Source organism: Aulostomus chinensis, chromosome 23 (genome assembly GCF_037954235.1).
Source record: "Aulostomus chinensis isolate RoL2024-O1b breed Wild chromosome 23, RoL_Achi_v1.0, whole genome shotgun sequence".
NCBI classification, from domain to species: domain Eukaryota; kingdom Metazoa; phylum Chordata; class Actinopteri; order Syngnathiformes; family Aulostomidae; genus Aulostomus; species Aulostomus chinensis.
Window position 1 is genome coordinate 4533058 of NC_141342.1, and position 141718 is coordinate 4674775.

General features: G+C 46.2%; 5 protein-coding genes, 1 long non-coding RNA gene, 4 other non-coding genes and 1 pseudogene across 17 annotated transcripts in view; 6 read left to right on the plus strand and 5 right to left on the minus strand.

Annotated features, from left to right (window-relative positions):
• Positions 1-15791, minus strand: part of sap30bp (SAP30 binding protein) — a 17008-nt gene extending 1217 nt beyond the window's left edge. For 2 of the 3 annotated variants that reach the window (XM_086195600.1, XM_086195599.1), the window contains exons 1-9: positions 15645-15791; positions 15169-15299; positions 13027-13071; positions 9225-9264; positions 4323-4411; positions 1434-1525; positions 1179-1291; positions 1044-1102; positions 422-512 (exon numbers count right to left, since the gene is read on the minus strand). In XM_086195600.1, coding sequence (XP_086051726.1) covers positions 422-512; positions 1044-1102; positions 1179-1291; positions 1434-1525; positions 4323-4411; positions 9225-9264; positions 13027-13071; positions 15169-15299; positions 15645-15738 — 754 coding nt within the window. In that variant the 5' untranslated portion in view covers positions 15739-15791. The remainder of the gene's footprint in view (positions 1-421; positions 513-1043; positions 1103-1178; positions 1292-1433; positions 1526-4322; positions 4412-9224; positions 9265-13026; positions 13072-15168; positions 15300-15644) is intronic. The other variant, XM_086195601.1, reaches the window with a different exon arrangement.
• Positions 15792-17429: 1638 nt separating this feature from the next.
• LOC147239213 (uncharacterized) lies at positions 17430-25936 on the minus strand. Of its 2 annotated transcripts, none has more exons than XR_015111615.1 (5): positions 25804-25936; positions 24180-25422; positions 21550-21734; positions 18034-20110; positions 17430-17796 (listed from the first exon to the last, which is right to left on the minus strand). It is a non-coding gene; the product is annotated as an uncharacterized LOC147239213 (long non-coding RNA). The 2 variants fall into 2 exon arrangements; XR_015111616.1 differs by having other exon boundaries at positions 24180-25400; positions 25804-25932.
• Positions 25937-27844: 1908 nt separating this feature from the next.
• LOC147239214 (cerebellar degeneration-related protein 2-like) lies at positions 27845-38890 on the plus strand. The gene is made up of 6 exons (XM_086195943.1): positions 27845-28071; positions 33123-33235; positions 33938-34086; positions 34167-34331; positions 35254-35461; positions 35548-38890. The coding sequence occupies exons 1-6, from the start codon at positions 27993-27995 to the stop codon at positions 36313-36315; spliced, it is 1482 nt and encodes a 493-aa protein (XP_086052069.1). The 5' UTR covers positions 27845-27992; the 3' UTR covers positions 36316-38890.
• Positions 38891-39603: 713 nt separating this feature from the next.
• On the plus strand, positions 39604-39676 carry trnar-ucg (transfer RNA arginine (anticodon UCG)). The gene has a single exon. It is a non-coding gene; the product is annotated as a tRNA-Arg (tRNA).
• Positions 39677-40041: 365 nt separating this feature from the next.
• trnam-cau (transfer RNA methionine (anticodon CAU)) lies at positions 40042-40113 on the plus strand. The gene has a single exon. It is a non-coding gene; the product is annotated as a tRNA-Met (tRNA).
• Positions 40114-40327: 214 nt separating this feature from the next.
• On the plus strand, positions 40328-40399 carry trnam-cau (transfer RNA methionine (anticodon CAU)). The gene has a single exon. It is a non-coding gene; the product is annotated as a tRNA-Met (tRNA).
• Positions 40400-40534: 135 nt separating this feature from the next.
• On the minus strand, positions 40535-41935 carry mrpl58 (mitochondrial ribosomal protein L58). 2 transcript variants are annotated; one of them, XM_086195837.1, is made up of 6 exons: positions 41710-41935; positions 41529-41553; positions 41366-41425; positions 41134-41252; positions 40794-40963; positions 40535-40701 (listed from the first exon to the last, which is right to left on the minus strand). In XM_086195837.1, exons 1-6 carry the CDS (start codon positions 41869-41871, stop codon positions 40617-40619), a joined length of 621 nt encoding a protein of 206 aa, XP_086051963.1. In that variant the 5' UTR covers positions 41872-41935; the 3' UTR covers positions 40535-40616. The 2 variants fall into 2 exon arrangements, with proteins under 2 accessions (XP_086051963.1, XP_086051964.1); XM_086195838.1 differs by having other exon boundaries at positions 41134-41216; positions 41710-41925.
• Positions 41936-41949: 14 nt separating this feature from the next.
• On the minus strand, positions 41950-42021 carry trnaq-cug (transfer RNA glutamine (anticodon CUG)). The gene has a single exon. It is a non-coding gene; the product is annotated as a tRNA-Gln (tRNA).
• A 263-nt stretch (positions 42022-42284) lies between these two features.
• Positions 42285-51898, plus strand: daglb (diacylglycerol lipase, beta). Of its 2 annotated transcripts, XM_086195836.1 has the most exons (16): positions 42431-42483; positions 42889-43068; positions 43167-43318; positions 43832-44006; positions 44091-44358; positions 44506-44628; positions 44760-44887; positions 46639-46765; positions 46858-46941; positions 47811-47888; positions 48023-48103; positions 48285-48412; positions 48833-48901; positions 49768-49840; positions 49921-50174; positions 50939-51898. In XM_086195836.1, exons 2-16 carry the CDS (start codon positions 42974-42976, stop codon positions 51135-51137), a joined length of 2034 nt encoding a protein of 677 aa, XP_086051962.1. In that variant the 5' UTR covers positions 42431-42483; positions 42889-42973; the 3' UTR covers positions 51138-51898. The 2 variants fall into 2 exon arrangements, with proteins under 2 accessions (XP_086051961.1, XP_086051962.1); XM_086195835.1 differs by having other exon boundaries at positions 42285-43068.
• A 1472-nt stretch (positions 51899-53370) lies between these two features.
• On the plus strand, positions 53371-91520 carry spag9b (sperm associated antigen 9b). Of its 3 annotated transcripts, none has more exons than XM_086196307.1 (29): positions 53371-53993; positions 64346-64466; positions 66434-66504; positions 67586-67689; positions 74027-74174; positions 77378-77771; positions 77867-77960; positions 78625-78749; positions 79243-79300; positions 79542-79694; positions 79778-79835; positions 79923-80053; positions 80758-80815; positions 82475-82650; positions 83473-83602; positions 83979-84068; positions 84242-84403; positions 84591-84762; positions 85743-85955; positions 86063-86219; positions 86549-86677; positions 86764-86844; positions 86920-86987; positions 87083-87231; positions 87825-87996; positions 88086-88199; positions 88287-88466; positions 88816-88950; positions 89037-91520. In XM_086196307.1, exons 1-29 carry the CDS (start codon positions 53694-53696, stop codon positions 89153-89155), a joined length of 4062 nt encoding a protein of 1353 aa, XP_086052433.1. In that variant the 5' UTR covers positions 53371-53693; the 3' UTR covers positions 89156-91520. The 3 variants fall into 3 exon arrangements, with proteins under 3 accessions (XP_086052433.1, XP_086052432.1, XP_086052435.1); XM_086196306.1 differs by having other exon boundaries at positions 80758-80814; positions 82471-82650; XM_086196309.1 differs by lacking the exons at positions 53371-53993; positions 64346-64466; positions 66434-66504; positions 67586-67689 and adding an exon at positions 71433-72030 and having other exon boundaries at positions 80758-80814; positions 82471-82650.
• Positions 91521-93217: 1697 nt separating this feature from the next.
• On the minus strand, positions 93218-96678 carry LOC147239222 (exportin-1 pseudogene; annotated as a pseudogene).
• Between the last annotated feature and the right edge of the window lie 45040 nt (positions 96679-141718).

The window sequence follows — 141718 nt, forward strand, 5'->3', positions numbered from 1 at the left end:
ACCAGTGCACCTGCAAGTTTTTCTTAGCCATGAACGCTGGCAGCGGGGCGGAAGAGAAGCCGTCTAAAGGCATCAAATACACTTTTATCCAAACAGTCAATATCTGCATTGCTAAATCTAGAGTTGTGTTGAACTTTCTGTTAAAAAAAAAATGTTGAAAATCAGAAAATGCGATGTGTGCAGACGTTCACTGCAGCTACGCTAAGCTAGCAGTCAGCTGTCTGCCGGAGGTCTGGAGCTCCGTGATGCAGCAGAGACGGAGAGAAGAGAGCGTAACTGCTAATCTGTCTCTCAAAATGATGGACAATCCAGGTATTCCCCAAAAAGCTGGGGTGTGGCAACGTTCCAGCAGACAAGAACAGACAGTAGACGGAGACGCATCGTTCAGGGGAGTGCTGGTGCTGCAAGAGTGCGTTCGTACCTGTGGCTGTGGTGGTGGTGGTGTTGCTGGTGGTGGAGGCTGCTGTGCTGGAGGGGTTGGTGCCCTTCTTAGTACCTGTGACAAACTCAATCTGTGTACACACACACACACACACACACACACACACACACACACACACACACACACACACACACACACACACACACACACACACACTTTACTCTCCTGGGGAGGTTTGATGCACAACTATTTCCAACCACCACCTCGTTCTCCTGGAGGAGTTGAGCAGCGTTTGCAGGTACATGTTGGTTCTAGTCAGGTTTCTAACTCATGCACAGCTGTTGCTTTAGCACGGCTCAAACTGATGACAGAAGCATGTGTCACATGTGTTGTGTATTAGCACCGTTCTCACCCAGTAATGTCACACATGGATTCACTTCTTTATGGGCAAACAGGAAAGTGGAGAAGAGGAGGAGACACCTCCATGAAGACTTGTGAAATGGTTATGACTGAGCTGTAAAGCAGCGCTGCTCATGAGAGCAGGACTTGTTTGTTTCTGCTGACAGACGTGAAGCAGAAAGGAACTGCAGCCGGTGTCTCCACATGACCCCGCTGCCGACAGAGAGGAGCTCTGACTTTGTTTTGCTCTTCTCAGTCTCACCTTGGTCCGCTCCTTCTTGGCTTTCTCCAGCTTGTCCATCTCCACCTTCTGGGCTTTGGCTGGAAAAATAACAGGTGTACTTCATTAGTTTTGAGCTGTACCACACATCAGAGATGCAGAGAAGTAATAACGCACCAAGAGCTTCATAGTACGAGTCTTCTGACCAGCCGTGAGGGTCAAACATGTCCTTCGGATAGTTGGTTCCCAGCTCGTCTATACCACAGAACTGGATGAGCTTCTCATATATACTAAAAAAAGAACCAGGAGAGAATTCAAGACACACATGGAGACGTTTGCTGTCTGTTTGTGTTTGGTGGGCGAGTAAGACTGTTAAGTGTGACCTCATGTGTGTTTGTTGGTTTGGGTGCATCCTCCTGCTCAGCTACATACCTCGGGTTTCTGAATTCTTTCTTTTTCTGGATATGGCTGTTTGTGTCAAAATCTCCATGGAGCTTCCTCTCATACAGCTTGTGGATCTTCTCCTGGTGAGATACGAGTGAATAGAGTGAGCGTGTGAATGGACGGCAGGTCCTCGCTCCCACGCTGGCAGAGCACCATGTTGGTGTCATCCCCTCAGAGAAGCTTTACATGTATCAGCTCTGCTGGGGCAGCGATTAGCGTGAATGGGCTTATTGTTCTTAACGGTTCAGATGCCTCTGGGAAATATTTGACAACCAGGTTTGACTGAGCCACGGGGGCTGGCAGTGAAAAACGAGGTACTGAATGGAGCAAGACGGAAGAAAGGACTGCTTCTAAAATAAGATACACTAAAAATAAGATACACACATACGTCTAGCTAGCCAGCTAGCCAGCTAGCCAGCACAAGCACCTTACAGGACTGTCCAGCAGTTTTAAACCAATCATGAGTCTTCTCCACCTGGTTAGGGTTCGGCTCAAAACACCTTCATTAGACTAGGATCATAATTGTTGTTCGACAAACTAATAATCTTTTCTCACGGCACACAGCGGCACATAGTGGCACACAGCGGCACATAGTGGCACATAGTGGCACACAGCGGCACATAGTGGCACACAGCGGCACATAGTGGCACATAGTGGCACACAGCGGCACATAGTGACACACAGCGGCACATAGTGGCACACAGCGGCACATAGTGGCACACAGCTGCACATAGTGGCACACAGCGGCACATAGTGGCACACAGCTGCACATAGTGGCACACAGCTGTATATAGTGGCACACAGCGGCACATAGCGGCACACAGCTGCACATAGTGGCACATAGCTGCACATAGTGGCACATAGCTGCACATAGCGGCCCACAGTGGCACATAGCGGCACACAGTGGCACACAGCTGCACATAGCGGCCCACAGTGGCACATAGTGGCACATAGTGGCACACAGCTGCACATAGTGGCACACAGTGGCACACAGCGGCACATAGTGGCACACAGCTGCACATAGTGGCACACAGCTGCACATAGCGGCCCACAGTGGCACATAGTGGCACACAGCTGCACATAGCGGCCCACAGTGGCACACAGCTGCACATAGTGGCACACAGCGGCACACAGTGGCACACAGCGGCACACAGTGGCACACAGCGGCACATAGCGGCCCACAGTGGCACATAGTGGCACACAGCTGCACATAGTGGCACACAGCTGCACATAGTGGCACACAGCTGCACATAGTGGCACACAGCTGCACATAGTGGCACATAGCGGCAAAAAAGTCTTTGAACTGACAGGTGGAAGTGGGCTGAGTTGCCTGAGTTTATTTATCCCACCAATGCCAACCAGAACCAGAACCCCTAAAGACCCGTGTCTCCTCCTCCTCCTCTTTAGACCCAACACTGAATGACTGAATTCATCCCCATTATGGACAAAAGCCAGATTTGATCTGCTTCTTTTGGTCAGTGGCAAAGAGCTTTAAGTTTGCAAATGATCATCACAAATGAATCAGATTATTCTTATCATCAATTTATTAAAAAAAATAAAAAAATTTTTAATTGGGTGGTTTCGACTCTTGTGTCATCTACAAGTGTAAGGCGCGTCACAGCTGCAGTGTTGCCAGACTAACAAGAGTCCTCAAACAAACAAACCTCATCTTCAGACTGGAGACGTATCCTGTTGTGTCCAAACACAACAGGGACAAACGGGATTTGGCAGAAGTAAGCAACAGTTGTGATTGGAGAATAAAGAAAAGAGGGCGGGGCTTGGACTTGGCTATAACATCAGACAGTATTTCTGTGCTAGTTTTAGCCCCACATGGTTTTGTTATTTCATCCTGACCTGCAGGCCGGTGTAATGAGTTATTCTGCCACTCCACGACGAGTGAAAACAAGTGCAAAGTTTCTTCCAGTATCTTTACTGCACAAACAGGGAATTATCTGGTACGCAGCCAAGAACTGATTGATGAGCAGCTCAGTCAACAGTCTAAGAAATGCTAAGACAAAACCATTTCTCCCACATTTAGAAGCCCTCTGAAGTGTTAGCTTGTGACAGAAAACACATACCATCTGTGAGGAGGACTCTGCTTAGAATAACAGAAACTTGCCTTGAGCGGCAAAAGAGCTCTGCTTGGCTGTCATTCCTCTCATACGTTTAGAAGCGAGGTTCAGCTGAAGGCCCTCGCTCAAGTTTACTGGCTGTCAGAGAGGTCAAGACATGATTGCAAAAGACACCTGGAAACTGTTCATAGCCGAGTTACATTCCTGTGATGGGGCAATGACAGGAGACAGCGCTAATTTACTGTCAGGAACAAAGTATTTGATGAACCTAAATTAAAATCACAACAAAAGCGATGCGTTCGTGCTGCTGGGTGTCCTGAGGGATATCCAGGCAGCATGGGCTGGCGAAGGTGAATCATGAGTTCTGACTGCGGGGGAGTGTCAGCCCAGCGGGGATAGTGCTGAGCTGTTCATGTACCAGTTCGACCTTGTGTCCTGACCTGCCTCAGCTCCTCACTAGTGTTACACAAAAATAGACAGAGAGAGGAGGAGGGAGAGCTGTGTTGCTCATTTTTAATTGATAGAGGATGAGTGTCTGTTGCTGGTTTAATTACAGGGGTGAGTCTCAGAATTTATGAAGCAACCAGAATTTATTTCTATTGCCGGAGGGAACTGAAGCTTCTCAGTTATTTACCCCGGTGACTGTGAGTGTTTCATACTTTCAAATTTCAGGATAATCTCAGAAAACCCATGAATGACACCTAGTGATTAGAATACATACCTGTGGCCTCAGCGGTGATATCAAACTGCTGGTTTCAATAAATATAACCGTTCCGCAGTAAAAGTGGAGCGGAGGAGTGTCTACCTGTAGCTGGGTGGAGCAGCGTCCTGGGGGCTCGGGGGGCATCCTGATCTCATCGGGGGACATGCTCCTCACCTTCTCTGAGAACAGAGCTGAGAAGACAGAAACACAAGCATGAGCGCTTCAACTCTCTCCTCTATGTTCTCTGCTCCACGTCCTCACATGCTGACCTAGCGTCAACGCAGGAGAGCCACTGGTTTGTGTGTCTGAATGAAAGTCTGACTAACAAGGAGATTAAACAGTTGAGAGAAGGCTGGATTGTGTGTTAGGTAAGTGTCCAAAGACCGAGGGTTTTATAGGCCAGAATGGAATGAGTGGAGCGCATCCCTGGCAGAGGGGGACTGCTGTTGGAGCTTGTAAGTCGAAGGGAGGCTCCTCTCCCTCCCTCAACCACTCCCTTTGCACCCATCCCTTGTTTTTTGCTCCCCTGCTAGGCTTGCCTCTCTCTGCTTTCTCTGACTTCAGGCCAGGCATTCTTCACTGTCACTCTGTATCCCAGTCAGACAGATCGTCTTTACAGTCATTCAACGCCGTCAATCAGGCCCTCAGTAAGCGCTGCCAGCTGTGCGCCGTGTGTGCACGCGTGCAGATGTAGGAGCGTCGCCCCGCTGACATTCTGAGCAGATTGCAGACGAGTCGGAGCTTGACCGACTATGAGAGGATCGCTCCCTTAAGTGCTGTCTTTTAGCTTAACCTTGCTGAGCAATTTATCTGACACAACATGAGAGGAAAATTCCACCATCGCGTAGCCTCCGGATGTTGAGTGTCAGCAGCCTGTGCCGGGACGGTCCCGGGAGATGTCGCTGATGTGCTCTCACTGGTTTATGAATCTCATTGTCTAGTTTCACTTCAGGTGCGCATTTCTCAAAATGTCTTCAGGCGAGAGACCACCAGTCAAGGCGGTCGTCCGGTCCTGTCTCTGATTAAAAAAAAAAAAAAGGCAAACGTTTTATGTTCTGTAACTCTGGAATGCCTGGTTGGTGTCACAAGACCTCAAATACCCGCCATTTTAAAGGTGATGCCGCCATGCTAGTTTTGCCAGATGTTTAAGAGCGAAGAACAGCCAAGTAAAAACCTAGATTCACTAAGACAGCGTGACACGGATCTCTGTGGTACTTCTGAACAGCAGCTTCTTGTCTTGTCATCAGCTGACCTGGTACACGCTCGTGACACGCTGCTGTGCCAGCACAATCACCTTTAGATGTGGCTAATCATCAATTCAACAGGTTTCTCTTCCCCATAAACCATATCATCATGAGTGATAGCGTTCACCACCTCGTCAGACACTTCGTCTTAAATTTAAATCCAAATGTGTCAATATCACGACAACTTTGGGGAGAAGTTCTTACACGGATGATTGTTCTTGTCCAACATTTGACTGATTCTCTTGTGAAATGTGGGGGAAGTCAAAGGTACACATGCTCTTTGTTCTGTGCGGCTGATATGAAGATTTAACATAATCATGCTGTCAGTTCATGGTCCATCTACTCAGACTGTGATGAGTCCGTTAAGAAACATCACCCATCCACTGTGAATGGATGCTTGTTCGTGGGACTGAAGCCCACCTGAACACACCCTGGCCGCGTGCACAGGCAGGATGGCCGATGCGCCGTCAACAATCCCTCTGCCTTTCCCCTTGGGCTGCACATTCACAGCCCTGGATACGGACTTGCTGCCCTGATGATGTCCCTCATGTCTGAAGGTTGAGAGGAGGAGCAGCACCTCCCTGCGATGGCGCTCTATTCTGGTTGACGTGCCCCAGCGAAGGGGAAAGGATGCGCCGGGCGTTGCCTTCGTTGGCTGGTAGACACATAAAGTCATGCTATGCAAGCTCACACACATTTCCTGACTGGAGAGCAAGGAGCAGGTTTAAAGCTCCGTGCATGAGCCTTGTTTGGACGCCACATACTTTCAAGCAGAAAATACTGTAGACTAACAATAAAAACCTGCTACGGCAAGTCCAGTGAGTCACAAGTACTTCATACACATGCACACTCTCATGGACTGCCTCACTGTAGCTGCAGCGTGGGTTTGGCTAAATAAAACATTCATTTGGATTAATTCATTGTAGAAAAAATAACGCAATTCAAAATGAATACACCTTCATTGTTGGGATCAAATCTGGCCAATGAGACACTGTGGTTTTCACTTGATTCCCTCCAGGATAACAAATAGCTCATCATCACTTTCACTGAACTTTGAGTGGTTTAAGAGGTTTGTTGCGCCTGTGACTTGACCTCGGCACACAGAGATAAAGATTTAAGAACAACAGTAAATTTAATGTTACTTTGGGAATTCATTGGCAGTGAGTGTTCCTCGCATACACAACGCACTTAACCTGTGGCCTCGTCTGAGGTGAGCAGTTAAACTGACCGGGAAGTCTCAAAGACGGAGAGCAACAAGTACACTTGAAAGGTTCGTGGCCTGGATTTAGCTTCTAAATGGAGGGCTGCAATATTTGGTTCAAATGTGTGACTGTTCGGCCATTGTTGCCTGTGAATGAGGAAAGGAATGTTTGTCTCCAATTTTTCACCCAATTACAAAAAATGTATTTGATTTTAAAATATTTTCAATGCTCATAACAACCAAAACAAGTTAGCAATTTGTATTAATTAAAAACATGTAATTTTTTTTTTTTAATCACTTGACAGCATTTGTTTGACATTGTCAAAGCTGGTTTATACCCTCTAGACTGCAGGAAACTTAGTTTTTTTATTTTGTAGCATTTATGGGCAAACAGCAAAAAACACTTGGCAGCCCGAGCAGCAGCGGGGGAGGTCAATCAGCCTGGGTGTTAGACCTCCGCATGTAAGGAACATTTTCATATAAAAGCCACACAGACAGGAAGGACAGAGTAATAATCAGACAGAGGAAAGATTATATTCAGCTTCACAACTACCATCTGTGCTCCCAAAAACAGACAGAAAGTCACAATCTGTGCCCCGAGGGTCTCTTAGGACACACGGACAATGTGTGTCCCTTCAGCGGGCAGACAAAGAAGCGTCTTCAGCCTGCTGACGGGGGGCCCGTTGCCAGACACACAGTGACATTTACTGACAGACAAGACCGAGGAGCCAAGCTCCGCTGCAGGAATGTCAAGTGTCCCGTTATGAGTCACACTCGCACACGACGGTCCACTGAGGCCGGTGGTGCTTGTTTGGAAAACTAAAAATTGTTGCGTTTCCCTTTGCTGGGTGACTTCTTTTTATGGCTGTGACGAGCCAGAGGAGAGGTGTTGTTGGAGGGAGCTGCCTGCTGCTGAGGCTGCTGGAGGAAATCCACAGACCGGCTCCTGGGTTATAGATCAAGGCAGATGAGCACAATCTCCTGCCTGGTTACGATCCACGAGGCTGATTCATGACTAGATTCATGCCTCTCTGCAGCCATGTTTCATCAGAGCTGCACTCATCACCTGCAGCCTCCACAGGCCCTCAAATACGAACAGCTGAGCAGGAACTGTTGGGACTGGTAGTTGTTGCTGTTACGCACCGGTGTGTAAAACGCCACTCCCTGGATCATTCACTTCCTGCCCTCTATGACACTTGTGCAGGTCAGCTATTACTCACTCACCACTGCCAGAGTTAGGCTCTAATCACCCAGCTGTCAGTCGCACAGTGGACAGAGAGGCTTTCATCTGGGTCTGGTTAGTCATTCATATTTTCACTGCAGCAACATCCGCAACACAGGCATTTAGTTTATTGAAATAAGAAAGTTATCTATGTCTAATTTATTGTCTTCAAATACCATAAAAGACTAATTCAAATATGGTTTTATGTCTGCTGATGATGTGAGTAACCCAGCTCAGGAGCTCATGTCTCTTGGCGGCGATGTGGTCCAACATGTGCCTTCCACAGGTACAGTGTGACGGGGAAACTTCAAATCTCCACATTGACAGCGGACTTTCTCCACCATATAGGAGACAGCAAATGTTTCAAATGAAAATGTTTGTACATCAACATACTCTGGCTCTGTCAGCTACTCCTCCGTCATTGATAAATAACAGGATTTTTAAATAGTTGACAGTTTTTATGGAATCAACACATGAGACACTAATGTCAAAGGAACAAACCAACTTTGAGGTACACACGCTTATTGTCCATCATCCTCACGCAAGAAGATGGATCCCCTGCCCTCCTCTGTACCGCACCGGGGAGCTGAGACACTCAGAAATCAGCTGAACGCTAGTTAGCTTAGCAAAAAGAATGGTAGTGGGTGGGAAGTGTTAGCATAACACCGTCCTGGTCGAGCATGTGAGATCGCCACACACTGAATCTAGTGACACTGCCTCTCAGTTGATCATCCAAGCGCTTCGTCTGCAGGAGGCAGACATACCATGTGAATACGAAGGTGAGGCCAGAAACTGGAGGCACACCTCTTGTATAGATCTGTTTTCTGATATTACGAGATCCTAAATCTAGGACAATATCAATACATCGGCCAGCACTAGGTGGCAGTATGCCCTCTTACAGCCGATTGCAGACACTTTGTTCCGTTTTGTCACACGTCAAAGACGTTAAGCAGCGGTGCACCTGTTGAGTGGAAGACTGAAGTCAGGCAACGCATCAAGTTTGTTTCCTGACCTGTCAGAAATGTCTTGTTCTCACTTGTATACCCAGCAAGATGACGCCTTCCATGGCTGCGTGCTGTCCATCTCCTGGGTTTAATACTGCTGCAGAACCAAACGTCTCTTTGGGGCTGACTGAAGCACACACATGCCAGGGGTGATGGCTCCCCAGCCCCACTGTGTGGGTCTGACTTAAAAAAGTATAATTTTGGTCAAACTAACGTGTTTCCATGTGTTTTAATAGTCCAGCTACTGTTGGATAAACACGAGTGACTTCTATTTTGACATCATGAAACCGCACAGACTGATGTGTGTGTGTGTGTGTGTGTGTGTTTACTCACCAACTAGCTCATGTGGGTCCTTTTTCTCTGCTTCTGAGATCTATAATAAGGAGGGGGGGGGGGAGAAACATATATATTGGATATGACTGAGTTCTCCTTGGAGGAGGAGAATCTGAGTTGATGAAAGGAACTATGAAGAGCAGCCATCACTGGGTTAATGACAGAGGATTACAAGTGAGCTGGTGAAATGACATTCAAAACAAGACGCTGGTTCTGATGAAAAATGTGGTCATTTGTCGACATACAAGTTGATGTCACGTACACCTGAATCCTACAAACGCAGCAGACGGCCCAGCATAGTAGTGGAGTTTCAGACATAATAGAAACCAGAAAAGGAAATGTGGACAGTTTCCAGTGAAGGCTTTGCTTTGGCAAGAGGAGGAGTCTTGTAGAGCCTCTAAAATATGCCGCCTGTTGTGCCAGCATTGTGTGCACAACACAGGTTCAGCACAAAGGAACAGTGCTGTTATTCACGGGCATCACGTTGTCACCTAGCAACTGCACGAGCACTTCAAAGAATTGTCCTGAAGTTGGCCAAATCACGTGGAGGAGCGGGAGGGTGGCGGACTGAAGCAACAGGAGCACAGCAGAACCCGCTGGCACGAATCCAAAGCCAAAGAAGGCAGAGGCATTAAATTCTGGTTGGACTGATTCCTGTATCAGGTCTCTGTGTTTGGCCACCCTTCAAAGGGAGGCCACGGGCCGCAGCGAGCTACAAACCAGAGGACTCGGCGTTTTCAAGGCTTCTCTGAATTTAAAATTAGCAACCCAGTTCAAAAGTCCAAGCTGCCTTTATCAAATGGGAACCATGGCTATGAGCATCACAGCGCTTCTGAGCTTCCTCCCAATGGCTTGGTGCTGCCACCGCCTCCCTCCAGGTTGTTTTAGGGACACGTGAAAACTCAGAACCTGAGTGGAGAGACAGAACCTCTGACCAAGCTAATTGTCTGCTTTTACAACTGCACCCCTTCAGGCTGCGTGTCAGTTCATCATAGCGCCGTCTGGCTTGAGCGATGACGCTACACACAGGTACAAAACACATTCCTCTCGGTGCGTTTCTACCTCTCCGGTCTTTCATTTATCAAAATTTAATCAACGATCACGAATGGAGCCTCCAAAACAAACACAGTAACCCACCAGTGAGACCGATTCACCACCGCTGTATTTGATGCCTTTGTTCGTTTTCTGTACTTCAGGGCGCAATTTAGCGGAGGAGATCTGCACGGACGTATGAGCTGATCTGACATCCATGATGTGATCACCAGACCAAAATAGAAACCCCCAACAACTTTGTTGTGCAATCAAAGTGGCACTTCTACACAGTTTGTTTAGCCATTATGAGAGGGCCACTCAGCCTGTGAACTGCTGTTTTAGCCTCACGTTCCTCCGGTGGAGCTTTGGAGAGGAAATAACCCCGATGATGTCATCAGTTATCCCTCATAAATCCTACGACTTAAATATTTCAAGATACCGGCTGTATTACAAGCAGAAGGCGAGAGTTTGACAGAGCAGCATTGTTCCTTATGCAGCAGCATGTTCTCTGATTAATTCTGGCTAGTGGCATCTATCTGTGCTCAGTCCAGCCCTCCGTCTTTAAACTTTCATGGGTGTTGCAGTGCTACCAGAGTTCAATGCCACTAAGAGCCCCCCACTCACCGTGATGCTCAGCTGAAGCTGCACAATCAATTAAAACCCTCAACTGTAACTTGCACTTTTCCAATCACAGTAAAATGCCAGTTTATTACAGAATAATTCTGGGTTCATAATGACATCATTGTAGCTCCCATGTACTTTTTTTTTTTTTACCAGTAACTTAATTGTTCTGATCAGCCAAATTCATGTGATCAAAAGTCTGATCTGACCATCAGTCAAAATCCACAGAATCTTCAATTCACTGTAGTACAAGCAGTACTAGTAGTAGTAGTGGGTTTGGATGTCTGCTTGAAAAATGACCTCAGACTGCACGAGCTGTTAACTGTTTGGACTGGTTCGTCGCTGCAGCTCCCGTTTTAAAGCATAAAAATTACAAACACTACGCTCACAAGAACAACTCCAGCTCTTCCCTCGGGCAGACTCGCGAGGGGTTCAGGAGGCTCTCAGCCCTCATGGTAAACCACTCTGAGCTGGAGCTGAATCAACCCATCCACACGTGGCTGCCGTGTCTGACAGATAAGAGCTACGACAAACCCTTTTACTGCCACTGAGGTGATTTCATCTGACTGTGAAGATAAGAGCCTGCTCCTCCTTTCAGGCTGAACAAAATCCTGGTAAACCAAATGCTGCTGCGTCCAAGGCAAGTCAGAAGCCTGAGTTCCAGGCAGGAGATTTCCAAATTTCTGACATCTTTGCTTTCATGTTGCAGTCAAATCAGAGGGAAAAGAAAGAGGGAAAACTTGTACACTAAAGAGCAAACGTAAAACTCAAGTCGCTAATGTTGCTGTTAAATTCTACATATTGCAATGATCAGAGGGATGGAAAAAGCTTTTTTAAACATCACTACACAGGGTTCTTACACGTATTCACCTGTAAGGAATATTCCATGGCTCTACATTTATGGAAAAGTCTGTTTACACTTGAAAAATAAACCTGGTATAATATAGCGTATGTAACTACAATTTATGAAAACCTACACCGTTGGTACAACATCAGCATGAATGAGATTTTTCAGTTGATCTTACTGAACCAGTTATTCTCATATTCACGTATTTGTCAGCCACTTCCATGACCTTTCCTAAACTTTCTGCCTTTTGCTGTAACAACTTCTCGAAAACGATTCCAGGCCTTGAAATCGTCGTTTTTTCCAATTTCATGACTGTTCCAGGTTTTCCATGACCGTATGAACCCTGCACACAAAGTACACGTTGAGATGCGGGTTAAAATGTTAAAAAATATATATGTTTATAATAATTAAATTCTTAAGGCTGCCCCCTTTCATGTTGCAGGTTACGGCAAGTTGGAGAAATCAGAGTTCTGAAAAGACAGCAGAGTTTTACACACCAATAAATTCATCCTTCCCAACATGGTGGGAGAGTTTTCCCTACTTTCCACTTGTCTTGAACGCAGCATTATTCTACACAGTTCAAGTCCATGACCTCTTCTCCTGGGATACGCTATGTCACATGTTGATACATGGGTAGTTGGGAAATCGCATTATGATGCAGTGACACAATAATTATATTTAACCCTGCTGGCAGTGTTACGTTCGCTTTCAAGCAAAAGTCACAAAACAGCCTCTTATCAAATTATGGCCAATCAAAGGCAGGCTGTCAAACAGCCTCAGACTGAGCAGACATCCTCTGACTTGCTTTGTTTCTGCTTGTTAGGTGAGTGACTCACTCTCACCTCAGTCACCTGTACCAAACAGCGCAGCAGGAAGTTGGCATGCTGTCCAGCTAACACACCTTCAGAGCACACACACACACACACACACACACACACACACACACACACACACACGCAGGGTGGGGTTAGTATGGTAGAACTGAGCAAGACTGGGCAGTGTGCTCTGACGTGCAGCACTGTTGCTCCAAGTCTTTCCTCAGAAGACACACGATGAAGCAGCCGCAACTTGAGGCAAGTGCAAGTCACTGGCCGGGCCTCATGTGCCCAGGAAGCAGCAGCTCATTCGCTGCTTGACCGTTCATCAGACATACATAAAGCCACAGCACCATCTAGTGAGCAGGCCTCTTCACTGGCTGCGCTGTTCAGTGCCCATCGCTTCACTTGGGGTTAGTAACAGAACACATGACAAATATCCTCTTCTACATCCAATCCAGCCCACAGCAGGTGGGTGTTCAAATACCTCAACATCATCCGCGTCCCTCCCCTCGTCAGATTCGTCCATTTCCTAAAAAAACAAAAATGCAGGGGGTTAACACTGTAATGATGAAAAGACACCAGGAGGGGGGGGAGCCAAGCAGCAGACACAGCAGTTAGCAGTGGGCGGCTAAGCTAGTTGCCCCATCTGATGGTTTCTTCTACTGACAGCACAACATCCACAAACACATCTTAGCAAACTCCCTGTTTATATTACAAGCGGACTCCCACACAGAAGGATGAACTTGACAATCTATCATAAATGCATATGGGGGCCGTGGTGCTGCACCAGAACCACCCAGGGGAGCTCTGGTTGTCTCAGGGGTGCTGTAGTCACACCAGGCTGGTTCCCAGGACTTAGTTTTATCGTGTATAATTGAAGTAACCACATGGGAGTGAGAAAAGTCTTCTGCTTGACAAATCACTTCTTTTAAAAGATGTTTTTTTCTCTCATCTTTCAGTCGAAAATAAACATTTTTGATTAAACTGACCTTCATTCAAGTGTTCATTGAAAAAAAAGACTGGAGGAACTGACAGTGACACTTTTTTTAAAGGAAGATGGAGGCTTTGTTGTTGTTGTTTTCTTTTGATATGTTCAAGTTTTCCCATATTCGTGACAAAATATTCTAGGGGTCTGAAAACACAAGGAAAAACGTCCAACACCACTGGAAGGGAAAGAGTTAAGGACAGTGCCTACAGCAGTGGCGCCGGATGTGCTGAGTACAGAGGACATGAACCTCTGGTACGGGTGTTGCGGCAACTGTACCCTGACAACAACACACATCTGGATCCACCAGTCAGACGCACTCAAAACGAACTCAGGGCGATTAGCCTGCATTTTTGCATGTATGAACACTGCTAACAATCTCACCCCCCCACTCTGAAATTAACTTAATGAACTTGTGAACGCACAGTGGTCCAAGGCTTTGCCCTTTGTTGTAATTTTAGCTCTTAAGGTTTGCCACAGACAGATTAGCTGCTGTTACGCAAACAAGAAAATAGATGGGAATTGCTGCTGGTAAGACTTGCGCCTCAGAAGCTCACAGAAAAGTGACCCTCAGGACCACACCACTGTGCCTGACCAAACTGGAGCCTGGGCGATATTTTAGCTACTACACGCCTGAATTGTATGCTGTACCACACGGCATGTTTCTGATATGTGCTCACATTGAAATGCAGAGAACGGTACCTAAGGCGATTTAGGAGATGTTGTGCACTATTTTTCTTTGGTCTTCATCTATGTTCCGTTATGTCTGTGTATGTTATTTGTCCAAGGGTTAGTCTTCTGAGTACATTCACATATTGATATTGGTGCAACATGGAAAGGGTCTGTTTTCAGTCCAACATGAAAATTCCCTTTCTTGGTTGCACATATCAGGAACAAGAGATTTTTATCTGCTCTGAAAGATTCAGACTCAGAAATCCCCCTTCAGTTTGGCTCGATGTCAAAATTGCTTTCAAACAAGCACAAAAAAAGAGGAAAAGTGGTGAAATCTCTTGACACACAAGACGCTTGCCCCACCTTGTGTGAGGGCCCGAGCGCTAGACGAGCTGGTGTGTGAACAGCACCTAACGTCCCCATGCACTTTCAAACAGCCGTGGTGGTACGGAGTATTAACGTGTAGGGCAGAATAAGATATTTACATTTTTACAACAATGCATTACGTCCCAGTGCAATACCTCCATCGCAGGAGGTGCAAGAGTTGCTAAATGCCAAATTGGTGTCAAAAAGCCATCGTAAACGAAGCACGGTGGTGCTGCGGCGGAGGCGTTCCAGCATGTCAGCGGTCGTCCTCCGGCTTGAGGAAACATCTTTGTTTCCTACACATTCCGGCCAGAATCATGCCTTCATTGAGGCGTGTTTTCATTCTAACGAGTTCTTCAGTTAAAATGCGAATGATGTGAACAACAAGGATTTCCTAATGTTGTTAATCATATTGTCATATCAGTCAAAACAAATGCAAATTGTTTTTTTCCCCCAAAACTGTTAAGCTCTGCTACTGTGGGCCTTTGATTGATGACAGGATAATGAGCAGTAACACAGAGATCAGAGGAGGTGACAGGTGAGTCCCGACCTCATCCTCCATGATGCCTGAGCACAGTTCACCTCTCCCCCTCAAATACTGACCGAGTTGCTCTCTCTACTGTCTTCATCTCCCGATCCCTTATCCTCCAAATCCTGGGTTTGGTTCGGGTCATCCTCACCGTATCGGTACACCAGGCTTCCTCCACGCCCCCCTGGTGATGGACAGGAAGAGACTGGAGGTCAGACAGTCCAGACAAAAACGAGAGAACCGAGGAGACATGAGTCTTACAACGGCCAGCAGCTTCTCACTGTAACAGGCCAACAGAAAAACACCATGTTTATCTACCCACTGCGTGAGTGCATAACATTTAAAACAAAGAAAATTATCACACTAAATACAAGATATGGACCCAACAAGGGAACAGCAACGATACTGTTTATAAAAACGACGCTGTTAGCTAGGTGCTAACATTAGCCACCACATGAAGTTCCGGTGTGTAGTCCGCAGAGCAGCGGGTTTTTGATAACTATGTTTAAAACAAATAAAACTGATAATGTTATTAATAATAATACCACACCTGACTCCTCTGGTTCGGTATCCGAGTCTGGCTCTGAATCGTCTCCATAGTCTGCCAGAGAGGAAAGCAGCGCACTCTTCTTGCCGCTCGCCATCGCTGGGAGTCGCACAAACTGCCGGTCAGGACGCAGAGACACAACGCAGCAGTGACGGTGAGCGCAAGTCCCGCTGGGAGATGTTGTCCTTATGTTCTGTTGGCAACTCGGCCAACAAAAAACGTTGACCTGCCACTAGATGTCAGAGTGTTTACAGTTCATTCATTTTCGAGAACTTTACCTTTGCTGTGCTGACTGTTAATTAGGGTTCAGGCGAAGACCCTATTATATTTGCTCGTTTTGTTTATTTATTTATTTTTTTTAATTTTTTTAAACGTGACCTCTAGGGTTTTTATTCATTTGAATCTTTATAATATATTGATTTATCTGTGGTTATGTAATGATATGTCAATTTAGTATGATATCAGTACATTCCAAGTCCTTTTTCAGCTTATTTTCACATTGTATTTTGGGACTTTATTGTCAAAAATCAGGTTAAATTAAGTATTTTTTTCAAGCCATTTTTGCAGAGTTGCTGGTGACTCGCTGACATGCATCTCAGAGACATCAAAGATAACAAAGACAGAGGAGATTTGTTATCTTGAAATGATGAAATAATTAACTCATGATCTCAAGATAATGGCATTAAAGTCATACTTCCACCCAAAAGCGTAATTCAACTTCCAAGTAAGTACAAATAGGTGCCTTGAGCCCATAAAGATGCTTTTTTCACCTCTGTATCGCACCTTTGTCACTCCAGAATGCAGAAGGAACCAGCCACGCACTTTTAGCTTGAAGCTAGCAGTGACTGAAAGCTAGCTACAGCTTTAACAACACACCAGCAAAATGACCAGAAAATAGAATTTAATGAAAGCTATAAAAAAGAAAAGATGGTCAGCACTGTGGCCCATCAGCAAGAAGGTTGTGGTTGTGGTGACCCGTCCAGGGTGAACTCCGCTTCTCGCCTGACGGCCGCTGGGATAGGCTCCACCCCCGCCACCCTTAACAGGACAAGAGGTAGAAAAATGGATGGATGGATGGATGGATGGATGGACGTAAATCAGCAATTTTACCAGTTATTCTGGATTATACTAGACTTTGTAAACACGCATTTCTGGACAATTTAGCTGTTGTTAGCCAACAGTCTCCTTTAGCTGCTAAACATTGGTGTGTGGCTCTTTCTGCATTCTGTAGTCACAAAGAAGTGATGTGGGGGGGGGGGGGCGACATATCCCAGAGGTCAGGACACGTGTGAGTACCTGAACATCAAGATACACATTTTGGATGACGTGTTGCTTTAATATTTTCCCCAAAACACACTATAGTAGGGGTGGCAGGGCTCAGAGGTGGAGTGCAACCGAAGGGGTCACTGGTTCCATCCCCACTTCCCCCGGTGACCATGTCCAAGTGTCCTTGAGCAAGATACTGAACCCCTAACTGCTCCTGATGGCCCTGTGACGGACTGGTGACCCGTCCAGGGTGAACCCCACCTCTCACCCAATGTCAGCTGGGATAGGCTCCACCCCCGTGACTCTTAAAAGATAAGTGGTACAGAAGATGGACCGAGGGGTGGAGGAATGGAGGGATGGAGAGAGGAATGGGTATACCACAGTGAACACCAAGAAATATCTGTTTTCTCTTTAATCAGTGTGACCGTTAATTTTACCAGTTGTTTCAAATTTTTTTTAAAAAGACAAAGGCAATCAGTCCCAAAGATGGGGTACCACCCTTTCAAGAAAACAGTAAATAAATACCACACACGTTGCTTTAATTCAAATTGTAGAAACTTTCACCATAAAACTATTGTGCTGACTAATTAGAAAAAAATAATCCAGAGTCCAACTCCCACCACGTCTTAAAACCCTCAACAGGGGAGGTTAGTTTCCTCCGCACGTCTAGATCATTCCATCTTTTGACCTCCTCTGCTTCTTCTTCTGGTTCTTTTCTTCTGGGCCACAGCAGCACCCGTACAGCAGAGCAAAGACAACCAGAGATACGGTTCCCAGTATAAACACCGCTATGACCACCAGGCCACCCAGAGCCCACGGCTCCTGATGCAGTCGGTGCAGGAACCACTCCACCCAGTCCTCGGGTGAGGGTTTGGACTGCTGTGTTTCACTAGACGGGGAGTAGAGAACCAGATGAAGGCTTCAAAGCAGAAATGATCTCAGTCGGACAATGCTATGAATGTGGAGAACATTAGTTACCACTGATAACACTGACTATCTGCTGGATAAACTATCTGCAACAGCGATAAAACACTCAAATCTGCCATGTTTTCATCAGCAGGCTCGATAGAAACCTGCTGGTGTTGAAAGCGATTGCCACCCAGCACATTCTTGCTCTGGAACTCACCTCTCCATGGCCATGATCCCCTAAATGATCCTCTCACGGCTCACTGACTTCTAACAGAGAGAGAGAACAGGCGCTTCATCCAGCTTCGGCCCTGGAACTGTTTCAATACGGCCTGAACGGTAAAGGTTACCGTGTCAGAAACGGTGAGCGTGTAGGAAACGCTCACAAAACCTGCCTGCCAGGTGACTGTCGTTTGCTTTGTGCGTTCACAGAGAAGTAAAACCTGCGGCTCCTGGTTAATGTTTACAGGAAATATTGACTGGGGGAGTCAGGAGAGGGAGCTGGTGATAAGCTGTGCACACACGCATGCAGCGCTGCACTGATCTGGTTCTGATCACTCCTCATTGGAGCAATCGGAATGGGATCCATCCGCCTGTGACTTGACGAACGCGTTCATCATCTGTATCAGACCCGTTGGGGTCGTTGCTGGCCGTCAAAGAAGCGCAGCGCCAAGTTTGACGTCTAGGTCCTGAGGGTCTTGGGCAGCACTTGCCTCGAGTTGGACCCAGGGGCCAAATTTTGCCTGCCAAAAGGAGGATTTGATTCACCAGAATCAATGAATGAAAAAAACAAACAAATAAATCAATAAATAAATAACGGGCCAAATAATGAATAAATAAATAATAATTCACTGTTAATGCTTTTTTTTTTTTTTTGCTTTCCGTGAGCTAGAAATGCTCTTCAAATATGTAGGATCCCTAATATTTGTTTGTTCATAAGTTAAGCAGGCGTCAAAGAGACGCTTTGAGTAGGACAGCGGTTCACAGGCCAAACGCAGTTCTTCTCCTGCGTGTGTTTGAGTTTTGGCCCTCAAAAGGAGAAGATGACAGTGAGATGACAGTCGGTGCTGAGATGGTCGGTGACACCAGCAGAAATAATTCCGGAACCAATGTGACGTCAGAGTGACAGAGCTGAAAGTCAGAGGTAAGTCAGCGGCGTTTTGTGGCATGAAGGGGAAATGACATCGCGTGATGATGGATGACTTTGTTGTTTTGTGGCATCACATGATCCAACACGGCAACATGAACGAACCTTCATTACCTCCGCTCTCTCCTCTCACATCAAAGGTTTTAGCAAATATATCAACCTACATACATGAACGCGCCGCTGCATCAGCTCAGGAGCCGCTGCAGGTGTCAGTAACAGCCTCATTCACGACGTGCCTGCGCATTCATGTGTTATTACTTGGTATTATTGGACCCTCAGTTCAGTCTGGCAGGCAGGAAGGATGCTCCTGACGTTTATTGTGTACGTCTTTGCATGCGTGGGTGATTACAGTCAGAGATAAGGTTAAATGTAGGGAGCACAAATACCCATCAGGCTTTGCTTCCTGCCTGTTAGCCTAAATCAAGGGTTAATCTATCCAAGTGTGAAAGAATAACGTGTTCATGAGAACGTTTCATGAACGAGGCCCATTGTATTCATTTATTTGTCAAGGACTCGATTTGCTAAACTGTCCTCACTTGAACAGGAGAGGACGCTCTTTCTTTTTTTTTTTACAGTCAACGAGTTACAAACATGGAACAACAATAAAAGCATTTATACACAAGCGATGTTTCTATGTGGTTTTCTCATTCTTGGTGAATTACTGATGAATATCAACAGCCTCGACCCCTGAACGTGACGGCACGGCTGCTGAAACACTTTGTCTCTTATGGTATCTGTTCATTCTTGTCTCCTCTGCATCCATGAGGGGTTTTGTTCAGCGACACAGAGTTTCATTGTCCCGCGCTGAAATAATGAATCTTGTAGAATCCGTTCACCCTGATTCATGTGGACTCCAATGGCGTTGCTCTCCAGTCTTTGTCCAAGTCGTGGAAACATGTTAGAAACCTGTCCCCTCCTTTTCCATGATGCTTCTCTCTTTTGATGAATTTAACCAAGTACTCATTGAGTCTGAAAAGGAGCTTTTCCATTTTTGGGTCATGTGGCTGTTGATATGCGAGATGGAGGAAGCTTTTCCGCGTTTCAAGTTAGGTGGGCTGTAGAGGTTGGACTCTGGCGGCCTGGTATTTTGGTTTCCCACAGCAGCAGCAGCAGTGGACACAGGACAGGATGATCAAGAAGAGAAACGTGGCTGGGAGGGGAGAAGGGACAAGAGAGGGCAGACAGAAGTCATGGGAGGCGGGTGTCAGTAGGCAGTGGACTTATACATGAAAGGGATATTTTTCTCACAAATAAGTGTCTCGACGTCACAAATATATTTTACCCTTTGCCATGCACACAGAAAGACCCCGTGCTCCAGCCGGGGCTCCACCCACAATCTTCTTGCTGGGGGGCCATGGTGCTGACCACTGCTCCACCGCGCCACTTTAAATGGAGGTGTTGTGGGTGTTTTTGCTCCAGGTGGACGTTATGCTGCAGTCTTGCTGTTGTTAGCAATCGGTTGCTATCAGCTTTGAGCTAAATATATGTGGCTGGCTCTTTCTGCATTTCACAAAGAAGTGATGGAGGAGGGGAAGCACATCCAAGAGGCTCACCAATTTGTGAGTTCCTGGGCACCGAACACTTTTGGTGTAGTGTCACTTTAACAATGGACCATTAAAATGTCGATTTTCTCTGCACAGTTTTCATGTTCTCAGCTGGTCAAATGAAGTGTTGACGACAGAAGTCACTGGATGCGAGCAGTCCTGCCCTTTCAAGCATTTTTAGCGTCATTCAGCTCATTGTTTTGTGTTAACGGCCCAAAATTCATTTTCCCCTCCTTTCAGTTATGAAGCTCTAATCAACCTGTCCAGCACCAGCGACCAGCTAGTGAATATTCAGCCGCGAACCAGAGCTCCCTGCTCCAGGCAGGAGTGCAGCCTGAGCTCTGGACTCCCATTCATAGAGGCCAGACACACGACCCCACCGAGTTTGTGTCTAATGACATATAATCAGACTGAGATAAACACCCTCTTCTTCTCTCTGCTGCATTTGGGAGCTGAGACAAACAGAAACCAGCTGACTGCTGGTTAGCTTAGCACAATAAATAGTAGTGTACTGTGTACTGAGTACTGTGGTTAGCATGCCTCCGTAGTAATCGACTTTCTCTCAAATAGTCCTAGCCTGCATGAAAACAACTCGAGGCTCACAAACCATTTACAGTGTAACAGTTTGAGATTGTGAGAGACTGTAATTTTCGAATCAAGATAAACTGCTGCAACTACTCTGTAGCGTGGGAGGGACTGTGAGATGAAGAGATGACCACCTTCCCGTTCACTACCATTCATTGTGCGAAGCTAACTAGCAGTCAGCAGGTCTCAGTGGGTCTCAGCTCTGTCAGGCAGCACAGATGGGAGAAGGGGATCCATCTTCTTGCCTGGCTCTGCGGAGGATGGACAATAACTGCTGATATACTCCTTTAAGTTAAGGAATAAAACATGGACTCAAATACCTGGTAAGAACTTGTGGAGGAGAGTTGGAATCCTGATGTTTAGAGTGTTGACAAATCAATCTTGGTTGCATCACACTCTCAGGACTCTTCCCATGTTTTCGATCCTTTAAAAATATAAGCTACATCTGTGTCAAACTCACCAACAAACAGGATGAGCACGGCAAAGCCGCCTATCTCCAGGGGATTGGCTTGTGGCAGACCCTGCAGCTTGATCCACACCCTCTGAAGAATATCCATTAATTCCCCCTTGACATCCATGCTGATGGAGGACGCACGCAGAGGTCCAGAGAAAAACCTCTCAGGAATGGAGAAGAAACTCCTTTACCTGAAAAAGACAAATTCAAGATGACACAGAGACAGGAGGAGAGTTCCACTGCCTTGTGGACACATGCTCCGAATGGGAAAGTCAAGTTATTTTCATCCTCAACTCCACCCTTGACTACTGAACCTACTGTGCAATTTCCTACTGCTACCCTTCAATTACCCCCCCAAGCCTGGTAAGTACATGTGCCCGTTATACTTAAATACCCTGTGAGTGTTTCAGATACTCATCTGCACCCACAATCAGCCTACTGATTGACTTCCAGTAGCCTGATGTGTGTGTGTGTGTGTGTGTGCGTGCGTGCGTGCGTGCGTGTGTGTGTGTGTGAACATTTGTATTCACACACACGAGGCACTGTCACCATCCTGCATCTACAGTTTAAATTTAAACAAGGCAGACTATTTCAGGCGTGGCATTTCAAGACCGAGACCTGTCATCATCATTGGTGCATGGGTGTGTGTGTGTGTGTGTGTGTCTGTGTGTGCGTGAGACCACTGAGACCACAGACTGATACTTGACATACTGTGAAGGAGACCACGATGCAATGCGGTGACACTGATTCTGTAAACACACGATGGACATGTGGGCCATAATGATGACCTCAGGTACCAAGTTGAGAAATGAATGTTTCTTATTTTGATTTAATCCAGACAGATAGCTTCATGAGACGAGGGCCCTGGCCCCCGTCCTGACCTGCACCACCATGTTGAAGACCAAAATAAATCAAAATTTACAAAACGTTAGCAAAATTTTAAAGCGAACTCCAAAAATCGTGCGTTCACTGTAAATTTTGTAACCAGGATCTTTTGCTGTGCGACCTCTTGATTCCCTTGATGAATAAAGTTTACCACCACTGGAGCCTCAACGTACCTCAGCAGAGCTTCTACGAGGCTCTAGAAACGCACTGAAGGGATTTGCCACCATTTATACCGAAAAATGTCATTGATGTCTCTGATGTTTTACAACATTGCACAACACATGGCCCCGCCCCTTCATCCAATGTTTGATAGGACATGACTTGTGAAGTGTCACAAAACCTCCCTCACAATCTCTGACTTTGATCTCAGACTTTAATTTCTTCCTTTGATCTCTCTGTTTCTCTGACAATTCATGCCTGACACAACCCGGGTCCGTCTGCCACACGAAGCATGGGCGCGTTTGCTTGTGACAGGTCTGCTTTTGTGTTTGTATTACATGAGGACATCGTCCTCCTTGCATGTGCAATGACAGGAACAAGTGTTTGTGCTGCAGGGGGGCCACAAACACTATCAATACTATAAGACCATGGCCCAGACCAGCAGAGCCAGGATGCATGTCCGGAATGTTCCAGGCATTTCAAAATAAACCGTGACTGTGTCTGAATTAACAAGATTAATATTCATGCTTCGTTATCAGAAGATAATGCAGTAATGTACTTGTGAACTTGAGATCACCCATCCATCCATCATCCATCCCTCCCTCCATCCCTCCATGTTCTCCCTCTTCTCCTGTTGAGGGTGGTGGGGGTGGAGCCTATCCCAGCAGCCTTCCCCCTGGACAGGTCACCAGTCCATGGCAGGGCCAACACATAGAGACAGACAACCATTGGCTCTCCCAGCCACACCTACGGTCAATTTAGAGTCTGGATTAACCTGGTCCCTCTTGATGTCTTTGGACTGTGGAGGAAGCTGGAGTACCAGAGAGAACCCAGCAGGAACAGGGAGAACATGGAGACTCACACAGAAAGACCCCGTGCTCCAGCCGGGGCTCGAACCCAGAACCTTCTAGCTGGGGGCCACAGTGAGGACCACTGCTCCACTGTGCCGCCTAACTTGAGATCACATTGTCTGTAAAATTCTTAACAAACACGGATGCTGTCAGCCTCCGTTCAGATGGCTAAGCAACAGAGAACAATGCTTTTAGATCTCAAACCACTTGATGTTGCTTATGTTTTACATGAAGACAAAGAGATGGCATTGTGTGTGCGTGTGTATGTGTGTGTGTGTGTGTGTATGTGTGTGTGTGTGTGTGTGTGTGTGGTACAGTGTTGCAATGTTTTGGTTTTGAGCTGAAACAAGGCCCTCTAACAGGAAGTACCAACAGTTCTTGACATCACCTCGTATGTCAGAATCCAACCCACGAGATCACTGTTGACTTCAGCCTTGTCTGCACAGACTTGTCTGTAGATGCATGTAAGTACATTCACAGGTACATTCTTGGTTGGCTGGATGTGAAAATCAGAACCACCTGAAGAATGCCTGACCTCTGCTGCTGGGCGTCTGCACTCCAGTGTGTTTGCATCGTGTTGTGCAGCCGGCAGGACGTGAGAGAGCCAAGCAGTGTACAAAAACATGAACAGACCCAAGCGCTTCCTTGAAAGAGGTGTTGCTGCGCCACTCATTCTCTCCTTGAGATGAAGAAGAAGAATAAAGTGCAATTCATCTCAGAAGAATGAAAACAAGCTCTTACCTCTGCAGCGTGGGACTGTCCCCACTTGTTGCTTCTTCTCAGAGAGGAGGAACTCTGCTGTCCTCAAACCTGCCCCACGATGTTTCACGGACCTTGGCCGTGCACCCTCCCCCTCTTCGTGCTCCACTCCCTCGTATTTGCTTCAGTTAGTTCGTGGTGCCTGCTGGTCTCAGGCTCTTCATCTAATTAGCCTGCTCCGGTTCAGACTCAGACCAGGGCTGAATGTTGGGAGGAAACTTGACTCTCAGCAGCTGTACTCGTGCTCCTCCTGTCCTTTCCCTCCACTCTCTCCACTTTCTCAGGGACTTTGTGTGCCTCCTCTCTCTCACTCCAGCTCTCTGCACCACCTACACCCCTTCCCAGATTTCGCCACTGTGTTTACGTTGTCTCTCACTCCCCCTCACCCTCTGTCCCGTCTGTACATCTGAACACTCATTCACTGTTTTTCCTCCTCCTCCCTCTCTCTCTTTTGCCAGAGACCAGCTGTGGCAGGGCCTCTTTTTTGTCCTCAGTCACCGTGGAGACGAGACTCCTTCTAAAAGGAGCAGGGGTGACATATGTGTGCGTCCATCTGCTCTCTGGACAGCTGAGTCCCACGTTTCTCCAAAGCAAGCACCTTTGCATTTGTTCTGTTTTGCAGGGGAGGTGATCCAGGAGACCTCTTCCCTGCGAGCAGAGGTGGGGTCTCCTGCGCTTCAGCGATGGTCTCGCGAAGAACGAGAGAGAGGATAAATCAGACTGTTCCTTTAGTGTTGTTTACTCTCCGGCCTGGTGTGTGTTCTTGAGCGTTCAGTGGAAAAGGGGCTCGCCATGAAGGAGAACTCAGATGAAAGTGGATTGTGTGGTTGTCAACACGCATTAGGAGACATTTGGACTTCCCCAAATGATTCCTATCATCCACAAAGCGCCATTACTCATTTCCTCAAAGCATTATCAGAACACAATGCAGTTAACTGTGTAGAAATGGAGTTGTGTTGAACTCGAGTCTTGAAGCTGTGGGTGTTGGTCAGGGTTCAGTTCATGTCAAAGCTGGAAACGGGAGCGGGTCGCTGATTCATTACCAAAAACCAGTACCTTCATCTCAAAAAGCAGAGTTTTCACTTCAATGAGAATAATCAAGCAGGCTTGATGAAGAGCTGTGGCCGCCGCCTGGTGAGTCACTGGTGCCTTCGTAACGGTTCGTCATCCATCACGCAGCTAAACGCATCCTGACTGTTCTTCCTGAGAAGGGTGGTGCATCCACCTTAACAAAAAGAAAAAGTCTTTTATGAATTGAGAGATAATCGTCATTCATTGAGAGAAACACACCTTTCTTTCTCAAAATGAATTCCCCTGTTTACTGACTGAATGAGATCAAATATATTATTTTCATAACAAATACATATCTCATCAGTTCAGAAAAACTGGATTTTAACAGTGATTTAATGGTGAGTTATTAGACTGAACAAAATAATGAGAACAAGCCAGCTACACGCAGACATTCATGCATATCTGTGACCCTCATCAGTTCCTCCTATTCATAAGTTGCACTCCAACTAGTGTCACCTGATAGAATATTAGAATTGTGCTCTCTGCCACCATCATTTTGATTTCCTTCCTCCTCTGTCGTGTTACTCTTGTTTACCTTCCCTGCAGTACGATCGAGATTCAGGACTCCCGATGTAGCCAACAGACAGCTTGCATGATGATACACCTCCAGTATTTCTTTCTTTCTTTCTTTCGTTCTTTCTTTCTTTCTTGATCTTTTTTTTTTTTTTTTTTTTTTTTACTTTTTTCGGTACCAGGAGGTGTCTTTGACGTCACTGTATCGGTTTTAAAACTCATGTATGCCATCTAGTGACGCAAAGGACAACTACAACTGTTGGGGGGGGGGGGGGGTTAAACATTTATGAGTGGTTACAACTGTTCAGTCCCGCTGTATTGAAATGCTTCCTGATACAAACGACACGACACATTTTACACGATCCAGTGGATTACAAGAAAAACAACAACAATGTAACCCAATCCGAAGAAACCTGGTTCACTTCGAGCTCTTTCGTCGTTTTACTCTAAAAGCAGATACAGCAAACAAGCCAGTTTGAGCACACATCGGTTTGTCACTTTCAACGTCTCAAAACACTCTTGATGTGAACAAAAAGGAATAAGGCGTTCTTAGTCCTTCATCCGTGAACTGTGTCGCTGACTCACTCCAGTGATGGCAAAGGAATGTTGTTGAGTCTTGAGATGTCGGCGGCAGCCCCATTTTTTATTAAATTATAACAAGAATTTTAGAGATTAATTTTTTTATCTCCCATCTTTGCATTTGAGTGAAGACAGACCGAGAAGAAAGTTCAATCACTTTTTATTTGGGTTATTGGAAAAACGTGATCAAAAATGTCAACAAAAATAATCCTGATGATCATTTTTAAACGAGACAGTGAATCATCCCCCTGAATAATGCAGGTACAAACGGAGTAACACTCAGGGTGCTAGAATGTGTCACCATCTAACAGTGAGGAAAACATCTCGCTGCTCCCAAGACAACTTCTTCTGCATGAATTATTGAAGAAACATCGTTGGGGTTTTACCAGTTACTCTCATACTGGGAAATGCTCATTTCTGTTTGGCTCTGAGCAGAAAATGTGATTTATTTCAGATATTCACAGCTCAGCTTCAGCTGCTGCTGTCGCTGGAGGGGAAGAGAAAAGACTGGAGACGCCCACAACAACAGCAGCGACACAATGGGATCACACCGGGATCCGGTTCACCTGGCGGGATCCCTGTCAGCGAGCAGCCCTGAATGCTCTCCTGTCCAATAGCCGGAGAAGTGGAGTGGCATCTCAAGTCTGGCCTGCACCTCCTCTGAACTTTATGACTCTGTTGTGGGTCCACAAAACAGTTGCTGAGCAGGATGCAGATATCGTATTTATTTTACATTAAAAAAGAAGTTGTTGTTTTTCTAATGCTCAATCCTGCTATCCGCCCTTCTTCTGGGATCTGAGTTTTTGGATCGAATCCCAATTCCTCTTGATTCTACAATTTGTATTGATGGTGATGTTATTGATCTGTATTTACATGTTCGTTTATGAATTGTCCTGTATGTTTTAAATTGTATGCCCTCTGTCTGTTGCCATTGGTGAGGGGATTGTGTGTGTGTGTGTGTGTGTGTGTGTGTGTGTGTGTGTGTGTGTGTGTGTGTGTGTGTGTGACTGGCGGGGGGCGCCAAGGTTCCTGATTTAATCCAATCCCATTAGAGTAGACCTACTTCATACTATTGGCTCCATGAGACAATGTGGTGTTTACGTGCCATCTGAAATTGTACTTTCTACTGTCGAAAAACGTTTCTCTGCTTTTATTTTTCCTCCGGTTTTCATTGGCCGTGCTGACTCCGTTTGTACGCCTGTGGAAATCTAGAGGGCGCGCTCGATCAGAGGCCAAAAAGACCGGAAACACAGCTGTGAGTCTAGCATTTCTGAGCGCCACCTGAAGGCACCGCGAGGCGCAGCTGATAGTGCTGTCATCGCTGCCACGTCTCTGCAGCTGCGGCGGTAACGGCGGGTCCGAGGACCGGGATGGGCCGCTGCTGAGTGATTGTGTGTGTGTGTGTGTGTGTGTGTGTGTGTGTGTGTGTGCGCGCGCGCGCGCGGGGGGGGGGGGGGGAGGTGGGAGTGACCGAGGAGCGAGGAGGAGAGGAGGAGAGGGGAGGAAGGAAAGAGGAAACACGTAGAGCCACAACAGTGTGCGCAGCAGCTCCGGCTCGCTGCCTCCTCTATTGTTGAGACAGCGGGGGGGTTGTGTCTGCTCTTCCCCAGCTTCAGACGAAGACGGTCCCCCATGCTAAGCTCAGGGAGAATGGAGGAATTCGTGACCGAAGAGGAAGAGCCGTGGTACGACCAGCAGGACCTGGAGCAGGGTAAGACTCATCCTCCCTACCCTGGCCCGGCCCAGCATCCCCTCAGCTGGACCGCGCCTAACAAAGACTTCTGTCACAGGAAACGATTTAATGGTCTTTGCTGTAATTCAGTGGCATCACTGTGATATTGAGGGTGTTTCTCGGGCAGGCAGACAGGCTTCTCTGACAACAATACACTGACAGCCTGCCAAGCGAGCAGGGCCTCTCCATCTGCAGTCAGACAGCCTTGAAGAGCCCCTGAAGAGGCTGTATGTAGGACGAGATCTCGTCCCCCCAAACCTCCGAGGTGAACGTGTGTTCGGGTGCCTAATTGCAGCATTCATCAAACACTCAGAAATCTTGAACTCCATGCCTTATCCTCACATTAAAGGCAGAAGAAAAGCTGTCTGTTAGTTATGCTGATGAAGAAAAGGTTTTAAACATGGACTGCTTGGGGTCATCACATGTTTGAGATCGGTACGGTGGAACAAAATGAACAACTGTGCATATTTGGTGCTGTGACACTTAAACTGGCACCAACATCGATGTGCTTGAAGCTTCATCCACAAAAGAAAAGAGTGAGAGATACTCGTCCCACCAGCAGCCAAAACCAGAAGACACATCGTTAAAGAAAGAGGGTTCACTGTGTAATTAAGCTCATCTCTCTTCATGTCCTGTCTCGAATGGTCAGTGAATGCATCACAGCTGCCTCTGACTGGGGCTCCTGCTCGTTTCATCTGTTTCATGTTTAAAGACCTAAATGAAGAAGCAGCAACTAGAATTCAAATACTTGAATGTAAGAGTCAGCACAGAGCAGCCACACGCGGATGTGGAGGAGTTAAACGCTCAGAGCAAACATTGATCCATCCATCCCTCCATCGTCCATCCCTCCATCCATCCCTCCATCGTTCATCCCTCCATCCATTTTCTATACCACTTATCAGTTAAGGGTCACAGGGGCTGGAGCCTATCCCAGCTGACATTGGGTGAGAGGTGGGGTTCACCCTGGATGGGTCACCAGTCCATCGCAGGGCCACCAGGAACAAATAGGGGTTCAGTATCTTGCTCAAGGACACTTGGACATGGTCACCGGGAGGAAGTGGGGATGGAACCAGTGACCCTTCGGTTGCCATCATCTCGTGTTCTGTTCATTAAAAATTAAAAAGAAAACCATCTAAAATGATGAATGTTTGATTTATGGGCTTTTCCAAATGTTATTGACATCCTTTTCTCATTATTAGAAAACATGGATGTCATCTGAAGCTCCTTTTATGGTGATGTTATTGATCAATCTCTTTCCATCAGTTACTTTCAGTTGTGAAATATCTGTATGTCTGTAAGAAGTCCACTTCGTGCATCCCAGTGATAGGGAGGTGAATCTTAAAATTAGGCCCAAGTGAAGCCAGGCAGGCAACCGTTCGTAAAAACGTCGCCAGTCTCATTCCTGTTCGCTGGGTTTTCTACGCGGTCTAATAATAACTCTCCAGTCCTCCACAGCACGAGGCGCTTCTCCGTCCTCTGCACCACTTTCCTCATTTCCTGTTTCTCTTCATCTCTCATTCACTTGTCCTCGCGCCAGCTAATTGGAATGATACATTAGCAGCGGTGAGGACATGCTGATGCAGGGGACTTCACTCGACTAGAAACACACACACACACACACACACACACACACACACACACACACACACACACACAGAGTCAGGCATGCTTGTGTCCTCCATCATGACAAACTTCTTTCCTGTGCGCACCGAAGCAAAGCGTCACCCATCAGTGGACTCCAGGTTGGCAGCGGAGGACAAAATGGCTGATGTCTGTAGCTCCTGTTTTGGGGGCGTCCACGTAGACGAGGCTTGTGTGTGTGATGGAGGACGGCCAGAGCGCTCAGATCAGCGCTGGCTGGGCTTCAAAGTGCTGACCCACTTCGTCCTCATGCACCTCTGTCACTCTGTTGCCTTGTTGTCTTGCGTGAGTTGCTGGCAGGCTGATGTTCATTTGTCATGATGGGAGGAAAAAACAAAACGCCATCTGCAAGGTTTTCATTCCAAAAAGCCTCACAAGGACGTTGGAGAACCCTGCAGGAATAGAAACCTTGAGGTCAGGCTCGTGTTCACTGGTCAGGTTTCTGCTGCCATTTCAGATTCAGGGACTCAAGTTGCTCTTTTATTGACACTGATCACCATGTATCACCAAGTGGAGCAGTTTTTCTTTTTTTTTGAAGTGATGTCATCGGTGTTGTTACGATGACGTGATGCGGTTACATTGACATCTTGATCTTATCAGTCCTGAAAATAGAAAAGTGGGTTATTTATTTACAAAATGCCTGTGCTCAAGAAACCCCACGCGGTTGTGCTAACTGCTGCCAAGAGCAGAGACGCCGTCCTCAAGAACGTGGTGAGAAGTGACCTCATTTCCTGTTGGTTGCGTTCATAGCTGTGATTGGTGCTTTGCTGTCAGGGACCATTTGAAAGTGCCTTTGAATGGTCCAAAGTCATTGGAAATGACTTGCAATATGACGGTGTTGTCAGTTCCTATGCTAACCTCAAGTGTCAAAAGATCAAAGGTCAACCGACATGTGGGAGCTCAAAATGATGGTGTTGCTCTGTGACTGCTTGCTTTCTGTAGATGCAGATCCAAGTTCCAATTGAAAAAAACAATTTTTTGCCTTGAAATACATTTGAAGGACTGCTCTGGTCGTGGTGAATCTGCATTAATGTGTGTGGGAATTCAGCAGATGCTTGACTTGTCCTGTGGAATGACAGCGGTGTTATGAGCTCACATTATAACTCTTAAAGCAGCAGCAGCAGCAGAAGAAGAAGACTGATTCTGACATGTAATTAGAATGCATTCTTCTTTGAGTCCATTGTGCTCGCCAGAGCCTCCGCTGGCTGGAGTCCAGGTTGTTCCACGGTTGTTGCAGCGCAGACGCGAGGCTTGTTGGCTTCGTTTACATCTGGCGAGAGGCTCCCCTCCTGTCACAGCTTAATAAAAGTCTTTGCCACCCAAGGACAAAGGTTTAAGTCTTGCTTTAATTCAACAACTCATGTCTGCTCACTGTTTCTAGAGGCTCTTCAGTCAAGAATCAAGAACAGAGGAACAGGACAAGTCTTGTTTTCCACATTCCTTCGACTCTCGAGGGTGAAACGCACACTGAAGCAGCCCTGCCTGTAGAAGACATGGGCTCTCGTGTGGGTGTTGCCTTCATGTGCTACCTGTGTGTTCATAATTCATTAGCAGGCTGCGTTAGAGAGGTTACATCAGGCCTTGTGATTGCTGCGTGGAAACAGCAGCCCGGCTCTGGGAACAGACTGGCTGCAGCTGGTTAGCCAGGGTGGGCAGGAAATGAATCCTTCATACATGATGTGATTATGTTTGACATGCAGCCCCTGTGGTGTGTGGGTCAAGCTGCAGGTCCGCCAACAGTTGTGTGTGGCGACGAGTATTGAGTTTCTATGTTGTTTTACAGGGCAATCAGTTGCATCGATTGACTCTCCTCCCTCCTCCTCCACTCGCATTTTTCCTCCTGCTCTGTTTTCCTCTCGTCGCGGAGGCTTTTAGCTGATTCCCTCTCTGGCAGCTGAGATGAATCTGATGTGGACGCTAACATAGTGTTTGAGTTGCCGTGTTCCCCTGCTGGGGTTTGGTTTTGGATTTGTTAGACAGGCTGCTCATCCCCCAGGCCGCTTTTGCTGTTGTCTTTCAGTTATCAGTTGAGTTAATTTACAAGGGAATATGTAACGTAGGGTTACACGTGAGGCCAGGCTGGGGTTTTCTGGTTATAAATTCATGGTTTACATTGACAAAAAAACGAGATTCAGCAGGTTGCTTTGTTTCGTCATCAGGATAACGAGCTGCTGACACCAGGGAATTCATTAAGCTCCAGGAGTTAGAACGAGTCCATGAGGAGCTGCTGGCAGCTACAAGCTTGGCTCAGTCTTACTGAATGCAGTCAGAGCAAGACTGCAGGGTAGAAGAAGCGCTTGCTTGCCATAAACCCTCTGGTTTATTTGAGTATCAACACCAAAACCAATCACAAACAAAACAACTCCTACTCAGCGGCTACGTTTGGATCCTCACTGATGTTCCACTGTCATTCAGAAAATGACAATATTCTGAATTTGATGTTGAATTTGGTGATATAAATCCTATATTCTGAATTTAGGATGTCTGATAATGACACGTGATGTCAGTCTGGCTTGAGGAGCGTTCTTTGGTCGTATGTACGCAATACTGCTGCTGCTTTTACAGCAGTTTGTGACCTTGTGGCACATGACCTCTCCGCTGTTTCCAGCCTGATTTAACATCACTGTCCTTTCTTTGACAAACATCAGGACAACGTGATGTTGGATGGTCTTATTGTGTCTAATTCTTTAACCCTACAGGAGGGAAACGTGGCAGCAAACCTTGCTTCGGCCCTTGTCGTCCGTCTTATAAGCCTCGCTGGTTGGAATTTGCGAGGCTGCGTATAAACAGAATTATTTCTGTATTCTGTTACTTCGTCTGAATATTGTCATTGTTGGAACAAGGGCAAAAACTGGAATAACAGTGGAATGTATAGTGCAGGAGGAATCAAACGTGATGTGGACAAGTCGGCGCTGCACTTCTCATCTGTCCAGATTATTCAGTGTCCTTGGTGTCTGCAGAGTGAATTTTAGCCTGTTCGTGTCTCTCTGCTCCTCCTCCGTCAGGTCAGACAGACCTGCAGGGTGACATGCTGCAGGGAGGACGGCACTCTGTCGCTTCACTTTCCTCCCTTTCTAACTGAAGTGCAGAGTGAGACAACGCCTTGCACCCTTTGATCTTTCTTGCCGTTATAACCTTGCTTGAAATAGAACAATGTGCTCTGTTCATCATGGCAGCAGGTTATCAGAATCGTGCAGCTGCAGTGTGTCGTCTTGATCCCCCGTCCCAATACCAAATTTCCCTTTCTTCCAAGTAATTCTGCAGTTTCCAGTTCATCCATCCCTCTTGCCCTACCTCACCTTGACCTCTCCATTTTCCTCCCCAGTTCTCTCTCCTTTCTGCGCAGATACCTTACTTGCTAATTCCTCCTCTGTCTTTGTCATTTCTAGACCTCCACCTGGCTGCTGAGCTGGGAAAGACTTTGCTGGAGAGAAACAAGGAGCTGGAGGACTCACTGCAGCAAATGTACATCACTAATGAAGAGCAAGTGCAAGAAATCGAGGTAGGAGCGATGGAGGGGGCGGAAGGATGGGAAAAAGTGGAGGACTCATCATTTATTATCCTCCTTATGACTGCAGACTCCAGATAGACTTGAAACCATTCAGGAAGGCCTCCATTTAAAACATTTTGAAGTATTTTAGTTAAATGAAGAGACAATAAGTTAATGAAGTGTTTTTTTTTTGTGCCTTTCAAGTTCTCACAAGTAGGTGATTTCAGCTCATGAAGATGTTTTTTCATTCTGCATTATTTTACTGATTCCAAATGCAGGATGAGCCCGCCATGTGTTTTTGGCTCAAAGCTAAGCTCAGCTAAATGATTGCCAAACAATAGTTACAGCAGGAAATGTCAGCAAAACTGCCCAGAAACCTCCATCCAAACACTTCAAGTTTGGTGCTTCTTTGTGGCAGCGGCAACTGTGACCAGCTGGGAATTTGTAAACGTACGTTTTTTGACAGTTTTGCTGTTGTAAGCCGTCTGTCTCCGTTAGCTTCATGCTGAATATACATGGAAGGATCTTTCTACATGATGGAGTCACAAAGAAGTGACGCAGGGGGGAAAACATCCCTTTGTGAGCTGAAGACACCTATTTGTGAGAACTTGAAAGTCCAAAAGCACATGAAATCCAGTCCTGACCTCGATTGGAGATTTCAGCTGTACAGTGTTCGGGTGTGCTAACAAGCACGCGTGTGGGTTTGTGTTGCAGTACCTGTCAAAGCAGCTGGAAGTTCTTCGGGACATGAATGAGCAGCATGCCAAAGTGTACGAGCAGCTGGATGGAACCGCCCGAGAGCTGGAACACACCAACCACTCCCTGGTGGCGGACAGCAAGCTCTCACAGCAGAAGATCGAGAGGTGACCGGGATATTGTCCTTCTCTAAACCTTTCCTTCCTCCTCCTGTCTCTCTTAACATTTGCCCCATGTCTTGGATCAGGTTAACAGGAACCATTGAGACCTTGCAGAACCAGGTGGAGTCTCTCTCAGGGCAGGTGGAGCAGCTGCGCTCCATGGAACAGCTCCGAGTCAAGAGGGAGAAGAGGGAACGGCGCAAGACCATCCACTCCTTCCCTTGTCTGAGGGAACTTTGCACAGCACCCAGGTACGGTGTCGAGGTCGATCCTTAGCAGTCAGGGCTTTCACAAAAGACTCTCACCATAATCAACGTAACTGAAGTCCACGATTCCCAAACTGGTGCAACCATGTGGGTACACACAGTTAAGTTGGAGGGATGCCAAAAGACTGTAGCATCCTCTAAAGTCCTCCATCAGAACTAAACCAGTGTTCCATGATTTTTGCTCCAGATTCTGCTGAGAACTCAGCTCTGACCCTGACACGTCGCACTTTACACCCCTAAAGACACCGAGTAGTGACCTTTAGCACCCAATGTGTTACTGAGCTTGCTCAATATGACTAAATAGCTGAACAAACTTGCCTCACATCCATGTGAGTGGCAGGAACTGTCCGAGGATACAGGATAACAGTTCAAGACCGTGTACTGACATCTGCTCTAGAGCTCCCACGATTGTGTCTGAGAGCTAGCATTCCTGTTAGCAACACAAGCTTAGCCACTGGTTGCTCTGCAGCGGTGGTACCCAACCTTTTCCAACTCAGAACCCACTTTTAAGTCTCAAAAACGTTTGCGGTCCATCTCCCGACGGCTGTCGCTTCACCATCGGCGTCTCGTCTCTCTTTCCTTTTACTTCTTCCTGTCGCTCGCCAGCTCCATCTTTACACTCCAGTTTCAGTCTTCAGCATCGAACGGGAACAAGTCAAGTGTAATGAGGTCCCCCCGCAAAGTGGCCCGGCCCATAACAACAAAATGTACTATCTCTCATTTGCTTGCCACAAAAATCCTACTATTTTGGAAGTGATTTTGGGGCCCACTTGAAATACCTGGTGGGCCCCAGGTTGGTCAGTGCTCCAGAGCCATCTGTGGAGAGGGGGGGTGTAGGGGGACTCTTTCAGGCGGAACAGGGCTCAGGAAAGTTGGGAACCAAGCTGTGTGTTTGTGCCATTGTCAGGTACGAGGATGAGTTTGTGGTGGGCAGGGCTGAAAGCTTTTCTGTGGATGCGAAGCAGCAACCATTTGAGGAGGAGAACCAGCACCTGAGAGAGGCGGTGTCGGCCCTGCGAGCGGCTATCCGGACAGAGAGGGGGCGTAGAGAAGGCGTAGAGAGGGAGTGCAACCTGCTCCTTGGAGAGTTCTCCCGCCTGCAGACACGGGTGCAGGTAAACTGGTTTCTGGTTCTGCTGGTAATGAACATGAGTATTTAGATTGTGTGATTGTTCTTTAAATGTGATGCTTTTTCTCACAGGATGCTGAGAGCTGCCAGGCAAGAGTACGGGAGTTGGAGGTGGAGCTGCAGGAGCTGCAGCAGCTACGTCGCGCCAGAACTTTCCTCCTGGGCAGTGAAGATGATGGCGTAGCTCTTACCCAGACTGTCCTAAATAGCACCCCAGAGACGGACACATTTCTGGAAGTGGAGGTGGGGGAGACTGGAGGAGGGGTGAGGGAGGAAGCTGAGGGAGGAACTGGTGTGGGTGGGGAGGCTCTCCCAGAGCCAAACCCCGTAAGGAAGAGTTGTAGCGACACAGCGCTCAATGCCATCGTGGCCCGTGATGCGTCTGGCCGCAGGAGAGGCAGCTATGCCCTCCACGCCAACAGTGTGAGGAAGCGAGGGATGTCCATCCTCAGGGAGGTGGATGAGCAGTACCACGCCTTACTGGAGAAATATGAGGAGTTGTTAGGAAAGTGTAGGCGCCACGAGGAGAGCCTCTGCCATGCTGGTGTCCAGACTTCCCGACCCGTCTCTCGAGACCCATCCATGAAAGACTGCGCCATGGGCCCCACGCCCGCCCCTCCCCCTACCCCCACCCAGTCGCCCTCCACCCCCGAGGCCATCGAGAGTATCAGCAAGCAGGTGGAGGCGGTGGATAAGCGGCTGGGACAAAGTACCCCAGAGTACAAGGCCCTCTTTAAGGAGATATTCTCTCGTATCCAGAAAACCAAGATGGACATCAAAGCTACCAAAGCTGCTAAAGCTAGCAAATCTGGGAAATCTGGCAAGTCTAGTAAACAGTAATAGTACACTCTTTGGCTCTGGGGAGGACAGGAATGTACTATTTGAGTGTTTAGTACTTGTGGTTGTGTGCAGGGCGTTCATTGTGGGTGCTATTTGAAAAACCCTTCAGTTTAAGTACAGGTCATTCGTGGTCGAATCCGAGTGCACCGTGTTCACCCAGAACTTCTCGCATACACAAGGATCGGTTTTGCATGTGAGGCTAAAAGGTTAAAAACTGCAAGATTTCGGGCTCAAAAAATGTGATGAATAAATCGGTGAGTTTAATTGCCGTCCCTCGAATTGTTTTTTCCACCCTTCCTTCTAAAAGTATACTGGCTTTACTGCCTTACTGCTTCAGGCAAATACTTTTACACACTGACACAATAACAGCAATATGGCTTGCAAGTGCACTAACCTTTAAGCTTCAGGCTAGAAAACTGCATCTCTGATAAGGAATCTCAACTTGATATTAACAGGAACTTTAATGATTCTATCAACAGTTTTGTATTTACGTTCAGGAAGACTGATTGTCTCAGGCCACAGTGCGGCCCGTCCCAAACGAAGGTGCTAACATACATATCTGTCTGGTCTGGATCAGTTTGTGATGCATGTCTAGAGATTTCAGACACTTTGGCGAATCTGCTTCTTCTTGTTTTTTTTGTTGTTTTTTTTGTTGTTGTTGGGTTTTTTTTGTGAGAGTTTGATGAAAATGATTGTTACTGCTCTTGTGACAGTGCATGTGAAGTTAAAACCAGTGGCCTGTTGGCCAAGCTTAGCATAAAGACTGCTAGCTGAAGCAGCTAGTGTTAGCCCCCTGTCCAAAGCTAGCATGAGCTGCAAAATGATACATTCTTCGCTTAATATGTATAAAGTGTGGAAATAGATTGTTGGGGTTTGTGTTAGAGTGCTATGAGGTCAACAAACCACCAATTTGTCATTTTAGTATTCAGACTTGTTACCTTTGATCAAAGACAGGCTAGCAACTTTCCAGGCTTCATGCTAAGCTAGGCTAACCAGCTGTCTGTTGCTTCACATTTAAGCCCAGTATTGACCTTCTCACTGAACCTTTGGTTAAAATATGTCACAAATATTATGATTATTGCCAACCCTATTTATGTCTACATTCTTCTGATGTTCAAGTGTTAAAAAGTGTGGATCTCACTAAAATGTGAAACACAATTTTTCCTCCCATGAGGCCAACATGCTCCTTCAGTTCATTTATTATGGGGCCAATGATAAATAATTTGTTCCCTCAACCTCGTTTTTTTGAGATGAAACATGTTCCCTCATTTTATTGTTGTTTAGGTCACCACTTGTTGTATCTTGAGGCCTTAGAATAACTAAATTGAGGGAACATGGTTCAGCTTGTGGCCACAGTTTTTCCTCTGTGTGACCCCTCCAGGACACATGAGTTTTGTTTCTTAGGAAAATGTTCCTGCAGCTTCTCTAACAAAAACCCAGAACAAAACACGTGGAAAGGCACTGTGGTTAGGATAGTAAAGAGACCTCAAGGACATCGTATTAAGCAGCTTCTACATTTAATTCTAAAAGGAAATGATCAAAGCTGTAAGATTATAATGTGATAGAATTTTTAGTTGAGAGCTTTTTTAAAATATCGGAACAATATTTTCCTTTAACTGCAACTAAAGAGCCACATTGTACAGCAGGGCTTTGTCGAACACCGACCAGTCTTACCAAACTTAAACTAACCCGCTATTACACCCTTTTATCTCAGTATATTATGCCTTTTTCTGGGTGACAACCTATGTTGTATAATGAATGTTATTACAGGTAATGTTTTATATTTGATTCTGCAGTAAAGTTGAACACGTAACCAAGAGTTGAAGCCTTGCACCTGTGGCACAGCTGACGTCTGACAGACTCACACACTCCCGCTTGAAGCTGATGATTTTTTTTTTTGTCTGTGTGTCAAAAGAGAAGAGGATAAATGTTTGGAGCTAAAATCAGAGGAGAATAACGCAGTAACGTCCCAATCTATAAAAGATCAATGAGATGTTGCAGTAGCTGAAGTGGGCGACTGCAGTGCGTGAAGCGTAGCGGATGCTCCAGCCTGTCAGGATGTGTGTGGAGGAAGGAGTGGTGTTCGCATAGACAATGCCAAACCAGAGCTTTTATCCTGTCTTAAAGGCTCTCTGGGTTTCTATTCTGTAATGTCTTACCTCTTGCACTTGAAGTTGTCTGATGCCTCATCTTTTGCATATTTGGTAGAGCTAATACGAAACTGTGCCTGTGTATTTTTGTTGTTTTTTTTTAAAAACTTTTTTTAAGTGCCTGTATGTGAATGTGACTAACATCCCGTCAGAATAAACTTATTTAATTTGCTTTACTTTTATTATTCAGTTTAAATGTATGCATTATTTGTTACTTATTGATTATTGATACCGGCATTTAAGGTCTGACATTAGTTCATGTCACGACTGACCTCAGACCTGATTTACCCTCCTAATAAAGACTTGATATAATGCACTCCGTGTTGCTGTGTTCAATCTAATTCTGATTTCACTCATGCATTGACTAAAACTTTGTACGTTCACATTTTTATTTACATGTTCACATAACTTAACTGATAAACTTCGTCATATCAGAATAATTCAACATATCCAAACGATTTGTGCTGCAAAACAAAGCAAATCTATTACTTCGACACATGAACGGCAAAATAAGATTTGCAACAGTAAAAGAAAAAGTCCATTATAGTACCAAGACGGCGCTATGTTTTTATTCCGAAGGTGGATCTGCAAAAGAGAGACCTAATTATATATTTCGAAGAAAAGGTTATCGATAGAAGTCAAGTTTTATTTGAGGATCTTTTACTTTTATATGAACTTTTTTTTTAAGCGCATGGATCTTGACACGACAGCAGCACAGCACCGGGAAAGTCACCTCCCCGGCGGACGCGACTGGTGTGGAAATCTGTGATACAACTTTGAAGGAGTCTTTTTTTTTTTTGTTTTTTTTTTTTTTACCTTTATCGACCAGTTAAAACGACCTTTAAGTTTTTATTTTTTTTATTTTTTTTTTCGTCATACCAGGTAAAACCGATACCCCAGCGAAGAGGGGTGCTCCCATTTAACATTCCTAGCAAGGCTGCTGGGACAGCACGTGTTGACGTTGAGGGTAACACGCTGGTCATTGTATTATTGTTATATTTTCTTCGTTGAAGTACATTTGTGGGTACGTTTATTTGAATCGACTATTATGTATATTACGTACATAATAATACAAAGCTAGGATACTAGAATATATAACAGTTATTTAGGATGAATAGGACTTGATGGTAGTCAATCCGACCGCGTGGCCTAATGGATAAGGCGTCTGACTTCGGATCAGAAGATTGAGGGTTCGAGTCCCTTCGTGGTCGCTTTTTGGTCTTTTCAGGAGGTCGTTTATGGGTTGAGAAGATTCGGTGACGGCTCACCATTTTTTAAAAGACGAAGTTGGCTGTATTGATATAAATGTTATCCCGACATTATTAAAATAGAGTGCTTATAAAAGGAGCGCGCAATAAAATAATGGTATATATATATATATATATATATATATATATATATATATATATATATATATATATATATATATATATATGTAATAGTTACAGCAAGGCGAGCTCGCGATAATAAGGCAACAGAAATTGCCACCCAAACGTAGAAACTACGTCCTATTAAAACGTCTGCCAACACTCAGTTTGACCAGATTAATTTTCTCATGTTTAACTTTTATTAGCGTAGCAGAGTGGCGCAGCGGAAGCGTGCTGGGCCCATAACCCAGAGGTCGATGGATCGAAACCATCCTCTGCTAAGAGTTTTCTTCTTCCAAGGACGTATGTTTGTGTTTTCAATTTATTCGTTCTCTGACTTGCATTCGAGAAACTGTAATCCTGTACAGTATCAGGTGCCATCACAGACGCGTTGTGGGTTTATAGCTATATGAGCCACATACTTCCTCAATTCTCTGAGCCCTTGACTCAGCAACTATCATATTGATATTTGTTAACATCGAGTAAGGTTCAAGAAGCAGAGTGGCGCAGCGGAAGCGTGCTGGGCCCATAACCCAGAGGTCGATGGATCGAAACCATCCTCTGCTAGTTTTTTTCCTGCTTGCATGTATCTTACGTTTTGCTTTTGACACAGCAACAACGACAGCAACCATTCAGGACTCAACGTACCACAACCCCCCCCCCCCCCTTCAAGTCAGTAACTTAAATCAGTACGCACTTGGTTAATTGTGTTTTATTTTTATTGCTAAGTGCTAAGGGAAACACTGTGCTCTTGTTAATGCAATCATGACAGGCAGAAGAGACATCAGTCAAAATCCACTCGTCTGCTCTGCCTCATTGCTGACTTGATCTTCTTGTCTTTGAGTCGCTCCATGTTGCTCTTGTGTAACCTGCACAAATTTTTCACATAAAAAATACACATAAGCCACTTTTATGATCGAAGTTAAGACAGAAGGGAAACAAAGAGTTATTTTTTTCATACCTGGCTTCCCTCAGTGCTATTTCCTCTGGGGTTGGCTCATGAGGCTTCACACTGGCCTCCGCTATGATGGCGGAAATCTTCTCTACACAGTCATTCAAGTTTCTCTGCTGGCTCCTGCTCCGCTCTGAGGTCACCAGCAGCTCTCCAGCCTTGGTGATACGGTTTCTGTTCTACACCGCAAAACAGACGTTGTGATTGCACCCACAGATGATATGTGCAACAACAACAACAAAAATTCAAGTTAATCAAGTTGAAAATGGACAACTAAAGATATGAATGTTGCTAATTTGTATTTTATGTTCATGTCACATCAACACAAGGCAATTTCCTAAGGACCAACCTTTTCAACGATTTTCTGTCGAACATCCTCTGGGATCCAGTCTGCTGTGTACACGTGGAAGCGAACCTCAGCTTTACTGCTGACTTTAGGATGACAGACGGAGTCAATTAATACCTCCTCTGATAATAGAAGTCAAGTAAAGAACACTATTGAGACCCTGTCACAAAGGAGCATGCAAGTGCTTAAAAACTGAGGAATAATAATTACAATAATAAACGACATTTTTAAAGACCTTTATTGACATGCTGGCCACCAGGTCCACTGCTTCTGCTGTAGGAAACTGTCAGACGGTCTAAGAAAAAGCAGGAAAATAAGATTTTTTTATTGGAAGTTACAAGATGTGAAAACACATCCTTATTATTCTTCATTTAAATTCTTCATATTTGTATATTTACCCACTGGGATGTGCACTTGGGATCCCTGAAAATGAGCAAAATAAACAATGTTACTTGAGGCAGTTGCCGAGGGCTCCAAGTTCTTAAGTCACGAGTTAACCCTGCGTGTGCACAATCAACACAGACCCAGAAATGCGGTTTGGGTCATCCGGGAGAGCCGCGTCAGAGGAATAGAACCCACCTGTTTGGTGTCATGGCTTCCGTACGCAGCACTCAACTGAAAAGTGCTGTTATTGCATTGGATTCTACAACTCCGTTGTTTTCCAGGCCTTGAAATCGCGCTTATTCCTGCGCTAACGTTGCTACAGAGTAAACAGCATCGTCTCGCTATGTGTGCCGCCATCTTGTTCTGACGTGTTTACGGGAAGTTGTAGTACGTTAGGTAGCGTAAAAGACGCAGTGGCGCATGAAATAAAAGTACAGGTTCCACCGAGATTTGAACTCGGATCGCTGGATTCAGAGTCCAGAGTGCTAACCATTACACCATGGAACCACGTACCGAAAAGGGTTGGAGATTATAAATTTGTATCTTTACATATTCAATTGCAAATGAAAGAAATACCAATGTGACTGACTCAACTATCTCATAATCCAGTTAACGTTTGCATGAGTAGTCAAGAGTGCGCATCATGGAGATGCTGTGCCGAATTACCCGTCTGGCACTGCATCGGTAACACCTAATGACGAGACATCCGTTTGATTTTCCCGTAAAACGAAGCACATTGAGCTGCACTTGACGCGTGAAATGTGCTTTATGCTTTTGATTTGATTTCTTCCTGGCTGCGGTAGGATTCAGGGCGTGTATGAAAATAATACCATATACCAAAAGGGGGCGCTGGTGTTCGTGAGTGGTATAATGAGAAAAACGCAACAGCGGAACTGTTATTCAACCCTTTGTTGCAGGAGGTAATTTTTAGTGGACGGACACGGCTGGTTTTTGATGAAAACAATTCAGGTTTACACAATTTTTTTGTTTTTATGTTGCTCAATTAACTTGCGAGATTAATAATTAAGCTGTAGAACAAGGATTTCGAATCCTGTCAGCTAAATTAGCGGTGTTTTCAAGGATAATCACACCCGATTTCTCGGAAAAGGTTTAGACTATTTTTAGCTAACATTAGATAGCTATTGTTAGTGGCTAGTCACGTCACAAAATAGAGGCTGCTAGCTTTCGTGAGCAACATTGTCTAATGTTAGTCAAGCTATGTGTTGATAAGTCGCAGTGATGACTGCTAGCTAAGATGGTACACACGCGCCCGAGTGTTGTTAGCAATAGCTTGTAGTTGCTCAGGCGGAAAACAGCTGAAATAGTGAGGCAACGTAAGAAAACCAGTATGAAGCAACAATGGTTCGCTTTCAGTCAGAGGTTGGTTTGAAGAGATTGACATCCAGCTTGTAGAGGGATCGGTTGGCTCGTCAGGTATCGCTGCTCGTGTGTCGCTAAAATGCCTGGAATGGTGGTATTTGGTCGGCGGTGGGGGATCGCCAGTGACGACCTTGTTTTCCCCGGATCCTTCGAGCTGTTCGTCCGTGTATTGTGGTATGTCAACACCTACATCGTTGTCCCCTTAAACGCCAACTATTCGGGGATCACATGGGATCAACTCTCCTTTTCGTGTCTTCCTCCTCTCTCCCTAGGTGGATTGGCACCATGATCCTGTACACGTACCACAAGGGTCATTTTACTTGCAGCGGGGGAGGAATTCTTCACAGCTACCTGGTTGGACTGCTGATTGTATTGGCACTCATCATCCTGTCGCTGTGTGCAATTGTGTACGTCAGTGCCCAAGGTGAGTGGGTGTCACATCTCCTACCTCTCATTTCGATCTACTTGATGTTTAAAGATATCAGGATAAGAACAGCCGTTTGGATATGGCAGGGTAACAAATGTGGAAGGAACTCTCCACCTTTTTGAGAACTACGCTTGTAGGCTGTCTTCCCCAGAGCCAGACAAGAGCACAGATGCTCTTCTCTTCTCCGTTGGTTATCTTGTCTGGCTCTTGTGAGGGACAGCCTAGTCTCTACATTCTTTGACAGAACTGTTGAGACATGTTGGGAAGTAGACGTTGCGGTGTGCAAGTGTAATCAATCGAATTGAATTCATCATTTCAAAGGATTTCTATCGGAAGAGCAGAGCACATGAGCCATTGCATGACTCATGAGTGTTTCCGTTCCACGTCTTGCTCAATGGTTCTGTTTTGAAACGTCGGTGGGACAATCTCCAACCGTTAGTTTGCTCTTGAAGAAATCACAGGTTCTGACTTGTTGATTTGATTTGACTGATGTTGGTGATTGTTTCTCAGGTACCATTACAAACCCTGGTGCGCGTCGCTCTATCCCTGCACTGGTCTACTTGAGGGCCCTCCTCTACCTCCCGGAGCTGGTCTGGGCCTGTCTGGGGGCCGTCTGGGTGTCTGATGACAGCAAAGGCTGTGACCCCGCCACCGTGGGGGCTGTCATTGCAGCCGTGGTTGCCAGGTGGGTGGTTTTGGCCTACAAACTTGGAGCTGCAGATCCTTTTTAATATTTGCTGAAGAGATGTTCTGTTGTTGTTTGTGACAGCTGGATCATCCTGCTCTTCACCGCGATAGGCGTGGTGTTTGTCTTTGACCCAATGGGCAACCCTCGCCCTCCGGCCGCTGTCATGGAGCCTCTGGGGGTGCGAGACATGGAGAGCAGCGGGGGAACCCAGTTCTTCTCCACAGCGCGCTCTCTGGCTGTCAAAGTGTGGGAGAGCAGGCTGCGGCTGTTGTGTTGTTGTCTTCCGCAGGACGAAAGCCACCGAGCGGCGTTCTCCAGCATCGCACAGCTTGTCGGCGGATTCTTCTCTGTAAGGGTCTCTTCCTTTACATCTGGCGGGAGGGAGGTCATACATGGAATCAGATTAAGTGATAGAAGGAACCAAGTGTGAAGTAGAATGTAAGACTTCAACATTAAATCCTCTGGATCATTAGAAATGTATGTTTGTGTGTCGCAGGACACGGACCTTGTTCCCAGTGACATCGCAGCTGGTTTGGCTTTGCTGCACCAGGAGCAGGACAAGATGGAGCAAAGCAGAGACCCTGATGTCCTGGTCACCCACAGCCCGTCCTCTCCCATTGTTAGTACCAGTCTGTGTCTGTCACATCCCAGTGGGAAACCAACATCTTCTACGAAGTTGTGTCTTATTGTCTCATACATCGCTCACGTTCAACAGTATCTTCAACCATTACCTGTTTTCACTGTTCAAAGGGAGAAGATCTGGAGACAGAGCTGGAGAAAGCCGTCCACTGCATGCGCTTCGCTGCGGCAGCATATGGTTGGCCATTGTACATTTACTCCAACCCCCTGACTGGACCCTGCAGGCTCAGTGGAGACTGGTACGATGGGCTCTTGTTCAGCTGAGTCAGTAAAAGCTCTAGAGGACCTGCAGCATTAGAGAAACAGCTCCGACTGAAGCTGCTTTCTAACCTCAGGCTTTGGCAAGGGACCAGTGTAACTCAGCTTTCAGTCACGGGACAAATGATCCTGAGCAGACCCGCGTGTTTATCAGCTCAGGCTCTGATGAGCAGTGAAGGGACACAAACCTCAGATCAACACAGGGATTGTTCAGTGATTTTTCATCAACTCAGTATGGGAGTTGTTGATGAAATATACCAGGCATTCTCAAACCCTTGAACTCAGCACCTCCTCAGATAAAAATCACAGTCTCCGAGTAGAACCGTGATGACCAAAGTTGACGACAGTAGCGTAGCGACTCTCCTCAGCTCCAGCAGGGGGCCACCACGTGTCCTCAGAGGGCCTCGCTGGTTGGAAGTTTATGTACCTTCATTCAACACGATTTACTGTTTTGATGGTATTCTCTGTTATTAAATGTTTTGATTTGTTATATTTTGGAAAACCTCTTGTGAATCCTCCCCATACCACTTGAGGGAGCTCACGTGCCACTGGTGGTGTATGTTCTACACTGTGGAGCTTGAGCAACTTGTTGCTGCCTTTTGTGTGTCTCAGATTCAACCCGTCTGCAACGTCAAGCATCTTTGGCTCCAGTCTGTTGTTCAAAGCTGCTTTGTGCTGGTCTGTTTACTGTCTTGTCGACTGTTCATGTTGTTAAAAGTGAGCCAGACAAGAACAGGAGAGAAGAGAAAGGCAGCTACTGGCAGTGGGAGGACTCAGTCTGCTTTTAAACGTATTCAGGTGTAGTGGGAGAGATGGCGGGTGGCCGATAGAAGCAGTTCATGATGGCACCAACAAGCTGCTCTGCAGGTGTGTTCATCAGACAGAAGGATTGTGACGGTATGATCCTGAATTCTGTCCCGGGATGCATGAGAATGGATTTTCTGCTGATTTCTGACATGCTGATGTTTCACAACTGATTCGACCAGTAGCTGATTTTTACAGATGTCCATATCATCTGCATTAAAACAAGTTTACATGCTCTACAAATTTTGTTCGGAATGAAAAACGCATGTAAACATTGGGAAGTTGAAAGAGTGAATCGTAAAAAATTCCTAAAACATAAAGTAAAGCTCATAAATCCCGTCATGATTACAAAAATTGTTTCCTGCTCCTCTGAGAAAGACCTGAGCAAAGCTGGGCTGATAGGAATGTGAGCTGATCTGACAGATCCGTGAAAAAAGACAAGTATCTGGGCTCACCGATCACATGCCGATAGAACCGGGCTTCCCCAAGTTTGTCTTGTCCATTTTGAACGATTGAGTTTATCCAGATATTGGAAACTTCTCAGTGTAGTTTCACGCCACCCCAGATTACAGCACCCAAAAGGAGCTTTAGAATAAACAAGCTAAATATTTGTCTTCTTGTTTTGTCTTTGCCATTTGAAAACGAATTCCATATCAGAATAATAAATAAATCAACAAACCAATTCCATACAAATGGAACTTTATGAAGCCTGTGAAGGAATCTGTTGCTGGATTGTGTGTATTAGAAGACGTGAGGTTCATCTCGATTGGTCACGGAGTGTAAATGCTGTTGAATCTGGTGAAGAGGTTCAAAACTGCACCTTGAACAGGGAACTCCTCAAAACAGCTGGTTGTTGTTTACCATAGTAAACACGCGTGTGTGTGTGTGTGTGTGTGTGTGTGTGTGTGTGTGTGTGTGTGTGTGTTAGCTGCAGGTCTCGTGCAGCTGAGTATGACATCGTCGGGGGAGACCATCTCGGCTGTCACTTCTCCTCCATCCTGCAGAGCACTGGTTTGCAGTACAGAGACTTTATTTACGTCAGCTTCCACAACCAGGTAGGCGACCGGCTCCCTCTTCGTCTCAGGGACGGTGGAAACTGTCCGGGTTTGTTCTGCCCGTCATTTAACTGGGGTGGGGGGTGTTGCAGATCTATGAGATCCCGTTCTTCGTGGCTCTGGATCATAAGAGGGAGGCTGTTCTGGTGGCTGTCCGGGGAACTCTGTCGCTGAAGGTAAGAGGACGCACACTTTCTTCAAGCGCTGCCTCGCTTCCTCCTCTGCCAGCCTTCACACTTTGAACAGATGACCTCTGAACTGAGAGAAAATCAAGACTGATAAATGTTGATACCAAATGTCTCCACCCTGAAAATAGTGCTACACAAAAAGAAGTAGGAAGTGGAAGTGTGGGGAGCGAGGGTGTGTGTTTTTGTGGAGCAGTGAATCAACACCCGTGCCTGTGTATTGGTGTGTATTACTCGGTAGAAATATATAGATGTGTTCTGTGCACCTACAGGCTAAAGTGTTGGTCCAGCGTTGACTCTGAGGACGTTCTCTCAGGGTGTCCCTCCCAGCCTGTCTTGCCGTCTCCCAGAGGCCACATGCAACCTGCCTCAGTTTAGAACATTTAAACGAAGGATTTTATCAACTATAAATAACAGCATTTAACAGTTTCATGTTCATGAGTCCAAAAGTAATTTGTCGAAATACAAAATATTCAACCTAACAGGTAGGAATGCGTGATGATATTGCACGACTGATATATGACGTCACGGTATCTGCAGATGTCGGCCATGAAGAATCAATAATAAATCTGTGGTTTGTAGGCTTTTGTAATTGTTTGTTTTTTTCAAATCTACAATGTTTATGACTTTATTTCTCAGTATGTATGAAATGTGAATATTATATGAACTTGTTTTGATATAAACCACTTCAAAATCAGGAAACGTTGACGATTGGCCAAATCAGCTGTTAAATACCTGCATATCAGGGAAAAAATCCACCGTTATGACTCCCTACTGTAAAAAAAACGTTTTTATATCATATTTACAAGTTAGATCTGAGGGTCATTTTGTGTGTGTGTGTGTGTGTGTGTGTCCTGCAGGACGTCCTGACAGACCTGTCTGCTGAATGTGAGAACCTGCCTATAGAAGGTGTGTCTGGAGCCTGCTACGCTCATAAGGTAGCTATGTCTCCTCCTCTTCCATCCCTTCCTCCGGTTAAACTGGTGTGTGTTTCCTGAGAGGTGTGTGTGTGTGTGTTTGTGTGTGTGTGTGTGTGTGTGTGTGTGTGTGTGTGTGTGTGTGACTCCTACAGGGAATATGCCAGGCTGCCTCGTACATCTATAAGAAGCTGGTCAACGACGGTATCCTGAACCAGGCTTTCTCCATCGCTCCGGTAAGAATGGCGCACTGACGATGTGCTGCTGTCATCTTCTGCAGTCATTTCACTTCTTTGACTCATCTGGCCGGTGCACGTGGACTAACATATCATGTTGGTCCCCCTTCATGACTTGAGCTCTAATCTAGAATGGAGTTCGGTTGCCACTGGTCCTAAACCCTGTGTGCTGTGCTTGTAGGAGTACAAACTGGTCATCACTGGTCACAGTCTGGGTGCAGGCACAGCTGCACTGCTGGCCGTCCTGCTGCGCAGCTCCTTCCCCACCCTGCAGTGCTACTCCTTCTCTCCACCAGGGGGCCTCCTGAGGTGAGGAGCTTCCCTGACCGCAAGCTGCAGAACCGTGTTGAACCCTGAGCCTCGGAGAGAACTTGTATCCATTATTTTGAGGCCACAAATTGTAACTTGCTCCCTCAATTTAATCAGTTTGTGGCTGCAAGATAGAACTTTTTGAAAGATATAAAATAATGAAATTGAGGAGGGAACAAAGTATATGTCATGGCCACAAATTGAATAAATTGAGGGAATGAGTTATTTATGTATATTTCTCTCCAGGGCCACTCTGAGGCTTTAAGTGTATTTCAAGAAGTGGCTAGTTAACTTCCCACTCTTGCTAGTCCAGTAAAATGAAAATGAGTCCAACATGTTGTGTTTAATGATGAAAGTATTAATGAAGTTCTGTCGATGACAGTGAGATGATGTTACTGTTCCCTGTGTCTTTGTGTGCAGTAAAGCCTTGGCCGATTACTCCAAGGGCTTTGTGGTCTCCGTGGTGCTGGGAAAGGATCTGGTTCCCAGGTAGGACAGGACGCTGCAGCAGCAGCAGCAGGAGACTGCAGCTCGCTTGGATTCAGTACACTTCCTGTGTGGTTCACTAATCTTGACCAAGGTCCCAAATCATGCACTGCAGTTTTCCACGGCCTACCAGAAGTAGTGGTCGTTTTGTTTTCCACCCACCTTTTTTTCTTCTTTCACTTTTTTTTTTTTGAACTCCAACTTGCAAACAGAATTCAGGTGACTGTCGCTGAAGAATTTTCTGTTGTAAAGACGAGAATATCAACCAAACGCATGGTTGGGAGCGTGGGAGCTAGCTAGCAAGCGGATGCTAACCACAGCTAACACACCAACTGTACAAAACCTTTACAGACCCAACAAACGTGAGTGACGGTGGCCGTCTGTCACCAGTTCTTACACGTAGTGGTGCAAAAGCACATCCAGCTTAGAGCTGAACAACACGGAGACATTCACTGCCGCCAGGTCACTCATAACCCCTGTGGCCGTGCCACCATTATGGCGTTCGTTGAGGGTGGATGGTGCCCAACGCTCCAACAGCTTGAAGCACGCCAATAGTGCTCTGCTTGTGCTCTCTAAATAATAAGTGTTCAGTGGAAGTGTGCGATTTGGGACTCGGCTTGTGTGTTGATGCTGATTCCATGTGGGTAATTGGGTTTATTGTGACGTTGTTGTGGTCAGTGAGTGTTGGTGTGTTCGCGGCAGCTTTGTGGTCTCTGCTCAGAGGGCCAGTGTGAGTGTGCTGTGGTCTGGTCTGTGTTCTGGATGCGTGTGGACGGGGACTCTATATTTAGTGCCGCCCTGTTATTACAGGCACACAGAGGTGGAAAGTTAAGGCGACTCACATGCTCTGGGTTTCTCTGTCTGGACAGATTGAGCATTCCTAATATGGAGGATCTGAAGAGAAGAATACTCAAGATTGTCTCGAACTGCAACAAGCCGAAGGTAAGACCTGCCGTGCACTGATGCTGGTGGCGCTTCCCGCCTGGGTGTCAAGCTCCAATCGGTGTGTTACTGTGTTCCAGTACCGCATCCTGCTGCAGGGATGCTGGTATGAGCTGTTCGGAGGAGACCCTGACGACTGCCCCACTGAGATGGACAACAGGAGGGAGGAGGAGCTTAGCCAGCCGTTGCTGGGGGAGGAGTCACTGATGATCCGTCACTCATCCTCCTATCAGAGTCTTGCGTCAGATGACTCACCCGCCCACACAGCTACACACTTGCCTCTCTTCCTGCCTGGACGTGTTCTTCATATCCTGGAGGACGGGCCGTCTCGGAGGTCGGTATCAGATTTTGCGTCAATATGAGCTAAAGAGGAAGAAAAGCTTTGCTGGCTCCTGAAAGCAAAGATGAATTCTTTAGTTTGCTTTGGTTCCCTGTAGTTCCACAATTTGCACTTATCACAAATAACGTCCCCCCAAATTTTACACTCAGACCCATGCGTCAACCGTTATTCTGGTTCATCGACTTCAGACTGATGTTTTCAGTCAGGTGATTTTCAGCTTCACGTTGGGCCGCTTTACCAAATTTTACCACTAGGTGTCGCCCTTAACATAGCAGCCCCGTGTGGCCCTGTTTCATCTGAAGTAACTGGTATTATTTTGTCAGCGAGGCTGAAACAAAATCAAATTAGGATATAAAAAACAAAGCAGATTTTCTTTCACGTGAAATTACCCTTCTAATTCAGATAAAAAGTATTTCCTACTCAGTCTCTTTTTATTAAATAAAGGGTGCGGTGCATCTTGAAACAACGTGCTCGCTGCTCAGTCCAGCTGAACGCTACCGCTCACACGGGGCAGCTTTCATCATCAACGCAGCTCACAAGCCTGTTGGTGATATGGAAGCAGAAGAATGCAGAAATATTGGTGTTGAAATTTAGCGAGTGAAATTAAAAAGTTGTCTGAACAATAAATGGCCAAAGTACAAAGAGTAAAAAAAAAAAAAACAACCCAATCTACTAAAGTCCAGTAAAGGAGATCTCTGAGCGAGCCTACAGATGTGTCTCAGTACTCTAAGGTTCTCCTCTCTGTCTCTCTCCTCTAGATCCTGTATTTCTGAGGTCAGGTACCGAGCCGAGTGGTCTGATGAAATGGCGTTCAGGAGTATTCTGATCAGTCCCAGGATGCTGGCGGATCACATGCCTGACATCGTGCTGCGAGCTCTCTGCAGCCTGACCAGGGACAAGCCCTACTCTCTCTGCCCATCGTCCCTGAGCCACAGCCAGCACAACAACACGGTGTGAATCGGACGGCTCGCTTCCACTCGCCAACTCCGCATCGTCCACCCTTTGGTTCATGAAGCCGTTGATCCATCGATCCAGGAATGTTTCGTTTTCAAAGACACATTTGGAAGCTTGATCGTTACCGCACAAGGGACATGAACCATGCAGAAGCGCTCGGACTTCCTCATCAAAACGCACTTTTAATTATTTAATTGAAATAAATAGTTTTATTTTTACTTTTTGAGCGAGCAACTTAAGCCATGATCTTTGAGTGTGCGTGTTGTGCACAGTGTGTGACAGTTGCTGTAACGTCAGTGATGTACCTTCTTTTGTTGGCGTGAGTGGCGTACTGGCAGAAGCTGCCCCCTGCTCGTCTTCCTCATTTGAGGGGACGAAGAGCCCGGGGTGCGAGGGGAGCTTCTGCCTCCTCATGAGTCCAAACTATGTGTCTTTATTGTGTAGTCATTGTGGTTGGTCTGTCTTGTGTGTGGCGTCATGAGACATCGAGTGCCTATGCGTCATGGAAAAACCCTTTGTTCTGCAGAGAAAAGTGCAGTGTGTTTACAGTGAGTTCTCTACTGCAGTGTGAATAGCAGCATGGCGCCTGACTGACACCTGACAGGGAGGAAGATTGTAACTAAGCGTCCTGGGGATCTGTTTACTTGCCATGGATATCACATCATTTACCTTCAGGTAATATTAATGTTTGAATCAACTGATGCCTGCATAAAGATTTTACAATCGCAATCGACTGCATTTGATTCCTGGATGCAAATAAAAGCTTTTGTGAAGCTGCCGTTCCTCTGTGGTTCTTCTCAGCAGCGGCGAGCTGTGGGGCTGAACGACAGCGAACCACGCTGGTGGTGAAGTTTGACAAATGAGATTAAACTGGTCTGAGGCGACGGGAGGGAGCCCGCAGAAATTTTGAAATACTTCCAGTAAATGCATCACCGGGGATTAGCTTCAGTTTTGACTCCCTGGCCCTGTTTAGTGTGTGACGCAAGCGCGACTCCCCGTCAAAACACATGTCCTCTTCACAGGTCCTCGTAAAATCCAGCTTCTCTGCCAGCTCTGAGTGAATTAACCACTGTTGGTAGTTTGCTACCAGGAAAGAGCCATAAGAATTGATAATCGGTCTTCATAGTTTATGATTTGGTTGAGTTTAAAATGGCACAGATTACATACGAAGCACAAAATAAGCTACTTTGCCGCAGTACTCAAACTCTTTGAAAGCAGAGTCGCTATGATTTGAGAGGACCAGATCTTTTTTCAAAAAAAGAAACCAAACGAAAACGAAGGAAGGAACAAACATCGGACAGATGTGTCTCTGTTGGAGGTGTAAACTTGTGGAACAGCTGTGACAAGGAAGTAAAAAGGGGCATTTCGCTTTCCTCATTAAATACACGTATAAAACCATGGCACGACATAAATATGTAACTTGGGTATGACACACAATTATAAAGTCACTGAAGCTTAAACCTTGAATCACTGTTATGGAGGCTTATTTATTTATTTATGAATCAGATATGAAAAAAATGAAATTACTAATGACTTTGGTTGGATTATTGTTATGGAACTTTATTAGTGTTTATTTTAAATCAGGTATGATGAGTCACAGTGATGAAAATACTGAGACTTTTGGTTGGATTATTGTTTTAGAACTTTATTTCTCTTTTTATTTACTTCTCTCAGATGTGTGAAAGTTTCTTTCGTTGTGAGGTCATGATGTAACCGAGCTGCCTGGCAGAAGCTGTTTTTTTTGTAAAAAGGGTTGGCATAACAAGCGTGAGCTTCGGCCTCCTTGTTAAATTATATCATCCTGTAACTGGAGGGAACATTTCTTCTTCTGTATTTCATTGGGAGGAAATTGAATGCTGATTAATAAATCAGTAAAATCAAAAAACTCATTTAAAGATATTATTATGCCTGTCGTGTAGAAAGCTAAATTACGGATCAATGTTGTAAAGTACAGCAGTTGTTGAGTGACAGGGAAAACTAGCTTTAGAGAATCAAGTGTTCTTCGCTTCAGACGCCAACTGAAAACCAAGTTTGATCAATAACTTTTTTTTCGTTTTAGTTTTAGCAATTTGAATCGACGAGCTAAAAATACATTCTCATCTTTTTTTTGCCGCGCCTTCTTGTAGTGTTTGAACTTCCCACTGGAACTTCCCCTCCAGGATTACGTAGCTCATCCACTATAAAGTCCCGAGGAGAAGAAAAAAACAAAACAAAACAAAAACCCGACCTCCTCTCAGCGGATTATCGTGTTTCCAACTGTCCCTGAAGGCAGCACTGGGAGCTCATCTGTTGGACAGGGAAACTAATCAGGAGCCAAGTAGACTTTTCAGCACTGCTAGCTACGAGGCTAGCGAGCTTCTGAAGTCCACCGTCCAGAGGAGCGAGCGACACAAGCGTTGGTGGCGTGCCGGGTCTCCTCCGTCCTACTCGCAACAGTCGAGCTATGTGTTAGAAACAGTCTGTAGTTGTCCTGGAAGTCGCCAGGCGGGCAGCCTCCTGCCAGCTGAAGCTCGCTGCTAGCTCATTAGCTGGGAAAGAAGTGCAACTAGAGGCAAGAAAATGGAGTTGGACGACGTTGTCCTCTACCAGGACGACTCGGGCAACTCGACCATGATGTCCGAGCGGGTCTCAGGTCTGGCTAGCTCCATATACCGCGAGTTTGAACGGCTCATCGAAAAATACGACGAGGACGTTGTGAAAGAGCTGATGCCGCTGGTCGTCGCCGTGCTGGAGAACTTGGACTCGGTGTTCGCTGTCAACCAGGAGCACGAAGTGGAGCTGGAGCTGCTGAAGGAGGACAACGAGCAACTAGTGACCCAGTACGAACGCGAGAAAGCACTGAGAAAACACGCCGAAGAGGTGAGGTACCCAGTCCACACCACTGCCAGACTGTGTCTGTCCCGGGCTCCAGGTTCGCGGCTGCTGCGCGACTGTGCTCCGGTGCGGGAGCGTAAACTGACGGAACTCTAGTCGAAAATCTGGCAGTTCACTGCTGCGATGCTTTTCGACCACACATAAAATCCCATCGAACAGACATCTTTAGCTTTTATGAAAGAATGAAACCCGCTCTTCTTTTCGGCGTGAATACATTTACTCTCTCTGTACTTCATTAGAGAAGAATATAACTTCATGAAGCGGGTTTTAAGGTGGTTTGGTTCATGAAGGTGGAGGGACTCGAGTTTTAAGGTGTCTCATTTGACCGAATCACTTATTTTACAGGGGAAGCTCTCAGGGTACTACAACTGCTAGGTCACGTCACTACCTCCTGGCACCCATTCAAGACTGAATTAATATGAATTGTAGCAGCTCACCATTCGGGCTGCTGCTTCCATAAAGTTCAGATTTGATTTCTGGTGATTCGGCTTCATGTCTGAGGACAAGTCTCCCTGATGCCCAGGCATCATCAGCACCAGCTCTGTTTGAGCAGTGGCACATTTGCAGTGGTTTGGCCGAGTGCCCATGCACGCTGGATCCAGCACAAGTCTGATTTTGGGGTGTTGCATTGTAACTAAGAGTGATAAAGTCCTTTGTTGATGATGCTCTTTGAAAATTGTGAAGATGTTTTGTAAAAAGTAGTCCTAGGCTGTTCCCCTGGATGCTGCCTCAGTTCAGAATTGAAGTGTCGGTGGATTCATGTTCCACGATGATTTCAAGTTGTTTTTCACAACTTTTATTTTTCAGTTTCGTGTTTTATCTTGGAACAAACACATGAACACTTTGTAACTCTTGTCACCCAAAGTCATACTCCTGTTCAAAAAGTGTGTTTCGCCTTTCAAGTAATTGGAGTCATTTCACTCTCCTGCATCCTGTCTTTGCCCCCCCCCCCCCCCCCCCGGAATGCAGGAAGAGCCGGCAACATGTACCAGCATTCATACGAAACGTCATTGGGGGAAAAAATCAGTCTGAGGGTTGGAGAAGCCAGGCAGTTTTGGAAAAGTCAGGGAAAAATGAATAAATCTCTGAATCTTGGTGTGGTTGAGTTAGGATCGACAGAGCAAAATCTCTGACGGCTTCTATTGATTTTCTGTGATTACGTGTTGATTTCATGCGGAATCGTGTAAATTACCACTATTTTTTTGTTGTTAAATAGACTGTGACACATTTTGAAACTTATTTAAGTTTAGTTTTCATGTGCAAACGGTTGTTTCAGAGGCTGCATGCCTGGTCAGTGAAACTGTCCTCAGAGGTGTGGAGGAGTGCTGGAAACTGGTCGAAATTTATCTGAACAGTTGTGGGGGAAACAAATGTTATTGCGATTTCTATGAAAGAAATTGGGATTTGATTTGCAAAGGTTTTTTTTTTCTTTCTCCAAACTTCAGTTCAACAGCCACCGGGTAATAATAATGATAATAATAATTATAACAATTATAAAACGTGACGGCACATTGCCACACGATGCCATCAAACTATTATTTGCTCCATATTCAAATGCAAGGAGGAGAATTTATGATTAAGACTCTAAAAAGTAAGGATAAAGAAAGCAAAAATAAGAACAAGAAGTTAAAGGTCTAAACAAGAAGAACGTAGAAAAACATAGTACATGATACAGACGGGTATTTACTTCATTTACAGTATGCAACTACGCGTGCGTTGGGCTCTGGTTGCTCCCTAAATGCGGGTGACTTCTCGCTCATCGTTTGCTGGATTGCGTTTGCCTGATTCATGGCATCGTTCTCTGACTTTTGTCCGTCATCTCCGCTCTCCGCCTGCACGCTGCAGCCAGACAGCGGAGCCCTGAGCAGCGGTGGCACAGGGCAAAGGGGGGCATTCAGAGCTGAACAGATTCTTTGCTTTATTAAACCAGTAAAGCAAGGAAATGGCGAGCTGCCATTTGGGTATCCATGGTGGAGCATCTTCTAATTCTTTCTCTGTTGGTGGGCGTGTACACAGTGGCCTTGGGTCACTTCTGATTGGACAGCAGTGACTGATACATGAGGAGTAGACACGTCTGATTGGTTGGGATGATTGTCTCTCACACAATGGAAAACCCCCCAGATCACAGCCTTTGCAAGTGGCTAATCGTGTTGTCCCACGTGATGATTTTGATTTAAAGTCTCTTAATCACCGAGCGCTGATAGGAACCGTGGTGTACTTGGCTTGAAGCCGATGGTGACTGACAGCTACATCAACAAAACCTGAACTGCTCAAGGATGTCTGTTTACAGACTGTCAGTGCTGCTGTTATATATGCTAAATATGCTAAATCATGCCTAAATATGAGGCCTAAGAAGTGATACAGGAGGGGAGGAAGACCACTGCTTGTGAGTGCTTGAAAGGCCAGTACCTCTTTGGGTGCTGTCATGCTTTGAACACACATTCTAACAATGCACAGAAACTGTGCTACACACGCGTCCACCTTCTATCTACAAAAAGAAAAATTGAGATAAAACTCCTGCATCCTGTGTTCTTGTCCGAGGAACAGCACTTAAATTGGTCATTCGGCTGCTGAAGAGGGGAACCATGGCCGATGCGGCCTGGTCCAGATACTTAGGAGGGGCACTGTAGCTTCCTGTTCCCAGCTGACTGTATCGTTTGTTGCCTTATGTCATGGGAGAGTGAGCAAACTTCCAGATGTGTAATATTTTCAGCTCCGTCATTGTGTTGTTGAGTCCTGTGACTAACACGCATCATTCAGTCTCTAATAGTCATGCAAGTTTTCTGTGAGTCCCCAAGAAACCTGCTCTGACTGTGTGTGGGCACAGAAGTGGCGACGGCGTGCTCACCGAGGGCCCGAGGACCCGCCGTGCTTTGTTTTGCTCTGTAGCGGTGGGAACCAGCCACTGTGTTTCCCGTCCGTCCCGCTCCCGCAACATCTCAACTGGACGGTTTTGGCAAATTTGGCACAAATGTCCACTTGGATTTTGGTGGTCAAAGGTCAGTGTGACAGGCAGGCACACCATGCCCACATAACTGCAGCTGATGTTTTGATCAGCAGTGCAGAAATGTTCTCATCATTGCAACACATAACATGAAGTATTGTTTATTGTTAAACAATACTGTTAAAAAAAGTGTGTGCTTTTTTTGTGTTCTTTTTTTGTTGTTGAGTTAATCAAGTTTCACAATCATTGGTAATTTTTGCTCATTTCCTTGATGATCAAGCAGGCTGACTCCTAGCACCATGTTCGTTAGAGCGTGATTTCATTGATGGACACCAGAACAGCAATGATGGGACCTCCCACTGAAGCGTGCCTCACTGGTGATAAAATGAAACAAACAATGAATCGATATTAAAGCGTAATTCCGGCTGGTATTCCAGAGTGCGGATCAGGTGAAGCTTGAAGTACCGAAGTACTGAAACATGAAGTTGTCAGCTTGCTTTCTCTCTGGCCCAGTTAAAGTGTTAATGACTGAGGGCTTGTGTCTTTAGTCTGGTACCTGATTAGAGTTCAGGAGCGGTTAGAGCCGGGCTCTTGGATCAGGGCTGCAGGAATCTGGTGCTGGTACTGATGTTCACGGATCAGCTGAACTCATCCATTGACTGGACATCTGAATGATGGCGCTGATCCAGATTCAGTCCACAGCTGGTCCTGGATCACGATCCTGTAACACCTCATGAGAGCCATCATGGATCCATGCATGCATATTTTTTTGCTCATTTATTAAGTGGTTCGTGGTTTACTAGCTTGCCGTGCTACAACTTGAAACACAATTCCTGGAATGAGCTCCGGTGTCAGAATCAGATCGGAACTGAAGGAATGTATCAGAACTGGGTTGAAGGAGTGAGCTGATATTCGCCTGCTGCCTGTGTTATGCTCTACCTGCTGCTTTCACTCTTGTGAGTACTGTCAGCGCTTGCATAGTTTGGTTATATTATTTTACCGAAAACACAAAAGGGAACCTTGAAAGTTAACGACATCATCTCGACTCCGTTTCCAACGTTTCACGATGGCGCACGGGTGCGAGCACGGGTGACGCAGCACGGCGGCCGGTCACTGGTGCTGGGGAACCTGTCGGAGAGGTGAGAGGGCGTAACCACCTGTTTATTGTTGAATTGCTGTTTGGTTTCAGTCACGCAATTAGAGGGGCAGAACATTTCAACACATCCACTACGATGCAACCCCACCCACCACCGTCCACTGTGACCTCGCGCTTTCATCACACAGCAGCAAGATTAGCATTCAGCCCTGATGCTGTTTTCTTCTCTTTATCGTGCTTCCTCTTAATCCTCCCTGTGTATGTTTGGGAATTACACACACAAGCGTCCTGCCTGGGGTTTGTAGACTTAATCTGGCTTGTTATTTTCCTTAATCCCAGGAAAACCAGTATGACCAACAGACTTTACTGGATGTAGCCTCCATGTTCATGTGGGATTGTCGTGTTAGCTTGCAGTTTCCCTTGTGTTTGGCATCGGGCTTTACCGTTGAATGTTGAATGACAGGCGCAGCAGGTCACAAAGCAGCGTGTTAATAATTCACGTCATGTCGTAACATGTTACTAAATCTTGTAGATAGAACTGTGCGTATGATTTTCCACCAGTTTGTTACGGACTCTTATCAGTGTTGTTCCCTCGGGCCTCTGTGTGACTACCTCACGCTCTGGTCTCTCCCTCAGCTCAGCAGCCACTGCTCTTTGTTTCTTCTGCTGAACTGCCGTTGCAGGTCTTCGACATCCTCTCAGCAGGAGGGGCTGCCCTCTGAGCATGTCAGCACCGCAGCTTTAGGAACAATCGCCGCTCAGGATGTGGCACTTATCCCCACAGGTAGTTGTGACTGTCGCGGGATGAGGTCATGGAAGAGAAGCACAAGGTGTCATCGTTTGACCTGCAGAATCAAAAATCCAGGCAGGTAACATGAGTAGGTTTGCTATTTGAGCCGATACATTACCTGAGGTTTCATACCAGTACCTAAAGTCTTTCTTCATAACAGACTAATATAGAGCTATAGAATCCATAAACACTTTGATTTGAGCTTAAAACAAACAACAGAATACAAGTTTTCAACAAAATAACACATCCTGTTGGCTTTTCAGCTCAAATCCAAGTGTCTGTGGATTTCTGAACACAGCCGGATTCAGAAGACGTGGATCATACCAGAAGATTCCCTTGCTGTTGTTAGCCGTCGGGCGTCATCATCTTCTAGCTAAATACACATGGCTGGCTCTTCCTGCAGTGTAGACTCACAAAGAGGCAATACAAGAGGTAGCATACACCCAGGTAAAGTTTCATTATTTGAAGATGTAATGAACATCCGTGATGACAGGGACTTTGACAGGCGATGGAGTATTTGCTTCTGTAGATGTATGCGGGGGGGGCTCTGAGCCCAGGGGAATAAGTGCTGTTTGAGGTTTGTATCAGCAGCGGAGAGGAAAAGGCAAGGCAGGAAATTCTCTGGGAAAACAGCACTTCCCTCTCTTCTCTTGGCCAGTCAGGGCTGTCTAGTGACCTACAGGAGACCCTGGTGGTCTACTGGTGCCAGCCGATTCATCGTCATTGATGGGATAATGTTTGTTTGTTTTATGCTCCACTGACTATCAGCAGGGGGGCAACACCGGCTGGTCGGGCAATCCACCAGCTTGGTCCTGAGTGACTCAAATGCCTCTTAAGTATTTCAGTGGATCCTGGTGATGCTTTGGCTTTTCATGCATCATCAGTTCAGTTCAGGTTCTTGACAAACCTGGAAGCTGCCATCCATCTCCTCCTCGTCGGTTGTCCCTGAGTAGTTGATCCCCCAAAGGAGAAATCAGCTGCTCATTTTCATGATTAGCTGTTTGAAATGTCAGGTTTGATAATTCTGTGACTGCAGTAAAATGTGGAGTCGTGTGGTTGTTGAAGTTGTTGTAGACACGTGAGTGTCTTGTGAAGGTGAACTGGAAGTTTTGCAGCGTTTTGGAACTCGTACAACAGTCACACTGATGAGTGGGGATGAGTGCACTGGGTTCGAGCAGGCATGAGAACTACTTTTACACTTGATTTGTTTATTAAAAAAAACCCAAAAAAACAATTACTCCTCCATTAAAAAGTAGTGCCAGTGTTTTTGGGAGGATAGCATTCCTGGCATTCCTGAGGGGAATCATAATGTGGGTGTCTTCAGTTGTCAGACAGACTTCTCTGTAGCACGTAAACAGGAACAGAAATCTAATGTTCTACCAGCCAATCATGAACACACGACCGAGAACCACTGTGTGATTTAGAGGAAGCGCAGTAGTCGGTCTGTGTTTTAATGATTCCACTTTGATTTAGTGACTGATGTGCACCACGCTGCTGTAGTACAGTTATCCTGCTACGTTGGCTGGACTGAGGCCGTACATGTCCCAGTCCTCCCAAACGGCCCAGTAGCAACCCACAGCCAAGACACCGATAAACCCAGAAGAGCTAATTCCACTCTCTGTCAATTGAGTGGCGATACAGCAGCGCCCTGTGTGTGTGGGTGTATGCACACACTTGTGCTGCAGCCACATGTGTTTGTGGGTTGGCACTCAAGCACAAAGGGAGCATTCAACGTGCAGCGCAGGGGGAAGAGCGCATGTTAAAACCCAGGGCCGCTCATTCTCTGGAGCGTTGTCATATGTACAAGCCTCCTGTGTGGGTCATATGATGAGCTGCAGGCTGAGAGGAAGATGGTGTGGTAGATCTGATGTTCGGAGAGATTGTCGGCTCCTTCTAGTGAAGAGGATTTAGTGGTTAATTGGCGTGAATTTAAGGATTATGTGCCTCAAGTCCTTGTGCTCAAAGCAGTGTAATATTATCTAAAACACGGGCCTGTAATTCATTGATTTAAAGCTTTATTTCTGTTTCAGATTAGCACCCTCAACTCTGCACCCTCCTGTCTGTAGTCAGGCAGTCTAGCCAAGTTCTATGTTAATGCTCTTAGTGGATTTACACTGGAACTACTTCAGTACTCTGCTTAATTCTTTAGATTCTCTCTCTGTAAATCTCTCACCCTCCAAGCCCCAAATAAGTGGTGATAATTTGGGATTTTGGTGAAATCCATACAGAGGAGCCGAAGTTTCATCGTAGGGAAAAATCTGTTTTGTCAAATGCTGCTTGATAAAGAGCGCAACCGAAGATGTTGTCCTTATTAGATTAAATACTTTAAGCTGAAGAAAAACCAGAGAAAACATCTGGACCCCTCAATGAGTGAATTGTTTTCTTTTTCATAAAATCACCCAAAAAACCCAAAACAACGGTTCTTACCAAGAACTCACAAATGCGTCACAGAGAACTACCTCCGGCCGACACCGTTGTCACCCCCAGTCTCACTGTGGTATGAGCACAAAGAACAGAAGAAGAGACCGCTTGTAACGGGGTGCTCAGGTGATTCACATCATGTGTGATGACACCCGCCCCGAGCTCAGGGCCTGACCACAGGGCCCGGCAGCCACACCCTGAGCACCCGCATCACAAGACCGCATGTTAACAGGCTTTGAAGCCCCACCTGAAACAGCTTAGCAGCCTGATGCCAACCCAACAACCAAGAAGATGGCAAACTTACTTCAAGTGCCCGCTGCTCAAAAAGCACCACTCGTCATTCTGGGAAATGTGCTCTGGAGCTTTGCTGCTGTGTCAGATGAGATACAGTGAGTCTGTATCTGCTGCCAGAAGCGGGTTCGCTCAGCTCAGCAGGGAGACTGGGTTTCCAACATTTTGGAAGTCCGATAGGATCGGAGAGTAGAATTACAGGAGGATTCAGAAACCCACAAAATGAACTTCACCTTTCTTTTACTAGGCTTGTTCTCACTCCTGTGTTGCCTACAAGTCCTCTCAAAGAAGTGCTCCTACCTGTATGTCTGCAGCTTTGTAAGCAGTGCTGTCAGAAAGAGAGAGAACCAGTATAAAACTGCCTCCAAAACCACGTGTGGTTTTATCCATGACTGTGAAATGATTTCAATATTTTTGATCAAGTTTTTCGCAGGATTGTCTACAGTTACCCACAAATTCAGCTGAAATTGCTCATATTTTCAGAATATGCCATCAAGAAATATTGTAAAACATAAAATATTTACTAATCAGAATTTTGGAATACTTTTGCCAACTACGTGGACAAATATGTTTATTTTTAGAAAAAAACAAAGAGACGACAGGACGAACCAGCTGGGAAGGTGGTGGTGTGCCTCTCAACCACGAAGATGCAAAGCATTTAAAACATGCGCAGCAATGAGATTGATCCAAATGTGTACATTTTATTTTATTTGAAAGGAAATTTTGTCCAGTACGATTGAACCAATGATGAGGTGTGACGTAATACCACAGGGTGCATCTTTAATTGTATTCTGTAGTTCTACTGGAAGTTGCAGGCAGAAAAGCTGAGATTTATGTGAGATGAATCCAGAAGGAGAGGGGGGACGCCGCAGACATTTTGATACCAGGGTTTTTGCAGTTAAACATTTCACAACACGCAGTCGGTTGTCAATAATCGATTGATCCCACATCAAGGGCCGGCCCCTCCTCTGTGTCCGGTGATGATCTGGGAGAGGCGCTGGCCTCCACTGCATGAACACAGCAAACGTGATGGTGTTGGAGCTGGCGATCTGCTGGTGGGACTGTAGCTGCTCTGGTCTTAACGCGAAGCTGCCTGAAACAGTTGACTTGTGTTTGTGGCTTTGTGTTACACAGACAGGTTGTGCTATCATTGGATTCGTTCTAGTCAGTCGCCCGTGGGGAGGAGCGGTCCACCCAGCAAGAAATCTCATTAGGTTTGGGCAGAACGGTGAGTTAGCGGTTAGCGAGAGTATGATTAAGAGCTGCGCCGGAGCCAATCGTTGAACATGTGCCGTCACAGATTCTCCACACACCAAGATCTCTCGTCCAGTCCCCATTGGTCCACTGTGGGGATTTTTGCACATTTAGGGAGGGAAGACTAATGTTTGTACCTGAGTTTATTATCCAGGAGGTTAAATAATGTTTAAATGAGTTTATCTGATACTAATGAATCCTGGTTGTATCGTCATTCCTGTGGAATTTCAAATTGTCGATAAAGTTACTTCAGTACGTGATAAAGGTTGGGAATAGGTTTGAGTGTGTGTATGTGTGTGTGGCTCCCCAGACTGTATGTTGATGTGGTTTGTGGCCAAACAGATGGTTCTTTGTGGTTACTGTGTTGTTGTTTTTTTTAAATTTTCACCAACGTTTTAGAGCGTCGCCGGTTCAGCAGCAGAGTTTGCATTGTTTAGGGGTTGAATTTCTTATGTTTTGTACGGCAACGACCAGAAAAGCATCTCTGGTTTGCATCCACAATACTTTCTTGGCGACCCGGACCAGTGATGTCACAGAACAGCAGGGAAGGAATCATTCTTCTCAGGAGGGATCATTAGACCACCAGGTGATCTGTATTGCTGATATCAGGGTGAGAACTGAAGTTGGTAGCAAGTTTTGCTGCTTATATACTAACTTTCCTCAGAAACTGTACAAAGGAAACACACACACACACACACACACACACACACACACACACACACACACAAAGGCTGTAGCGGTTGGTGGTTCGGGAGCCAGCGTTGTGCACCTGTTGTGCAGAAAGATTAGACGACTTTGATAGTGAAGCGAAGACGGATACTGTGTGTTCTGTTTTCAGCGGGTATCAACCTTGTTTGCATGAGTGGATCTTTATCTCACGCACACACACACACACACACACACACACACACACACACCTCTAATTCTGGAAAGGGGTTGATGTCACTGGTGATGATTGTCGGGTCTCTCGGAGCTCAGCGCAGGTCAGAACAGACTGTTGACAGACACGTGGGACATTTCTGTGTCCTGTTGCCGCTATAAACAAATCACCAAGTTGTCGCTTGAGGTCGGGGTCCTCGTCTCAGGGCTGTCACATGCTCGCCAGTCATCACCATGGCGGTTGGAATGAATTTTGAATGGCATGAAAGGAACACTGCCTAATGCTAAAATTACTATTTCAGGGTTTTTTTTCAATTGCAAATCTCTCTTGCATGTGAAAACAAAATAATTATCACATCTAATGACATTTTTCATCACAGTCTCATTAAGAAAGCGGAAAGCAGGACACTTTTAAAAAAATATTATTGTTATTTTTGTCAAGCAAAAAAATTACAGGTCGAATAAAGAAACACAGATCCACACGTTGACAGCTCTGATCCGGCCGCAGCCTCACGTCTTTTGATGCTGAGTCCCGCTTTTTCTCGAATGTTGGCAGCGATATTGTTGGTGACTCTATGTTTTAATGCTGCCTCACGAGGCTGCCGTAAACCCCACAGTGCTGAAAGTTCCTGCCATATTTTTTTCCCCACCTTCATCTGCAGAAGTACATCGCCTTTGAAGACTCCCAAGAGGGCGAGAAGAAGGATCTTCAGGGTCGCCTGGTGCTTCTGGAGTCACACACACGCCAGCTGGAGCTGAAAACAAAAAACTATGCAGATCAGAGTAAGTACACACACACACACACACACACACACACACATATGTCCATATATATTTATCTGATATATAAGGAATCATATTCAATGTACAAAGATACATTCAATTATCGAAATGAATACTGAAACATGTCTCTCTCTGCACACTTGGCAAACACACACACACACACACACACTTATTGACGGTTTGCAGGTCTTGTGACTGTTAGCCTGACGTGCTGGAGGGCAGATGGACTCCCATGTAGATAAATGTTTGTGTGGCAGGTCGACTCAATGAGCTGTAATAGAGGAGAACAAACTTGTTCCAAGTCCACTGAGGCGCTGCTGCGCTCAACTTTGTCGTTTTTCTCTTGAAATAAAGCCTCTTTTTCCATTTGGCGTCATCTGTGCTTCTAGATGAAGAGCAGGCAAACACCTTCAGATCTTTGTCTTTCTCCACAATGACCAAGCAACCTAAGATGTACAGGACGGGGTATTTTTCTTAGCTTTCAGTGTGAACCACAAGTCATGTAAGAGGCTTTCCAGGGCATGAAAGGAAAACCCTCATGATGCGTGCATGACTGCTCTGTTGACAGCGTGTGACTGCTTGTTTGTTCCACTGCTGGACCTTAACGTAGGCCTTTTTCATACAGGGAGGATATTTGAGAAACTATCAGATGTATTTATTTCCATCAAGGGAACACTTCCCTTTTATTTCTCTCTCAGTGTCATTTTGTTGTAATTCGGCTCGCCTGAATTGGCAGCAGTGTGACTCAGATCAGGAGGCCTTGAGGATCGTCAGTGGAGTACACACACGGTCAACCTCTGCAGGCACCAACATTCCTCACTGACCTCTGCGTGACTCTTTGTTTCCTTTTTCTTTTTTTCCATGCTTTTTTAATGAGATCGATAAGGTATTTTCACCTGTTTTTCATGGTGTTGGGTCATTGCTGATAAGAGTACACACACACACACACACACACACACCCTATTTTGTGACACTAGCATCCTTTTATCCAAACGACAGGATACCTCGATAGGTATCCTGTTGTTTGCCTCTCACAGGTGCTTAAATCGAACTGGTCGTTTGCCTCCAGGGCTGCCAACGCGTCACTGGAACGTTTTTCCTGGTAGATTTCTGATTTAAAGACGAGATGGTGAGTTCTTCCATGTGGGGCTTTCTTGATCAGTCCTTCCCCCACACCTGGGTCTCACATCCTCTGCTCCTAAGCCACTGGTTCCTCTTTCTCTCTTCTCACCACCACTGAATCACTCGTGTGATCACGTAGGTGTCGCATTTGTTTACGAGTCTGGACTTGCCAACAGCTGGGAAAAGGACTCTTTTTGACTTAAAACTTGTGCTTTAAAGCGTCAGTGAGGCCATCAGATTCCACACCATCTGCAGTTGGTTGTGAGACGGCGTGGGTTTGACTGAGGCTGCTGTGATTAGAGCCCCCACAGGTGAATCACCAAGACCATGAATCATCATCGCTCCATTTATGGTTCTGTGGATTTTTTTATAACCAGTTTTTGATGCCTCCCCCCCCCATTTGATATAAAATTTAGTGGTAAGTGCTTTTAATCTGAAATGCATTGAGAAATAGATCAGTGTCGCCTGGCCGTTGTGTTGTGATTCCAAACTACAAATGTCGCGACCTGAAGTTTTCCATACTGTTGTGAAGAGATGCTGCCATGGCAACCTACATTAAGATCATTGCTCTCAACATCACTCTTCCTGCTGCTCAGGTTTAACAGTGGTTTCAGATTAAAATCTCCCCAGTTCAAGAATTATTGATAGTCAGTTATAACATGATCCTGCCAGCGACAGCTGGTTGGTGCAGCTCAGGATTTTCTTGATGCAGGGGGGCCACCTTCTGGTTATCAGATGTTATTGCAGCAAGAAACTCGACCGTCACATCCTGTTGAGCTTCCCACTGACAAATGCTGTGTTTCTGATTTTAGCACGTGCCTTTTAATAAAGTTGCCTTTGTTCAGTCAGCAGATTGGAGGAGAGGGAGGCGGAGCTCAAGAAGGAGTACAACACTCTTCATCAGAGACACACTGAGGTATGCTGGCCTGGGATGTTCAGATGACAATAAACACCTACGTATGCTGAAGTTTTACTCTGTCACAATAGATATTCTTAGTTTTGCACAATATAGAAATAATTTACAAATGACACGATACCACAGCCCATAGTAGATCATGAAAGGTAGAGAAAGAAGCTCAAAGATTGGTACGTAGTTGCATTGAACTCTCTCAGGCAAACCAGATACAGGTTACACAAATATATTGAATATTTAAAGAAATAGATCAGTTAAGTGAGGATGGATTTGATAACCGGTTCCAAAACAAACCATCGATACGAAAAAGAAAATGACAAATCATATTTATGATAGTAGACAAGTTTTTTTTTTTAGTTTGCATGACCAAAGAAAACCCATTTTCAAGTTAAACACCCCACACAAAATATTACAGCCAGATTATTCTACATTACTCAACTCCATTAAAAGCAGGATTGCTGCAGTGTACTGCCGCAATTGGACTTGTCAAGTGGAAACCATCGATAAAGTGTGTAAATACGCAAGGAAAGTTCAGATACATTATGTAAATAAGGTTCTGAGAAGGTGGAGGAAATGGCTGCGTCTATCCTCACACACCGTACCAACATGGCTGCTCTGTCTTCAGCTTGATTTCAGGGAGAGCTAAAGGTAAGAGGGGGGAACACGCCTGTTCCTGAAATGACCTGTGTGTGTTGCTGCGTGTGTCAGGAAGGAGGAGGAACATGCATGTAAACGCCAAGTCTGTTTCTGTCACTTCTGCATCACAAACAGATGTCCCTGTCAAGTCTCAGCGGCTGACCACCGCTCTGAATAATAGTGGCGTGACCAGATGAAACGCTGATAAAAGCTGTCACTTCCAAGCTGTTGATACATCTACATAACGTATTGTGAACCCGTTTGTCACAGCTGCGACACAGTCGACTGGATGTGGGACTGACAATGAAGTCAAACATGCTCGCTTACTTTTTTGCCTCAAAAATTCTCAGAACCAGATTTCAAAGGGACCAGTATACATAACATGCATCAACAAAAAAAGAGTTAAAATTGTAACTCCTGTTATTCTGTGTGTTGTGACACATTTCAGATGATACACAACTACATGGAGCACCTGGAGCGAACCAAACACCAACATGCACAGGCAATAGTAGAGCCTTCCGACCCCGGCACAGGCACCTCGACCAGAATACGGTGAGACAACCCAACATTGGCTTCTCTGTACCTCCTTCTTTATTGTTTGTATTCCCAGCCTTCATCAAAATCCTCATAATTTCTAAGCCCTGTAAATATGTGTATATGTGACTTTAGGTGTTGAGAAGTACTGCTGCACATGGGGGAAGCTACAAACAAGCGATGCAGAATCTGATCAGTTATTTTGAGACTGTGAATGTTGTTTGGTTGCACCATTGTCATGTGACGTCGGGCAGATATTCGTCTATGAATGTCCATGGTCTTGATGGTGAGGAAAACGGAAGACGTTAGCTCTTTTGTCTGAAGAGGAGCAGGCCAACTTTTTAGGATACATGCTAATTTGCCATCCTCCCCAAAACCGGATAAGGAGATGGATACGTTTGTCTCTTATATCCTGCATTATGGAGTTTAGACCTACCGAGACCAGCTGACCGCTAGTTAGCTTAGCACAATGAATGGTAGTGGATGGGCAGGTTAGCATACCTCTATCTGGCACGCTCAGCTTCAGAAACTTGTTGTCCCTCTCTCTTAAAAAAGCGATACTTCACCCACAACCTGCATTTTACCCTCCAAGTAAGACCACTTGTGCTATTTGCCTGAAGCTAACTGTAACTAATGCTAATGCTAATAACAGCTTTGTGAGCAGAATAACAGCAACTCTGTCCAGAATTTACATTTATAAACTTTCAAACACAGCGGACGATATGCGACCCCATCTTCCTTCCACCGCTGTATTCTCAATAATCCACACAAGCTTTAACTTCAGCTGAAAACAAACAGACTTGCTACTGCGGTTCTGTGCTACCATGAACAAGTGTGAGTGAATTGGTTCTGCTGAATCCGCTAGCTGGCAGCGGCACGCCACAAGCGCTCTCGTTTGTTTGCAGCGGCATAACTTCATTGATACATGTTTAGGGTGGAAAATGACTTTTCCTTCAGGTGGGTTCCTGGAATGGATGAGGCTGCATTTATTTCACCGGCTGTTATCTCACTGTAGCTCTGCATGGATTTGATTGCATTTTTTTTGTGCATTTGAGGGATCCTGCAGGTCTGCAGTGATGCCGTTTGAACCAGTGCGAGCTCCACTTCTACACACTCACTGTATGTATTTACCCTTTAGGCAAGGAGAAGAAATGGGTCAGAGAACCCGTCTCTGCAAAGAACACTGCGCAGATTGAATGCAGGGAAAGAAGAACTGAGACAAGAGACAATTTAAATCAAAAAGAATAGACAGTACGTCAGTATGTGGTTGTAGAGGTGAGGATGAAGGTTGTTGTGGGAGGATGTGGGACAGTCGGAGGATGCTGCGTGAATCAGGGCAGCAGTTCCACAGTTAATTAAGCTGCTTCCATGGGATGATGAGCTTTGGGGTTTGTTGCTCATTTACCAAGCAGATTAGGACGGGATGCCACGCTGCAAGGAGCCGTGAGGTCGCGGCAGACCCCCCTCCTCACCTCATATCAGCATCAGTGTATGTGGTCAGTTCATTTAGGATACCATGTGTTTCGTCTCCACTTTTGGTAAACGTGGTGGTTGTAAGGCGCCAAGAGGGTTGTACTTGATGACATAATTCATCTTAGCTATGTCTTTGGCGTAATGTGTTTTAACCCCAAGTGTAATCTCCCGTTGGCTTCAACAGCCAGGTGCCCCCTTCAGCTGGGAAGACAACTTGTTTTCCACTCGTCTGTTTTATATTCAGCAGCTGAAAGTTACTTCTGTTTCCTCTTCAGTTCGCACAAAAACAACTCCACTTCAACACAACACAGTAATTGGCAATAAACTGGAAAGCTGGCATTGCTCAGGCATTATTAGGAGGGTGGCTGCGCAGCCTGGACGGCGTTTGTGACCTTTTGGATGAGTAGAATAACCCACAACAGGATTCACCAGTGGAACTGGTCCTGCAGGAACTGAACCAAAAACCATTAATTTCATTGGCTCACGTGCTGTTAACGCCATGCTTCTGAGACACGGGTCCACATGTTCATTGTCTAAAATGCTTTACCACCCTGTGAATGTTTTTTTTGGGGGGGGGGGGGGGGGCTGGCTCAAAAAATGACAAACACAAAAAGAGGCATAAAAACACAAGGTCTCAGGTCCATTTTATAAGATTAAAAAAAAGTATTTACCAGTCTTCATAGTATACCACTGAGTATACAACATGTTAGGGGTGGCCATTTTTAATCTTAAACTGTTAAGCAGCACTAATTAACAGTAATTACTCAGTTAACCGACTCTATAAAAAGCCATAGATTGCATGTCTGACCCAAATACCATCAAATATATATTCTTTTGGAATGAAGGGATTTATTTTTGCATCCAAAGGACGGTGCATACACACTCTGAGTGTGCTGTATAACAGCTGGCATCGCAGCCCAGTTCTCCCGAGGGGGAAAAGGTCAAGGGGCGATTCATCAAGAAGGAATTCTAATGTGCACAGGCTGGCAAAACGAAAACACACAGATGAACATTCATGTGCAGTGAGCACTTTTTAGGTTGAGATCAACTTACTTTTGCCGCCAAGCAGCTGACAGGTTGCAACCAGTCCTCCTGAATCACAGCAGACGACTGCTTTTAGTTCAGAAATGGCGTCATGTGAGCGTGCTGTCCGTTACGTCTGTGGGAAGTCTGCTGATTAATGGTGAAGAAAGCCGCCACCACCATGGTACAGGTGTGCAGTCACAGGGGGTCTGATTAGGCTGTCGCAGTGGTGTACAGTGAAGGGAGATGCCTCTCAGCCCCGGGGTTGGGAGGGGGGCTATGAAAGGTACTGAATCCAAGTAATTATTATTGCTATTGACTGTTTTTTCTCTCATTCCGTTAATGCGGCTGTGCACCTGACATGTCCTTGGTTGCATCACTTGATTGGCATGTGGCCTCTATGCATCTACTATGATGCAAACTGTTGAACCAATAGCATCCCTGTTTAAAGTCTTCAGGGTCAGGTAACCAGTTGATGTGCACATCCAGATGAAATATCAAAACTGCTGTTTTATTTTTCTCTAGATAATTCAGTTCTGCTTTGCCGTTACTGGACTTCCATCTCTTGTCGAGCAGGGGGAAGCGCCGTTTCCTTCCTGCAGTGCATTGTGGGAGCACTCATCCACAGCACATCCTAAACCAAGGGCTTTTTAGTGCCTGTTTTGAGTGTACTTAATTTTGTCAGGCTTCCAGTTGGAAGCCACTGCGCCCCACACTCCAACCCTGCTTAGACTTAGTGTCGAGTATGGATTTGTGGCCTGATTCTGTTGCCTGATGCATAGAATTACAAGAGCATGGACAAGTTGACCGTCAATCACGGGGCTTAACTTCAACATCCTCTTCTAACTGAAGGCAGTTCAAAGCACTGATGGTGAAATAAGTCTCCTTAATGCTTTTAATGCTTCAACATAAACAAGAACATTGAAATTTTCAATGTAATAAATCTTTAAACTTAAACACGAGAGTCACTGTTGTAAAACTGTCATTGAAGCTGAATTTATAAGATGCTTATATAGTGGATGAGTGGAATACGCTCACTAGCTTTACAGTTAATACACTCTGCCAACCACACACGCACACTCAAACACACACACACACACACTCACACTCACTTTTTGACCAGTCTGCGGGCATTGCAGCCAATAAGCTGCGGCCTGAGAAGAGGCATATGGAACAAGCTGCCTCAGCATCCAAAAGAGAGGGGGAGATGAAGAGCCTCAGAGAGGGAGGGGTGGTGGGTGCTGTCGGGGTGAGCGAGGGAGAGCGTCAGAGCTTTCTAGACTGCACAGCAGCAGCTGTGTCGCATCTCGGCAGTATCGAGGAGAAGAGAAGGAGAAAGGAAAACATCGTCGACCGCGGAGGAGACCGGCTGCTGTTGTTACCAGCCTCTTCCTAGTCCCTGTGGATGATCCAGTGCTCTGCTGCCTGCTCTAAAAAATCCCTGGAATTACTGATATGGCTACTGCTGGCTGCTCCAACTCTGTCTGCCTCCCAACTGAGCTGCTCACTCTCAGCTAGAAGGATACAACACCCCTGACCTCAGCTCTGGATGTCCTCATAGTGCTGCAAAATCAGCTGAGGTCTGGCAAGGTGAATTCAGTCCTGTAGTGACTCTCGCCTCTCTGCTTTCATCAGTTGTGCCCCCCAAGCCTCTGGTCCCCGGTGAGGCACGGGGCCATGATCTGGGGGGGCCATGAGCCCCGGGTGTATGCTGCTGTTTGTTTTTGGCTTTGTAGGGGGAGCAGTGGTCATCAACTCTGCTGTACTAGTGTCTCTGTCTGTGCTGCTGCTGGTTCACTACTCAGTCTCTACCGGTGGCTTACCTGCCCTGCCTTCTCTACCCTCCCTGCCCAGACTCACCAGGTACAGTGTGTGTTTTATAGTTGAACTAGATATCAGTATCCGCTGTAATCGTTGTTGCCGCTCGGTCAAAGTGTTGCCGCCATGTGGGAGCAGTCAGACAGTAAGGGAGCGCTCTCTAAAAGTAGGTCAAGAAAGTGTGAGAGAGAAACCGCACCACCTTTAGGTACCTGTATTGCTTTTAATTTTCTTTTGTTTTTAAAGATGCAACTGCAGAAGGGAACTGATGCTGGTGTGTAGCTGGTGTTGTCTCGCCACTCGCGTCCTACAACAAAAGGCAGCACTGGTCATGATCAGTGGCCTGCGTGTGACCTTTTCTACTCAATATGGTGGCATGTCCATTGTGTTTGGGCTGCTGCTTTTCATCGCTGGCTGCTCTGGTCACCGTGGCAGCCATTGTTCAGCTCCTACTGTAGTCTGCTTACTCATACCTAGTCTGTGGGATGAGAATAGCTGCTGCTGTGTTTTGCCCTGTTTCAGCAGAGTTTGGAAAGTTTCCCATCATTAGGAGTCATATATTGTGTATATTTCAACAGCTCTGAATGTCACTGGTGTATTATTACCTTGATGCCTTGGATTTTGTTGAAAATGAAAGGGAAAGTTGTGTTCTTGACATAGTGGTGGATGTTTATTCTTGCAGTGAGATCTCATTTGACTAACTCATCAGATTCCACCTCCATCATATGAATGGATCTGTGTTACTGCTGAAACAGAAGGGTGGGAGTTAGTGGAGTAACCAGTGTTTCATCTCCTCCCACTAGCAAAGTCACAAGGAAAGACTTCCGTGCGATTTATTTTTCTGAGGTTTACTGATGTCCTCATGCATTAAAACCGCTTAATTAGGTCGTGGGCTGAAACAAATCTCTTAAATTACTGCATTAAATTTTTCATTTTCTATGCTATCAATACATGAATGACCAATATCATTATTTTTATGAAAACAGCTGTGGCACCAAGTTAAGACTCACACACACTGCACTTTGTTGGACATCGTTCCTCCTATCAGTAAAAATTCTGAAACTACTTCCTGCTTCTTGTACTTATTGAGGTATTTTTGTTCGCTTGAGTTACATGGATATAATTATGTACTGTAGATGAATTGACACAGAATTATTTTACTGTAATAGTAACAATAATGTGAGCAAAGTATAAAGCCAGTTTCACTACGGATGCAGCCTTTTCTTGTGTTTATAGCAGTATAACTGCTCCAACTCCAAAACAAAAGACATGTTTTAGTTTGCTCAGCTACAACTGTGCTGTTCCCACAGAGGTGCGGGAATTTATACTGCAGTGAAAAATGAGGCTTCAGTCTGTAAAAATATAATAAATAAAGGAGCCAAAGTTCTACTCTTGACTTCTAATCTGTTCGTGAGGAGTGTTCAGGCTTTGTGAAATTGGTAATATTTCCTCGCTAAGATTAATCCAGCAGGTCTCACGCTGTGTTAGCACATCATCACAGCAGGGAGGACCAAGGGAATTCAACTAAAACTGGAAGTTCCACATTCTTTTATAAATGTGTGAAAAGTGTACTGCACTTTATTGCTCCGTGTAAATCCAGAGTTCCTCTATCATGCTGTCGTCACAGCGGCTTTCTTTGCTCCATCACCCACACAACCAGAAGACGTCTGTGTTACTTAGCAGGTGGTTCTCCTCCCAGGCTGTTGGTCAACATGCAGTTTTGTCCTGACGAGGACATGTCAACATATTGGAGATTGTCATGAAAGTTGGTGCTCAGAGGATGAACCAACGGTTCCTGGTCTTCTACTGCTGCTCCGTGGTTAAGATTTGAGCTCTGCAGCGAAATGTCTTGATAGTTACTAGATGTTCAATGAGATTTGGCTCAACTGATCTATTGAACACACACACACACACACACAAAACCCCCGTAAACACAGTCATATTCGTTAGGTTCCCGTGAGGCTGGTAACTGGTCCCCCAAACATTTGTGGATTTCATTCATCAGAATTTTCTCATGCGTTCTGTGTGTTTGTGTATCTAGGAAGGAACGTCCCATCTCCATGGGAATATTCCATCTTCCGGGGAGTGATGGTGTGACCTCGGATCTCCAGAGGGAACCTGTGGACACCCCGTCAGAACCTTGGAGATTCAACAACCTCAGCCACCCTCGGTCCAACACCAGCCTCAAGGTATGACACTTACAGACAGAAAACTTTTCCATCAGGTGTAAAGTCAGTTGGATCGTAGCGCTTCCCACGGGTCCGAGTGGTGACATCATTTTGAGTTCTTTCAAGAAGTGTGTAGAACACAGTGCCAGCACCGAAGAAAGAGTACATTTCCATTCAGAAAGAAAGGATTGTTCAGTGTGTGCAGAATTTTTAGCAGTGTGTGTGTCTGTGTGTGTAACCGGGTGGCTTGGAGCCCAGCAAGTAGAGGAAGTGGTACCATTCGGGGGCCTGGTTTCACCTCAAGGGAGGGTGGAAAGGACAGAGTGTCTTCACATTGTTGCTGTTAGAAACCGTGCTGCAAGCAAGGCTGTGTCATGAATATTAATGAGAGCCTACTGAGTATTCATCTGCTCTTATGTCATTAGTTGGGCTTCAGGTGGTCTTTGTAAAACAGGGGAAGTGGTGAGAGTTTTGGGAACCACTATTTTTACACTTTTGGCTTTTTGACAGAATATTTCATTGCTTGTAGTCTTGATGGTGGTGCAGGTGAAGCATTGCAACACACACACACATACACAGCCCTCCCACTGGTGAGAGGTTAGGGATTAATAAGTGTAAATCTTTCTAAATCTGTATATGCATGTAAATCTGGACTTGTGGCGTTTGTGTTTCTATCTGTTGGGTGGGGTGGCACGGGTCGACGGAAGGGTGGGGTGGCACGGGTCGACGGAAGGGTGGGGTGGCACGGGTCGACGGAAGGGTGGGGTGGCACGGGTCGACGGAAGGGTGGGGTGGCACGGGTCGGACGTAGGGTGGGGTGGCACGGGTCGACGGTAGGGTAGGGTGGGGTGGCACGGGTCGACGGAAGGGTGGGGTGGGGTGGCACGGGTCGACGGTAGGGTGGGGTGGGGTGGCACGGGTCGACGGTAGGGTAGGGTGGGGTGGCACGGGTCGACGGGAGGGTGGCACGGGTCGACGGGAGGGTGGCACGGGTCGGAGGTAGAGAGTGAACAGGTTGGGTTAGAGACGATGAGGAAGAAAGGCTTCATGAGTCAAATGAAAGCTTTGTCCACTGTAGCTGCAGTTCAGCTTCTGATTTACTGAAGCAGCCTGGAATGCAAGTGAAGTGGAGCTCGTAGCTCAGCTCAGCATGAGATGCTTGAAGATGGAGACTAATGACCACTTAAACGTCTGAACAATGAAGGACAAGCTGCAGTCCAGCCTGTAGGGATATTCTAGTTCTTTCAGGGTTGAATTCAGTGAGCATAAACCTGAATTCCACATCCACTACTTGCTTGTGTGACAGCACTCAGCTACTGTCCTTCAGAACCATTTAGTTACACAAAGGGGCTACAATTAATACATTTTTACCTTCCCTAATATTGTGAGCTGTGTTTTCTGGGTAAATATAGCACAAGATTAGAGCTAAATGTGGGATAAATGTGCACAAAATCCTTATTAATCTGGCCATTAGCAGCTGAAAGCTTCAAAACCTCCTCAGTGCCTGTTGAAGTCCATTGTTTGGTTCCAGGGTGACCCAGGGAGCCGTATAGATGCTCTGTTGTTGACCTGATTGATTTAGCTTTCCATCGGCTACTGTGCTATTTATAGTCCTGAAGCTGCTGCTGTTGGGGGATGAAAATAATACAGGACTGGAAAATCTGCATCCCTGAAAGGGCAGATCAGCACCCTGAGTGTAACAGGGGTTGACTGTCGTTCTCACAGAGACGTCCTCCAACCACCACACCCTCTGTAACTGAAGATTCCATGGATACCACGGATCAACGTCAACTCCATTCACTGATGGAACTTTTCAACCTGTTATGGTGGTTTTCCCCTCATGTACAGTTCTTCTCACCAAATTGGACTGCTGCACCAGCTGACCGGTGCGAGAGTGTTGAGCAGGGGGGCACTGGGCCAATCCACGCGATTCATCCATCTCCTCCCCATTAAACCCCTCCCAAAAAACAACAAAAATGCAGCCATGAGTGTCGTTAGGTGTGCGGGCTGTCGTAAACACTAGTATGTGTGTCACCTTCTGGTGATGATGATTTACTGCTGCATGCTGATTTGACAGCTGTAATTTGAATTGATGTGTTTTGAAAAATGCCAGTTTGAGGAGCACGCCCCCCCAGTCAGAGTGGAGAGTTCACGGGCGAATCTGACCACACAGAAGGCTGATGAGGACCAGGTAGACCCTCCTCCCCGTAACCCCTCGAGTCCACCAGACTAACCCAGTCGTGTGCTCTGTGTGGCCCACAAGAGTTCATGCAGATTGTGATGTTACGTGTGGCTTAATAAAACACTGCTAACATACCGGCAACACCTGGGATTTACCTGCATGTTACCAGCCTGCTAGCTCCAACCTCTTAAAAAAGCATTTTGGTGCTCAGATTCTTGTAAATTGTAAGAATTTGAAAAAAAAACCTGACAAGATGGTTCTAAATTGTAAAAGGTGGAGTTTCCTGGTGGCGTGTTGTTTTCATGAGCATTTCTAAGTGTTTGTTTAGCTTCACGGCTCATTCGACAGTGTCGGTGTAAAGATTTATCAATGCTGCCTCGTGTGGTGGTCGCAGTGAGGTTGTGTTTCAGAAGGGCTCATAAAGGGAGGCGTAAACCCTGTTAGCTTCATGTCACCACGTTCTACAATTCTTTGAACTCAAGTTCTCCCGACCCGTCTTTTCCTGAGCTCTCAGTGAAAGATGCACCGGTGTGTCTGCGGTGTAGCTGTCTGGGTGATTATTTGTCTTGTTAACCACCATCTGGCCACCAACAGATTAGCTGCAGGTGCTAATCTGCTCATGTGTGTGACTCAATCACTGCACCTTCAAAAATACAAAAGTGTATTTTTGATGGCTTTGTTTTTTTTGCCACAAAGGGTAACACAAGCTGAATAATCCCTCTCAGCATTTTCCACTGGCCGTATGACTTTAAACGCCAGTATCAGGACCGTCCCAGAATTTTACAGCGGTTGCAGTCCTACTGTCAAATTTCATTGTCTTCCTAAACGGATGTGCAAGTGGTTGGTTTCTTTCAACTTTATTCGGTGCGTTTTGTGACTGGAGTGACGGTTTTTGATGTTTTCAGCGTGACTGCGCCTCTGATCGTGTTTTGGTTTTCATAAATGCATTGATTTTGCACACAAACATGTCATGTAATTGCGGAGGTTAATCTGGAGTTATCTCTCTGTTTACCGTGATTTTGTTCTCCGGCCCCATCTGAAGGATGAACTGGTCAGTGCGAACCGTGGAGGCTCCAAATCCAGCACCCCAGCAAACCAAGGCAGTGTTTCAAAGAGTGCAGCTCCATCATCTGTACAGGGGGGGACAGCCAAATCCAACACATCTTCATCCTGTCAGACTGGTACCTCGAAATCAAAAACTCCCACATCCTCACACAGCGTGAGCTCTCAGTCCTCCTCGCCACTGTCCCCTCACGATGGAGCGTCCCCCAGCATGGGTCCTGCCTCAGCTACGCCTGTGAACACACACCTGCAAGAACAAGCAGATCCAGATGCGCTCAACAAGAACCTGGACTGTGAGAGCGGGAAACAGGAGAGCAGTAAGAACATCTCAGTGATGCAGGAACAGCAGGACTCCGCTGGTACGCCGCCTGAAGGTGACCGCCCACGCGTAGTGAACAGTAGTACATGGAGCAGTGATCATGAGTGTACTTACTGTGTACTGATGTTTACATTCCTGCTGGTTTTATAGATGGATCCGACCAGCTGGAGAAGTCGGAGGTGATGGCCATCATAGAGTCCACTCCTGAGCTGGACATGGACCTCGATGGCTGCAGAGGGACAAGGTTTAAAAATTTCCTCTGATTAAGCTGATTCGGACTGTGATACCTGAACTAATTTGCGTTATTTTATACCAGTGTGTTTAAACGTGCATATTATTTGTTTAAAGTGTGTGTTTACCAATAAGTCTTTATGAGGTAGATGTCGTCATCGTGGTAGAGCAAATACATCCAGAAAAGGAAGCCATAGAACTTCCATTTTATTTATTTTTTACGTGTTTCTCTGGTGAATCCTTCCTCTTCCTGCCACAGTCCTCCCAGCATGAATGTGTAAAAAGTGAGAAACATGGTTTGTTATTCTACGTTAGAAGATATCTGTCAAACTGATGTCTGTAAATGTCGTTGGATTTCTTATGTGAAACATCAGTTTCGTGTTTTTTTTTGTTTTTTTGAATCGATTTTGGACATAAATGGAGGACTGTGGCATAAAAGGAATAATTATATATAAGGGTCCTTGTTAGCAGATTATCCTTAAATGTATTCATTTTTTTCCCTTTCTTATTTTAAGAATTAAAAATATCGCACATGTTGCAACTTCGCACACTGTCAAAGCCAGAAGTTTTCTTATTGCTGTCTTTGAAGGTTATTGGAGGCTGATTTTGATCAAAGTTGTGACACTGAAATATCAAACGTCCTCATCATAATGATTTTATGTTTTTACTCCATCAAGCACACCAACAAAAGGCGGCGTAGAGAACCTAGCATTCGACCGGAACACCGACTCTCTGTTTGAGGAGCTGTCGTCTGCAGGAAACGACCTCATAGGAGACGTGGATGAAGGAGCAGACCTGCTGGGTGAGCAGCCTCGCTCTCTCGTGACTCGCTATTACGCTACCTTTTCAAACAAAATTCTTCCCCTGCTATCTTTGCTGAATCTTCTTCTCTCTGGCTGTCTGGCATCATCAACTTTACAGACGAGTTCTCTGGTGTGTACGAATGAGTGAGGGTTCACCCGTTGCTGTATTCAGCCTCAGCACCTTCTGTGGTTCCCCTTGTATTGATTAGAGTGGTGGTGCTGTGCTGTGAGACTAGAGGTGTTCAGATGAGACCTTTTTAGTTTACAGGAATGTGGATTAATCTGTTTCAAAGGCACTCCTGTACTGATCTGATCTGCATCATTTTTTGCATGAATATCAGACTACAACTTTTTAGGTAAGACAAAGGCGTTGGTAGTGTTTAGAAGAGGTGTGGGAAACTCTCCTGTATTGACATGAGTTTTTGATGATGATACTAATATTTGCCATGTATATTCTCATGTTGGATGACACGATTACGGATGATTCTCCAGGTATGGGCCGTGAAGTTGAACATCTTATCCAAGAGAATGCACAGCTGCTGGAGACCAAGTTAGTACTCTTAGTCACATGATTAAGTGGTTTGGTCTTCTCTTATTACTCTGCATACGTGTGTCATTTAGATTTTTTATTGTGTCACTCAGAAAACAATGAAGCAAACAAGAAAATGTGTTCAGCAAAAAATGTCCCTCCTGTGCCAGCTTTGATGAGAATGCTGCCACCTGCTGCCTAATGTTTTTATTACATGTATATGTACGTGTGTGTATTTTTGTTTTGTTTTTTTTTCTCCCAGAAATGCTTTGAATGTGGTGAAGAATGACCTGATTGCTCGTGTGGACGAGCTGTCCTGTGAGAAGGAGGTGCTGCGAGGAGAGCTGGAGGCCATCACCCAGGCCAAGGCCAAACTGGAGGAGAAGAACAAAGAATTAGAGGAAGAACTCAAGAAGTGAGCTGTTCAGCATTTCCAACATTAGATTTACGGTTATAGCTTCCAATGGATGTTAAAGAATCTGAATACTCTTCTCACAGGATTCGGGCTGAAATTGACGACAACAAACAGAAGACAAAGACTGAGAATGAGGATGATGTGCGTCCTCTACACGACTATTTCCATGCCAGTGGACTTCCATGTGTTTGTTAACTCAGTCAGTTCATGCTGATGATGTGCTTGCAGAGCGACGTGCCCACTGCACAGAGGAAGCGTTTCACCAGGGTGGAGATGGCCCGAGTCCTGATGGAGAGGAACCAGTACAAGGAGAGGCTGATGGAGCTGCAAGAGGCCGTCAGATGGACAGAGATGATCCGGTAAGACGGCAGGAACCGAGGCCACTGCTGGAGAAATGTCGCGTACAAGGAAATTCTGAGAGCGCACACGTTGACCCAAGTTACAAACTCCTCATATTGTAGAAGGACAAAACTATACAGAACTGAGGGCTCTTAAGAGGATAGTGGCACTCCTTGCCTCCATATGAACATTGCACTTCCTGCTTATATCCTCCAAAACATAATCAGAAATGTGGTTCCAAAACTAAGATCATGATTATCTTACCTTCCTCGCTGAAGGAAGACCGATGCGATGGCCTGAGGGATCGGATCACAGAGAGGCCGCTCAGGTTTCTGAATCTCACTTCCCTGATCTATAATGCAAATAAGCGCCTGTGTTGTTTCTGTTTAATCACTAAATTCACCAGCAACAGTTAATTGAACATTAAAAAAGCAGCGTAACATGAAACCCAGTGGTAACATTAAAAGCAGAGTGCTGAGAAATGAAGACCATACAGCCTGGGTCTGTTCCCTGGGTTGTTCCTGACAAACCAAACCACCAGTCGAACACGCTCATGATATAGCTCTGCGTCTCTGTACTCAGTATCTGATTTTTATAAATATAATGATGGTAAAGATATTTCTGCTGTAGCAGGACATCAGATCCTTCCCTGTTTTCTCAGGATTCATGTGCGTTTACACTGCTGCTTGAGAAGTCCTGATCGAAACTTACCTTTCTGTCTCAGGGCCTCCAAGGAGAACCCAGTTCTTCCAGAGAAGAAGAAATCCAGCCTCTGGCAGTTGTAAGATCCCCTTTTTTTTCTGTTTACCAAAGTCCATAAAAATCTCCTGTGATTATTGTGCAATTTATTTTGTGTTTCTTTTGTATTTCCTGTTTTATGGGTGTTTTCTACAGGATGTAGGTAAATCTTGGACATGCAACGCTGCCCATGTTGACTAGTGATGTTTTTATCTTGATGTCTGAACAGAGGAGAGCCTGTCTGGGAATCTTAGATCAGAACTGCTGCACCAACATGATGGACCCTTAACAAATGAGACAAACTCTCAGTGGCAGTAAGATCTTTTAGGACGCTCACGACTCACAGAGGAACTAATTCTGTGTATCTCTTAAGCGCTGTGTCACCTCCTGGTTGAGAGCTGGAACGTCTTCAATGAAACTTAGAGAGGCCAGTCGACTCCGCACAGCACGCAAGAGAAGCTTCACCAACATAATTCTGCGTTGCTGAATCTCATTCAGGCTCTCCTTTGTTTAAGCAGGAGTGAGTTTGGTTTGGTTTGAAGGAGAGGATCATCTGGGGAAGGTTTGAGGCAAAGGAACATTTTAACATGTTAAGAGAAGCAACATCTGATGAATCTGTCGTCTCTCCTGCCCTGTCGTTGTGTGTCCCTCTATATTCTGCCTAATGTTGTTGCGTCTGTGTGCAGGAGGTGTGTTGGTAGGGCAACCAAAGAAATGGAAAGACTGTGAATCTATGGTGTCAAAGTGAAGCAGCAGTATTGTAGCTGTTCGACAATAATTGGTTCATCTCTATCTTGGTTCTACAAATGAGCTTTAGAATATTAATGTCACAGCAAAATAGGCTTTCCTCGAGCGCAGTTCTCTCACTGCACCGTACGGAACGGAGAATCAAGCCATAAGCTGTGGTTCTCTGCCGACCCGATCATGCCAGGGCCTCCTTTTGATGATCAGTGATGTTACTTGATTTCAAAACACAGGATAAACATTCAGTTTCTGATAAGATCTCCACAAAGAAATCCTCCCGTTGTTTTGTTATTTAACATTTTTCATCATGAGGCAGCAAAATTAGGCAGTTTTTCTTGCTGTCACGCTTCAGCTGCCACTTAACACTACTCCTTTGCACCGCAAAGAGAACACGTTTTATTGATATTTACCATTTGTACGCATATTGAGCTGTTAGCGGAAAAGCACATTAATCAACATGTCCTGGTCGGCCAAAAGTCTCGATAGAAGAGCTCCACAGCTAGAGGGATGGGAGGTGTTGGCGACGGCAGCCTTTGTTTCACACGATTGTGCTGTTGTGGTGGTAGGAAAATATATAATGAATTTGTAGGATCATTGCAGGGTTAGAGGAGGGGGGCAGGTGCTCTTGTCCGTATCTGTTTTGCTCTGTGTTGCTGACTAATGTCCTAGTCGGTGCTCAGTATTAACCCCGCGCTCTCCCTGCTCGATGCCGTTCTGTGTTGAGCTGCTGCTCTGATGTTGTGGAGGCAGCCCATTGGGTTAATGTGAAGATTTGTGTGATTGCCACCTGCATGGAAGCAGCATGGTGTTCTGGCATGGGAAAGGAACTTGCTGTGGTCTCACCCTTCAGTGTTGAACCCTACCTCTTGAGCTACTGCTTGTGTCCACCCCTCTATACGTTTGTCCGTGTGCTCTTTCTCTTTTCCGTCCCACTTCCCCGCCCTTACACCTCCAGTTTCAGCCGTTTGTTTAGCTCGTCGGGCGGGGCAGCAAAGAAGCCTGCAGGGGAAGCCCCCGTCAACGTCAAGTACAACGCACCCACCTCGCAGATTCAACCGTCCGTCAAAAAGAGGAGCAGCGCCTTGCAGCAGCTGCCCAGCGACAAGAGCAAAGCCTTTGATTTCCTCAATGAGGAGTAAGTCTGCCAGAGGAATGAACATTTGACGACGACGACGATGATTATGATGATGGTGGATTTGACTCATTGATATGGGGGGCGCGAATAGTTGTCCAAGCAAATCAGACACCAGACTTTTCTAATTGTAATGCAGTAAGAGGCCTCACTGTTCAAACGTTTTACTGGATGTTTAAAATCTGAGTACTGAAAGCTGTCAGTCAAACATGGACTATATGACTTTTCATGATTTTGTGGTGAGGAAGAAAAGCAGAGCAACCACAGGATTTTAGAAAAGTAGATTCTGACTGTTAAATCCATCTGCTAATTATGAACCTACGCTTTTCATCTCTTTCCATCCTTCTGACCTCTTTCTAACTACGTTGTAACATAAGAGGTCCAGTTGCAATGTTACCTGGTAACTCTGATCATCAGTTATTTCTTATGCATGCAGTTATGACACTGGAGACTATAAGTACCTGAATATTAGAACCAATAAGGTCCTGCATGTCAATATAATTGGATCAGTTCACCCGCGCAGTCGCGTGTAGAGTGAGAGAGTTCCATGTGGTTTATTTTTAAAAATGCAGAACCAGAACAATAAGGCAACAATGTACCCTTTGTTATGTCTTTGGTCCAGGCCCAATGAACTCGAGTAACCTGAGTCATGCACCCTCACCAACAAGCAAAGATCTACAGTAATAATACAGGATCAGTTACAATGTCTCCGGTAGACCATTTTGAAGGTTTTGCTGCCTGGCACTGTTTTGGTTTGACTGGTTTGGGGAAATCTGACAACCCTTGGAAAGAAGTCTTTGTAAGAGCGCTGCTGTTGGGTTCCAGAGTGGCGGCTGATACTGTGGTGTCCAGGCGAGAGCAGAAACGGGCCCAGTACCAGCAGGTGAAAGCCCACGTCCAGAAAGAGGACGGCAGAGTGCAGGCTTACGGCTGGAGTCTCCCCAAAAAGTACAAAGTAAGAAAATGAAAATCAGACCTGTGATATTGGCAGGAAAAGATTTCGGAACATGTCATTTGGTTTGAAGCGCCGGACGATTTGGCTTGGCCAATATTCTCAGAGAGCGAGAGAAACCTTTCACTACGATGCTGTACCATCAGCAACAAGTGGCACGAGCAGAACAAGTCTCTTTTCTTTGATGGCTTCCTGCAGGGTTCTGTGTGTTAATCTGTGTAGAGGAGTGGGACTGCAAATCAGTTGTGGAACAAGATCTCACTTAAGACTGAAGAAGGTCAACAGGTCTCCATATTTGCTCTCAGGGCCCTGCTCCTTCATAATCTGTCCACTCGTACAGAGTTAACAAGCTGTGATGCTGTTTGATTTTTGTTTTCAGACCAATGGTGGTCAGGCAGAGGGGAAGATGAAAAATCTGCCTGTTCCTGTCTTCCTCCGACCACTGGATGAGAAAGATGCTTCTATGAAGGTTTGTTCCTCCTGTTTTTCTTGTGTGTAACTAAAGTATAATAAGGCGTATCATTTGTACTTTTCCATCTCGGCTGTATTCATACCTCCTCTTGGCTTGTGTTTCGTGCAGCACGAGGTGTGTGACGTTCCACTTTGAAGTGTGCTAACTGTGTGTGTGTGTCTGTGCTTCAGCTGTGGTGTGCCGCTGGCGTGAACCTGTCTGGAGGTAAAACCAGAGACGGAGGTTCCATCGTAGGAGCCAGCGTGTTTTACAGTGACGTGTCTGGACAAGAGAGCCCTCGAAAGAAAGTAGGCTCTCAGAGCAGCCTGGACAAACTGGATCAAGAGCTCAAGGTCTGATTCTGCTGGCTGCACTGAGCCGTTTATCATCCTGTCCCAAGAGGAAATTAAGAATTATGCTGCTCTCATACTGGCGCATTGACAGGAGGAGGTCTCAGTTAATGGGCTTCCAAAGACAGACATTTTGTGTTTTTATCATGACGATTGACGGCGAGTTGACTCGTCCTCTTTATCGCTACAGGATCAGCAGAAGGAGCTGAGGCAGCAGGATGAGTTGTCGTCGCTGGTGTGGATTTGCACCAGCACCCAGTCCACCACGAAAGCTGTTGTCATTGATGCCAACCAGCCTGGAAACATTCTGGAGAGCTTTTTTGTTTGTAACTCCCATGTCCTCTGCATCGCCAGTGTACCAGGTCAGTGCACCGGTGCAGGTTCATGTGGGAAAGATCTCAGACGTGTGTCCAGGAACTGCCGGACTTGTATTTCCTGTCTGCTGAGATGTTGTCAAACTGCCTCCAGATTGGTCCCAGTTGAGGGCGGCATTGCCTGAGTTCATGAGGTCATTGAAATCCTGGAAGTCTTGGTATTTGAATAAAGCCATTTCCAGGCCTGGAAATGTTTTGAAAGCTAAATGAAACCAGAAAATTTTGGGAAAACCGTTAAAATTTTGTTCACTAATGCCTACATATTAGAGAATATTTCATCTGGTTAAAATCAACCGAGGAAAAATTGCTTTTGATTAATATTGATCCACCTTTACACACACACACACACACACACACACACCTGTGCATGCACAGCTTGTCAGTAATTTCATTTATTCATTGTAAATTTCCACATGGATTTCTGTTTAACTTTCATGTGTCAACAGACATTTCACAAAACGAAGGGTCAAGAGGGGCCCGAGGACCTGAAACAACAACAATTGAACACAGCAAAAAAAAAAAAACCCACATATGAGTAAATACTATTACTATACTTTATGAATGAACCCTGATCCTTGGCTAAACCTGCGACCTTTCTTGATTTGTTGGCTTGAAAGTGGCGGGTGTCTGTGTTGATGGACAGTGACCTGCACAACTCAGCGGTGCTGCAAATCCTCATACAAGGAAGATTTGTTACTGGCGTTTGGGTGCAAATGACATTTATCTATTCATGATTGACATGTAGAGAATGACACATTGCATAGCTTGGAGTTGAATGAATATCATTGGAAGGACCCATAGGAAGCGACCTTTAAGACAACAAAACCATTATCCAGTGGCATCTACTTCCAAGTATGAGAGAAATGTTCAGTAGGACTGCTGTAGTGTCACATGTAAACTCATTTTTACCGATCAGCCCCCAAAGACGTGCACCAAATACCTGTTTGTGTATGTATGTGATGATGCAGGTGCAAGAGAGACGGATTATCCAGCTGGTGAAGAAGTAGCTGCGAATTTAGAGGCAGGACTGGTGGAAGATGGCAGCTCACCAGCTGCCAAGAGCAGCACAGCAGGCGATGACAGTGTGCTTGGAGGCATCACTGTTGTGGGCTGTGACGCTGAAGGAGCCGCAGCTGTGCCTCAGACAGCAGATAGTCCAGAAAAAGCAGACGGACAAAAGGGTGCGAGATTAAACCTTCATCTGTAACCCGTGTTTATTCCCCCGGCATCCACAGCAGTAAAAGAAACCACGCGTGTGACTGTTTGACTGAGATCATTCTGTCTGTAGAATCCAAACCAGCAGAGGAAGCAACAGAGGCGACGGAGGCCAACGCAGGACTTGCTGACCATAAAGAGAGCCTGAGGGGCGCCTACACTGAGCATGTGTTCACAGATCCGCTGGGAGCTCAGCAGACAGCCGAGACCCCAGCCAGCTACTCCCAGAGGTGCTGCAGGCACATCAGTACAAACCTAGCCTTGTGTCGTAGTCATGGAAACACAAGATGTTGATGTGACCCGTGGCTAAAAGATGGCACGATTTTTAATTTGTTTTCAACCTGTCTTTGTCAACTAACTTGATTTAGTTCACTGCACAGATTCTGGTGCGTTCTGCTCGTAGTGGCTACTTTAGCATGGAATAGCTAGCCTCAAGCAGACTTGCTTTCCGATTCGAAGGCAACCTTGTGTGATGTAGACTCAGGTGGCATCTCTTGAGTTATTATTTCGTCTTTGCATAAGTCCATCTCTAACCGTGTGTGGCGTCTCTTCTCAACAGAGAGAGCGATCTAGTAAAAGATGGCGTGAGCTCCAACCCCACAGCAGAGGAACAGGACTTAATGAGAGAGGAGGCTCAGAAGATGAGCAGCGTTCTGCCCACTATGTGGCTCGGGGCACAGAACGGATGGTGAGATGAAAGCTCTTCCTCAAAACTAACAAAACAACACCTCTATACGAGCAGAATGGGGTCATTGTGATGTTTTTTTCCTCCAGTGTGTACGTGCACTCCTCTGTGGCTCAGTGGAAGAAGTGTCTTCACTCTATTAAGCTGAAGGACTCGGTGCTTGGCATCGTGTAAGTTCAGGAACACTTTTGCTGTATGAACACTTTGCGCTGCCTGCTTCTCATCATTGCCGGTTCGACCCACAGACACGTGAAAGGCCGGGTGCTGGTTGGTCTCTCTGATGGCACATTAGCCATTTTCCACCGAGGAGTAGGTGAGTTTCACAAGCTGCTCCTCTTTTTCTTTTTGAAATAATCCTCTGTTCGTATGTAAGAGCGAGCTCGTTTGTGAACTTCCTGTGTCTGTCAGACGGACAGTGGGACCTGACCAACTATCATCTGCTGGACCTGGGGAGGCCTCACTACTCAATCCGCTGCATGACTGTAGTCCACGACAAGGTGTGGTGTGGCTACAGGAACAAGATCTACGTGGTGCAGCCCAAAGCCATGAAGATAGAGGTAGGGTCCAGAGAACTGTTTGAAATGGGACAAAGTCACACTTTACCCAAAAAATGCCTTTCCAGTACGAACAAATGGGTGTCTGAGCTCATGAATATGAGTTTTTACTGAAATGGTTCACCGTTTTTAGTCAGTCAAGCAGACAAACGCCTTCCTCTCCTCCCTGGTTCATCACGGAGCTCCAGACCTCCACCAGATGGCTGAGTGCTAGTTAGCTAATGAACATCAAATACACGCTTCTCCAAAACAGTCTTTGACTATGTGGATGGAACTCTGGTCTTGTTTCATATTTGCTGCTGCTGCAAAAAAAAAAAAAAAAAAACAGTTGAGAAATTACAAGATGTTTTTTTTAGAGTTTGATAAACACCAAGAATGCCTCAGTAAAACTGCTAGGATACATAGATGTTCCTTTATTGTTCTGGGATGGGGAAATTCACACATGAGCAGGAAGTCATGGATGAGGAATAAACTGTAGAATCCAGACTCTTACTGGGGGCTCAGCAGTAGCAGCCAAGGAACTGTTCAGCACCTCAACACTTGTTCTGGGACCTCTGACCTCATCGCTGCATGTCTTCATTCTCGTCCCTCTGCAGAAGTCATTCGATGCCCACCCACGCAAGGACAGCCAGGTGCGACAGCTGGCCTGGGATGGTGATGGCATCTGGGTGTCCATCAGGCTGGACTCCACTCTCAGGCTGTTCCATGCTCACACCTACCAGCACCTCCAGGACGTGGACATCGAGCCCTACGTCAGCAAGATGCTGGGTTAGTCCCTCTGTCTGAGACAAAATATCTATTCTCCATTTCAGACAAGCAGCTGGTCAGGGTTTGACAGGTGTGCACCTCCGTCTCAGGTACGGGGAAACTGGGCTTCTCCTTCGTACGGATTACGGCTCTCATGGTGTCGTGTAATCGTCTGTGGATCGGCACCGGCAATGGAGTCATCATCTCCATCCCTCTGACAGAGTGTGAGTGTCCAACTGGATGTAATATTACAGCATTTCAACCACGAAACCAAGTGTCACCAGTAATAATCCAGGTGTGTTTTATTTTAGCGGCCAACAGGGGGAGCAAAGGAGCAGGTAACCTTCCCGGGAGCGTGGTTCGAGTCTACGGTGACGACAGCAGTGACAAAATCACAGCGGGGACATTTGTCCCCTACTGCTCCATGTCTCACGCTCAGCTCTGTTTCCATGGACACCGGGATGCTGTCAAGTTCTTCACTGCTGTTCCAGGTAAATGCGCACCTGCCGTCAGGCGGCAGTGCATGTCCTACCTTTACTTCGAGGGTTAAGGGTCTCGCCAGGCCACACACACAAGGTCAGTGACCAGATCTAAAAAGATCTTTACTCGCCCTGCAAAGTGATGACTATCAGCAACCCGTAATGCAACGCTGCTACAGCTGCACCCTCTGAGAAACAGAATTCAATATTGATGTTTTCAGAAGAAATGAAACGTTCAGGCAGGGCCGGTGAACGTCTCTCAGCTTGCTGTGTCCTGTTGGGCTGATCCACTCGGGCTCACCTGTTGACACCAGCTGGATGTGCCTGGTTCCATTTACAAGTTGTGTCTCTGTGCTTTCAGGCCACACGGTTCCATCTGCGTCCCTCATCGGAGGAGAGGCGGGGGGGGACAAGGCCACAGATGGGCCCTCCCAGGAGGGAAGCAAGTCTGTGCTGGTGATGAGCGGAGGAGAAGGCTACATCGACTTCAGGATGGGTGAGTGCTGCAGGGAACGCTTCCAGATCAACCTGTGTGAGGGCTTCAGGAGCTGGAGGGGGGTCATGATGTCTTCCTGTCTCCAGGTGACGAGGAAGGTGAGGCGGGGGAGGGGGAGGACCCTCCCTTGAAACTACAGCCCCCCCTGGCTAAAGCTGAGCGCAGCCACCTCATAGTCTGGCAGGTCATGGCCAGCGAGGACTGAAAGTTGTGTTTCGCCTTTCTGTCAAACCTGCCGCCGTACGAGCTGGATGAGAACGAGGACCCCCCCCCCCTCCCCCGGTGACGCAAGTTCAATCAGCACTCAAGTTTTCTGTCTCAAAGCTGAACAATGAGAGTGAACCAAGCTGAGCGTGGGGCCGGAGGAGGGGGGGGGGGGGGGGGGTCAGTGCTGACACTCACCTGCACGATTGTTCTTTTGTTTTCCACGTTTGTTGTCAAGCTTTCAGTTATGATGCCTCGTCTTTTTATGTCAGCTGAGTTCAACTCTTCACTTTTCTTTTTTTTTAATTCCCTCAGCAAGTACAGCTAGTGATGGTTCCCCCCCAGTCCAGATGCTGTTTCCAGCTGCTGGACTCTGATTGGTTTAAAGCCATATGACCTGTGTCTTACCCACGTTCACTTAAATGATGCAACATTTGGGCAATAATGTAGACGAGCTGAGCTGAAGGGACTTGTGACGACACGTCCTCTCGTTTAGAATTCCTGTTCATCTTTTGACAACTTGGATTGAGATGATATGCAAGACGAGAAGAGTCGGGGATCAGCAGATCTCAGATCCACACGAGAGCCCCCGACGTGTCCCGAGCAGCTCCTGGTGGTGCCTCTCCTGGATTAGGACATTAAAAGCTGAACTTTTTCTGAAAGATACCCGTGAGAACTATTTGACAGCACTTGCTTCAGTGTTGAAAGAACTTCCAGAATCATGAAGAACTCCTTTTGACACGCAGAAATAATTCTTGGGAACGAAAAGGGTGTTTAATCTGTGCTCAAATGACTACGTGAGCAGGAAATGACCTGTTGAGTCTGTGTCACCTGCACCGAAATACCAGAAGTGTGATCAGCGATAATCAGTAGATGATTTTCCAATATTTGATTTTTCTATTAAAAGTAATCGAGCTCGCGTGCTAAGGTCACCGGTGGGTTTAGATCTGTTTTAACTAAAAATGTTATGATTTACTGCTACATTTTTCACGATTGTAAACAGAAAATGGCGACGCTTCCGATGCTTGTTCAGTTTTTACATTTTATGCAACGTTTGAGAGAAAAACGGTAAGAAAAATAATTTTCAAATTCAGTGAATTGATGCTAATTCAAGAGAGACAAACCTGGGGCTGTAAATCGGTGACCTCTGACCTTTCTGTTGGCGACCTGCGACTCTTTTCTGTTACACTTGATTTGGTTGCAACACTGAATGAGCTCAGTGTCAGAGGAGGGAGCGGCTCGGCCTCGGGCTCCCAGGATCGACCGCTGCCTTAGGCGTCACGCTTCGAACCTTCAGGCTTCTATAGTGTGACAAAGTATTTATTTTTCCTTGAAAGAATGTCACGTTTGCTACCAAAGGATAAAGAATGAAAGGGTGAATAAACGTCTCATCTGGCACCGTGGAGGAAACCTGTTTTTCTAAGAGAACTCCTGGCGTGTAAATAAGATCTATTTTTCAACTTTCATATTTGGAAATTGATGCTCAGTGTTTTCCAAATGTGAGACCCTTGACTGAGAGGCTCAAACAAGCAGCGGGCGACGGGGCTGCTCTCAGCAACATCCCCACATGATGATGATGATGTTTTAAACTCTATTTTTATGAACTTTTTTTTTTTTTTTTTTGGAATGTGGTTTGTACGTTAGAGTTGCGTAGCGTGTACGTTGTGTCTGATGGCAGCCAAACTGCGTCAGGAGATGTGTACCAGGAGAGCTACTGTGTGTTTCTGGCCTCTGTACCAGTGAACTGAACTGGTGCCCTCTTTGTTTTGTCCTTTGTATGGAAAGTTATCAGATTTTGTGTGTGTGTGTGTGTGTGTGTGTGTGTGTGTGTGTGTGTTTTCTCTCCAAGTGTGGAGAAAGAAATGTTACTGCAGTTTAGCCGTTTCAGTATTTATTTCAATAATTGAGCCTTTGCAGTTCAGAATGTATCTTTGTACATTGAATATGAATCTATATATATCAGATGAATATGGATGGACCGTGACAGTGGCTTGGCCTGATTGTTCTGGGACACATGAAATGATGTGTTTGTGTTGGAGGGGTGACTTTCCTCAGCTATGCACTTTGTCTCTGGAGGGGCGGCAGAGAGCGACGCCTGTTTAGGAGGGTTTTCATCTCTAAAACAGGAAGTCCAGCTGTTCAGTGAGTGGACAACATCGTCCCACCCGAGCACCATCCAGGACGTTTTCTCTGGGAGTCTCGCTCTCCCCCACAGGTGTGTGTGTGCGTGCGTGTGTGTGTGCGCGCATGTGTCATGGCTCTCATCTGCATAATGCTTGTTCCGAGCTGCACACACACACCATCTGTACTTCCGACAACGTCTCTAGCCTTACTTCTTTTTAACAATCAATTAAAACAAACTTTGTGGTCAAAGTGTGTGAGCTTCTGTTTTTGTCTTCGCAGCGATCCTCAAGCCAACATGGACGCCACCGCGGTCCTGGTGGTGCGTGCCACTTCACATTCAACTGTACTGACTTTTGAAGGACACCTTTTGTTGTGTGGGTGAACAATGGAACTAAGAACAAAAGAGAGAGCTGGTTCAGAATTAAGAATGAACACCAAAAATAATAGAAGTTCTAAGAACACACACTGAAGGAGAACACTGGGTTAGAACAAAGAACGTACGCAAAGGAGAACCTAAAGAGCTGAGGTTTCTTATGGCACATTCGATGAAATGTGACGAAACTTGGCTGCAGTGCTGCTTGTGCTTCAACTCAGATTTCTGTCACTTTCTGTTTTTCAAAAATCACCTATCTCTTCTCAAGCCTTTGCACCGGCGCGACTAAAGTGAAAGCCGAGATCGTCTTGATTCTGGTCAAAGTGTTTCCAAGCAGATCAGTCAGGGGTCAGACGGTGAGTGTGCAGTGTTGGTTCCCTTCCAGCGGTAATAAGTACCTGCTGCACAGGGAAACGGGATGGATTCACAGTCTAGACTCGATAACTTCCCTGAAACGCATGAGTGATGTGAGATGTTTGGTTTCCTCCTGGACTAGGATTTTGGCAGTTTTGTTTTAAGGTAAAGCAGAAAAAAAATACACCACTTTGGCGAATGTGATGTCATCACCGAAGCTTTCAAAGCCCACGTCTCTCTCACGGAACAGTCAGTCAGTCGCCAGCTCTGGGGACACGAGATAGGCTGCTTGAAGCCCACGTCTAGCAAATGTTTGAGATCAGGCCATGAAGGGCCCGTCAGATTTGAGTTTCTACTCTGGCACAATTCACGTACATGGTGGTGGACATTGTGCTATGCTAAATGTATTTGGCAGCAGGGTTTTTGAACTTGTCAGACGCGACTTCTAGCAGTGATGCTTTCACTTGATGGAGCGGCAGCTTGCTCACGCAGCCCTGGGTGTCTCTTCAACAGTTCCCCAAGTTTAACAAATCATTAGCCTCACAGCGTGATTGCCTAAGTCCTGTTTTGGTCAAAGTGGGATATCTGCCTAACTCGACTGTCCTAAGGCTGCTGAGTCACTGTGCCTTGCTGGCTTAGTTTGGCCAACATGCGACAGGCGGTTATGCTATGAGGCTAACGATAATACGAGATCCATAAAGAGAAACCAGAGTGCAAGTACATTTGGTCAGTGAGTGCCCTCTAATGGTGTATTGCAGTATTTCTTGCCAATCAACACACTTTGATGTAATTAGTATTTGGAACTTGAGTTTCCAGCTCTGGAATGAAAGGTTGAGGGATCAAGAAACAACGACGACGCGTATTTGATTTCTCATTACGTTTGAAGTTCTAGGTGTGATGTCATCGCCTCAGTCTCAGAGACAGTGCGAGAATGATTGATTGTAATTCAAGAAATAAAAAAATAAAAAAAATCCTAAAAACAGGTGGCCGTGGCTGAATCAAGACCTGAACTGCGCCGTGTACCACAACAAAATGAGCCAAGGAGCAAATGACCACACAGTGGTTTTTCACGCGTTTTTCATTAAATGACAGTCACATTGAGAATGAATCTTTTACAAAGGGGACCAAGCCAAGACGGGGACAAAAAAAACAAGCAATCTCAATCGCAGCATGCATCAAATACGTGCCAGAAAACAGTGGATAGTCAAGGCACAACTTAGAGGTGTGGACAACAAAGGATTTAATCATGAAAATGTTTTTAATCAAAAACATATTTGAAGGAAAAATATTACAACAGTTAAGATCCTGGATGTGGCTCCCTGGCGGCCAGTCAGGAGGAATAGCAGGTGATGGTCCGAGCTCGACGCGCTGGCTCCCTGCTGGCCTCACATCTCCTCCAGCAGCTCCTGGAGGGTGAAGTATGCCCAGACTTCTAGAGGTTGCGTTTCTTCTGCTGGGCCTGAAGCAGAGCTGCCTCCCTCTCCTGCAGGAACAGGTCTGACGTATCCTCACCGGTAATCTCCTTGATTTGCACCAGGAAGTCTCTCAGGTGCTCCTCCAAGGCAGGAATGTTCTGGTTCAGACTGAACAATCCTGTCACAAACACTTGCAGCTGGACGTCTAGGAGATGCGGGAAGACCGTCTTCAGCAGGCTGGCGATGTAAACCTGGACATGCACCAGGTTGTTGTCTGGGATGGTGGCACTCAGGGTCACGTTCACCTTCCCCCTCTCTACCTGGGCCAGCATGTAGGCCAGGATGGTGGCGTGCATCGTCAGACCTGCGGTGTGCGATGTGTCCGTGACCACGGCGAGGATGTGCTGCAGGACCTCGAAAAAGTAGCTCTGATAGAAAATGTGGCTAACTACTTCCTCTGCTGCCACTTTCTGGAGGAGAGTGTAGAGGATTTGCAGACCTCTGTCTTCAATGGTCCTCTCTGTATGCCTGAAGGCCCAGATGATGGCGTGCAGGACCTGCTTGAAGTGTTCAGGGCTGAAGTACAGGAAAGCCGGGAAACACTGGGACACTGCTGCGTGGAGGAGGCTGAACACATGGACCCGGTGTTCCGGGAACTCCTCAAAGTTCTTGCCAATCATGTCCAATGTGCAGTAGAAGACGGCGTCAAAGATCCTGTTGATGTTGTTGGTCATGTGGACTCCCAGCTTGTTCACAATGACCTCCATGGTTCTGAGGACCTCAGGCTCTCGAGCAGCTGGGACGTTCTGCTTGTAGTCCAGCAGTACTGCGTCCAGAAGGGAGGGCATAATGTTCTCTGCTGCCATGTGAGGGTCCTGAGAGCAGCTGACCCAGCCTGAGATGAGCTGCAGAATGTCCCTCTTTACCGTGATCATACTGCGGATCAGAGGGTGCTTGGCCACCATCTCCCCATGGTTCTGGAAAGCCGAGGAGACGGTTTGACTCAGGCCCTTGTAGATGTTGAGCATGTTGAGGTACATCCGTCCCAGCTGGACCACAAACGGATGCCCGACAGCTCTGCAGGCACTGATATTGATCCTGAGGATGCTGCTCAGCTGACGCAGCGTCTCCTCCTCCGTCAGGATGTTCGTGTTCTTGGTGGCCTGCAGGATGATCCTGTCCCAGGCCTGGTTTGGCAGGACCAGGTACCGCTCCATCAGACGCACCTGTACTTCCTGGTCCTTCTGAGCCCTGATCATAAATCCAACAGCCTCAAAAAATGTGTAGACATGCTGTGGCTGCAGGTGACAGATGACGGTGCTGATGGTGTTGAGGATCTCATTGATGAAGGGGGCCTCCTCGCCCACCTGGACACGAACAAAATGGCCTGGACACTCCTTTGCTATTTTGAAAAATGTGTCACAGGCCATGTCCTGCACCCCATCGTGGGTCAGATGCATGAACTCCACCAGTTTAATGATGACAGCCTTAAGGAAGTTCCAGTGGTCCTTCATGAACTTGACGTACTGGCCCACAATGTACATGACATTGGAGGCGACGTTGAGCTGGTCCTTCCCGCTCTTCTGCTCATACAAGTTCAGGAGGCCACTGACGACTGTGTGCAGGACCCTGGTCTCGTCATCTTTCTTCATGACCCCGCTGATGGAGCCGATGGCCCAGCAGAGAACATTAAGGTTTCTCTGAGACCACTCGGCACCGTTCACCTGGTTGACGAGTCGGTGAATCATGACCTGTGCAGTGTCTGCACTGTCGAGTTGGGCCAGATTCACCAGCGTGTCCCTCATGGTCTTGTAGATGGTGGTGGCATCCGTTCCGTGCATTTGCTCCCTGACCACCTGACCGTGGTCATTTTCCACCACCAGCACATCTTCTGGTTTGGCCATGCAGCTCACCATCAGCACGCGTACCTGTGAGAGGACATCCTGGTAGAGCTTCTTACGCTCCTGTCTGCATGGCCGCTTCAGAGCGCTGGAGTTGGAGAAACGGTTTTCTTTGTATAACTCCAGAGCTACAAGATGGCTCCAGTAGTCCAGACAGATCTTGAAGATCTCTGTCTCCTCCACCGCTGACAGAAGCAGCATGTAGCTGTGGGCCTCCCTGAACATCTCGCCCAGGTTTGGCCTCTTCTCCAGCAGCTGACCGTGTCGTTTCAGGAAGGCGCTGAGAAAGAGGCAGAGATTATGGATGAAACTCTGCTCATCATCCTTGGCTTTGGCGTAGGCCACTTGAATGTTGGTGTTCAGGGGCAGAATCTTCTTAAGCTGGTCCACCGTGAGCTTAAAAAGGAGGATAAACTGCTCCTCATACTTAGAGGCGCTCACTCCAGCAATCTCTGTCAAACATTTCAGTGCCACGTTTCGTAACATGGCAACATTGATGAACTCAACCAGGTTGCTGATGAGGTTGGAGTGAAAGATGGCGTGCAGTATCGCGTGCTGACGGCCCAGGTTCCAGGAAAGGAGACGGAGGAGGGTCTCCAGCGTTGAGCACACCAGGGGGGCATTCTGTGTGTTGCTGAGGACAAACAGGCACAGCTGGAGTATCTGAGGGAACTCAGCACTCAGACTGTCCTTCAGGTGCTTGGCCTTCTCTTGGGTCATCTGACCAGCAGAGAAGTCAAACACCTCCTCGCTCAGTAGCTTGAGGATTGTCATGTTGTTCTGACATAGACTTTCGCTGGTCCGACTTGCGCCCACAATGTCAGTGATGAAGGTGGGCCAGTGTTTGGGCCACTCCTGCTTCAGCACCTGCACCAGGATGAGGTTGAGCTTGGAGAGGAACACCCCCTCTCTCTTCATCCTAGCTGGATCGCAGGACGTCTTAATGACCAAGCACGCAATAAACTTCTTGATGATCTCACACTGGTTCCTGTCCAGACTCTTCCAGCGGCTGGTGATGAACTTCTCCAGAATCTGGAGTGCATAGTACTTGGTCTCCAAGTACTTTGAGCGCTCCAGGATGACGTTGACCTGGGTCCAGGCATGTGGGTGGTCCACCAGGTTTGTTAACACTTCCTGGGCTACTTGTTGCAGGACTCCGGTGTGATGGTACATGGCATCGATGACGTTGTCCAGCAGGTTGATGTCAAAGTGCTGACTGAAGTCCAGCAGCTTTGTGAAGGGGTGCTGCTCCAGTGTTGCCATTGTGCTGCTTTTGAGGGTCTAGCAGTTAGCAGTTAGCACCAAACTGTGTTGATGTGTGGAACAGTTGTTGTTGAGACGGCGTAACTAGTGAACCCCGCGTGCTCCATTATATCCTGCTGACATGACAGGTGACTGTGATGTGTCACTTCAAGATGACTGAGATCACAGTGTGAGATGACTGAGATCACAGTGTAAGGTGACTGAGATCACAGTGTGAGATGACTGAGATCACAGTGTAAGATGACTGAGATCACAGAAAAAAATCCGAACAATCTCACACTGAGTTGTGACTTTGATCTTACAAGTTGTTGCTTTGATCTCTGACTGTGTAGCACCGTATGAATGTATTCTGAATGGAGTCTACAATTCACGTACGTCATGGAGTACATTTAGTATAACCAAGTTTTACTACTCCTCTTATTACTTATGTCAGCTATGTAATGATGGATCCTTACACTCTCCCAGTAGACTCAGACAGGGACTGGATTCCAAGCTCCAGTAATCATAATAATGATGGGCTCTTTTCTGCTGAATGGTCATTATTTATGCTTATTTAAGAATATTTCCTTTGTCTATTTTGTTTCGTTTTCTTTCTTTTTTTTTTAAAGCTTTATTTGAATTTCGGTTACTTTATAAACAGACGGATCATATTAATGAGCATTCACAGGTAAATCAGCCGGACTCTCGCCAGAGGCTGTTTTCCGTCTCTGGTCCTTGGCAGGTGGATGTTACCAACACACACTTGTTCAGGAAATATCACAAAACAATTAACATGGAAAGTAACCCTTGGTAGTGGCATACACTGGAATGCAGCACTAGAGTGTTGTATTACTACTGCCATTGCACATTAGCTAATATAACATCCAGGTGGTTATCATAGCACACATAGATGTGCACATGTATCCAGGCACGGTTGTGATTTGCGTCACTGATCTGCTTAGTTTTACTCAACAATTAAAGGAAAAATTTGAAAACAAATCTTTGTGTGGTACCAGTGTGAGACCCAAACTGCCAGCTGGTGGTTTTACTAAACCCTCCACTCACCTTCGCGGGCCTCCAGGTCGTCTTCCCCCCACTAGGTGGCATAGTGGGACAACGCAGCGCTGATGTTCTCCCAGTGACTTTACTAGAAGGACAGGACAGGAACACCCCTCCCCTGCCTGTGATTGGTCCGCTGCCGTTCTATTCAAGGCCCTGCTTTCAAGTCTTTGAGGGAGGCTGACCTGCTGCTCAGCAGGCTGAGAGACTCACAGAGAGGCTTTAATCTCTGTCCAGGCTCTTAGGAGAAGGCCTGGCTGTCACGGATCACACAAATGATCTGTTTACTTGTCCTCGCCGTGGGTAGAGACCGCCCAGCAGCATGGCGACTGGTAACTCCATCACTCATAACTTGGTATGTGGTGGAGTTCTGTCTAGAATGTTCGATTTTCATTTCTCTCAAAGGATGAAGCTGCATGTCCCCCCAGCTGCAGCTCAGTCGAATCAGTAGACGGGTTTTCCTGCGATAATGTCGTCAAGGAGATTCTCCTCTTTCGTCAGCTCTGTTTTTAATTTGAGAGAGGACGTTTCTATCCAGAAAACCATAAATATAAAAGAAATGGATAGAACGGCATTCTTTCTAATGGCCAGCAGATGGCGACGCCACTGCTAGTAAACAGTTCATTAGGTGGCTAAGACAGCGGATAAGATAGAGTAGCAGGAGCCGGGGTGTTTGAGTCCCATTTGCTGCCTTGGGTTTCACATCATTACCATCACTGATGCTGCTCTCCCACCCGTACCCTGATACTTCACCCAAAAGGTGTGCTGCGCCTTTCAACTTCTCACAAACAGGTGTTTTAGGCTGAGGCAGACATTTTTTTTTCACTCCTGCATCATTTAATGACTTCTGAATGTAGAAAGAGCCAGCCATGTATATTTAGCTTGATGCTAATGGAGACTGATGGCTAACAACAGCAAAACCGCCCCAAAAATGTCTTATTATCAACTCCATCCAGGACAACGCAGCTGAGAACAACTATCCCATCTCCAGTTCTGAGCGATATCAGGAGCGAGTGCCAAGCTGCAGTCGGAGCAGCTGGATAAAGAAGATGCAGACGACACTTGAGAATTTATGCATGGCTGTTGTTAGCCATCCGATGCTGTTAGCATCAAGCTAAATAGACGTGGCTGTCTCTTTCTGCATCCTGGAATCACAAAGATGTGATGCAGGAGGGGAAAATGAGCTCAAGACTTCTGCTTGTGAGCGCTTGAAAGGCAAAGTTCACCTCTTGGGTGAAGTACCACTTAAACCAAGTACCTTTGGTGCCTGAAGCTAATCAGACGTGAACTGTCGAGACACTTTAAAACAGCCTCATTTTCGAACAGTGAGTTTCTTTTTAGGAAACATGTTGTGAAGTACATTAAAAAAACGACCTTAAGTGACTTTCTGTTTCCTTGTTTTCATGGCACTGGCATGTCATCACCCCCCCCCCCCCGTTAAAAGTCTGACAATACTCTGCCTTTTTGTGTCACATTAAAAAAAAAGGAACATGCAGTACTGAAGACATGATGCTACAACATTTACAAGTGGAAAATACTGCGTAGAGTGAGGAGTATTTAAGTGTGCGTCCTCTCCTGGAACCCAGTCGTCTCGGGTGTGAGGTCACTCGCCGCTCTGAGGTGAACTCGAGGTCCGCTGAGTTCTGCAGTGATAAAGTTGAGTCTCATGCCGGCTCTTTTTCTGTCTCTGAACGCCCAGCGTGAAACAGCACATCCACCGGCTTCCCAGATGTCTCCTTTCCGTTTAGTTCTTGTTTGTTTGCTCTGGTAAACGGGGCTTTACTGTACTACCACCCAACACCCATCAGAGTATTCATGGCTTTCCATCCGGGACCCGGCTGACCACAGTTCCAGGGATTTTACCACCAATGAGGATGTGTTGTCATAAGTACCGATATAGTAGAATCATACCAACGACAACCTTTGATACTCTTTGTCACAGTGGGAGAGAATCTGGATCCTAAACTAGTGAGAGGAGAGTTTAAGCTAGCAGGAGCTTTTACAGTGTGAACTGCAGTTATGTAAGGGATCCAGATGGAGGCTCCAGGGCTGGGGGGACTCTTGTTGTGGTAATTCCAGCCTAGAATGCTCCGGGTCAGCTGACCTTCCAATAACCCACACAGCCAATGCTCGTTTACAATATTACAGTAACACTGAGTCCCTCCGAGGTACAGTCCTGCAAAGATGCTGTGAAATGGTGTGTGTGTGTGTGTGTGTGTGTGTGTGTGTGTGTGTGTGTGTGTGTGAGAGAGAGAGAGAAAAAGAGAGAGAGAAAAAGAGAGAGAGGTCTTGTGTATGACACGGAAGGTCACACGCTGGTGTAATGAGCTAGATGCTGACTTTGCTGAATGTGCAGGAGGTACAAGTTGCTCCGCTGACTTCAGATATTCATTCTCCCCTAGACGCATTTGCTGTTGTGCATCTATTAGTTGAGTAATACACACACACACACACACAAACACACACACACACACACACACACACTGAAGAAAAGAAAAATATCACACGTTGGAGAGTGTGTGTTTACGCAGCCTGTCATCTGTGCTGTGTGTCACAGCCCTCATCTGCTCTGTCATCTCAGCTGGCCTGACACAGTCCTCGCTGGTGCAGGATAAACACTCTCTCTCCCTTGCTCTCTCTCTCTCTCTCTCTCTCTCTCCCTTGCTCTCTCTCTCTCTCTCTCTCTCTCTCTCTCTCACACACATACACACGTTGTGATTCTGTCCCTTTAGCAGGCACTACATTGACTTACACTTGTCAAACCCTAACCCTGATCTGACCCTAGTCCTCAGTCAGAGTCTTTACCCTCATTGTTAAGGACTGACATTATGGGGACTTGCAGCTTGTCCCCATAAGGAGTGCAAGTCCCAAACATGTTAGTGTGCAAACAGATTTATGTTCCCACACACACACACATATACATCCCTCCTCTTCCACTTCCCTTACTCTTTCCCCTCTTTTTTGCATTCCATATCTTCTTGAAGAAAGATTTGTGTGTGTGTGTGTGTGTGTGTGTGTGTGTGTGTGTGTGTGGATAAGAATCAGCGTGCAGGAACATGGAGCCCACTTTTCAAAACTGCTTATGAATCCTCTCTCACTGATTTGGTGAGCTCATTCCCCCTCCAGCGGCCCGCGGCAAAGACAAGCCGGATCGTCCCTGTGTTTGGTTTTTTTCAGATCTGCGGCGCTCCTCCTTCCTGTCACGGTCTTCTTACAGGGTTTCGCTGGATTTAGATTTCAACTTAATTCTCGAGATTTTTTTTTTTCCCTTTAGGCGATCTCACGGCCACTTATACACCAAACTGGACCAATCAGTTTCAGAGCAGCATGACGGAGCTAATTTTAGCCCTTCCTTTCAATATTAATGGAGGCAGTCCTACATTCGTACACCATAATAAAAATGTTTTAATGTATTCTAATAAAGTTGAACAGGAGCGGCCTCATAGAAAATACAGTGTCTGTTTTTTCCCAACTTTATTCACTAAATCAAAGTGAATAATCTTAACGAGGCACGAGGGATACGTAGAAATAAGGAACTAACAAGTAATGAGAGATTCAATAGGTTACACAAGGATCTAGTTTTTATAACTTCCCTGTGGATGCAGAAACATAAGGCGCTTTCTCCCCGGCCCCAAGCCGCTAATTCACCCGTCTTTTTTTCGGCTCAGAGGTTTCAGTGTGCAGGAAATAGGGGGTCAACTTTGACCCGGCAATATCCCTCCTCCGAGGGTTCACTCGTGGCTGCCTCCACCGCTGTGTGAATCCCAGCCGTCGATGTGCCGGCTTGGCGTGAGGTCGGCAGAGGTGTCGCTGATGATGCAAACTAGTAAACTCAATGCTTGCATCAAACACCTCGGTCAACACCGACGCTGCTGGCAGCCGGAGCGGCGAACTGCTGTTTTGAAACTCACAGACTGTCAGGAGGCTAAATATTCTCCTGACATATTTGTGGTACGGCCCTGTTCACGCACGACTTGGTGCTGCACGTCACAAGCTTACGCCCATACAAGTGGCGGCTTTTTTGGAAAGAGGAAAATTACGCCTCCATTTCACACAGACGAGACGGCAAATTCCCGCAAATTTGGGGCATTCTGTGTCTAAAAAGGGCTGTAAAGTGTCCATATATTAAAAATGAGAAGAGACGTTTGAAATCTGACGGCTGTGTGGGAAATGTGGCTGATAAACCAAAGGACAAATCCCAGATGTTTACTGCTTCAGTCTCAGCGATGCACAGTTGAACAGGGAGCAGCTACACCCCCCTGAGCTGCCCTGGCTGAAGCCTTCGGCTGCTGAGCGCACACAGAACTTTTCAATAAACGGGTTTTGTTGTTGATGCCCTGCAGCCACAAAGTGGTTCAACTGACACACACCAAACACACACCCATACACACCGGCAACATCGATTTCCACATAACGGAGTGTAAAACTAACCCAAGCCTTTCTAAACGTACGCTGGCTGCTCCCTGAGGGTGCTTCATTCATCGTTACATGCACATAAAATAAAAACAGTGACACTTTAATATGACAGCAACCAAATGAGGGATGGCAGGCAAAGAAAAGAGAGGAAAGTAAAGGAACATCTTAGGGATGAATGAGACCGTCTGAATCAGTGCTTAACTTCATTATACAGATGAGCCAATTATTCCATGTAATCCAATAATTACAGATTATTAATTATAGACCTTAGAATTTCACCTGTGTAACTGATGGAAGATACTGGATCGTCAGGAAACAGGAAGTACTGAGGGTTCATCCGCGGTTTCTTAATCCAGCCGTGCAGTAACCCACAAACATGTTGAGCTAAAAACCAACAGCTCCAGTCGGCGCCGCCGCGAATGATGTGGATGACACCAGATGATGTCGGACCGTTCGGCTGTTGTTAGCTATCGGCTGCTATCGGCCGGCTCTCTCTGCATTCTCAAGTATCAAAGAAGTGATGCAGGAGGGGGCGACATCTTTTGTGGGAACTGAAATGCAAAATAAACTTTGAGCAGAGATATCAGAAAAAAATAACCAGAGAAAACCAGTCTGAGATTCAAAGGGCCTCTCAAAGAATTCAGGACTTGGCGGGCCTCTTGTCAGGGTTGCAGTTCCAGGCTGACACGTACCCATCGACTCAGCTAGCAAGATACAGATGCCGGCCTATGAGGGGGGTGTTCACTGGTGGGGTTTTATGACTTAGTGTCAAAGGTTTTGTTGACATGTTTGTCTTTAATACCAAAGAATTTACAAGAACAATTCGATTCAGTTATTTCATTCAACAAAGTTTGTTGACACGTCTGTCCTGTCCTCAGCTCTAACACTGTAATCCCTGACTGGGACCAGTATTTGGAGCGTCCCCCCTGCTGTCTGCAGGGATGGGATGTCAGGTCTGTTGGGGTCCAGTGAAGGGGGTCTGGCTGAAGAGGGCCTTGGGTCTGCTGCTCGCCTTCCTGAAGGTTTAACAGATTGTGTCAAGCTGTTCTTGCGCTGTTGGATCTCACACACACACTTACACACACTTACACACACACACACACACACACACAGGTGCGCAAATACACACACACACACAAAACTGTCAGCTTCACACTCTTCTTGAGTCGTCATCGCTAGTGAGGTCAAATGTGATCTAATGACGCGCCGCTGTTACATCTGCCTGGGTCCCTTTGATCAGCAACAATGAGCCCCTCCCACTCTCGTAGCTTCCATTTCAGCCGCATTAAAGCGTGAATATCATCCTATTGAGTCTCATCCTTGGGGACAATTTTTAGCTGTAAGTTATGTAACACACACATTCAGAGGGCGAGCACAATCATGCTTCTCTTTTTCTCTAAAAATTCGAAGCATCAGATCACATGTGGGACTGGATGTCCTCACAAGGACTCAAAGCCTTCGAGGTGAGGCGAGACCTCGGGCGGACACAGAGTCACTAACGTATGCGGGGGCAAACATCACCACGGCGAGCTGCTCTCTGATCCGATCTGCAGTGCTGAACGCTCTGAACTGGCTGGTCAGAGCAGAGCAGCGATGCCCCCCCCCCCCCCCCCCCCCACGCCACCAGACACCTGTCTGTGAAGCAGTGAAGGTTCAGGGTCAAACATGAAAACCGCCCTCCACCCAACTTTGTTTTGTCTTCGGTGGCGTCAACGAGGAGAGTGTGTGTTCCTTCTCAGACGGAGGCATGGCTGCAGCCTGGAGGGAGCACTGCTGTGCTGGATGGCGGGCGGGCGGGGACAGGCTCCCTCTTCAGTTCAGCCCGGCAGCAGCACCAGAATCTGGAGACACACTCCTCCCAGCCAAATAATGGCGTGTGTGTATGTGTCTGTGTGTGTGTGTGTGTGTGTGTGTGTGTGTGTGTGTCCTCTGCCGTCATGTCTGGCCTCCTACCCTCCACCCTTCTGCTCTCTGCTTCACTCTCTGTGCCTTTGTTGAGTCCAGTAATTCAAACAGATGTTTGATCAGCTGGTCAGAGGAGATCTGAATCAGAGTCAGAAAAGTAACCAGTCAGTTTCCTGAATTCTTGGAGACGTTTCTTAACTTCTGAGCTTTTCCAAAATCAAAAGCGCTTGGGTGAAGCTGAGGGAGGTGAAGGCCTGGATTAGAATGTGTTTGCTCTGAGATGCGCAGTGTTTGTCCATCTCCCATCCTTCTATTAAAAGAGGACCAGTCACGTTCATTTCCAGCTCCCTGTATTTACTCTGAGACCTCACTGGAGTCGTTTTACATGATTCACATTTCAAAAAAACAAACCTTGATCCTATACGGCCCCTCTCTGCAGCCCAGGTCGTCTTCTGTATGAAAGAAGCTCCTGTCTCTTTAAGATTCACCCCTTTCTTCTGATTGGCCAACTTCCAGAAGTCTGCCAAGGGGCGGCCCCAGATGCTTGGAAAAGTCGGTCAAAATACAAGTGGGCTGTTGGGTCTTCGAGCCCTGAGCCTTATCATGTGGGTTCCTTTGGTTCAGTGTATTGAATCATGGTGAGGGGGAGGATTCATGCTCCTGGTCAAGTTCATGCTCCTCCAACTTCAAAATGGCTTCCTGAAGTGAATTTGCTGGGCATTTCGTCCGCTGAGGTTCCAGCAGATTCTTTATGTTGAGAGCCAGAAACCTCACCAAGAAGTCAGCAGATGAAATGTGACCACAAAATATTCAATTTGGTGCAAGAAGGCAGTGGACATCTCAACAGTTCAGGAACTCCTTATCCCATAAGGCACTGCAAGTGATATTTCTGTCCCAGCATTGTCATGGGATGCATGACCAGTCACCGTAAATGTCAGTGAAAACTCTAAAACAGGGCTGGTAAACACGTGAAGCTTCCACAGGAGCAGAGAGCGTCAGCCGCGACCTGCTCGCTCCCGGGGAGGCGGCCTCAGATTATGACTTCATGATTGATATTCAGCTCCTGCACTGACTGACGATATTACTGGGATTGCCACTTACAGAACCACTGAGGTTGCCTTTTCCCTCTTTTAGAACATCTGTGTGATACCTGCTCTGTCTGGAGCAGATGACCATATAAGGACATCCGTGACAAGCTTACGTCAGCTTGACTCTAAGTGTTAAACCCATCGGGCTCTGGCTGAAGCCTGTGCGTTCATCTCATTGTCTGAAACTCTGATATCTCTTATAAACGTCACAAACACGTATTCCTGCGCGCTGCAAGTACAAAGTGAGTCCTGTTGGATCAGGAAAGCAGCACGTTTCCCTCCTCAGTTTCCGACTGTGCTGGTAAACAGTTTACAGTCTCAAAGTCAATGCATTTTAAGCATACAATGTGCAGCCTTTTCAATAAAACTTCAGCGTATGTCATCAAGAATGTGTCGTTGATGAGCCCAATCCCCCGTGCATGTTTGCTGCACGGCAAGGAAATGGAAATTCACTGTAAAACCTCAGCGTTTCTTCTTTGAGCCGACTAGCAGCAGATGCAGGATCTGCTTGAGTAGAGAAACGAGGCTCAGCAACGTGAATTCAGCAAACGGCTAAACTCAGACTTTAAATACCAAGCTTGGCCATGTTACACAGATCTGCCCCCAAATTTAAAGCAGCGCTGCACCCAGGAAGTCACATTTTCTCACAAAAAGGTGTCTTGAGCTCGTGAAGATGTTTTTTTTCTGTCCTGCATTACCTTTTTGTGATGTCAGGATGCAGAAAGAGCCAGCAACATAGGATTAGCTGGAGGCTAATAGAGAGTGGCGGCTAATTACAGCAGAACTAACTATAAGGCCCTTTTCACATAGTGGAGTGACACGTTCAGTGTGTTGCAGAGCGCAAGAGTGGAACTGGGCTGCACGCCGCCGGGTGCAGCACAGCCAGACTCAACTTGGCTGCGGCACTCGGTCGACACCTTGATGCTGTCCGTGTCTCAGTTTCCGGGACTTCATAACGAGAGAAACAAGAATGAGACAAAACTCTCCCAAACCCCGTTGTTCCCTGAGGGTTCCGCGCCGGCGCCCTGGCGTCCTCTTTGCTGCTGCTGCTCGTCTCCTCCACTGAGGAACTGGTGCCAGGCCTGCCCTCTGTTCACAACGAGGGTACTTGGTCATCCGCGATATGGCAAGCCAGTCGAGCAGATGGGAAAACTACTTGCCGACGTCCGTTTCAGTCACATAGCGACTGGCGCCAGGATGGGCGTGGGTTGCAACGCTGCGCTGTGGTCTGTACGCTCCCCTGCACTGGCGGAATAGATGGAAAACACAGCGTTCTATATAAAAAGGGCCTAACAATTCTGGTTCTGTGCTCGTTCCTGGTGGCGCCAAAATGGAAAAACCGGTTTGCTTTTCGCTGAAACCTGTTTGTGGATTCCTGAGCTGCAGCTGGATGACAAAGACGTGGGTCGATGACCTGGGGAGTTAGCAACCAAAACATTCGGAGGCGTCGGTCAGCATTAGCTCGATGCAAAATGTAGGTGGATGGCTCTTCCTGCATTCTGGAGTCGCAAAGAAGTAATGCAGGAGGGAAACAACCTACTTGAGAGCTCAGGACACCTATTAATAAGTACATGAAGGTAGAAAATACTTTTGAGTATCCTTTTGAGGTTTCTTCCTTTGCCCAGTAAGTTTGGTGAAAATCAGCCAGGTTTTTTTTTTTTTTCATGAATTCTGCTGACAGACAGGCAAACTGCACAGGAAAGAAAGATGGAGGTAAAAAGGAAATATGTTCCTGCTGAGTCACACTGAAGACTTCCTTCATTGATTGAGCAAAGTTGGGAGAGATTTAGGGCCAATCACCTTCCTCCAAACAAGAGCGGGCTGCAGGTCACGGAGACGCTAAGCTTCTTAGCCATGTATGTGTGCTGCCTTTCATGTGCCACACTGCAAAGCATGCTGGGAGGGACTGGACGTTTTCCCACACAGGTTTAGCCAATTATGTTGCTCATGTATAAAGAGAGCACGTGCAGCTGAGCGGTAGAACGATTCCAGGAATGTATTGCTTATTGCTATTTAACGATGAAGTATTATGAACTATTATGCTCCTTCAGTGAGCAACAATTCAGTCGTTTACTCACTTAGACATTTCTATATTTATGGTTTAATAATGATAGATCAAGGACTCGCCAGGTTGTATTTACATCTGCTCCAATCAATGTGTTTTGATTTAACAATGCATCAAATGAGTTTTGTATTCAGACCAAATCCAGATCATTGATTGGACAGACACCGATGACCAAGACTGATACCAGCGGCGTGGTGCTGTGGAGAGGTCAGAACCCCAAACAGAACAGCTAAAGCTACTAAATTAGAGGCCAGGTGAGATAAAACACCCTTTTCATTGAAAAATATAATATATGAAGTATAGGCGAACAGACCAAACACCCAGCTGTGACAGACAACAGCTGTGATGTCACGTAAAAGGGATCTTTTCACTGTAAGTAAATCCGTTATTCCATTCCAAAACAAGGATGTAATGATTAACGTTAAGTTTACTGACTCTGTTTATGGAATCAGTACATCTGCAAACATTGCAGGAATGTTTGATGCCTGCAGTATTACTCCTTTACTGCTTTAAAAGTAATCAACTCCTGCATCATGGGACTTTTGTCACACATCACCTCCAACACTGAGTAGAGGCCGACCATGACGACCCTGCAGCCAACCGCATGGCAGAGTATCTCTCCCCACGTCGGGGTCTCTGGTTTGGGATGGTCTGGTTCAAATTCGACCCTCATCAGCTGTCAGGAGTTAGTGGAGACCCCAACAGAGTTTCAACAAACGCACACTTTTTGCCGATGATGTCATTATGTGCTACTGACTATGCGCTAATAACTTCACGAGGCTTTTATGTATTTTTAGCATTTAGTTCTTCTGAACCTAAGTCGCCAATAAGTGAATTCACGCGGCAATTCACTGTCTTCCTTGTGGCTCAGTGACACATAATTCTGACACATCCAAAATAGCTTGAAGGCAGCACACATTAATGAGATACAAATAGTGGCAATTAAGAGCGTAATGAGGCTCTAAGAATGTCAGTCTGATAATGAGACTGTTGGATCACAAACTGTTAGTTAGTTGTTAGTGATTATGAAAATGGAGCAGATACAGAAATGAAAGTGATGCTGTTGAATAAATAACCTCCGTCACAGGCTTTGGGGACAGTAAACGACGGAGCGTCTACAGCACTCGCACAGATGCTTTGCACAACGTGACCCACAAAAACACACTGAACTCAAATCAGCATTTTCAGCCCAGAGCTGGAAACCTGAGTTATTGACCCACGACTCGGTCCAAACTCATCATTTATGTTAACTGCGGGAGGGAGGGCTGCTGGCTGCTCTGCTGACGGAGACAGTTTGAGGTCTGAGCGCAGGTTTGACGTTTGAATCTCATTCAAAGGCGTCCGAAGCTCCAGACAACAGAGGTAACGAGAGCTGCAAGCTTCAGGTTTACCATGACCCAGATCTGCCTGCCTGATGCCTGGACAGCATCAGAGGACTGGAGAGGAGATGGACGGGTGACATAAGAGACTGGGAGAGAAGAGAGAACGAACGGAAGAGTTAAGTAGCACTGTCATCAACTCCAGAATACAAAAAAGCCCTGCAGTGGTTATTATACTACTTTTCCTCAAACTGGCAACTGTTGCTGTCATAAATGAGAATAACAGCTTCCTCTCCTGAAGATGATCAGTGTCAGTGACAAATTCTGCAAATAAATCTGAGGAGACTTTTTCCACTTGGAGAGTTTTTGAGACCTTTCACATGTAGAGCAGCTTAATGCAAGTGGACAAGGAGAGGAGAGGAAAACTGCGTAGGGGAGGAGGATAATTACAGGTTCAACTTCCCTCAGGAGGAGTTTTATTTTGCAGCTGTAGAAACAGATGAGCAAAATGGATCTCACCTTCAAACCACTGATTATTATTTGTTTTTATTAGCAGAGAAACAACCTTTTGGAAAGTAAAATTAAAAAAGTAAAGGAGTTCCACAGGGTCCCATCCAGGGCCCACATCTCTTGAGTTTATAGTATCATGTCAGGGATTTGATTCTTGAGTCTTTTCAGGTACATACCTGAAACTGTATCTGCCTCCTGTCCTTCTCTCTCAGCTTCCCAAGCCTGCAGCTCCTCCTCTGCTTATATCCTGGTTCATACAGATCAGGATCAGGGTCTGGGTTTGTCCAGCATGAATTCTCTTCATCCTCTCATACGGACTCAGCCATGATTAGTAGCAGCAGTCGCTCAACGGAGGAAATTTGTGTTGACCAGAGTTACGATGGAGCTTTTGAGGCGCTGCGTCACTGTGGCCAGTCAGGAAAGTAGTTCCAGTTATGCACCTGACGCTAACACAACAACAGCTTGCGATTGTAACAGTTATCCACAGTGAATGTTGAACACATACTCGAGTTCTTTTAATGCAGACAAGGACTGTTTTGGAGAAAATTGTTCCTTGATGACTTTTGAGACATCTTTCTCCAGTGCTTCACTGCTAGTGGCCACTGCACCTAAGCAAATTAGCAGTCCGCCATCTGGTGGAGGGCTGGAGCTCCATAACGCACCAGAGAGGAGAGGAGGGTGTCTTTCTGCACAGCTGACTGTAAAAATGATGGACACAGAGAGTGTTTCCCAAAAATGTTGGCCATGTATGCATGACAAGCAGCTGTACATGTACCTGCAAAGATGAACACTAAAACTAAACCAGTATAATGAACACAGACAACCAAAGAGTTGACTGGTGTATAACAGCGCTCTGATTCTCTCCAGGAAGTCCTCCGTGTTGAGGACAGTCTCTGGGGTTAACTGTGTCTGCAGGCCACTGGTCTGGACCCGGCTTCACTTGCATGATAATAGAAGAAGTGCACGATGGGGCTGAGATTGTTGCTGTGACGACGCATCAGAGACATATGGCTCTCTCAGAGACTCCTCGGGGTGTAAGGATGGGTGGAAGCTCTGGCTGAGCGTGTTGGACAAAAAAAAGGAGAAGAAGAAATGTGTCGGTCCGTTTACACAGAGCCGAGCTTCCTGACGCGCATTATAAATGTTAGTGTGTGTCTCACCCCCACCTCTCTACCTCCACCCACCCCCAGCTGATGTGTATTGGCAAACAGCCGCTTAGGAATTTATGATCAAGGATGCTACACTCTGAAAGCATCTCAAACAATAGAAAAGGAGGGCTGTAGAAAATAAAATGTGTGTGTGCACAGAAACACAGTCAGGGAGTGGGAGGGAAAGCCCACACTTCAATTGTCAAGGATTTGTTTAAAAAAAAAAGAGTGAGGATCTGCTGTTTGCTGCATAAAGCAATGACTCTCCTGTAAAAGTCATCAATATCTCTAAATCCATACGTGATCTTTTTTCAGCAGCATACGAGCACATGCTGCTGTTGAGGGCAAAAACAAGGCGAGATGTGTTTGTGAGCGAGAACACGTGCCGCCCTCAGACTTTAGAGAGCAGCTGGCTGCACCATCAAACATTCATGAGCGAGATGGAAAGACTGTGAAGGACAGTGTGGACCGAGGGAAACAGAAAAGAGAGGCGGAGTGTGTGCTAACAAAGGTTAATGGAACTTATTTGCATTCGGCCTGCTGTTGTTTTTACAGGCCATTGTGTGTGTGTGTGTGTGTGTGCGTGCGTGTGTGTCTCTGAGGCAGGTTGAGGTGGGCTCCGATCGAGTTTCTGTCAGCAGCGATGCTTCTGTTCTGTGGAGTCTGCAGCAGCTGCTGGGTCCAATCTAAGTGAGCGAGCGGCTGCCTTTACAATCAGGATATTCAGGGAGGAAGACGCTGATGGGAAAATCAAAATCCAAGAAAGAGCACCTGTAATTCTGCTCATGCGTTTGATGAGTCAGAAAGCATATAAATGACAGTTTCCATGGAGACAGGACTTCAGTGTAGGAAAAAAAGAGTTGCAATGCACTTGACCCTTGCAGCATCCCTCATCATATCCACTCAGTATGGTTCCCAGTGTGAGGGCAGACAGGCGACAGGTGACTCGGCTGAGAATGGATGGACTGACATGCGAAGAGAAAATAAACCCTCTGTCACCATTTGAATCTTCAATCTTATGAATTATTCTCATGGTTCTGTCGAGGTTGCAAGCTGAAAGGAACCTGAAGTGGCAAAGAAACAAACTGATGTGTTGGAAAAGGACGAGTGTGAGTGTGAGTGTGTGTGTGTGTGTGTGTGTGTGTGTGTGTGAGTGTGTGTGTGTGTGAGTGTGTGTGTGTGTGAGAGCGTGACAATGTTCCAATGTTCCAGTGATTTGAATTCTATCAAAACAAACGTCTGTGCGATGGGAGGAGGCGACCGGGTCGCCCCGTCAGACTGAGGGAAAGAATCCATTTGTATCCAGCGCGACCTCACACAGTTCAGGGTGTTGCATCATCTCCTTATTTCAAAGATGACACTCTCTAAATTGTGCTCTGATACAGACGAATCACACGGCCGCCCAGGGAGATCGCCCGCAGCACATGCTGTGGCAATGGAAATTAAAATTTCTGTCTGATATTGTGGGACAGGTTGAGGAACCCGCCCCGCTGATGGAGGTGATCGGGGAACTGATTTCAGATTAATTCTGTTAAAGTGGAACCAGGCGAGGCCTCCACATACAAGAAGTTGATCAGAGATGTTATGAAACACCTCATACAAGAAAATTTCACAAGACTGTTGAGAAATTCCCCAAAAACCTTGCAAGACTTTGACACGTTGACAATTATACATTGAGTTCTACTGGTTTAAGTCTTTATGCAATTTCTCATTTTGTGTGTCTGTTTTTTATTTTATTTTTTCTGTTAAATTTTAACCCAAACCCAATAAACAGATGTTTTAAAATCAATTGCTGTTACTGAACAAATGAGTACTCGTACTCGTCGTCCTCCTCTTATCCGGTTGGTCCGGGTCCGGGTCGGGGGGGGGGGCAGCAGCCTCAGCAAGGAAGCCCAGACTGTCCTCTCCCAGCCACTTCCACCAGCTCTTCTGGGGGAATCCTGAGGCGTTCCCAGGCCAGCCGAGAGATATAATCCCTCCAGCGCATCCTGGGTCAGCCTCCTCCCAGTCAGACAAACCTGGAACACCTCCTGAGGGAGACGTCCTCACCAGATGCCTGAACCACCTCCACTGACTCCTCTTCATGGAGGAGCAGCAGCTCTACTCTGAGTCCCTCCTGAAGGACTAAGCTTCTCACCCTGTCTCTCAGGGAGAGCCCAGCCTCCCTGAGGAGGAAACTCATTTCAGCCGCTTGTATTCAGGATCTTGTTCTTTCAGTCATGACCCAAAGCTCATGACCACAGCTGAGGGTTGGAACGTAGATCGACTGGTAAATCAATATATTTATTAAACTAAAAACTAAGTATAATTAAATTTATATATATGTGTGTGTGTGTGTTATGTATTCATTTATGAAGGTGCTACTAACTGTCAATCATAAGTCATAAATCTTAGGTAACAAATCTCTTTTTAACAAAAAGATTCTCAGTCTTTTCCCTGCGATACTTTGGGTCGTGCTCGTATTTCCAGCTGCCTTTGAAAACCAAGATGAAGCGAGGAAATACGAAGGGAAGGTGGTTCAGCCTCAGATTCTTGATGCTGTCTCATCTAACCTGCACTTCGGCTGAGAAACAGGTTGAAGCTTGAATTCATCACCATCACATTCAGGAGCATTCCAGATCCTTCATTTTTGATTCAAGTGAAGTATTTGTACTCACTGAGTGTTCCTGCAACATCTTTCCCACAGCTCAGTGTCGTATTCTACCTGCTACCTTGTCAGTGGACAGGACGTTCGCGTGTAAACCCACACTGTGCTGGTTGTGATGTTGCCGCCCACACTTTGATCAAGAGTCCCTTGAAATAAAACCTGTGTCCTTGGATTCACAGGCCCAGAGAAGGAGGATTGGGGTCAGCTGGTGTGTGTGTGTGTGTGTGTGTGTGTGTGAGAGAGAGAGAGAGAGAGAGAGAGAGCTGAGAGAACATCTTAGAAAGTTAGGACGATTAGCCGTGTTAGAGTCTGTGCTAATACTGGCCCATATCTGCCATTGATCCTCATCAACCCATATGTTCCCTGAAAGTGAAGCGGTTCCATGCTCTGACCAGGTGAAAGCTGTGTGTATTTGCAGCGAGGTGCTGCTATTTCCAGCGTGGCTGCTCTTCTATTCGGCCATGCAGGTACTAACACGGGGCTTTGTTTTGTAAAGCAGTATGTGCTGTACTTTCTCTCCCAGGTGCTCTGAAGAGGGCGTCTCTAATGGAGGTGTTCTGTGGTGAAGGTTTGACAAATGTTCTTACAAATCAGCTGTGACTAGGAACAGCTTACAGCGTGGCCTGTGTTTTTACAATAATATATACGTACTGTACGTGTGTGTGTGTGCGTGTGTGTGTGCGTGTGTGAGCCACGGTTCACATACTCGTCCAGACTGTCAAGAAAGGCCTAGTTGAGCCCTGTCTGTTCAGGCTGGCTGCGAAGCGAGAAGCGCTCCCTCTCATCCCATCTGCTCGTGCTCAGCAGAGTCTCCCGCCTGCTGCCGTAGCGGACCAGTTATTAGCGGGCTGGGTCTCAGGGACGACAGTAATTAAGAGATGAGACGGACTCGGGCTGTCCTCCAGGAGTCTGCTGCAGAATCCTGACTACCGCCCCCCGCCTCCCTGACATCAGGGACCCACCTTGGATCCTACTGGTGTTCTGTTTATATAGCAGGTCAGAGAAAACAGGGCAAAACAGACAGACTGCGCTTAAGTATCCACAGTCTCCCTCAGTGTCACCCAGAGTTCATGTTGTTAATATCCCAACCATCAACGCTTCTCTTCATTCATATTTGATGTGGTACGGAGGGAGACTTTACTCTTAAAGCTCTGATCAACTCCGGTCCACACTGGCCTTCTGCTGATCCCTCCATGGCGTGACTACACTGTAAAAGATGAGCGACTCAATCTGTAGTCCTCAATAGCCAATCCACTCCAGCCTCTACTTCGTTCTGAGAAGTGGAAAGGTGCCAAAAACTCTGGAGAGAGAGAGAGAGAGAGAGAGAGAGAGAGAGAGAGAGAGAGAGAGAGAGAGAGAAACAGATGGATGCAGGAACATTAACACCATTGTGTTCTACTTTATTACATATCAAATCATCATGACCCAATTCCCCCAATCATGAGAAAATCCAAACTGTACTTAAATTAATTTTCCCGACTTTGTTTTTGACCTTTTCTGTTTCAGTCTTTTCTGTCTTGAGGAGATGAATTTGACTGATTCTCACGTGTCTCCTTCTTGAAATCGCACGTGTTAAATGCTGTAAAATTACACTTCAGCCGGAAAGTGTATTTTGCCTTTCAAGTACTCACAAATGGGTATCTTGGGCTCACAAATACATTTCTCCCTCCTGGATCACTTTTTTGCGAGTCCAGAATGCAGAAAGAGCCAGCCATGCATATTTAGCTTGAAGCTAACAGACTGACGGCGAACAACAGCAGCGAAGCAAAAGAAAAACATCCAATAATGAATTCTTAAAGGCATCGTCCCGTATGATCCAAGTCTTCTTCATCTAGCTGTGCTGACTATAACGCTACGAATGAGCTAGCTAGCTAGTGTGTTCAGTTCACTCAAAGGAAGTGTGTGTTTTAGCTCAGATATTCATAGATTACCTAGCATACAGCTGGTAGTTGATACCAGAGGAGTGTGGAAGCAGACCTCGTTGGGCAGTTTTGCTGTTGTTAGCCGTCAGTCTCCGTTAGCTCCAAGCTTAATTTGCGTGGCCGGCTCTTTCTGCGTTCTGGAGTCACATAGAAATACTGGAGGGGGGAAAAAAAAAAACATCTTTTGAGCTCAGTACAGCTATTAATTTGTACATGTGAGGCAAAATACACAGTTTTCACTCAAAAACGTTAGCAGTCTGTTGTCAGCTCCAGCAGGTCTGCCTTCTCCACTGAAGCAGGACCCACTGCGTGACATTCAGACTTGTGGATGTATAATCTCTGCTGGGAGACATGCAGTCCTGGCTGGGGTGTTCCTCTCCATGCTCCTTCATTGGCTCCTTGTTAATCTGTTCAGCTTCTCTTGTTGTGTATTCCATCAGCTGACCGATGTGAAAACAGGCCTGTGAAACTCAACGGAGAGTCACATGACTTGGGAAGTACTTGGAATGATGGCAGGACGATTGTAGCAGCTACAGGTGAATGCAGGAAATCAGCAATGCAGTACGTCAGAGTGGGAAGTTTTTCTCCACCCTTCACACTTGGAGGCTGGATAGCACCTGCTGCAGGTGTGCCGCCTGTTGACGCAGTGTGACACAGGCAGACCCACAAGCCGCTGAATCGTGTTCCACCGTGGACGATGACGGAGAGGAGAAATGACGCCCTGCGAAGAGCTGCAGGACAAACAGACGAGCTCAGTTTATGAACACGGAGCGTTAGTTGAAGCTCATGATAGCAGAACGAAAGATAAGATTTAAAAGCATGACCATCTGCATTACTCCTGGTTTAATTTGCTCACAGGCAGAGCGGGATACTAGTTTATGATGCACAGCTGCTCTGTGTGTGTGTGTGTGTGTGTGTGTGTGTGTGTGTGTGTGTGTGTGTGTGTGTGTGTGGAAAGCTGCCTTTAGTGGGGGCCTCTCTCCACTCTGTAACCTTCCAGCCGAAGCCCCACCTGGTTTCCCTTCTCATTTCCCTTCCTAATTTCAGCCGCCTCGTCTGAGGGAACCCTGTCTACATTCCTGCAGCCATGATGGTTGCTGTTTGGTGTGACGCCACTTAATCTGTGTGTGAGCGCTCACAAGCACGCTAATGGACTTGTGTAAGAGGCTCAGAGCGTCACCAGGATGCCGTGCTAAGTGGTATTTAACACACATAAACACACACACACACACACACACACACACACACACACTGGTGGTTTGGAAGCTAAAATGATTCAAGAGAACTTTCTTTCTTTTTTTTTTACATGAATGAAATAAACCCAAGATCTTAGAGCTCAACACACTGCAATTTACAGTTTATAACATCTTACGTAGCACTCATGGCTGCCGCTGGATAGGACACCATCTTATAAACCCTTCTTCTACCCTGCTACTGTGAACGAGCGCCGAACACGAGGGTTATAGTTACCTTCTGATTGGTTACTGAGGATACAGCTGAAGACGGCGTCGATCGTACCGGACGACGACCTTGAGAGCGAGTAAACTCACGTCTCTGTCAGTTGTTCTTTATTTATTTATTTATTTTGCAGTTGTTCAAGATGGTTGCTACTAGCATCAAGCTAACTATACATGGCTGGATCTTCCTTCATTCTTCCCAAAAGAAATAAAAAAAATATTTTGAGTGCTCAAGAAATCAATTTGTGGGTATTTTGAAAGGAAAATACACCCAGAAGTGAGAAATATCGCTGTAACGCTGAGTTCAGAAAACTCACATTACTCGTCCTGGTACCTCTTGACATCTGGTTCAGGAGGGAGGCCGAAGGGCCGCGCGTGGCCCCCACTCACCAGCCAAGGGTTCACAAAAATCCCAATTTTGGCAACACATGGAAATGTTGGAACGTCAGATTACGCTTTAGTTCAGTGACCCTGCCAATCATTGCGCTCACTTACACTGATGAAAGGATTAACATGCACCACGTCCTCAATCCCTCAGTGTTTCAACTGCAGCTACACGATAACGGCTCCCCAGCTCTGCCAGTGGCCGTTCAATTCTTCCCATGCTTGATGTCCAGAGTTTATTTGAGGTGTGTGTGCGTGTAGGTTGGACCGTCGATCGGTCATCATGTATGAAGCTCTCCCTGGTCCTGCATACATGTAGGAGTGTGTGAGAGAGGGAGGGAGAGGGGAAGCGAGAGGTGTGGGCTGGTGTGTACGTCCATGTATCTCTTACACTCTTACATAATTTCTGACTTAATATTTCCACATGACCATAATCATCTCCCTGTCTGTCTCTGCTTGGCCATCAGAGTGTATCCATCCTGGCTTTAAATACAGATTCCAGCAGGATTACCATAACACTCAGATCCCCCGTACACACACACGGTCACACACACTTCCCCCCTGCCCTTCAGCACACATTATCCCCCCATGTTAATCCCATGTCCCTCCCAGAGGTCAATAAAAAAGTTCCAGGTCAAGTTATGACACAGTGCTGCTAACCGCGCATGGCCACTCAGCCTCTGGATGAGGATTACACCAGCTGACAGGGAGGGGACGTGTCTCTGGTAGGGATGGTTGCTTGGGTCAGATGCAGCTCACTGAATTACCCCTACACACACACACACACACGCATAGTACAAACACGTTGCTTGCTGTCTCATTTGGTTTTGAACTTATTGTCTCTGCAGGATCATTCTGGTCAGGTTTTTTTCACCTGACCTCTGGAAACATCTCATCGCCAGCACATTACCTGTCTGTCATTTTTGTAAATTGTGTTTATTTTATATTTGTCTTGTTAAAGGGTGAAGAAACTGCAGTGAGACCACCTCCTCTAAAAGGTCTTGGTGCGATTTATTTGGTTCCAGACCTCCCCGAAAGAACACCAGATGAACTCCAGCACAGTTGTTTGTGGCGTTGAACCCACTATGAGTATTTTGCCTTTTATGTGCTCTCAACTGCACGTCTTGAGCTCACAAACAAGTAGAGTTTTTCACAGCGACACCTCCGTGGCTCCAGCATGCAGAAGGAGCCAGCCATGAACAGCATACCGTTGTTAGCACAAAGCTAATGTTGACAGCGAAACTTCCCCAAAATGTCATTTTCAGACAGTCTAGTAAATTGAATAATCCACAACTTCTTGAGCAAAAAAAAAACAAACAACAAAAAACAAACAAACAATATCTCTTCCTGTTTAGTGCCATGAGCTTGAGTGAGCCGGTCAAAATTTACAATAAAATAGGTTACAATAGAGAAGGAAATGAAACAAAATGATAAGATATGATACGATACGCTTTATTGTCCTCTTGGGGAACTTGGACCCCAGTAGTGACGGCGTTAACTCTTTTGTTTGTTTTTAGCTCAAGTCAAAGGGTCAAGGGACTGCTGAGGCAACAGCTGGATCATTCTGGAGGAAGACCGTGAGAGTTCTCAACAAACGGTTTGAGGCATGTTTGCTGCTGTGAGCCGTCAGTTGCCATTAGCTTCACGCTACATATATGTGGCTGGCTCCTTCGGCGTTCTGGAGTTCAAAGGTCAGAAAGGTTCCAGCAACACTTTTTGAAGAACTCTATTAGAACTTTAGCGAGGTGGATGGGTTCATCAGGATCATCAAGAACCACGTGACGAGCAGCATTTAAATAACGAGGAAATGAAAATAAAATCAAGACAACGAAAAAGGACAACCCACCACACAGGACGCACTCACGCACATATCAGCCAGATGAACAGCTGCAAAGGTGACAAGGCCGAATCATGGTGTGAACCGAAGTGCAGGACTCTGCGGCGAGGACCAGGATTAACAACATTTGATGACAAAGTACAAACCAGAGGTCACTCGTGGCGAGGAAAAAGGGCGAAGCTACAAACTCAAAAATCCCTCTAATGAGAGGAGAACTTGACTAAACTACAAAACAGAAAATCAGTCTTAAAAGAGGGAGACCACGACTGAACTTACAAACTCAAAATCCCTCACAAAGAGGAGGATCTAGCGGGACAAAGGAACAATGATTTAACGTTTTCAACGAGACAAGTATCAAGGCATGGACTGGCTTAGGCCGGTCTGACGCAACGGACGAGACGAACTCGCACTAGACAGAGGGAAACGCAGACTTTAGTTACACATGAGGTGAAGGGAAACAGGCGGACACAATCAGGGCGGGGAAGACAATCAGACCAGCGGGAAACACGCCAGGAGGAAGGGGAAGTTACCTGAAACGGGAGGAGAGTGAGACTTCAAAATAAAAGGGTAATTTAAAAGGAAGATGTGATGTTGGTCTGTAGTTGGTAGAACTTCTGGATCCAGGGTTGGGTTTTTTTTTGAGGAGGGTTTAATTCCTGCTACTTTAAAGGACTGTGGGACGTAACCAGACACCAGCGCCACATTGATCATGTCTAAGAGGGAGGTGCTAACAAGGGGAGAGAGTCTTGGAGCAGCTTAGTTGGGATGGGGTCTAGGAGACAGGTGGAGGTTTAGAGGAGGACATTATTGAACTGAGCTCATGAAGGCTGATGGGAGAAAAACTACCCAGCTGTGTGTGTCTGGTCCTCCAGCTGCCTCTAAGGTTCTGGGTTCTAGGGGCCATGTTGTCAGCTGATGGCAGCAGGAGAAGAAGTTTCTCTCTAATAAGGAGAATTTTGTCATTAAAGAAGTCCATGAACTCTTTGCTGCCCAGGGAAACAGGACTCCTTGGTTCAGTAGAGCTGTGGCTCTCTGTCAGTCTGGCTCCAGGACTGAAGAGGAACCTGGGTTGTTCTTGTGTTCCTCGGCCAGTGCTGCTCTGGTTCTACCAAGGGCTTTCCCACAGGTTTTAAGGCCGTCTTGCTAAATAGCGTGTAATGATTTTTAATTTGACCATTTGTTATTTTTCTCATTCAAATTATTTTGATTAACTTGGTTTATTCTGTAACACACACAACAATAAGGTGATATAAATGAACGCCCAGCTGACCATTAGGGATGCTTAGTTAGCCGTTAGTTACCAGTTAGCTAACAACAATGTTCATGTTAACTGCTCAGCTTAAAGAAGAGACTCATAGATCATGAATGGATGGTAAATTAAGCTCAAGTATCACTTATTCACAGCTCCTATATTTATGAATAATATTAACTATTATTGATGTACCTGTATTGCAGCGTTGCCATTTATTTACTCAGCCTGATTGACTGCTTTTGTTTGTTTTTGGTATGTTAATAATTAAAATGTGATAATAATCGTATGATGGCCAAAGAAGCCTCCCCCGATACGCACACGCACACGCACACGCACACGCTCATGTACAGTAGTAAACCAAGCAACCATGCTAAGTTGCTGATAGTAGGAATCAGAGCATAATTCTGCTTACTGACTCGTGTCTTGCTCAGATGATTTATGTTCTCATTTACCGCGCTCCCTCGTCTCCCCCCACACATTTTTGCCTTGCCTCTGCAGCGCTCCCTCGTGCTTTGTCTCCTCCTAAGGCAATAAATGCTCTCTGCATTGTAGAGAATAAAAGCAAAATGGTGTCAAATCTTGTCCTTGCACAGCCGGTGAGAAGCGTCACCAGAGCACAAACACCTGTGACGCACGTTCAAGTCACAGAGGCTTGCCCCGACAGGAATAGCCTCTTCTCTTCATTCTGGATGCTTTCATCTCCTCATCACACAAAGAGTAATAGAAGGGATTGGGCCTTGAGTTTATGGACGGAGGAGATGGAAGGGAATATGTTGAAAGCATGAGAGCGGCCCTAATTCACCTTTCTGATGCTCATTCATGTGCTAATGTGGACTTTAGAAAGTCTAATGGCTGATGGGGTTCACTGTGTTTACACAAATAAGATGTGAGCATGAGTGTGGGAGAGGGAGGGGCCTGATCGTAAAACCCTCGGTCGGGGGAGTTTGTGCATGTTCCGGGCGCCACTGTACAAGTTCCATGTTTTGTATTTTGAGGCACAAACAAGAAAAGGTCACGAGTGACTGGGTTACATTTTGGTGTAACCGCGTGAGGGTTTTCAGTGCCATATTTTGCCTGATTTAGTGCTCGGGAAAGATCTGAACCCTGCACCAGAGGTCAGAGGTCAGGAGAGCGTCCGTGACTCTAAAAATGATCGCGACCCACTTAGAGGGGTTCTCTGTAAAGACGCAGCATCAGCATGGTGAGGAGCTATTGGGTCACCACACAGCATAACGTTGTCTGAGCCTGACACTCAGAATGGATTGCAGTTCATTTCACTTCATTATTCAGTCCAACCAGGCTCTCATGGCCGCTGTTCCAAGCACTTCTTAGCAGGTACCGCTAACATTAGCATGCCTTGCTGCTAGCAAACTACAGATGTTATTTCCAAGTGTGCTGTGAATCCTTTCCTTATCTCAAGGTCATACTGTCAAGCACAATTCACTCGTTAAGGTTTTCTGGATATCGTATAATCTAAAACGAGCCCCCTACTCTGCTGCAGATGCTTCAGTTACCTCTGTATTTCTCTCCATTCAGACCCTCAGTGAGTGGTTGTGTTGGTCAGAGATTGAATTCGTATCTAAGATGAATTAGCAGAGTAGCCCCCGGTGGGTCGATCACTTCACCGAACGGTTCTGCGTAATGAACATCAGGTGCGTGACTCTTACACCACCAACAGGTTCATATTTGTTTTTTTTAATGACATGGTTTAAAGGTTGCCAGGATAATGGGGCACACATTCATGATGCCATGCCACCATCTTGTTCTTGTAGTACAGTGGGAGTATTTCCACCTCACACACTGAATGCCTTCCTAGAGCTCTGTGAGGAGGCTTTGCAGTACTTAAACTAGAGGGACAGCTAATGCTAACTTAGCATGTTAGCTTCGCCCCTCGTCAGCAGCTGTGACCCGTCTCACTCCACAGCAGCTAAACGTTAGGTTGCCAACGACCACAATGAAAGGCTCAAACGCCTAAATTCTCACCTAATAATTCTTAAAATGTATCAACAGTGGTAGTGCCACAACAGCGACAGTATTCTGTCAGTCTCCTGCTTTCCAGAGGAGGATACTCGACTGATGATCCGGCCATATTAACGATCGCATTTTATACTTCAAAAGTCCCAAATGTGCAGTTTGGATCCGGGTGAAACTGTTACTGGCTATTTGAACTGATATCATCTGTGTTCATGTGTCTTTTTCTCCAGGCTCAGCTATAGTTGGTGTCAGCTGCTGCCTGTCTTGTTAGTCTGCAGCTGGCAGTTGGCAACATGTGACCGGTGCTGAGTTGGCTCTCACTTTTAACTCTGCAACGCCACAAATCCTGGTCATCAATCTCTTGCTCGGTAAGAGATGGGTGACTGCTTCTGAGATGTGCGTCAGTGTCGCTATGATTCTGCTAATGAAATCAAAAATATAATCTGACCGGTAACGTGAGAGGCAGTCAAGATTAACATGTTATTCATGAGTCAAACTGCCCTTTGGAGATCAAAACTAGAAAAACCTCTTCCAGACACTGCTTTCATGACTTTTGACAAGTGGAAAGAAGACTGTCACAAAAATTCCCAAAAGCATGAAATAAGCAGCCTGTGTTTTATGTTGCTGACATGCAGTTTAAATCAGGCAACATCTCTTTGAAGACAAGTACAAGATTTCTTCAAATACGTTTAGTTCATCCAATTAGAGCGTGGCCTTCACTGACAGGCTGGGGAAAAGGAAGTTTTGCCTTTTCATCATGGACTTACAGGGCCTTGCCACATTTGTGATTCACCTTGCTGCTGCACTCGCCTTCCTCAGTCCACTTCCATGGACGACTGTCAGGGTGAATCAGAGGGTTTGCAACCCTGCGGGACGACACCGAGCTTCACTCACAGCCTCAAGGAAGACCGGTGCTCCGGTCAAACCACGAGCCAGCAGATGTTTCTTTCAGGTATGTGGAGGTGCCACCAGGAGACTGACCCAATAGAACGCGTGACACTGAGGGTAAAACCGTGATCTGCACCTGCTGCCCGCGTCCTGCTACATTGTGTGCTATCGATTTGGGATCAAATAACAAACATCCAGCATCTGTGGATTCATGTCAACACCCACTTTGGTTGGACCGCGAGGGCGGCTGGTAAACTGGCGTGATCGGAGGGAACTTCAAAAGCGTGGCTCAAGTTTCAGATTTGGATTTGTAAATAAACCTCAGCTCACCTTCGTCTCCCCGCCTCACCCTCTCACTCTTAATATAGTTTCAGTAACAGAGAACAATCATGGCTGCTACTTGTGGAAGTCTGATGGGTTTCATGCAGGGTTCTCCTGCTAGCTGTCGGGGAGTTCTAACAGGAACTGTGGATTTGAACGGATCGTGTGGAAATTAGCATCCACAGACCTCATTCAGCTGATTAAACTGTGATTTCTTTGTGTGTTCACTGAGAATTGACCTAATACACGGAGTGTCAATCATGGCGGATTTTTTTGATTCGGTATCTCACGATATAAGAAGGAGGCTGCATGCAGCTGAGGGTTGTTATCTCAGGAAAAGTGGGGCATGAGTGTGACGTCGTGTTTTGAAGAACATGTTGTATGGAAATAAGAAATGTCACTGGGACTTTCTACAGGAAGTGACAGACGCAGAAGTTTGGACAAGCAACCCCCCCTCCCCCCATGCGCACGTGCGCACACACACACACACTCACACACACACACACACGTGCAAGAATCCTTGAGATTCTTATCCTCGGACACAGTGCAGTGGTTTGACAAAGATCTTTAAAGGAACATACCAACATTACAAGAAACACATTTATTATCCTTGGTTTTTAGAGCCAGACGAGCAGACAGAGACCTTTCTCTCCTCTGGTCAGTTGCAGAGTTTCAAACCTTCACCTGAAGGCTGAATGCTTGTTAGTTTTAGCTGCAATGGATGAACTTGTTCAAGGAGCCAGCAGGCCAGTAGAATAATTCAATAGAATAAAAACATCTCTTAATTTTCAATACCTCCTTTTTTATTTTTACTGCAAACGCTAATCACGACCCTAGTTACCTTAATGCAGGCAAGGACTGTTCAGGGGAAAAGTGCATTCATAACTTTGGAGACGTCTTACTCTGCTCCCCTGCTGCCAGCGTTCCTTGCTGCTATGCTAACTAGCTGTCACCTGCCTGGGTCTTGAGCCCCTTAATGGATGCAGACAGCAGACAAGGGCCTCCTCTGCTTGTCCGCCTCTAAAATATTGTATAATATAATTCCTTTTATGACAAGAATGTTGATGTGGTACTCCTCTCCCTCTCTGAGCCAATAACTCTGTTCTCAGGTCTGTTTATATTGACAACAGGACAAGCAGGAAATGACACCATGTACTACTGCCCTGCTGTATTTTTACCTTCACCAAGGAGGTCATATGACCGGTGCCATTTTTGTGTCTAATTGAATAGATTAGAATTACATGAAACTACGGGGTGGATTCCTGTCCATCCACCAAACCTGTGGAACATCAGCCAAGACAGAACCATTCTATTTCTTTTAAAGCACCTTTAACATGATTTTTTTTCCCCCGTCGGGTTTGGCTGAAGTCTTCAGTTTCCAAGTGCTTGACTGCCAGCAGGATCATTAACGTCACACAGCCTCGGTGGAGGCACAGTATGTGCTCATGTAGGGCCCTCTAGTTACATGTAAAACGATCAGTCAGAGAGAAATGTGCAGCACATTCACATCTGCTGCGTCTGCACAGAGGCGCACCTCCCGCTCGCAGCGGGGAGCGGGAGGTGACGTCTGCTCTGGGAAACGGCTCCTTGAACAAGTTCAGTGATTTGGGGCTCTGAATGACTGAAGAGGCTGTGACGGTGTTTGTCCCGCTGACAGGCTGATGGCCCTTAGCCCCTCCCACTGCTAATGAGCAAAGACAAAACAAAGATCTTCTATTTTAAAGGTACCTTACCATAAAATGATGGAACCTCTGTCCAAGTCTGCCTGGCTCCTGGCTGGGTGGCCGGATCCAATGAAACAATACCTCCCAACAACAGTTCCCTCGTGACTCTTGCTGATGTTCATGTTAGCGCAGCGCTGATAATACTAGTATGAATACTACGAGTACCAATACTAATACCTTGTACTACAGCAGCATCAGTCAGGGATCTGGGAAGTCAGAAAGCACGAAGACCACAGGGAAGAAATCCGGTTCGTAACTTGCATTTTATTTTGTAAAATCAAACACAACAAAGCTTTGGTGACCATGTTTTATTTTATTTTCTCAGTTACAAAAAATTGAATTGATTTGAATCAGTGTGATGTTTGTATTGTTTCACAGTGGTTACACATCCATGTTGTCACGTAGCAACCACGATGCCACTCAAACACTTTTGGTAACACAACCATGCATCATCGATGCGTCAGAGGCATGTAGGTGAACTACACACACGTTTCTCTCAAATGGAGGTTCAGCATATTTAAACCTGGAAACCACTACACGGGCCCTCTGTTTGCCCCGTCCATCCGCACGCACATGTGTGTCTGCGCTTCTGGTGGTTTGTGTAGAGCTTCTCTCAGACTTACCTGGAGGACCCTGTTGTCACCCAACCAGGAAAGGAAAACAACAACGTCCACATTAACCATGTCCATCGCGTGAGACACGAACTTCACCGTGTGATGGGCGTAGTCAGTGTAGCTGCAGAGGTCTTGGAACCTGGGAATATCTCAGTCACATCATCCAGCTGTTCAGTGTGCGTGGAGCCAATTAGCTTATCCTTAGCATGAATCCAGAGGAAGGGGGAACCAGCTAGCCTAGCTTCCTCCTCCTGTGTGGCTGGAAAAGGTGCCAGGTAACCAGCAGAAACCCCAGCGTGTCACTGCGCTCTGGGTTTGTTTTTACACATTTTTGGTGTATTAACAGATGAGATATTCTGTTAGTCAGATTCCTCTGACGTTGCCGGGGCAACCGTTCCACTGTTCAGGCCAAGCTGAGCTAATTGTTTACCTTTGCATTGACTGGCCAGAGTGAAATCAGTCTTCTCATCTCACGCTAGCCAAGAAAGTGAACGCTTCTATTTATGAATCCTTAAAAGGCTGCCAACGTGACAATGAAAATACAAACACCCAACATGAGCTCTGCTAATCACTTTATGAGATTGAATAACCCCTCCCTGCCTAGTTCATATTTTCGCTCACTATCTCATTCTCCCTCAAAACATTTTTCATTTAGTTAAGAGGTTTTATGCTGCAGCCAAATTGGAAAGGAATTATCTTTAAAAGTCAAGCTCCCGCTGCCCACCTAATATGTGAGCCACAGAAGGGCTATAAGCCTCCGAGCTTTCAGATGGTTTATTTTAGCCATGGAGCCATCATGTGCCAGGAGACTGGGATGGAGGGAACACAGCAACTCTAAAACGCAAATGGATGCTCAAACAATCGGCGAGGACGTTTCACATCACTGCCTGCTGGTACAGTTTGCACACAGGTAGCATATGGTGCTGGAGAGCTATCACTCCATGTCCTGAAACCAGAACTAATAGCTGTAAAGATCAGATGAGAGAGGAGATCTCACTGACATGAAATAAACCCAGCATTTCAGCGGGGCTCTCAGGCTCAACAACAGCTGGATGCCTCGTTCAGATCTCTTAGTGGTGCTCCAGGCTGCTGCCATGATCTCCATCAGATCTGGATGTGCAGATTATAGATATTCTCTCTGGGCTTGTCCTCGTGGACCAACCAGCGCTCTAATCCACTTCCTGTCAGAGTGTGTCGTCTCCGCCAGATGTGATGTTCAGTCAAATCTTCAAGTTTTGGCACGCAAACATCAAATTACGCAACTTCTGATAACATCCACGGAGCTGTCCACACTGAGCATGCTATCCATCAAGTTGAGCCTCCCCTGCAGGTACGACTTGACAAAGTCACCCAAGTCCTCAACACTCACTGCTGTTGTAATCCCGGGGATGGACGTGGCCACCAGGTCGGGTCTGTCTGTGCTGCTATTGATCCTGGTCCGCCTCGGCGGCCTGCCTTCTGCATGCATGATAATGCTGATTCTCACTCCTGTCTCCTCATAACCTCGATAACTCCTGCAGACTGGAGAGATTAAGTTCCAACTCTCAAATGATTAATCAATTTCAATTACCCTCATGTGATCAATCATATTCTCATTAATGTCTGAAGTGTTGCCCACAGCTGTACGGGGCAGATTACCAGTCAGGCTTCCGACTTGAGCAGCTTTACTGCTTGTAATAAAGAGTAATAAAGTTGCCCTGTAAAATATCTTTACAGTCTTGTAAGAAGCTGGAGAGGCTGGTTGGAGGTGACGCGCTCTGACGTCTGCATGTCAGCAGCCAGTTGGTGTCTTGTGCTGTAACTCTAGAGATCAGTGGCAAGAATCCTCTGCTGATGGTCAGGACCCCCCCCCCCCACCCCCTTCTCTCGTCTGAGCTAATAAAAGATGGAACAACGACTCTTCCATCCGTTTGAGTACTGTGACTTCCCCACTCTTTGAGTTTGCTTCAAAGGATGGATTTCCTCGGCTAAAGAGGTTAAGATTCACCGCAGCTCACGCCATCACATCGCACACATTCTCACTCCAGTGTGTTTATTAGTCAGTCACGTTTTCGGGGTCACTCCTGCCATCAGTGGTCTCGCTGACCACTTCCTGAGATGAAGTGAGCAGCCGGGCAGAAAAAAGTGTTCGGTGAGCTCACCTCTCATGTAACCAGATCCTGACATGCAGATGAGCTGAGCTGCTTTTGCCTCTCGGTGGGCTTGACTTCCTTCCCTTTTGGCTCTGACTGCAGATTATGTGGAGCTGAGCGAGGCTGTGTGCCTTCAGCTGGCAAAGGTCGGGTGAGGCTTTCACAACACTCCTCCTCCAAATACAACCCTGACCTCATACTTAGAGCTGTATTAATTAACAAATGAGGAAATAACAAGAACTGGGACGTTGCTGGAAGTTTAAATAGCGCTTGGGTTATAGCTGTGAAGGATCATGTGCCACAGGGGTCAAAGGTCAGCTGATGGTGAAATGATGAAGTACTAAATGCAGCACTGGTGCTGGCATTTGGTGCGGCTTTGGAAATAAGTGGACAGTAATTGGGATGCTGGGGATTATTCAGCAAAGTAATCACTCCACAACAACAACACAACAGCTAAGTCCAATATTAGAGAGCTTCACTTCCATCGACTCCAAGCACACGGCAGATAGAGGTAGAGTGTGATGGTCCAGATATCCAACCTAGGGTCAGAGCTGAGTGGAGGAAGGAGGATGCAAATGACAGGAACTGACGAACTGATGACGTGTTGTTTATGTAGGAGGAGTAAACCCGTAACACAAGTAAACCTAGGGCTAAAGAGGACAGAGCAGCCGAACAGGACAGACAAACCTACACCAACACAAACAGCGAGCAAGACAAACTCCACCAGTGGCACAAAAGGTGGGAGGTGGGAGAACAGGAGCAGGCGATCACCAGACACTGACAATCATTGGAAGAACAGACGCAAGAATGAAGGGATTTCAAAATAAAACAGGAACTGAATAGAAAGACGAGGAGCAATATGAGAAAATGCAAACGCTATAAGGAAATGAGGGAGGCGGATCTCTCCATCACCACAATGAGTGAATCACTCTGTTCATTCACGTCATCCACTATGGTGGCTCCAGGTATTCAGGTAACTGGATGGGAAAGGAACCAGTAAATGACCAGTAAACAAGCTGGGAGCAGGGATCTCTGCTGGGTTTAGTGGTCAAATGGTTTTAGTGTTTTTAGCTGTGAAATATTGAACTCACAGCTGGATACACAAGACCTTACACTTGATGTGGCATTTGAGAGTTTGTTAAAACTGATATTTGTCATAGCTTAGCTGCCAATCTTTGATCCCAAGGAGCTTCCAGCCGCAGGTATGAGACGGGTGTGCTCTGAATTCTGGGTTCACCGACCAGTCACACAGGGAAAAACCTCCTCACGGTCAAGACAATGGTGAGTAACGGTAAAAGAATGGCTGCTGCCTCCTCCTCTCTTTGTCTCCTCTCTCAAATCAAACAAGAGAAATTAGGTTCCTGATGTTAAAGATGATCGGGAATTTGTTTCCCCCAGAAAAACAGAAGAAAATGTATTCAAATTAAGAAATAAATACATTTTTTAAATATATAGGCATATTTTTTTAACATATACAAAACACTATTTTTAATTTTCTTAAAATAAGAAACAGAAGCATTGTTATTTAGGGGAAAATGAATCGGTGCTCTTCATCTCTGTCTCTCTACCTTTAAGAGCAAGCGTGTTTGTTCTGAGTTTCCTTCCACTACCTCTCGAAGTCAGGGTTGATTATGTCTCACCTGATTGGCCGAACTAAGAGCCTGCTATCATACACAGCTGTGAGACACTCTCTGACCGTTTTTTCCCCTCAGAGGTATTTACACTTAATGTGAAAAGCAAAAGTGAGAAGAAGTTTTAAAATGAACAACAGAGAGAGGTCTAAGGAATGGTGTGTGACATAGCTACAAAATATAGCTACAAAATATGCCAGAACAGAGTCTGGATGAATTTGGTGGAATGTGATCAGCATCACTGGAAGCCAATTACATGTTAAAAATGTTGTACATAAAAATTAGGAAGATGCTGATGTACGACTCAGTGTTGCTGCACAGATGCGTGTCACATCCGCCATCTGAGAGTGATCGCCGTGGTGTCCTGCTAATCAATGGCCAGATGGCTCCTCGGCATCACTTCAGCTACATTCAGATTTTCTGTCCCATGTTTGATTAGTATTCAAAATGTTGTCTGATTGCAAAGAGGGCGGCTGCACCTCGGCGCCGCCTGGTTCATGTCTTACTGCTCTGAGCCGCTGCCTGCAGACGCCACTGATTAAACCCTTGAAGCAAGGACTTTATCCTGGCAACAACCCATCTGAGTGTGTGCGTGTGTTTGTGTGTGTGTGTGTGTGTGTGTGTGTGTGTGTGTGTGTGAGTGTGTGTGTGTATGTGTGAGTGTGTGTCTGCACATGGGTGCTGACCCACGTTAGAGAGCAAAGGGAGGATGTGAGAGAAGAAGGGAGCATGGCAGGACTTTTGGGGGGGGGGGGGGTCCAGTTCTGGTGTCATGCTGGGGAGGGAGAGAGGGGTGAGGGAGGCTGACCCGTGGCGCTTGCTGGTCACTGACTGCTAAGTGGCTAACCACCACTAACCAGCATCCCTCTGGAGGAAGATGAAGAGAAATCCCAATCCAAATGGACTTTAAGGAACTGCCAGGATGTATACAGGCATTCATAGTCACTGTCTAAATGACCTTTAATGACCCCCAGCACACACACACACACACGCACGCACACACGCACTCACACACACACACACAGTCATTAAGTCCTGCTTCTGCTCTGTGCTGCGACTGCATCGAAGGCTATTACACTCCAGGGTTCTGTGTCTCAATAATGCATGATTAATTAGCCGACTCTGGCATAGAGTGAAACTGAACACAGGCTGGAAACTAAAGAGGGACACACACACACACACACACACACACACACACACACACACACACACACACACACACACACACACACACACACACACAAGGGGGCTGCTGTGTACTTGGATATGTTATATTTTATAGATCATATAAAGTTTTTCCTCACCTGTTGATGATCAGATGGAGAATAGTGATTAGCAGTTATTAAAACACACACACACACACACACACACACACACACACACACACACACACACACACACACTTCTCTAAGGTTTTGCGGTTAAATGTGGATGGTCAGTAGTTTTTTTACAACCAGTCCAAAGTCTCGATCAGCTGCGACTCAGGACAGTGGCGGGAGCATCGTTCCTCCAACGGCCTGTCTGACAGGAGACGTCCACGAATCGCCACATTTCACCAGGTGGTTAATTCATACGTTTCACTGTGACTGTTTTGACATCTTGTGTCTTTGTGCTGTGGGCAACACATTTATTTGGGCGATTTTATTTTCTTTGCCAGCGGAGGTCACGTGATTGGCGCCGCCAGTTACCATCAACAAGGTTATGTTTTCAGTCTTTGTCTGTCAGCAGTATTATACAAAACCTTGGTAGAGGAAGTGAAGGACTGTATGTGTGCCATCACATTTTTGGGGCGGAGCTGTAAGAATACAGTGAAAATGGCATAGTTTTGTTCCCACTGGGCCTGACTGAGGTGTTTAGCTCCACCTGCTACCTGGCTGATGTCATATGGCTTTGGTAGACGTCAGCGCTCTGCTGGGAACTGATTACTCAGTGGTTTGTTCAGCGCTTGATCAACATGGGTCATTCTAAATATGTTATTTTTACACATCTCACTGGAATATTGGAGTTCCTCTTCCTTTTTTTCAGACAAGCTGACTGTACTGGTCCACTTTCAATTCCCTCGACTTTCTGCAACATCCAGAAGCTCAGTTAAACGCGCTGTGCACCATGGGAGCGGTGGTAAATACTGACGGCCGGCGTGATGGCGTGTTGGTGCAGGGTGTACAATTACACAATATAATGTTTTCGAGATTTTTAATGAAGTGTTTCAAACGCAAGTGTGATTTTTTTTCAAGAAAGTGGCCACAAGTAGCTACTAATTCATTCATATAATTAATGTGAATGTGATTATAAACTTTATTGCTACTTTTTTTGCTTCCTTACAGTTTACATGTACTGCTCTGTAAGGATTAATCAGACAATTTCAGATTTCCATCCATCCATTGTCTTCCACTTATTCCTAAATTAAGGGACGCGGGCTGGAGCCTATCCCAGCGTCAACGGGCGAGAGGCGGGGTTCACCCTGGACAGGTCACCAGTCCATCACAGGGCCAACACATAGAGACAGACAACCATTCACACTCACAGTCACACCTACGGTCAATTTAGAGAATCAATCAGCCTCGTCCCCTCTTGATGTCTTTGGACTGTGGAGGAAGCTGGAGTACCAGAGAGAACCCACACAGGAACAGGGAGAACATGGAGACTCCACACAGAAAGATCCTGCGCCCGAGCCAGGACTCAAACCCAGAACCTTCTTGCTGTGAGGCCACAGTGCTGACCACTGCACCACCGTGCAGCCCCCATTGTCAGATTTTTTTTTTTTTTTTTTTAAATTCAGCTTTCAAGTTTTACAATGCAAGTCAATGGAGGAACCCTTCAGCCCCTCCAGACCTCCCTCCACTTTGAGGTCTGGGAGTTCAGCCTTTTCAACAGGAAATACTTTGGGTTTAGTGTCCTTTCTTTTCCTACAATTTACTTGCACAATTTGCTATAAGGACAACAATTGGAGGCCTGATTGAGGGTAACAGGGCCCCACGATGGAGCGGGTCAGCAGAGCCGGCTTTTACTGCCAATTTACTCCCAAGAGCCATTTGAAAATGGCTAAAACAGATTTTCCCCATAGAGTAAACTGTTAGTACCAAATAGATGCCTGCACAACTGCTGCATGGACATTAGCCACCATAATCGAGCGGACACACCAGAACAAATGCCTTTGTATCAGAAAAACCACTGACGTAATTCAGCTGGGACGGTACGGCGTGTTTGCTCGTCTATCAATAATCGGAGATTATTACCAATGTTAAAAAGATTTTCTTCTGTCAAGATCCCCTCTACACATGTAAAAGATGCAAAAATACTCCATACTCCTCATTCAAATTCAAAATGAATGAAGAGGCATTTTTTTTCATTTTCAAGCTGCTGCACTTGCTATGCTCTGCCGTTTCACCACAATCCTCATAAGAATCTTACCTTTGTGTGCTCAACCTCAGCAGACTGGCCTCTAAACTGTTTGTGATGTCAAACACTCAGACATCAAATGAGTGCGGAGAAAATGTCCTCCTTGATCGGTGAGTGTGGATGTTTCAGGAACGGCAGCGGTGACCGTTCGAGGCGACGTCTACCACCTCGGTCAACTGCCGCTTTGGACCTCGTATGTCTGTCCCACATCAATCCCCTCCAATACTCCCCAGCATTGATTTCCGTGCCCTGAACCCCCAAAACCACCCCGCCCCAAGCTAGCCCACCGGTCTGCCCCAGGCAACTGACAGTTAATATGTGACAGGGGAATCATCCATGAATAGGGAGCATTCAGCCCTGCCACTGCTTCACTCCCTCAGCGATGGAGCCTGGGCTGGAGTTTCACCAGTCTGGCCCAGTGAAATTCAAACCGCTCCCATCACAGACTCTGATTCCCCCTAGAAAGACATTATCGATTCCTCTCCACAATGCCTCCATTTTTATTATTGCTAAGGTGAAAATGGATCGCAGGGAAGCTCGTATCAGCAGGCGGCGGAACAATTCTGCATTGTGGCGTCTGAGCTTCACTAAAAAGGACAACCTCCTCCTGAAATCATTCGCAGCACCAGTGGCTGCACACAATTATGATCCTGTGCCCGGCCGCTCTGTGCCAACCATGAATACATGGATACACAAACACAAGATGGGATTGTGAATTAGCATTCCATAACAGCTGCTGTTGAACGTAGAGGTCTGCTTGCATAAGCTCCCCGCTGTCCCGCTGAGACAGTGAGCGCCACAGTTGTGCTCGTCAGGCCAGCTTCCCCTAAATGAATGTTGAAAATATGGCGAGTGTTCGCTCGAGTTGCATGAAACAAGATGTAACATCTCTTTTGTTTTGGGTTCTCGAAGAGGAAGCCTCCTCTCTCGGCTCGTGGGTTGTGTTTGCCTCTGGGGTGGCTCGACATGTCAGGAGAACTTACTGTCAGGAGCAGCGCCACAAAGCAGAGCTCAAGGTCTCACGTTAAAGAAAGTAGCTTTGAGTAGATTATTAGAGAGAAATGATGAAATCTTGTGGCGAGGGTGTGAACAATCGCAATCTCTCTCACTTCCTCCTTCTCTTAAATCCCCTCTCGTCTTCCTTCTCTGGAGTCGGGGAGTTGATGTGATGACTCACCGTCGGAGGTGTTTCTTTAAGCTGCTTGAGTGACATTTTTACATTCGTTATTTTTCCAGCTCTTAGCAGCAGCAGCAGCAGCAGCAGCAGTAGCCGGCCTCAGCCAGGAGCGCCAGTGCTGGTCTAGATTGGAGAGGAATTGCAGGGGGCCTGGTGTGATTTGTCTCCCGAGCCTCGTTCATGTATTTCTCTCATTAGCTGGACAGCAGGCTGAACAGGCTGATTGAGGCAAAATCATTGCTACAGGAGAAATGATCCTCAACTCTACTGGAAGAAAAAAAAAAAAAAATCTACACAGCAGGTCACTGTGAAAGGGCATCACTCCTCCAAAGCAATATGATGTCATCAGATCTGGATCATTCCAGAAGGTGATCAGTTGTTCCTCCACCGGCGTTCCACCGTCCACAACTTTTGGAATTGTTGTGGAATTGAGTTTACTTTTTTCTTTTTTAATTACAACGATGAATATAGCCAGTACAAAACAAACAAACAAACCCATCCGTCATTTGGATGTTACGTTTCTGGTTGAATCAAGAGCTAGGCTAGCTAGGCTAATTTTCAGCTGGTGTTAGCGTCACATTTAGCGGCCCACGTGGTCTTTTTCCTCTTCTAATCTTGGACATGAATAAGACATTTCCTAAAACATTGCAGTATTTCTTGAGGTCATTTGAGCCTTATTAAGATTCCATCACGATGCTGCATGAATGTTACCTTAAATTACTGAAATACAAGTTACAGCTGAATTCTACATCCATGAGTGCATGCTAGCAGTTCCTCCTGCCGGTGAGTGCTGACCAGCTACGAGGGGTTTCTACAGTAGGGCACCAGACCAGCCAGCAGGCAGATGAAATAATCAATTAGGCTAAAAAAAAAAAAAGAAAACGGTTTACAAGTAAACTGAGAAAAAGGCGAAGGTAAAGGACTGTATAAGAAATTATTTTAAGAGTTCAGGAACTACTCCCCCCAGAGGGCACTGCAAACACTATATCTGGCCTACAGCTACAATTGGTGACCAGCTGACCATTAAATGCTAATTTGTCAACGAAAATATCGAAATATTTGTCATTTCTGGCCACAAAGAAAAATCATGTTTCAGGTTCAGTTCAGGAAGCATCTCCATGGCAACAGCGTGATGGACCAATCAGAGCTGACGTGCTCTGTGGTGGTTTGTGAAGTCACTCTCTAGGAGGTCATGAATGTAACCAGGTTTTCTGTAAATGAGCTTGATGCGCATGATGAGTCAACCTTGGATGTTGAGGTCATCGCGTCCTGGATTCTTCACTTCTGCATCCTCGTTGAACTCGACACAGTCAACAGCCTCCCCTGCTTCGCTTTTCTCCACGCTGCCGTTTGGAGACGTATCCAACAGATATAATAGACACAGTTCCCGGACAGAATGTAGTTTACTACTTGTGTCATTTTGCAAGGCCGCGCACTGTCGCTGCATCCAGCCGCCATTCTGATTGACTCCAGAAATACACAGCAGGCAGGGTGTAATCTGCTCCGATAGCAGAGCGGTGACAGGTTGACGCCGCCACAACACAACAGAGGCACGTCCATGAAGAATAGTAACAGCTTCCCTGATAGCGTTCATACTTTTGAGGAGTAAGTGGCCAGATTTGTTTTGCTGTTGCTGACTAATAAAACAGCAGGAAGCGGTTGTAGCGCTTGTCAGGCCCAATACTTAACCAGGGTTGTAGCAATGTATCCAGGTCCCAGCATGCTGAAGCCTTTGTGTGGGTGGAAAACCTTAAAAAATCAATGCTAAATGTTACAGGAAGCCCTAGCAGATTAGCAGGAGCCGGACTGATGTGCTCACTCCCTGGTTCTGGTTCATTTCTGAGCTGGAATAAAGGCATGAATCTACTTTACAGCATATTTTTTGATTTATGAGTTCTACATTTCTGAGCTGGAAAACTACTCTTTAATGTGCCACTTAAAGCTAAGCTGACGACAAAGTATTCATAGAAATATTCATATTTAATCCAGGGAGTAATTATTACACGGTATTTTATCTTTTTATGCCTCCACGCCACTGAAGCTGAGGGCTGGAGGTAAAGTATCTCCGGAATCTTTTGAAGAAAAGTCTTAAAACTTGGCTAAAATGTCCATTTGAACTCAAAACTGAACTGAAAACGCTCTGGTGGTTAGAAGTTTCTGCCACCTCACATGAACATCTTGAATGTCTTCCAGGTCTCAAGGATGACCTGAAAAAGGTCAAAGGTCAGTGTCACTGTGACAAGCACACATCGCAGAGCAACAATGATGCTGTGTGTGCTTTTAGGGAGAACGAGTGGGATACCCTCCCCCCCACACTTTTAACTTTTTAGCTAAAAAAATGATTGGTTCAGGCACAGTGAATCGACAGAAACCCCCCCTCTGAGTCAGGATGAGCCCGGCCAGGTGTTTGCACTCATCACCTTTGTTACTGCCATTCAGGAAAGATTCCTTCCTGCAGACACTTGACTTTGTGGCTGGCTGATCACCACCCTGCTACCTTCGTAGGTTATGAACATCCCTCGCAGCAATAATCACAGCAGATTAATACAGCATGAGTGTGCAATATTTTCTGCCTGGTAGAACACACACATACCATCATACCAAGCCACCGCAAGGAGGGACACGGGTTTGTGTGGTCAGTGGGTTCTGATCTATTGAGAAGAACTTGAGGTTCATGTCCTGGTTTTAGTCATGGACATGCACGCGCACGCACACACACACACACAGACACACACACACACACACACACACACACACACACACACACACACACACTAGCAGGGGACAAATGCACTTATGGACTCTGTTCTGAAAGCAGGTTTGCCCAAGCTGTTTGTACTGGCAAGGCTCCAGACTACAGACAGTCACAGTGAGTGCAGAGAGAGAGAGAGAGAGAGAGAGAGAGAGAGAGGGTGTTGGTGGTGTTGATGCGTGTGTGTGTGTGGGGGGGGGTGTAGAGCATTTTATGGAAACAGTGCAGATAGGAAAAGCAAACTGTCTCATGGAAAAGGACAAATATTACAGCGATAAGTGCAAAGATGCTTTCACAGCAAAGTGAAGAAACAGGAAGAAATGGAGGAAGAGATGCTGCAGGTGGGGATGGGGGTCGGGTAGTGGGGTCGTGGGGGGGGTGGGGTGGGGGGTTCATTCTTTGACCTCCCATTTTGATCAGAGCCTATTTGTGATTAATGGATTTTCACATGGACATGGAATCACTCACCACTTCCCTGCGACATTCTTCCCAATCCGTCAGCTGTTTCTAGGCCTGATCCCGGTTCAGGTCTGTGGGTGTCTCTCCGCCCACACCGCAGGTCACGGCAGACAGTAAACACTGTGCTAAGTAAACGCCCGCCAGGACTCAGCTGCAGGGAGAACCTCAGCTGAATTGCTGCTGTGCAGTACAGTGAAGCTTGTTAATTTTCACCTCTTTATGCCGAGGCTTATTCCACATGCTGTTAACGCCAGTTTACAGGGACGAGGACGCGTCTGTGCCACAGAGGCGTCCTGGCTTGTGATATTTGATGATATGAGTAAAACTCCCAATAAGGAACATTATAGCCTTGTTGCTGACATCTAGCCTGAGAGGATTTACTACATTTAGCACCCAATTTCACAAGAGTTCATGTATTTAATTCTGCCATGAATGCAATACGACTAACAGTTCAGCTCTGGTGTGTCTAATACAGTAGCATTTACTACAAATCGTATTACATCAATAACCAGGATGGAGGCATTTCCACGTCTCAGAGTGGAAGCTAAGCTGTCAGTGCAGAGACTGGGTCTCTGTGTCCCTCCAGGCTGGAGATATTTCCCAACACCAGCAGCTTTGTGCGATTGACACAGCGCAGCCATATTGTGGCAAGCAACTGAGTGGCCTTGTGTGGCCTTTTGTGTTGTGCTAAGGAGGTGGCGTAACAAGTGGACACATGACATGGGGGTTGTGGATGGTGGGAGATAGGAGGGCACAGGTGACCCACTGAGGTCAAGCGTGACGGGGGGATTTACACGTTACTGACTCAGGTGTTCAGCGTCTATCTGGAGAGGAAAAGTTCAAACCTGCGCATCTGCTTCAGTCGTCTACCTGACGATGAAAAAAAAAAGACTCCTGGAGGAGCGTCTAAGAGAAGTGATGGGGAACAATTCATCTGAAACAAATATTGACGTTTTTGTTCAGTTGTTATTTATGTTCCATTGAAACTTTTTTCTTTCAGCCAAAATATATTAAAAGAAAATCTCTCCTCATTGAAAGCAAAAGTTTTAGAAAATATGTTTATTTGCTTTCTTTCCAAGTTAGAAAAGAAAATCCATAGCAATCTCTTATCTGTGTTATTGCGTATTCAGGCTTCTGGGAACTGGGAACATTCCATTTTTGGACATGTTCCACTTCCCAGTTACTGTAATAGTGTTCACATAACAACAACAAACAAACAATATGGTCGCCTACAGCAAATCTGCTGCGCTTTTGTTGTCAGACTGCAGACGAGTGACGAGGGACCTTGTGATCACCCAGACTGAGTCAAGTCCATTATGTTTGTGTCCCAACCAAAGTTCTCTCATGACGCTTTACAGGTTGAGAACGTCCAGAACCGCCATCCTTCAATGAGTCCACACCCAGCAGGCAGAAACAGAACTCTATCTGCTCAGTATGGACGGGTGACACGTTACAGGAGAGAACTATCAAGCTGACAAAGACACATTGATGAAAGGGAACAGCAGAGTGTGACTACTCGCTAAACTACGAGCCTGGAACCTGCTGAACGTATCAAAGCGCAGCTGTTTACAGGCTCATACGCTCCTCTCACATCCACCGCTGTGATTAGATTTTTTTTTTTTTTTTTTTTTGGTCTGACTGAATAAAATCAAATAAAGTCAGAATTCAACCTTTTGATCTTTATTATCGGGCTGCACGGTGGTGCAGTGGTCAGCACTGTGGCCTCACAGCAAGAAGGTTCTGGGTTCGAGTCCCGGCTCGGGCGCGGGATCTTTCTGGGTGAGTCTCCATGTTCTCCCTGTTCCTGCTGGGTTCTCTCTGGTACTCCAGCTTCCTCCCACAGTCCAAAGACATCAAGAGGGACCAGGTTAATCCAGACTCTAAATTGACCGTAGGCGTGACTGGGAGAGCCAATGGTTGTCTGTCTCTATGTGTTGGTCCTGCGATGGACTGGTGACCTGTCCAGGGTGAACCCCGCCTCTCGCCTGAAGGCTGCTGGGATAGGCTCCACCCCCCCCCCCGCGACCCTTACTAGTAAGGACTAAGCGGAAGATGACTACGGATGGACGATCTTTAATCTCAATCCAAAACTAAAAGCATTAATTATTCATTCCACAGTGAAATACTGTATATCATATCTCGGTCATGTCATCCTACCCTCTGCAAATAACATCTTTCAGTGCTCATAGTTTTACAACAAAAAAGATCAGGAAGGAGGCAGAAACCTCCAAAATAAAAGTTCCTTCATCTCGAAGCCCTAAAGTGGTTTGGTCCTAAATGACATCACGCCATAAACAGAAGTCTGTGGTGCAGGTTTTTCACTGCAGAGCCTTAAACCCCCAAATCAAAACAGGTGGATCCGACCCACTTTTGTTTACCACAGGGCTGATAATTCCAACGTAGAAGCCCCACCTGGTCGGGGGAAACCCCGGGAGATGAGAACGCTCTGGTAATTCTTTAATATATCTCGGCTTCTGGGTTATTAAATCCAAAGCTACTTTTAGTGAATCATCCTTTAACAGCGTGAAATCATAAAAGACATAAGCAGAGCAAGAACAGGTAGAGGACTGACACCTGCCAGGAGAAAGGGACACAGAAGCCAACATGCTCACAGTTCATGTTTTATGTGTGTAACGTAGCGACTGATACAGCACATGAACCAATCAGCTTCTATTTATCATCCGCATCAAGTGAATGAACTGAGTCGCCTCGATGCTTTTGGGTTTGTGGGCTGAACTGCTCTCAGAATAATTCCGAGCCAGAGAGCAATGTCACAATTACTCTCCCTCTCTCCTCCCCGGAGATTACAGCATTGAGCTGCTGATGCAGTCGCATGCAGCGGGGCTCCAAAACACTTGTTTTTTCTGCACCGTGGCCCTTTTCTGTGTGTGTTTTCTCACTCATTCTTTTGCCCAGCCTATCTCCTTTCTTCATTTTAATCAAAGGACATCCATCAGCGAAATATGCCTCCACCTCCTCTTGTTACCCCAACTGCACTGTGTCAGCTCTGTCAGGCTGAGGACACCGGTGCTGGAGAGACGTGTCTCCCTTCAAATGATTTGTCCCTTTTCCTGTGAATCTGACCAACACGTAAAGTGTCAATAAGATTGCAAGGCACGAGCGTAAGGGACTGGTGAGGATTCGCCCGGCTCATTACTCCTTCCGCACCCCAGTCAGCTGCTCTAAAAATCTAGAAAGAAGCAAAAGATCAGCCTTAACAGTATCTCTCGATGTTGCTTCCCCCTGTCGTGTTTGTCTCTGACATTTGTCAGAAAATAGCGCTTAAGTGCTACTTTAACTGTGGAAAAGCATGGGGTAATGTGTAAGAATAGTTGCCATGACTACATTGACATCATTTCTGGCGAACAGGATTGAAGGCTCCTCAATAGAGGGTCTGTGCAAATTCTGGCTGCGCACACCCTTTGATTGGAGTCTATGTGTATGGAGGATGTATATGCTAATGTTGCTGTTGCTATCTCTTGATAACGATGTATAATCTGACATCATCCGTTGCTGGACTCGACCACTCAGACAAGAGAGAGAGAGAGAAATCTGTTGTAAGGGGAGTGCAGCGAGGTTACAGTCCAGATAGAAGAGGAGCAGGGAGGGGGATAAAAATACAAATCACAATGACAAGGACAGCCTGCCTACTGTAGCAGACTCCATTCACTATTCATGGAAATGTGACACATTCCCACTGCAATGGATGGCTCTCACTCTAAAACCCATTCTATCCACAAGCACTGGCTGTTCATTTCAGAGCGTAATTGAATTTCTCCAAAAGTCGATCTGACTGCAAGGGTACAGCTTTGCCATGTTCTCTGCAATCGGAAGCAGAACGGCAGCAAAAACACAGAGCGATCTTGTCCCTGTTATTAAGCTTAATGTGACTCTGTTCTGTTCTGTTGGCTGGTTCATGACACAGCACCCGGCATGCTAAACGTAATCCGCCAACATGAAACCAAATAGCCGAGTGGTATTTAAATAGGAGGAGCACAGCTGAGCCCCTATTGTGTAACCTTCTTTCTCCTTGAGATAGCGGGATATGAAGCCATCCAGAGGTCAGAACCCTGTAAACCTGCTCAATTATGAAACCACATAAACATCATCTCACCCCCCACCCCCTGCAGATGTAAGCTCAGACTCACAGAGAATGTCTGTGTTTGTCTATGCAGGCTGGTATGAGAGTGTGTGTGTGTGTGTGTGTGGGGGGGGGGGGGGGGGTGGGTGGTTACCACTGCTTATATTAATGACATTCCTGGTGCTGGTGTGAAAAAGAGCCCCCTTGGTTCACCGCGGCATTGGTAAACAACCTCAAGAGGAAGCAGCACGTAATACCCAGAGCCCTCGCTCCCACCGGGCTGGAGTCCCACTGCAAAGTGGCACAAATTTTCAAATGACTTTCTTGTGAAAACACACTCCAAATGAACCCCCTCCTGAGGACTCTCACGCCCTCTTTCATCATCACACCTGAGTGCTTCAAGACCATCACTCTTTTGGATTTGAGGGAAAAATAAAATGGGTGCTTGTGCATATGTGCATGAAGCTATAAATTCCAGTGAGCAGGGTAATCTCAGATTGCTATCACTACACATCCGCTGTGAATACTAATTGAGCACCACCCCCTCCTCCACAGCTAAAACTGCATTTCAATAACAGAGCCATAAAACTTCTGTTCCACAAAGGATCACATTTATTCACCTGGTAAATGATATACAGTATGCGGAGACAGCAGAGAGCCTCTTTACAGTCTTATCAACACAAGACACATGCTGAGGAAATGGGAGTGTTGTGTCTCAGCAGAAAGCCTCAATGTAACCAAACACACACATTCTTCCTCTTGCACATAAAAGCTGCATTCATAAGCATTAATAGAAGCTCAGTTGCTTCAGATCACTCGGGGGTTTGCTGGCTTGGTCTGGTGTTTAACCTGCAGCTCGTGATGGCTATTTGCTAAACTAAAGGGAAATTCTGGTATTTTCTTCAAACTCAGACCCAATTTTCCAATGTGTCCGTCTCATGATTTTGAATTTTGAACCATGATGGCGACAGCAAAAATGGCCAATATATGTACG

Coding starts and splice junctions, on each gene's coding strand:
- mrpl58 (XM_086195837.1), bottom strand. CDS start 41,871: ATGGCGGCACACATAGCGAGACGATGCTGTTTACTCTGTAGCAACGTT. Junction 41,554..41,709: donor GAAGCCATGACACCAAACAG/GTGGGTTCTATT, acceptor GCTCATTTTCAG/GGATCCCAAGTGCACATCCC. Junction 40,702..40,793: donor ATAGCACTGAGGGAAGCCAG/GTATGAAAAAAA, acceptor AAATTTGTGCAG/GTTACACAAGAGCAACATGG.
- spag9b (XM_086196306.1), top strand. CDS start 53,694: ATGGAGTTGGACGACGTTGTCCTCTACCAGGACGACTCGGGCAACTCG. Junction 84,763..85,742: donor CTGCATCGCCAGTGTACCAG/GTCAGTGCACCG, acceptor GTGATGATGCAG/GTGCAAGAGAGACGGATTAT. Junction 86,678..86,763: donor CTCGGGGCACAGAACGGATG/GTGAGATGAAAG, acceptor TTTTTCCTCCAG/TGTGTACGTGCACTCCTCTG.
- LOC147239214 (XM_086195943.1), top strand. CDS start 27,993: ATGCTAAGCTCAGGGAGAATGGAGGAATTCGTGACCGAAGAGGAAGAG. Junction 33,236..33,937: donor AGCAAGTGCAAGAAATCGAG/GTAGGAGCGATG, acceptor TTTGTGTTGCAG/TACCTGTCAAAGCAGCTGGA. Junction 34,332..35,253: donor GAACTTTGCACAGCACCCAG/GTACGGTGTCGA, acceptor TGCCATTGTCAG/GTACGAGGATGAGTTTGTGG.
- daglb (XM_086195835.1), top strand. CDS start 42,974: ATGCCTGGAATGGTGGTATTTGGTCGGCGGTGGGGGATCGCCAGTGAC. Junction 43,069..43,166: donor CTGTTCGTCCGTGTATTGTG/GTATGTCAACAC, acceptor CTCTCTCCCTAG/GTGGATTGGCACCATGATCC. Junction 44,359..44,505: donor TTGTCGGCGGATTCTTCTCT/GTAAGGGTCTCT, acceptor TGTGTGTCGCAG/GACACGGACCTTGTTCCCAG.